Genomic DNA, 140614 nt, shown 5'->3' on the forward strand with positions numbered 1-140614 from the left:
CGTAAAGAGGAATAACCACTGTAGTAAAATAAGAGAAATCAGATCTCCCCCCAGAAACATACCCGCCACCCAGCAGTTTCCACCCCCTCTGCCCTATCTTCTCCTTCCCATTCTCATCTCCCGCCCTCTTTGTTTGCTGCCCTCTGCCAATGCACCCGCATATCTTTCCCCGCTCCTATTTTTCTTTGCTCCTAGTTTCCCTACCTCCCTGCCTCACAACATTTTGACACCGTGCCTGTAGCATTCTAATCCCTGCACATTCTACCAGACAGCATTCATCTCTCCTCCCACCTATACACTACTATCCTCTCCCTATCCCTTCCAGACTGCTGTCATAGCTGCATTCTGGCCCGAGCTGCCAGAGTTGACAGTCATGTGTATGTGAGGTGCTTGTTTATATGCATGAATGGTGTTTGTTTATCTTTTGCTGATGTTGCCACATCTGTCAGAAACTGTTTTAATTTCAAGAATACTGATATAAACAAATTATGCTAAGAGCAGCACGTAGAAGCTTGTGAAATAAAAGTAGTAATTCACAGTAAACCCTTTATAATAGTAACTAAACAGTAACTAACAGAGCACCTTCAGCAAACTTTAACCTCTTCCTAAAAAAATCTGGAACCTCTGTTGTCCCATCTAACAGTAAAAAACAAAGAAATAGTGGTCATTGGTGATTTTAATGTGGATTTATTGAAAAGCTCTCAGTGAACAATTTAATTCCTGCTGTGAACTTTGCAATTAGGGTATGTAAATGCTCTGAGACTGCTATTGATAATATCTTTGCACAAAAATCTCGGGGAAAAAGTCATATCACAAAACCAGTAGTAAATAGGCTATCTGATTGTGACAAGCAATATCTTATGTTCAATTTGTCAGAATATAAAATCTATTAAACCTGAGTGCAGTAGGGTGATAAATCAGTCAAAAATTGAGAATTGCTCAAAGACATGAACTGGATAGATGATTACAATACTTCTGACTCAAATGTAAAATACAAAGATCCATTAACAACATTACTTTCTTATTTCAAAATTGTTTTCCCCTGAAGGTAACTCAAATCAAACAGAAGTCAAAAATAAACCATGGATTACATAAGGAATAAAGGTATCACATGGGATAAAGAAGAAACCGTATCTACTATCTAGGAACAGCTCTGATGTTAGCATTACAATGCACTACAAAGAATATTGCAAGATATTGAAGCAAGTAATCCAAAACTCTAAACAACTTTATTATGAGAAAAAGATAATTACATCAGGCAACAAAATAAAAGCTGTATGGGATATAGTGAAGATAGAGACAGGTGGGACCAGAAAGAAAGAGAAACAGATAACTCTAAAAATAAATGAGATGTTGGTAACAAGAGCATGTAGTGCTGCAAACCTCTTAAACAAATACTTTGTTTCTGTTACTGACAACTTGGGGTTAACAGGTTCAGTAAACAGTGCAGTGCAATATCTGATTCCAGTCAATACAAATAACTTCAGTAAAATGGAAATGACACTCAGTTCTCCCAAAGAAGTAGCATCCATCATAAAAATCCTTGAAATCAGAGTATCCTAGTGCTTATTATAACATATCAATGAAGTTAATTGAAGATTGTTCATGTGAGATGAGTTCTATCTTATTTACATCCTGTTACAAGAAGAGGGATAAAAAGATACCATCAAAGTATCAACCAATTTCACTTTTGCTGGCTTTTTCAAAAGTATTTGAAAAGGGTGTGTTCAAGCATTTTCTTAAGCATCTGACTGCAAATAATATATTGTCCAAGTTACAGTTTGGGGTCCTCAACGGTTCTGATATAGAGAAGGCTATTTTCACGTACAGTGAGAATAAACTTAGTTATCCAGATAACAAATTAGAGGCTTCTGGCATTTCCTTTGACCTGTCAGATACCTTTCACGATGTGAATCACAGCACTCTCTTAAGTAAACTATAATATTATGGTGTCACTGACAGTACAGGAAAATACTTCAAGTCTTATCGCACGAACAGGAAGCAGAGAGTATCATTGAGAAATACCTGTGGAGTAAGCAATCATTCTTCATTTCATTGGGAATTAATTATATTTGGTGTTCTTCAAGGTTCCAGCTCGGCCCATCACTTTTTCTTGTGTCATTAGTGACCTCCCATCTGTTACACTGCCAGATGTTAAGTTTGTTTTGTTTGCAGGTGATACAAACATTGTAATAAACAGCAGGTCAAGTACAGATTTATAAACGGCACTGACATTAAAATTTTTACTCACATTAATAAATGGGTTAAAGCTAATTTACAGTTATTAACCTATAAAATGACCTACTATATGAAGTTCAAACTTGTTGATTTTTCTTTCCAGCATGTGTATAATATATGAAGACAAGTAGATAGAAGAGGTTCTGCGATTACAACTCGATAATAAATCCAGTTGGGAAGCACATACCAACCACAGAGCTGTTATAGTACCTAAACAAGTCTGTATTTGCAATGTGAATGATGACAGATTTTCTTTCTTTCTTTCTTTTTTTATAGGTGGCATGCTGCTCTACTTCTTGGTGAGCAAGGATTTCAGTGTGAGAGATCAGATAGTGGAATTTGAGATTGCAGAACAGGAGAATTTTATGCATAGAGATGAGGTATTGAAAGGAGGCTTGAGCCTGATTTACATGATTTTGCAGGACTAGGTCATTGAGGGCTATGGACTGGAGTAATTTAAAGAGATGGTGGTCACTGTGAAAGGAGATGGGTAAATTGAAAGTAAAGCCATTTGGAGGGATTCCATGACGCAGGCAACAAGGCAGGAACAGTATGTTGGACTGAATTCTGACTAACAATAAGGAAACTTTTCTGTATTGGCACAGATGGATGGAGGGGTAACTATGGTGGAGGATAAAAATACATAAACTGTGTAAAAATATGAGAGAAACATCACAAAAAAAGACAAACCGGATGCAGCATGTGGGAAAAATGTGAAACCTGAGAGAGTTGACCCAATGGTGAAAGGTGAAAACCAACTGAAACCGTCCCCAGGGGCTCAGCATTCCCTTGCTGAGTACAGGCTCGGCGACCCCAGGATCCTGAGCTGGGGACTGGTCAGCGCCGCCAGTCTCATGTCACCGTAACCCCCAGACATGCTTCAGCGACCACCATATGGCGCAGCGGTGGAATGTTGTGTGTTGCGGGGAATGGTAATCTTGGCCTGACCGCCTGGATTGCGAGGAAGGCCAACCTCTATAAAAACACCTCAATCTTTCGGTGTGCTCCGCTAAGTATGCTAACGAGACCGAGCAACCTGTCTAGGAGAGTACGCTATTGAGACCGAGCTCCACTCTACTTTGAATTATAGTAAGGGTGTTGTGACGTGTAGGGACTTGGTGGATATCTCCACAGACGAGTTAAAATCTGAGTGGGCTGACGAAGGTATTGTTGAGGTGCAGCATATTATGTAACGAGTCGATGGGGACCTCGTCAAATGTGACTCGTTTATTCTCACGTTCAGTTGCCCGAGACTCCCAGAGCATGTTAAAGCGGGGTTCTTATGTTTGCCAGTACGGCCATATTTCCCCAACCTAATGCACTGTTTTAAATGTCAGTGCTTTGGGCATACTACGTTGGGGTGCAATGGGATAGCCACTTGTGGTAAATGTGGTCAGCCTGCCATGACGGAGCCGATTGTTCATCGCCTGTGAAGTGCGTGAATTGCTCTGGGAGTCACCCTGTCTGGAGCCGGATCTGCCCCATCTATCTCGAAGAACGGAAGGTACAGGAGATTAAAACATCTAAGCGCATCCCCTATGGTGAGGCCAAGAAGCTCTTTAAGGCCATGCAACCTCCTGTTTTCAACATCTTTTGCTTCCGCTCTGAAAAAATCGGTACAAATGGTCACTGTTGCTACGCAAACAGAGGTTGCTAGTGTTAGCACTAATACCTGCGTTTGCCAGTGCACTTGGGCTGCTGCGGTTGTTTGCAACCTGCGGCTCTCCCCACTATGTCGGACAAGGCTGTGGTTGCTGACATTGGGGTACTTCCTGCCTCTCCCCATATGGCGCCTTCTGCCCAGGCGAGTAAAGCTCCAACTGTTGACAAGGCTCTGCATTCTACGCCCCCCAAGACAAAGATGCAGAAGGTGAAGGTTTTGCTACCTGAGGAGACTAGTCAGGGTCGGTCCGATGATGAGGCCATCATACTGTCTGACATCTCCCGTGGCTCGTCATCGGAGCTGATGGACATTGATGTCGACCGGAGGCGATCTCGCCCCAGGAATAAATCTCCGGCCAGTACGGGCTCTCCTCCAAAGCATAGAGGCAGGGTGAAAGTTCAACCACCCTGATCACTGGCTCCCATATTACAGTGGAACCTGAATGGGTTCAGGACGCATGTGGCCGAATTACAACTCCTTGTACGAGAGTGCCCTTTGTGCTTATGTCTCCAAGAGACACATTTTCAGGCCACTGATGCTCCTTCTTTACGGGGCTATACCGTATATCGAAAAGATGATCTGATGGGGGAAAGGGCAAAGGGTGGTGTTGCGGTTTTTGTCCGTGACATGCACCCCTCATCTGAGCTCCCTCTTGTCACCGACTTGCAAGCAGTTGCAGTTGACATTCTTGTGGGTCGAAGGCTCACAGTCTGTTCGGTTTATTTACCGCCTCAGGATGCAATAGACTCTGAGGCTCTCACAGACCTTATTAGCCAACTCCCCCGCCCATTTCTTCTTCTGGGGGACTTCAATGTTCATAATGTCTTTTGGGGCTCTCCGACTACTTGCCCCAGCGGTCGCATTCTGGAAAGCCTCATGATGTCTGAAGAACTGTGCATCCTCAACTCTGGTGCTCCCACTCATTTCTGTACTGCTTCCAGGTTGTCACTGGCTATTGACCTTTCATTTTGCTCTCCAGCACTTGCAGATTCTGCTCTGTGGGAGTCTGCTGGTGACCTCCATTCTAGTGACCACTTCCCCCTTTGAATTCGTCTCCTGGATGATGCTGTGGCATTACCAGTGCCACCCCGGTGGCACCTCTGCAGAGCTGACTGGACACTTTTCAGCCAACTGGCTGTTTTGGAACACCGTGCCAGCATCCATGAATGGGTAGACCATGTTACAGCCGTGATCTCCCATGCTGCTGAATTGTCAATCCCACCGTCATCCGTTCATCCCAAGAGGCGTCCTGTCCCTTGGTGGACCACTGAGTGCCGCTCAGCCATCCAAGCCTGCCGTGCAGCTCTGCGCCGCTTCAAGTGCCGTCCCTCAGCTGACAATCTTGCGGCCTTTCGGGTGGCAAGGGCCAAAGCGCGGCGAGTGATTAACGAGAGCAAACGACGGCCATGGCAATCATTCTTGAACTCCATCTCTCGTTCCACGAAAGTATGGGAAGCCATCAGGAGGATTTCCGGGAAACTTAGCCAACTACCTGTCACGGCATTGCTGCATCAGGGATGTCTCCTCACGGCGCCGAGAGACATTGCCCAGACACTGGCCATGCATTTTGCGGACTCTACCGCCACTATTAACCGTGATCCAGATTTCTGCCACTACCGCACTGCCATCAAGAGGGGTCACTTGGACTTCCGGTCTCTAAATTCTGAACCCTATAACTGCCCCTTCACAATGTGGGAACTGGATTCAGCGCTGTCTGTGGCTCATGATACTGCACCTGGTCATGATCAAATTCGGTACAGCATGCTGCGGCACTTGTTGCTGCCATCCAAGGAAGTTCTCCTGAACTGTTTTAATATGATATGGTTATCCAGCACGTACCCTGACTCGTGGAGGGAGGCGATTTTGATTCCCCTCCTCAAACCAGGGAAGGACCAAACGCATCCCAGTAGTTATCGAAGTATTGCTTTGACAAGCTGTGTTGGGAAGACGGAACGCATGGTCAACCGTCGCCTGGTTTGGCTGCTCGAGACCAGGCAGCTCCTTAGCCCCTCTCAGTGTGGCTTTCGGAGATGTCGTTCCACTATAGACAACTTGACCCTGCTTGAGGCCGCCATCCAGCAGGCCTTCCTACGTAACCAGCATTGTCTAGGTGTCTTCTTTGACATTAATAAGGCGTATGACACTACTTGGCGCCGCCTTATCCTCAATCAACTCCATGAGTGGGGCTTTCGTGGCCGTCTCCCCATCTTCATTTGGTCCTTTGTTTCTCACCGCCTCTTTCGGTATCGGGTTGGTAATGTGCTATCTGATTTGTACGTGCAGGAGAATGGTGTTCCTCAGGGCAGCTTTTTAAGTGTCACCCTCTTTGCCCTCGCTATTAACAGTATCACTTCCACTATCTGGAGTCCTGCCCAATGCTCCTTGTTTGTGGACGATTTTGCTGTTTTCTGTTCTTCCTCCAGTCTTGTCACTGCTAGTCGGCAGTTGCAGCTTACGATAAAGCGCTTAGAGGCATGGACTGCAAAAGGGGGGTTTTACCTTTTCTGCAGACAAATCTGTGTTTGTTCATTTTAATCGTTCTCGGCGTCCTTTTACCTCCCCTGAATTGCGTCTGAGGGACACCATTCTTCCTTTAAGAGACACTGTGAGGTTCCTGGGCCTCACTTTTGATTCCAAGTTGTCGTAGTTGCCTCACCTTAAAGACCTCAAGATGGGGGCCCTGAAGGCACTGAATATTTTGACGTGTCTGAGCCATCAGTCCTGGGGAGCTGATCGGGCACGTCTGCTGCAGTTTTATAGGGCTTTCGTCCGATCGCGTCTTGACTATGCTTGCACCGTGTATGGGTCAGCGAGGCCTTCCTATCTGAAGATCCTTGACGCCGTACACCATAAGGGTATCAGGCTGGCCACTGGTGCCTTCCGTACCAGTCCAATCCCCAGCCTGTGTGCTGAGGCAGGGGAACCGCCGCTCGCCATCCGGTGGAAACTCCTCATGGTGCGACGGGTGTGTCATTTCCTTTCCTGTCCTGTATACCCTACCGTTGCCCGACCGCCTATGGAATGTCTCTTTTCCAGTCGTCCCAGGGCAACGAGACCATTTGGGATTCGTGCCAAGCATTTGCTTGAGTCCCTTGGTGTGGAGCGTGTGGCCCCCCAACGACAAGGTTTTACTCGCCTGCCTCCCTGGTTGCTCCAGAGGCTCAGCATCCTTCTAGACTTGTCAGAGAGCTGGAGGAGCTGCACTCCAGCGTTTGTTTTTACCTCCTTATTTTACGATATTTTAAACCAGAATCCGGACCATGTACCTGTATTCACGGATGGCTCTAAACAGGGTTGTGCTGTTGTTTTCCCTGATCGAGTCATCAAGTTATGGCTTCCTGCAGCGTTTACCATCTTTGATGCCGAATTGTTTGCAATCTTGCGGGCATTGGAGCAGATGAGATGGGTTCCCAGTATTAAGTTCCTCATCTGTTCTGACTCCCTGAGTGCCCTTCAGACCATGCAACACTTGCACCCAGCAGATACGGTCGTCCAGAACATCCATGATGCCTTACTCCACCTGCAACTGCAGGGGAAGGAGGTTTCTTTCTGCTGGGTGCCGGGGCACGTGGGTATTAGGGGAAACGAACTGGCAGATGTGGCTGCCAAAGATGCATGTTCCCTCCCTCACGTTGTTGAATGTGCCGTCCCCCTCCATGCTGTTACCTCCCTTTTCCGTTTTCGTGTTATGCGTAAATGGGAAGAGGAGTGGCTGGCAGTTGGTGACAATAACCTGCATCTGGTAAAGGCCACTACGCGACCGTGGCGTGCATCCTACCAGTCATGCAGGCAGACTGAGGTTCTCCTCACTCGCCTCCGCATCGGGCACAGTCCCTTAATGCATGGTTTCTTACTCCGGCGGGAGGACCCCCCAATCTGCAGTGCTTGTGGTGTCCAGATTACTGTCCGCCATATTTTACTTGACTGTCTTTTATTCTGTGACCAGAGGGCGGTGGTGTCTTTGCCACCGGATTTGCCCTCTATTTTGCAAGACGACGCAACGACTGTGGTTAAGGTCTTACGGTTTTGTGTCCTGTCCAATTTGTTGCCTCGGATTTTAGGGAGAGGGTTGTAATGTGCTGCTGGGTGACTGGCTCACCCAGGTTTTAGGTATGAGGTCCGCCAGTCACAATTACCTCCTTGTTTCCCTTCAGTTTCTGTTCTCTTTTCCTTGTGTTTGCTTTCCTTTTTTAGTGTGTTCCTTCTCCTCTTGTGTTGCCTCTGTATGTGGGGATTTGGAACTGAGTCAGGTATGCATCTTTTAGCCATTCTCCTTTATCGCTGTTCGTCTTAGTCCCTTCACTGCATGTGTTCCTGTTTCTATGTGCTTGGGCACTGATGACCACGTTGTTTAGCGCCCGTAAACCTCAAACACACACACCATCTGAAACCGACACGAAAACACAATGAGATCTAAGAGAAAAGTAAATAAAAGGTGATAATGAAGGATGCAGGTTGACGGGAAGATAAGTATGAAGAGGGAGAACAGATGTGACTCAATTAGGAGGTTACTAAGTGCATATTGAAATAAGAGAAGTTTGTGTGCTACAGGAATGTACGGAAAATAGCGTGCAAAAGAACACAAGCATGAGGCATGAAGAGTGATCAATTTGAAAGTCTAGGATTAATTATATCAGCAGAAATAATGTGGGACGTGAGATGCTGAACCAACAATCAGTATGGTCTTATAGCCATGTGTTGTGCACAGATGAGACAATTGATACAATGTGTCAGAGTGTGTGCAGTATTATTATTTATTCTGAAGTAGCAAGCTGAAGTAAAATTAATTGAAAACTAAAACAATGAAAAACTGCTGGGAATCTAAAAAAATGCCCACAATTTCCCCGGATGAAAAAATTTCCCAGGTTTTCAATTAACCCAGGGTGTATACAGGCTGTCTATTCGACAAGCCACCTTCCTCAGCGTAGACCTCCTCCTCAAAGATGGCTATATCAGTACCTCTGTCCATACCAAACCTCCAAATCACAAGCAATACCTCCACTTCAATAGCTGCTCCCCATTCGATACCAAGAAGTCTCTTCAATACAGCCTAACCAGCAGTGGTCATCGAATCTATACTGATGAGTAGCCCACTCCAAATATACCTAGGGACTCACTGAAGCCTTCACAGACTGAAATTACCCTCCCAACCTTGCACAAAAAAAGATCTCCAGTGCTTCATCTTCAGCATCTGTGAATAATAAAGTTCATTGGAAAACTGGGGGAGGTTATAGTGTGATAACAGTGAAATGTTTACGAGTGTAGATGCTTCATGGCCTGGGTCTGTACATGACGTGAGTTTATGAAGAAACTCAGATGTGTACAGTATATTGCAAGAGAACCAGTGCAATGCCTTAATTTTAGGAGACATAGGATATGGCATTGCACTGTGGTTAATGACACCGTTCCAAAACACCCAATGGGAGGGCGTATAACAGACTTCACTCTAACGAAAGGGTAATGTAACGGTGCTTTGGACACGTAAAAAAGCATTTTTCAATTCTGCAAAATAAAATAAGGCTTGTCCAAACAAAAATCCCCGGTGTGATAATAGCCTGTTTTGTTTTGCACAATGTAGAAAAACATACAGGGGATGAGGATTGTGAGGCACCTAGTGAAGATGACAATAATCTTCTAGTACTGGGAGTAGAGGAAGCAGCAAATATATGTGTACGTGGAACAAATAGAAGACAGGAAATTGTTAATCTAATATGTTAACTGTAGTGTATGGGAGTCTGTCAAAAATTAGAATAATTAAACCCAATTTGTGTATTTTTTGTAACTATAATAATTTTTTCCCGATGAAAATAAAAAACAGTGCTCTTTATTTATTTATTTTATTTACTTAGCGTATGGCTAATACAGACATATCATAAAATTAAATTACATATACATATGTACATATTGACACACAAGGAACTTATGTTTGTCTTTACAACTGAATATCCAGTCCTTCAATCCAGTGCACTGGAACTGGAGTTGCTAGCAGGAAGTCCTAATCAGCACCATGATAGACTTCAATCCTGCATTCACAATGTGGTGAACAGTCTGGTATGGAGACTTGCAGCCACAGCCTGGATTGGGCAGATTCTTTGACTTAAAGAGAGAATCCCTGCATCAGCCATGGCCGGTACATATTCTGTTGAGAGTAGTCCAAGTATTCCGTGGTAAGTCAAATCCACTTGAAAGTTTAGCACCTGAGATGATGTTGAGCAGGCGCACATCTGTCACTGCTTCCCATTGACCTTTCCATTCTTTGAGAGGTTTGAAATCCTTAGCAACCATGTCAGCAGCATCGCACAGAGTTGTATGGCGTAATTTCAATCTCTTATGATTTAAAAGTGGCAGGTCGCCATGCACACGTAGGTTAGAATTCCTGATCTTGTGGAATTCTGTTATAACAGGCAGTACATCTGCATAGATCAGGAGACATTATACCAGTTTACAGTGGAAGCCAATAAACTGGAGTAGATCTAATTGCACCAGATATTATGCACATTGTCGTGTTCAGCTGGGCGTCAACAATCCTCGTATGATGACTGTTCATCCAAACAGGGGCACAATACTTAGCACTTCAGTACACCAAGCCCAGAGCTGAAGATCGCAGGGGGGTTGCTGAAGATTCCCAGGTAGTTCCGCATAGTTATGGAGGATGTTGTTTCGAGTCACAACTTTTCAGCTATGTTAAGAAGGTGTTGTTTGAAGCATAGTGTATGCTCCAGAATGACACCAAGATATTTTGGGTTCCAATTATGAAGAAGATTTCTGCCCCTGAAACTTACTTCCAGTTTTACATTTGCCAACTGATTGTTTAAATCGAAGCAACACACTTCTGTTTTACTTGCACTGGGTTGGAGTCTCCAGATTTGAAGCAATTATCCAGTGCAGACAGGTCATTGGTTAGAATCTCTTCTGTTGTCTTCATTTCATGGTGTTGTATGGACAGAGCCACGTCATCGGCAAAGCAGTTCTTTTTGGATGAAGTGTCAGGTAGTTCAGATACATATAGGGTGAACAGTAATGGTGAGAGAACTGATCCTTGAGACAATCCGTTGTTCAGCTTCCTCCCCTTACTTATGTTGCTTCCTGTGATTACTCCGAACTTCCGATTGCTTAAAATGCTTTTAATCAGTCGAGCCATTGGTCTGCAGGGTACAATGCAGAGAAATTTGATGTTACATAATAAAATGCAGTTTGGTGTTTTCCTTCATTCTCTATCATCGATTTTACTTTCAACAAAAATTGTTTAACATGTAACAATTCAAACTGGAACAGAATTTTCAGATACTACAGTAAATGCAGTCAGTGGGACTCATCAGCAGAAGCAGCATTTTCCTGAAGATGGCGACTGGGTGGATTGCCAGTCGCCAAAATATAGTCAAGTTGATTTTAGGATCCGGCAGCAAACCCGAAGATACTTTCAAAAATATCTGTTTCCAATTTTTTAGGAAAATCTTAATGTTGCCCATCTTATTTACATCCGTCTTAGCCTTAATGCGTGATTTCATATTGTGCAGTTTTTTCATAATCTGCCCCTCTGAAATTTCTTTCCCAAAAGTACCCTGTAATGGTGCTGTATTTCCTTAATATAATCTGCCTTTTCCTTTCTTGCAGCTGGAGTTTCTGATGATAGCTGGATAATCTTTTATAATATTCATGAAGACTAATTCTGAATCTTCCATTTCAGCACAGAAATACTGCAAGAAAAACTTTCGGTATCACAAAACACACGCAAAAGAAACGAACTGAGAACCAAATATGTTGGATTTCAATCCCTATGCTGAGAACTTACTCAATAAGGAGGGGAGGTAGAGAGAAAGTACTCCTGGGCATACTTTCTAATTTTTATTCATTCGAAACTGATAACAATCTCTGAGAATGTGCTTTTGCTCTGAGTGACGACTCTGGAGAATGTTCTCATTTTTATTCACACAACCCAATGCACTCACTAGTCTCTCTCTCTCTCTCTCTCTCTGTTTGTCCCTCTTCTACTCCTTTTTTCCTCTCTCCTCCTCTAGCTTACTCTCTCCTTTGCCTCTATTCTCAGCCCCCTTCAAACCCCCCCAACTGCACCTAGAATTCCTACCATATTTCCACCACATTCCCGCATGCTCCCACAAGCAGCACAACACCCTCCCTCTCCCCACCTCAGCCTCCTACTTACCCCCACCATTCAGACTGCTGCTCCCATCAGGCTCAGTTGCCTGCTGTCCAGCATTGCTGGGCAGAGACAGTGGTCATGAGTGTGTTAGATGTGCTTGCATGAATGTGTAATGTGTTTTCTACATTAGAAGAAGGCATCTTTGCCAAAAGCTCACACGTTTAAGTCTTTTTGTTGCGCCTGTATGCAACTCAACATCTCCTCTATATGGTGAGTAGCAGTCTACCCCTTTCATAATAGTATCCTACCAATATAACATTAGTGACTCAGTTGTAATCTGTAAAGTCAAAAAAATACTTGGTAGTAACTTTTAGTAGGGACACCAAGTGGGACTGTCAAATAGGCTCAGTTGTGTGTAAAGCAGGCAGCAGCCTTTGGTTAATTTGTCGAATACCAGGGAATGCAATCTGCCTACAAAGGAGATTGCTTGAAAATCACTTGTGTGACTCATTCAAGAATATCATTCAAGTGTGTGATAGCCATACCAAGTAGGTCTAGTGCGGGATATTGAATGTATGCAGAGAAGTGCGACACGAATGGTCACAGGTTTGCTTTACCCACAGGAGACTGTCACCTAGATGTTGAAAGAACTGAACTGGAAGATAGATAGGAGTAAATATCCTGAGAAAGTCTACTGAGTTTCAAGAACTGGCTATAAATGATGACTCTAAGAATACACTACAATGCTCCCATAGGGATAGTGAGGTCTAGATTAGCTGTAGAATGTGCAGTGGCATTTAAACAATCATTCTTCCTGCATTTGACACATAAATAGAATGTGGAAAAAGCCCTAACTGGTACAGTAGAACATACCCTTTGCCATACACTTCACAGTGGTTTACAGATTATAAATGTAGATGGGTAATGTAGCTCTCCACATTTGTCTATCATGTGCACACCTATTCATCTTTGCATAACTTCTGCAACCTACATCCAGGTTATGCTACTTAGGGCCTTCAAGGTTTCAAATCCATCTACAATGTTTAGCCAACACATTTTCCTCCATTGTCAGTTCAATGATTCTTTGGTGCCTTAGAATCTGCCCTATCAACTGATTATCTCTTCTAGTCAAGTTGCATCATAAATTGTATTATCTACACATTCTTTTAATTGGGACATAAATTTTCTTCTTCTTAGACTCCCTTTTTTATTAATTACACAGTCTACCCATCTATTATTCACTTCTGTACTACACTCCATACAAATATGACCTAACACTTACACATTTATATTCAGTGTTAACAAGCTGCTCATTTCAGAAATGCTTTCCTTGTAATTACCAGTCTGCGTGCTCTCTAGTTCATGCACTGTCACTTATTTCACTGCAAAATTCATCTGTTTAAAAAGAGCACCTACAGCATACTTCTTAAGTAACACATATTATGCAGTTAACGATTGGTTAGAGGACCCAGAGAAGTGGATAAAAATGAAAAGGAATAACTATAACACACTGTCGCATCACAATACATCATCACAATGCAGTGCTTTTACAAGAAAATCATATGCCAAGATCTACAGTGCACAATAGTACAGTCTTGTCATTTTTCTGATCCCAACATCTCAACCTTCATGAGGTGATGTAACATTACAAGTTGTCTGGAACAAATGGTTTGTAAATCAGAGAGCACTGTACAATAGGGCCCAACCAAATGAGACAGTGGAGTTCTTAAGACACCAACCTCATACACAGGAGCAGGAAGTTTGCCCTGTCTGTCCAATCTGACTGAAGTTTTCCTACAGCATTTCAGGCAAATGGAGCGCTTGTTCTTTCAGCAAGGTCATGACTGATCTATCTCCATAAAATCATATTTACATATCTGCGTGTATGTGCATTTTGTGAGATCTATTTTAATTGTTCTGCGACAAATACTATATTATTGCGAGACAACTGCTGGATGAATGAATGAATCAAATTACTTATAGTATCTCACTTCCTAATGTAATTTCCCCTGAATCATCTGATTAAATTCAACTAAATTTCATTATCTTTGTTTCACTTTAGTTGATTTCATCTTATAAGCTTTGTCCAGTACTTACCCTGCTGCCAATAAACACACATAAATATACATATTACCCACCTTTTTGGAACTAATAGTTCCTTCCTCGGACAAGAGATAGGAATAGGGTGGGTAAGGTTGAAAATGAAGGCAGGTCACTCACGCTCCAGGTTGAGAGCTAATAACCTCTAGTACTACCGTCCATTTTGAGCAACGCGAAAAGGTAGCAGCTTAAAAAATATAACCCATAAATGATGGCATAATCTCACATTAGCTGAAGTATGCAGTTCATAGAATAAATATAACTTTAACTGATGTGTTTGAAATCACTTTACCAACTCCAAAACCATACTACCACCTTCAATCAAAACTAGACGATGAACTACGCTACATATCCGTATGTCAGCACATCTAAAATTTCGTTTTGACATATGTTAGCTTCACCAATTCACAGCTCATAGACGGCTCTGCACGGGGCGTTGCAATGCGTATTTGACTAAGCAAGACAGTAAATGAATGGGGAATAGACCAAGGTCCGTGCGCTTGACCAAATGTATGAGGTCAATTTTAAACGGCGAGTTGCTCTGCTTTTAAGTAACATACGTTTTTATTGAGAAACCCATGCCAAATATTCCCAAATTTTTCGAGAACTAGCACGTACATTAACCTCTTTTCAAGCTCTTACTCTTGCCGTCCGTAATTTTTCTCGTCGCTAACTGCTTTCCTGTTCACACTTGAAATTTACCAGAAACATATTCCGACTGCAGCCTAGTACAACTCTTTTACCGCGAACCACACTGTTGTTGGGTCTCTTCTACCACTCTGTGAGCTACAGCTAACTAGTCCTACTCACTACCTTTACTATTAAAGTATTAAGTTCACTGCTACCACCATACATCGTAAACACACGATTACACGAAACAACTTCAAAACACAACAAATTCAAAGTACTCAACATATAAAGATAAAACTATATCCAAACTAAATCGAAAGCTTCAGTTGCGGCCACACATATTTGGGAATAAATTTTCATGATTAATTACAAAAAAGTATTAATAAAAAGACGATAATATTACCAAGGCTCTGTTATGGGATAACCAATAATTCTAATAGCTACAAATTGTTCAGTTTGGTAGGTCATCACGCAAATCGTCTTCCAGTACGTAATAGCATTTCTCCCACACAATGTCAGGCAAATTTAATCATAGAGTGTGAAATACACATGGAAACGATTTTGCCCATTCTTTTACTATAGAATTTCATTCTCATATACCGTGAAGTCTAAGTGTTTAATTTTTATTCATTAGGATCTGTGTTTTACAAAAAAGTCTTATTCCACTTGCTGTGTGGGAAGCTTACAGGTATCTTTATTTCTTGTGTTTGCATCCAAAATTATTTCACTCAAATAATTTTACTTTACTGTGTTAAAAAAGGATAATTTCGTAAATATATGAGTATAGGACACTTGGGAGTTGTAGTTACCGCAATAGCTTGCAACAATTTTCGTTTAGAAAGTGAAAATTATTTATCTGATAATTTCATTAATCAGGCTTCCCCAGAAAATAATACCAGTGCTAACGATAAGTCCAAACTAATAGTGTTACGCTATTTTCCGAGCACTGACGTCAATAGATTTGTAGTATTTCCGCTTCAAGGTCAAAAATGATAAATTTATTTGAAATAAATTCAAATTGAGTAATCAAGTTAAAATTCCTGTCTCAATTTAATTCAAAAAATATACCTGCAATGAAATTTCACAATTTTATTGTTACAATATTTTTTTAAATATTTTGCTGTTTTTTAGTATTTGCTTCTTTAATGTATTACATCAGTTTGTAGAGATGGTGGGTTTAATCAAATTTATGGGAACCGGTTTTCTAGGATACTGATGGTGTTCAGAATAGAACCAGGATGTTCCAGTGTTACTGCCTTTAATTGACACAAATGTATCACCTGCAAACAGAAAAGATGATCGATTTCTGATTATGGTCACTTAACTTAGACACAGTATAAAGTTCGACCTTTAATCGCCATGCAGATTTTGAATATGATCACGTAGTTACTAGAAACTGATTCCTTTCAAAAGTACTGTGGATTCTGAATGTGAATTTCATACGTGTCTCGACAGTTTTCACTGGATATCTGGATTGAACTTGAATTAGTGCTCTGAAGAGGGATATGCAAGAACTGATTACTACATGCAAGGAAAATGGCATCATTTAACTGAAAAGACTCCGACAATACTGATAGTATTTTGCCCAACAGCCTAACAACACAGAGACATCTTTAGTCAGAATAGAGTATTTTATTTGGAGTCATTGTGTCCACTCAGTATTAGAGACTACATGGAAGCTATAAATTAAACCTTCAGCATAGCTTTTAATATACTTTGCTTTTATCTTTAAGGTTATTAGTATCTTTATCTGCCATTTTATCTCATTAAAATTTTCTTCATGTATTTCTATACCTTGTTGGTAATTTATAAAGTAACTGCATATTTTGTTTAAATGTGTATTAATCATGGAGGTAAAAATAAGAGGAGTCGTCATGACGTCACAAACTTGAAGTCGACCCAAGTGAAGGTCCACCATGTTAGCTATCCCAAAACATTCGCTTCAGGTGGTTTGATTCCGTGTAGCTGTGAAGTGTTTTGATAAAAAACATGCCAGCTTGGGTCACTTACGTGTGTACTAATTGTTTTGATTGTAGTCTTAAGTTTAAACAAATCACATTTCATTTGTAAGTGGACTTAATTAAGCGCTATTTTCTTATATATACTTGAAATTCTGATGCACTGTCAAGTTTTACTGTTTGGTTGTATTTCTATGATTTGACTTTAGGTTTCTTATCAGTCCAACATGAAGAGCTCTCGGGGTGAATGCTTTGAGAAGGAAAGATTGGAAACCAATCAAGTGCAGTAAAATATGTTTGTAGCACTTCTGGGAGGAAGATATTGATCGAACTAAAGGCTCATCAGTTAATTAAATCTTCCGTAAAATGTGTTGAACACCTGTCACAGTGGTTAAATTATAAGAAATTCAAGGGTTACATATTTGTTAAAGTAAAGTTCCCTATCTAAGTCCAGGCTATTTAGATCATTACATTAATCACTGTGCTGTCGTGTTACCCTATAAACTGCTGTTATTTGTCACACCTAATGTCACTTGATATGTGCAATTTAAAAACAAAGCAAATATGTAAACTACAATGGGCATGTCAATCTTAAATTCAGTTACCGAGCAAGGTGGCGCAGTGGTTAGCACACTGGACCTGCATTCAGGAGGATGACAGTTCAATCCCATCTCCGGCCATCCTGATTTAGGTTTTCCATGATTTCAATAAATCGCTTCAGGCAAATGCCGGGATGGTTCCTTTGACAGGGCACAGCCAATTTCCTTCCCCATCCTTCCCTCACCCGAGCTTGTGCTCAATCTCTAATGACCTCGTTGTCGACGGAACGTTAAACACTAATCTCCTCCTCCTCTTGAATTAAGTTCTTTTCCTTCGTAATTTAAAGAATCTTTCACTTTGTTGACATGACAGCTGGTTTACGTATTTCATCCATGCATATATTTATCGGACACCAAAGGAAATAAGGTAAGTTTTTTGCAAACTTTAACATTTAAAATTTGCATTTGACTTGAAAATCCAACGAATACAAATCGGTGCTTCTAAACTATCAATCATTGCTTTTGGAGTTCTGGTTTTATCAATTATCGACACAAACACAATTAAAATGAATAGGAATGGTTAACAAAAGCACGCTTTTCATGGCACATACTTCTCTTCTCCATTATTAGAAGTGTATAAACAAAAAGGAATCACAGTACTGAGGGCAGAAGCGTCATATTTTCGCGTCGTATTACTGTATCGAATACGCGTTTAAGACCAGACAAATGTTAGAAGTTGTGTTCCTTATGCTGTGTTGCTCACTAAAGCCCTGTAACATTTACTATATAAAACAAATATCAAGTCCACACGACAGAAATAACGAACAAGGAGCAATTGTTAACACTAGTCTGCTAATGTTTTGGGGGGATCCAAGATGGTGGCTGGCCCTGCCCACTGCCTTCAAAACAACATACAGCGTAAGCCAGTAGCGCCATCTCCCCTTATTCTACCTCCATGGTTTTAACATTACTTGTCTAATGTCAACATAAAACATGATCCATAGATAAAGAAACTACAAGCATCTACATCTACATCATACTCTGCAAGTCACCTAATCGTGTGTGATGGAGGGTACTCTCGGCACCACTATATGATCCCTTCAACCCTGTTCCACTCGTGAATAGTGCGTGGGAACAATGATTGTTGGCAAGCCTCTGTATTGGCTCTAATTTCTCGAATTTTCTTCTCGTGGTCAATATGCAAGATGTATGTGTGTGTGTGGGGGGGGGGGGGGAGGTAATATTTTGCCCAACTCCGCCTAAAAAGTGCTGTACCAAAATTTCAATAGTAACTCTCTCTGTGATGGACAACTCTGCCAGTGGAGTTTGTGTAGCAATTCCATAACGCTCTCTCGCCAGCTAAACGATCCAGTGGCGAAAAGCGCCGCTCTTCATTGGATCTTCTCTATCTCCTCTAACAGTCCTATCTGATAGGGATACCAGATAGATGAACAACACTCAAGAATCGGGAGAACAAGCACCTTATAATCCACTTTTTTCGTGGATGGGTAACGTTTCCTGAAGATTCTTCTGATGAATCTAAGACTGGTGTCTACTTTTCTCAGTATCTGTTTTACACTGTCATTCCATCTACAGTCGTTCTGGATAGTACTGCCTATATAACTTATGGCCGCTGTCTCCAGCTGTCATAGATAGTTTAGCTATGGATTTCTTCTCCTATGTATGTGCAGTATGTTACATTTATTTATGTTCAGGGTTAACTGACACAGGCTGCACCATTCATGGATTCTCTGCAGGTCGTTCTGCAAATTCTTATTGTATTTTGGCGTTGCTACTTTGATGTAAACAACTGCATCATCTGCGAATATCTTGAAGAGCATCTGGCGCTTTTTACTAAATCATTTATATATATTGTAAACAGCAACAGGCCTCTTAACACTTCCTGTGGTACTCTGGATATTACCTTTATATCTTTCGATTTAGTTCCAGTAAGAGCGACATGTTGAGGTCTATCTGCCTATCTGCAAGAATGTCTTGAATCCAATCGCAGTTCTGCTCTGATACTTCGTAAGCTCGTTTTTTTTTCATTAAATGGCAATGGGGGACGATGTCAAATGCCTTACTGAAATCAACGTACATGTTATCAACCTGCGCTGTGGACGTCATGAAGGAACAGGGTGAGCTGAGTTTTGCAGCATTTCTGTTAACAAAATCGATGTTGTTTTTACAGAGGAAATGTTCATTTTCCAAAAATGTGATAATTCATGAGCATAAATCATGTTTCATAATTCTAGAACAGATTGACATCAACGATATAGGTTTATAATTGTGTGGATCTATCTTACGGCCTTTCTTAAAAACGGGAAGGACCTGCACCTTTTTCCAGTCGTTTCGTACCTTTTGTTGCTCAAGCGATCTATGATAAATTACTGCTAGAAGGGGAGCAAGTTCTTTCACATAATCTTTATAGGTATTTCATCTGGTCCTGAAGCCTTTCCACTATTAAGCGATTGTAGCTGCTTTTCAATTCTGTGATCGGTTACCTCAATATCTGCCGTTTCAATGTTCATACAATAACTGACCGGGGGCACCATGTTACGATCTTCCACACTGAAAGAACTTCAGAAGACCGATTTCAGTATTTCAGCCTGAAAGAATGAACAGATGATTCTGCCCCCTTTACTGATTTTACATACGACCAAAACCTCTTAGGGTTTTTCTCAGGTCGGTTGACATCTTACTTTCAAAATCATTGAATGATTCTCTCAGGGCCCTCCTTCCGCTCATTTTCTCTTCATTCAGTTTTTGTTTGTCAGCTAGGTTTTTTCTTCTTTTGTATCTGAAATGAAGTGCTCTTTGTTTACGTATAGCTTTTCTAACATGGTTATTAAACCATGGTCGATCTTTCTCACCCCTTAAAACCATACTCAGAACATATTTGTCTAGGGCATACTGAACGGTGCCTTTGATTTTTTTCCATTTGTTCTCCACATCTTCGTCCTCATCACCGAATATTTGTTGCTGTCCACTGAGATATTCTGAAATTTGTATCCTGACACCTTTGCTGGGCAAATATCTTCCTACCTTTCTTAACATTCCTTGAAGGGCCAGTCATCATAGATGCTGTCACAGCCTTATGATCACTGATAACCTTCCACTATGTTAACTGATTCGATAAGTGCAGATCTGTTTGTTGCCAGGAGGTCTAAGACCTTACCCCCATGAGTTGATTCTCTAACTGTCTGCTCAAGGTAATTTTCAGACAAGACATCCAGAACAATGCCATAGGATTCCCTGCCTCTCGCACCAATTTTGATGGCATAACACTCCCAATCTATACCTGACAAGTTGAAGTCACCCCTTATTACAACGGCATGATAGGGAAAATTACTAACGATGGTTTGCAAGTTCTCTCTGAAGTGCTCTACAACTACAGGTCCTTACCCAGGTGGTCTATAAAAGAACCCGATCGCCATTCTTGACCGTTCTTTGATACTTAATTTCACCCAGAATACTTCACATTCGGAATCCGTGATAACCTCGCTAGATTTTATTGAATTTTTTGCTGAAATAAACACGCCGCCACTATTGGCGATTACACTATCCTTACGATAAACATTCCCAGTCTGAGCTTAGGATTTCGTTGGCATTTACATCTGGTTTCAACCAGCTTTCTGTTCCCAATACAATCTGTGCATTATAACCTTCAGTAAGCGATACTAATTCTTGGACCTTTCCTTGGATGCTCCTGTAGTTTACTGAAATCATATTAATCTTTTCTATCTCTGATCTGTGAGGACTAAGATTCTCTGAGGTCGCTGTGGCTGATTTAACAGGCAAAACGTCTTTGATCCCAAGGGAGCGGTTCCCTAACCTAAATATTCCCATGTGCACCACATGTATTCCGCTACCCTAGTAGCCACTTCCTGCGTGTATTGCAGGCCTGACCTATTAAGGGGAACCTTACAATTCTGCACCTGATACCAGAGGTCGCGAAATTAGCATCCAATACCGTCGCAGAGTCGTCTGAGCATCTGGTTTAGACCTTCCACTCCATTCCAAACCAGAGAACTGCCATCAATCCCGGGCATGATGCTACAAATAGACAGCTTAACCTGCACCAAACTTACATTTCTAGTTGCCTTCACCAAATCAGCCAACCGCCGAAAGGAGCAGAGGATGGCCTCAGAATCCAAGCGGCAGGTGTCTTTCACTCTGACATGTGCCACTACATGCAGCCAGTTGCACCCAGTGCGCTTGATAACCGCCGACAAGGCCTCCTCCACATCACAGATGAGACCTCCCAGCAAACATACCGAATGCAGCTGGAATTCTTTCCCACCTTGCCTGCTATCTCCCTGAGGGGCTCCATCACCAGCCTAACATTGGAGCTCCCAATGACCAGCATACCAATCCTCTGTACTTGTCCAAACTGGACAGGAAAATCGACCGCTGGCCCAACAGGAGTGGTATCCTGTGCTGGCTCAGAGTTATATTCAGCAGTGGATAGCACCTAATACCTGTTGGTAAGATTTAGGGAGCTATCCACATGGCCTACTCCCCTCCCTCTTTCATCTTCCACCCAGTTACATACGAACCCACCACTGTCTGCCACCCGCACTGTAGTGTGGACAGGCTGGTCCGATGTTGCATATCAGAAGCCACTGTGATGTCTGGGCCACAAGGGTATTCCAGTGGCGCCAAAGGTGCTGCAGTTCTTGTCATTGGCCCCTGACATCAACACAACTTTGAGCATTAGCTAGAAGCCTGTCGACAGTAGCCAACACAGCTTCTAGCTGTTTACGGACAGCAGCCAACTCTCCTTGTATCCACTTACAACAAGCACAGTGCCTAGCCATATCGTACTGTGTATAAATTAGATATATGGTCTCCATTGGCGCTACTGAGTTTGAAAATATACCATAGGAGGATAACATAACACTAAGAGTTGCTGTGTAGATTTCTCATTGTACTCTGAGACCGTCAGCTATTAAACAGAAATAATTTTCTGTACTGAAGTTTATGTATTTACAGATACCTGTTATTAGAAATCCTGTTTGCCAAAAAGTTACTGCATGAGGTAAATATTCTAACTAGAATATATACTGATCTAAACTGTGTGCTGTCTACTAACAGAAAATTAAAACTTAGTGGCGTGGCAGAGTTTCTGGCGACGGGAAAATTTACACTTCTTTGCAGAAGCACATGGACAAAAAACAAAGACTAAATAAATGCACAGTTTATCAGACAAGTGCTGCTGCTGCACATGCTCTCGGCTGATTGACTGGGCATAGCCCTGATGTATTTGTCCAAATTGTGCTTAACTGTCTGTAAACATGGTACGAATTCGCAGTTTGCTAAGTGTAGCGTCACCCCCTGTATGTAATCGAATGTAGGCAGAGGACCTAACCCTAGGGTGCCTTTAGTGCAGTGGGTACCCTGGCGGATGATCGACGAGCAATAGCTACTTGAATTGCATAGTGAAATAAGAAATCCTCAACATTGCGTCTGACAACAGCAATCACGAAAGTCCATGATAAACGTTCTTCGAAACCGACGTCTGCATGTATCTGGCATTTTCCATGAGTCATTATTGAAGTCTGATATGGCACTGTGAGATATGATTGGGTTGGAGGAAGTTTCACATCTCAACTTCCAACAGGCAGTACACTGTCATCCAAACCTGAGTCGATTAGGTAAGCATGGCCACATAAAACGTCTGCGACAAAAAGTCGACGGGACAGCGAGGGTAAAGAAGAAAGGTTACAGACCAGTCATGTCTCTCATCTGGCAGTGGTAGCCGCTGATACTCGAACTCGAGATACTCCACGCCAATCGCCGGCTCCTGTCGTCTTTTGGGGTGGGTGCAGGGTGGTGTGCACCACTTCTACTTGTTCCTGAAGCGACGGTGGCACCAGCAGTTATGCTCCTTAAACACGTTACTATTTTCCCTGCTCTTCCTGTATGTATCTGCATTGCCTCTATGCAATGTTGATGTCTGTCGTTGCAAGCCGCCAATGTAATTCAAGCTCTTTCAGTTGTTGAGCAACGTTCGGTAATTGAAGTCGTCATGTCGCTGGTGAGGGTATGTACTGCTGAAACGTCACAGACGATGTATGCCCTGCATCTAACGAGGGACAGACCTTGTCAGCTACTAAAAGCTATGATGAAATATTGCATGCTCTGGAAAGCACTACAGCCGTTCTAACTGCCTCTGGCAACTGTGCACTCCATAGACGTTGCAAGGTCGACCTGACAAGTCGGTGTCGTCGACTAAGCTTCGCAGATGTCGCTAAAATTCCGAAGGTGACTCCATCATGTAGTGCTTGGTGGGTATGTTGCTCCACCAGTCGATGCAGCCACTCAAAAAGTAAGTTTAAAATACTTCTGGTGGTTGGGAGGGGGTGCCAGAGTATTACATCTGCACTTATTGTTACTGTTTTATTGTAAAGCACACTACCGGCGATCATAAATTAGGTGTCTTCGTTTACAATGCCGTGGTGCTGGTAGGTCACATCGAGGGTTGCAAGCCATAATTCAGGTTTATCAGCAATGAATTGTGTTGTGCGTATTTTCATTTTGCTACTGTTACCCACCGAAGGGCCGTTCCTTGATCCAACAGAAAAGCTCAACGCAACGTTTTCCTGGTTTTCAATGTCGCGTCGTAAATTTTCGATGTGCTTCAACAAAGTGTCGCGCCGATCCTTAGTATCCTGTTTGTCGCACGGATGCGCCGTCTTTGCTGCAGATAATTCTGAACGTTGCTACATTTTTTCGTTTACAACGGAATTCAATATACTAGGTCACCACTGTAGCCATCTACAGCTTATCTCTGCACGCTAAAGAAATTCAAGGAAGTAGTTAGGCAATAAATTTTTATTTTAAACTTCAAACACTTTGAACTGAAAAATCTAAGTCAATACTAAGAATAGTAATAAAAATCAAAGAGTAAAGAAGATTGCTATGTGCTCATCGTCACAGAATAATAATGCACTTCACTGTGCATTCGCAGATGTCCTTCTGGCGACTCCAGCACCTACACTGACATAAATAAAAACATAAATGCGTAAAACAATTTTCATTATACAGTCTTTTTTAAACAGTGAAAGAATCAGCCCTGCTGGGGTATAATAATATGTTCTGAAATTATTAGGTGGATAAGAAGAAAGAATACAATGGATGTGCTAAAAAGGTTGTATGTATTGCGTACTAACTTCAGTCTAGTGTATTTTTTTGTATTTGTTTTCTCTGTCAAATAAATGTCAGTATTTCCAGAATGAAATTTTCACTCTGCAGCAGAGTGTGCACTGATATGAAACTTACTCGCAGATTAAAACTTTGTTCCAGACCGAGACTCGAGTTCCAGTACACAGTTTGAAAGGTCTGGATGAGACTTTTTCTATTGTTTCGATTTTCAGCAGTTTACCATTAGAACTTTCTCAATTAGCCCCTTAATAATCTCGATCATTGCTAATTTCTTGATTCTAATATTAAATGGTTCAAAGGGCTCTGAGCACTATGGGACTTAACATCTGAGGTCATCAGTCCTCTAGAACTTAGAACTACTTAAACCTAACTAACCTAAGGACATCACACACATCCATGCCCGAGGCAGGATTCGAACCTGCGATCTTGGCGGTCGCGCGGTTCCAGGCTGTAGCGCCTAGAACCGCTCTGCCACTCCAGCCGGCTTTCTAATATTATTTTCCAACAGTTCATATCATGGATGGTACCTCAAAACCTCTCATTCACTCGTTGGTGCTGTGATAAGTGAATTGATGTTGTGTTGACATTCCATCTAGTGTGAACACACCTCCACATCACAGTTACATATCTTTCTATTCCGTCCTGTCTACATTCAGAGCAGTGTGAATCGATCTATATTAATACATTTCTAACAAAATTGCATTCTGCACAATAGAGTTAATTAATACCTACCACATTCATGCAAGATTGAAGTAGAATCGGTATGAAAGATAGGCATGGCAGATAATTCCATTCTTCTGCCAAACCCACAATGTACGTCAAGATGCATGAAAAATTCTGAGTAAACCTCTACTCGGTAATCCATGTTTCCCCTTGTCAGTGTCATCATTTAAGGATAGCTTAATGATCCAACACTCGATTGCAGTAACCACAGTTTTGTAATTGGCTATCAGAAGATATTCTGTTAAACAATACAGAATACTTCTTCTGATAACGAGACTTAGAAGCCTGTTCATGAGAGAAATATATTACATTAGATAGCAACAAATAGACTTGACCTCTCTGGGGTACCAGTGATCTGTAGGCAGTTGTAGCAACAATGACTATCAAAACCCAAAGAGCAACTAAACTAAGTGGAAAGATTTTTTACATTTCCAGTGAAATAAGTCTCAAGTTTAAAAAGACAGTTCATGAAAGATATGTATCTAGCGGAATGCTTTGTGATGGGAAAAACTCACATTGGTGTAGTTTTTCTGCGAAAAAACAAACTCCTACACAAGAGCTGTAAAACGACATGAATGGCTATAGATAGAGGGATGTTGAAATGAATCGAGTTCAGCTATCAAAGGGTCAATGCAGCAAGTTTTTAATAACGACCATAGCAGAATGTCATTAAAAGATCTGTCACAAACCATACGAAATTCTGGTTATATGTAAAGGCTGTCGATGGCACCAATGTCAGAAGAAGTAAAACTGAGGGTAGCAAAGCAAAAACAGAAATAAGAATGATTACAATGTGCAGCAGTAACCAGTGACAATACGGTATTGGTTTGCTATTTTGAGAAAGAACGGTCACCGTTTTGGAATTTACACAGTCATCATCAAGTGGCTTGTATATTTTTATTAAAATAGATGGTACATGGATTTATAGGTGATTTACCATCAACTGACCACCTGAAACATTTGTTTTCACTGTCTGCCACCAAAAAATAATACTCACATTGTTATTGATGTTTTTAAACTCATTCTCAGTGACAATTATTGATGCACATTCATGGGCAACAAGAGAAATAATAGAGACGCACTACTTGCTCTGACTGACCAATATTAGAAAAAAATAAATACAGAATGCTTAATTGGGTTTCCGAATATTCCTTCACAAAAGAGAATCAAACAATACCACTACAGTTTAATTCTCACATCACTGAAAATGTAAGTAATATACATATTAATGTCAATAGTTTGGAGAGACAGGTAAACTCGCTGCAATTGGACAGAATAAGATGACGAGATCAGATCCTTATGAAATTCCACACAAAGTTTGCAGCTATGCTAGCCTCTAAAACCACAGTACACTATAGACACCACAAACAAAGACTGTAATTACTAGTGGGAAGAAAGCAAAAGAAGGATAAGAAAAGTAATCCATGAAATTACCATCCAGTATTACTTATACTATTGGAGTAGCTTGATAAACAACTTCTGATCTCAAAAGCAGTAAGATATCTCAAATGGAATTACTTCCGCAATGTCGACCAACATGGATTATGTAAACATTGCTCGTGTAAAACTCGACTCGCGCTTTTGATGCATAACATCGCTGTAGTAATGAATCGAAACATTACACAAATGCATCATCTCTTTCCTTCGAAAAAGGTTTTGGCTCAGAACAACATCATGTGGGATATCAAACGAAATTTGTTATTGGATTGAGGATTTCTTGGTAGGGAGGGCATAGCACATTATTTTGGATGTAGTAACTTCATGTGTGTCTAGGGAAATGTGTTAGGAGCCTCGTTGTTCATGTTATATATTAATAATCCGGTGGGCAATATTACGTTACCTCAGATAATGGGAGATGATGCAGTTATCCATAACGAAGTATTATTTACAAAAGTGACTTAAATCTTCAGACATGTCTTGATAAGATTTCAAAGAGGTGCAGTCATTGACAATTTGACACTGTCCAATAATGTAAAATTATGCACTTCACAAAACGCAGCCTATTGGGGGAGGTGCAGTAAATTATTTATTGTTTTACGTTCATTTATTTAAATGTTTAGTCTATCTATCTCAGTTACAGTTTATTAAGGTATGTCCAATTCAAGTTGAGAATCGGTCATACAAAGGAACATCTTTTATTGTGACTCAATTACAAAGCAAAGTGTATTGAATGGCAGACACACCACAAAAAAACGAAAGGGGGCAAAGCCCAAGGAACATCAAAAGAAATGTGACTGTTATACCACCAGTATGTTAGACAGGGAGACTTTAAAAGCGAAAATAACGTTTCAGGTTTAACACTCCCAATGTTTGAGCATCTTAAAATATATTTCTGATAATGTTTCAGTTTGTGCACAACATCACAAACGTCTCTTTGCTCAATGACTTACTGAAAATGTCCTCGTAATGCTTTTCCCTTGGAATATACTTGATAATGATTGCTCCCTCTTCATATTTTTCTGTTATGAAATAATATCCAAAAACAGTATGTTTCGATATTTTCAGATATTCGGGATTTTTTATGAGTTTTATCTTGTCTTCACTATTTCTGTACAATATACCAAAGTTTCTCATGACTTTCATGTATTTGAAAATGCATATGACGGTTTGGTCGCGACTATCATTGCAATTGTTCAAGTATTTGCTCTCTGTATTCACTGTGAAAGACAGGTCTAGTCAACTAGCTGTCACAAGAAACAAAAGTGAACCAGCTGCACCCTTGAACAGAAATTTCGCTATAACTGACACATACTCCTCTGTTGAGCGCAATTTCATATTTGAATCCGCTGGAATGGATACAGGATTAGAATTTTCCATGTCAAAACGTTTCAGGATTTGCGTCGTATTCGCTTTTCGGTACACAAACAACGTTTTTGCTTGTCTTTTTCACTCAGTTTCCATTCAACAAAAGATTTTCACTTTGGAAACAATTATTTCAAGCATTTTCGTCACTCTTCTACAATGTTCTTGAGAGATTGTTTGCTTTTCCAACCAATAGTCCATCATCTGCAAACAAAGTCAAGACAACCAGATCATTTCCAACTTCCCCAGTGACAATACAATGATTTGCGTCTCTCTCTTTGAAACTTAACTTCTTCGAGAACTTATAAAATGGTTTATTCCAACGACAGGAAGCCTACCTTTTTAAGCTTGCATTTATATTCGTTATTATCTATCATCACAGCTTGCAGCACCAAATATAAATTTTTTTGTTTAGTGTCCTATATAACAACGCTGTTTTTACGTCGAATTGTAACATTTAAAAATCTTTTCGGCCTAAATCGCACCTAAAATGATAAAATTCGCAATCTATTTGACATTTATGCTATCTAATCTCTTGAAACCTTTCGTCATACAAATACCAACACAACATACTTTTTCCTGATTTTGTGAATGTACAGCATATCCTCAATTCTCTGGTCTTCACAATGCTCATTTACGAATTTATTTACTTTAATTGATCTGAATCCCTTTGATTGAGATTTAACATTATCTCCAAGTGAAATTGCAACCTTTCGCCATTTGTGAATTTCACTGAACTATTCCCGTGGATTATGCGCCACAAGGCTTCACCCTCAGTTAACAATGAGCGCATGTACAACATTATCGTTATTATGCTCACTATATTGCTTCATCTCAAAATGACAATTTCTCGACACACGGTGTTCCTTCTGTAGGTACAGCAAGTAAATTTTCCTTTTGAATTTGCCTCATTCAAGTTCTTCTTCTTGCTCATATAATCTTTCTTCCAGTGTTGAGATAAAATCATTGCCAGAAAGTTGCATGACTTCTCCTTGTCATTCAGTGGTTTTACTTGTGTTCATTCAGTACTCACAGACGTTTTTCTTGAGTGAGACCTTGGTTCACTTCGGATACTTGTTCCTGAAGCATACCCAAGTCCTCCCACATTTCGTGTCCACTACTGCATGTTATCAAAATTTCGAGTAATGTATACTCAAACACAGTCTAAATGCAAATGAGCATTGTCTTTTACCCAAAGTTTTTAATCAGGCGTCGTCAGATCACTGGGTATTTCTCTCTGGCCGTCCATAGGTGTTGAACAAAAACCAAACTGAAATTTCCATAGATGGGAATCAGATCCGCCGAATTTCACTATGCTTCTCGTGTTTCCTTCATTTGAAACGGCACAGGAAACGACACACTAGCAGACTCAAATTGCATAGCAAACATAAGATGTAATAAACGTCTGTGCAGAGATTTTGCGACTAAACTGGACCCATAACCTTTTAACAGTTATGTAATTCAATTTCAGACACGGGAATAGAAGGGAACTACTTTCACACTGAAGAGCCAAAAAACTGGTACACCTGTCTAATATCGCGTAGGGCCCCACAACTACGCAGAAGTGCCGCAACACGACGTCGCATGGACTCAACAAATGTCTGGAGTAGTGCTGGAGGGAACTGACACCATGAATCCTGCATGGCTGTCCATAAATTCGTAACAGTACGAGGACTGGACATCTATTCTGAACAGCAAGTTGCAAGGCGACCCAGATACACTTAATAATATCTGGGGAGTCTGGTGGCCAGCGGACGTGTTTAAACTCAGAAGAGTGTAGCAAGTGTGCATGTGTGTCTTGTCGCATTCTCCTGCTGGAATTGCCCCTGAGGGATGCAAGTGATCAGACAGGATGTTTAGATACGTGTCATCTTTCTGAGACGTATTTAGACGTATTAGTGGCCGCATATCACTCCAGCTTCACACGCCCCACAGCATTATGGAGTGTCCATCAGCATAAACAGTCCCCTGCTGCCATGCGGGGTCCATGGATTCATAAGGTTGTCTCTATACCTGTACACGTCCATCCACTCGATACATTTTGAGACGAGACTATTGTAACCAGGCAACATGTTTCCAGTCATCAACAGAGCAATGTCGGTGCTGACGTGCCCAGGGGAGGCACAAAGCTTCGTGTCGTCCAGTCAACAAGAAGAGTACATGAGTGAGCCTTCGCCTCCAAAAGCCCATATTGAAGATTTTTTGTTGAATGGTTGACATGCTGACACTTGTTGATGGCCCAACACTGAACTATGGAGCAATTTGTGTATCGTTTGGACTTCTGTTACATTGAATGACTGTTGTAGTTGTAGTTGTAGTTGGTCCCATTCTTGCAGGATGTTTTTCCAGCCACAGCGATGTTAAAGATTTCGTGTTTTACTGGATTCCTGATGTATGCAGTACACTCTTGAAATAGCTGCTACCTCAGAGATTCTGGATCCCATCCCTCGTGCGCAGACTATAGCACTACGTTCAAACTCACTTAAATCTTGATCATCTGTCATTGTAGCAGCAGTAATCAATCCAACAGCTACGCCAGACACTTGTTGTCTTATATAGGCATTGACGACCTCAGTGCCATATTCTGCCTCTCTACATATTTCTATATTTGAATACGCATGTCTATATCATTTTCTGTGGTGTTTCACTGTATTACATTGTAATGTATCCTTCGTCAGGCAACAGTGAGAAAAGATGAAAATGGTAAAATTAGATGAGATTGCTCAATAGTATTTAGTGCATAAACTAAAGGCTTGCCATCGAATGAGACATCACATAAGCTATAGTATGACGTATTGCATTGGCATTCAGATATCTGAAAATATTAATTATCTCGTTGGGTATTAATGTGATTAGTGATTAGTGATTGTATCAGGTCGTGGGTGCTGATGAATGTATCATTGTTCGGTAAGCTAATTGATCATGAAAACTATAACCTATTCTTCTACCATAATTAGTAGTACCAAAATTGACTTGGACTTCATATTTAAAGATGTAATTTCTGTTTGGAGTATAATACTCCTTCTTGTCACACCATCTCTGAACCAGAAAACACACAACATAAAAACATATGTGAGGGATCCATAGATGACAACATTAACAGTAGACAATTTTGATGAATGCGAAAAGTTATTATTGAGATCTATATAAAGCATCAAATCACAGGCGTCGGCAGTGTCTCCATGCGCTGGACAGGGGGTGGTGAGGATTTGAACTAATTCAGTTGGACCGTGGATGTCGTCGTGACTGCACTGCGATATCAAAGATGTGTGTGCTGACTGTGTTGGAGAACAAGTGATGACCGTGCTGCTTGAAACAAAATTTTCAGTCTCTTCCCCCCTGTAAAATCAAAGGGCGTGACTTACGTTACTATCAGTGCAGTTTATTATTTTATGCGATTCTGATAGGCTACCAGTGAAAAAAGAAAAGTGAAGGAGAAAGTTCTTACGAGTGATCGATTATGGTGTTGGGATTTGAATTTTTGATACATTTTTGTTATGTATGTAAGGAAAATGGCTTTCTCACCAAGAAAATTGGACATCTTGAATAAATAATAAAAGATAATAATAAATAGAAGTACAGTTTTCGAGACATTATCGTGCTGGAATTTGGTGTAATTTTCTAGTGGAGGTAGGCCTACAATAATAAAATATAATAAATGGTAATGAATAATAATAAATGATAATGAATGATAATAAATGACAATGAATGATAATGAATGATAATGAATGTTAATAAATGATAATGAATAATAAAAAAAAGAAAGGTTTTGCAGCCATTACCGTGTTGGAATTTGAATTTGGAGGGAATTTTCAAGTGGAGGCAGGTAAACAATAATAAATGATAATAAATAATAATAAATGATAATGAATGTTAATAAATGATAATCAACAATAATGAATAATAATAATAATAATAACAAAGAAAAGGGTTTTGCATGCATTATCATGTTGGAATTCAAACTTCCCTCCATTTTTCTTCTGTTGGCTTAGGTTAGTGGACGTAGCACAATTGGACTATTTTCCCGCCAAAATTAAAAATTTCCGCCAATTTTTCTGGAGGTTAGATTAGTGGACATAGCACAATTGACCTATTTTCCAGTCAAAAGCCGCCATCTTTGATGACGTTATGCACGGTTGCCAAGTCTATATGCCGCCATCTTGGATGACGCCATGACAGCCATCTTGAATAAATTTGGCAACAATGTAGTGTGCATTGAGACGAACCTTGCCCCACTACTCATCATTGCCCTCAAATGTCCGAAATCTTTCAGTGGTGACATGCGATTTATATTCCACAGAATGGAATGCATATAAAATTGTCCTAAGTTCCTCAGTTGATTACATTTATCAAAATTATTTAGTTCTGGCTCGTTGTAACTGCTAAAAAGCAAAGTTCAACACACCTGTGATAGTTAAAGATTGCACCACAGAATTACTAAAAATGTCCACACAGTGCAGCTCACCTCAAAGAAAGTGTGAAACCTGACAGAATATTTTAAAAGCACTTGTTCAACATGTCACTACTTGCCCAAAAATAATTTAAGTCTGTAACTTTTTCACTTCCCACAAGTCAGAAAATCGAGAGGCATGGGCTCGATCTTGCCTCACTACTGACTAATACTCTGCTGCTGTGCCCACCACAACTCACATAATTTTATATTATACAAATGAGATGGACCACATACAAATAGTTTCTTGCTTTTTAGGCTTGCACAGACCTTGTAATGGTCAAGCATTCACATGATGAAGCACACACTACCCAATTCGATCATAACTAACTCACTGAATTTCTCCTTAAAAAGAGATCACTTGATTTCCCCTTAAGACAATTATAAAATAATGTCCACAGGAAATGAAAATAACTCAAAAACTATTATCCAACATGGAAATCAGTATGAAACAAAGTCGTGCTCCTGGCATGTTTAGATATCCTGAACATAGCCCTGCAATGAAAACAAAAGTCATTGTGAAAAACATTTTCAATAATCATAAAATATTTTAAAAACGGTGGGATCATTAGTAACTGCTCACTCTTTGGCTATAAAAGCCAGACACTTAGATCAATGGTCAAATTCACCTTATAATCCCACAATATCACTACCCTATCAGAGAGTCACAATTGGAATCCATGAGCTGACATCAATACCTGAGTGTATGTGAGATCATGAAGAGTAATGATCAAATAGTCCAGTTGAACACTACAAAGAAGGCAGCTTGCGAGATATTCGTATGATACATCCTCTAGTATTTCTCAATTGTGTAGACTAACAGGGAGTATTGCACCTATACAATGAAGGCAGCACATTTCTTAACAGTTACGTAGAGCACTGATAACCTCAGTGTTAAGCCCCTATAGGCTCCAAACCACCACCCTCCCCCCATACCCCCTGCCCCCCTACACACAGATATGTTTGACCAATGGGAGTATGTGTGCTGAATGGGCAGGTGCTTGAAAGAAGTTGGCAACTATCCAGTGAAATCCTAATATAAAATTTCCAAAAACTAGTATTAAATGAGGACCTTGAAATACAGTACAGCCATCTACATATCACTCCCACATGACTGCAAGAACAAGATTCAACTAATTACAGCACTCAAAAAGGCAATTAACCAGTCAGTCTGTGCACATGCTGCATGTGAATGTAATAGGAAGGTAACCTTATACCTGGAGTCAATGGAGAGTATCCTCTGCCATGCAGTTCACATTGGTTGCAGACTATGAATGTAGATGTACAGTTTCTCCTACTGATATAACTGATCTATGAAATTTAACTTTTTCTTCTTTGATACACTTCGATTAACAACCATAATAGCAATAATTATTAATAATAAAAATATACAAAAAAGGACAAATGTGAGTAATGTCTAAGTTGTGGCTTTAACAAATAATGTAAATAAACTTTGTTATGTCAAAATAATTTCACAATCATGGTTTGAAGCTGATGGTACACTACACTCAGTCCACAGGTAGACCTACTTTATGGAGAAGCTTCTAATACAGAGAATAAATACAGGACACCTAAGAACGAAGCCTAACAGCATTATTTCTGTTCTTCTGAATTAATTTTACTTCTGTTGTTCATCTGTTCTAAGCTCGCAATTTTTTAGTATGGTGTCAATTAATGAAGTGATCTGGCTTCTCTGACTTCAGAACCATAGTACCAAACAGACAAAACCTATGCCAGATTAGCTTATGCCAAATGTAAGAATGTCTATGAAAAGCCATTATGGAAGGCCAAAAGCACAAATCTCAATAGCATTGAGAAATCCACCATTAAGTGTAAAGTTGCATGGCAACTAATAAACAGTGCTGATAAAGATAAAAAACAACGAAATTAAATTCTCCCTCCCCCGCTCTCCAAGAATTGAATTTTGAAGCAATTCAGGAAGTCCAGTTATCATGGTTCATCCAGTGTATCAGGTTTATTTTCACAAAAAAATGTTTGTAGATTGTGAGCAAATACAAATACTCTGCTTGACAAAAAAGTGAAGCACCAAAAAGATGTGATTCGATACCATAAGCAGGTATGACTAGGTTTGCAGTTCTCTGTAACAGATAGAGAGGCCACAGGAGTGTGTTGGTGCTGTCCATGTTCAAGGTTGTTAACAGGCCTGTAGAGTATATAAGGCAATGAATGATGTAACATGTTGACAATCAGTATGAAAGGCATAGAGACACTTAGCTCTCATTTGAATTAGCGGCATCAGCATTTTACAGAGTCTGAATGAGGCATCAGACGATCTAAGTCACTATCGAGTTTCTCTTTAACTGTTTTGGTTTACTCTTCATCAGTTTGAAAATCATGTGGGCTGGTTCCTAATTTTATTTTCATAAAATCTTTTACATAATTTTCAAACAACATGATGCTTTTATTTCTAAAATCCCATACTTCATAGAAATCTAAAATTTTATATCTCATTTCCACAGTCAACTTTACTTCATCAGTTACCCAAGTTCCAATAAAACTTCTTTCTTCGATGTTGTTATTGCATTTACTTACCTTCTCTTCTGCACATTTGACACACGAAGGATCACGCAATATTCAGATTTCTGGGACATTTAAATATGACAGTGGCTTGATGTTGGACTGTGTAGTAATGCAAGGGCAAGTAATTCTTCGTCAATTTTCCAGTGGAGCGTGTCTGACAACCACAAAGCAGGAGAGGAATATTATGCACCAAGCACATCATAAGCTGTACCTGCCATCTGAGAACAAGTAATGGACTCCCTCCAACATTCAGTGCCATACTGAACTGGGATCGGCGACTAGCTACAGCCAGGTTAGTGAATTACCATTCATTATGTACGCTATTGCCAACACTACAGGAATGTGCCATGGATGGGAAGCATAGATTGCTGATGAATGGCGTCACATCGTCTTCATTGAGCAATTGTGATTCCACACTACCCTGGATGGCGATAATTGGCAAGTAAGGCGACGACCTGGGGAAAGGTCATGTTTTTACAATGTTTGTGGAGCAACAGTGGTGTTCATCCTAGCAGCATGATGTGGGGAACCATTGGGTATAATTTCAGGTCATGGCTAGTAGTGAGTGAAGGAAGTCTGCCAAAGAAATGGTATGTCACAGACGTCTTGAATCCACATGTGTCACCTCCCATGCAATAACATTGTGATTCTGCTTTTCAACAGGAGAATGCTCATCCACACATGGCACGTCTCTATGAACTGTCTTAGTGGCATTGAGATACTTCTGGATCTGTCTCTGATAGACTATGTGTAGAACCAGCCTGCATGTAAGCTACATCCCTTTGTTAGCATCCAGTATATCAAAGGCCAATCACAACAGTTGTAGGCCAGCCAAACTCTGATATTCCTGAAAAAATTCAGTGTCACTTTGTACAGTAGGTATGTCCTTTCTAGAAAACATTAAGCCAAAATTTTTGTTCAACATAGGATTTACTGTAATTTGTATTACAAATGTTAAGTTGAATCTAATGGTGGTATTAGCTGAAACATACTACTTGAAATAATGTAACAAATAAAAAAAGCTTGATATGAAGCAGAAAGTGTTATTTGTGAAGCTCTTAATGATCGTGGTCTCACAATAGGAATTTATTCACCTTATTAATATTACGTTTGTGAGGCAGTTAATATAACCAAGGACTGAACCTAAGCATGTACCTGGTTTTCCTCTGAAGATTTTTGTAGAATTTCTATGTGAAGTTGAAGAATGGGGGACATTCTGAAAATATCAGTTATTAGCAGCTATATGAACTTATTGGAACAGATGTATTGGATTTTACATCTGTTATACACTTTATAATCAATAATATCTTAAGAATGTTTGGAATAAAATATTTTTCACTTGTTGATGTCTCTACTGTGGGATGGAAATTTCATGCACACTGTATCGGATGATTGAAACTAAACTATTTTAGTAAATATTCATAAACATTATCATTATATTAATGTGTTTTCATTTCCAATAATTCCCTTTTTTGTATTTTTTTCGAGATGTTGTAATCCACCGACTCTGACAAAGGACATGAGGTTTTGCTTGGTTGTCAAACGAATACCCATACAAAATAGGACAAATAGGGAGTGTCGAATGGATACAAAGAAAGGGCAGCACAAATGGTCAGAAGTTTTCTTGACCTGTGGGAGAAGGTCACGAAGATGCTCAAAGAGCTGAGTGGCAGGTATTTGAAGACAGATGCGAACTATCAAAGGAAAATCCACTAACAGGGTTTGTAGAACCACCTTTGAGTGGTAAATATAGGGATATATTACAACCCCTAAATTTGGTTCATTTAGGGGTCGCGAAGACAAGATTAGACAAATTACAGAGCGTAATGAGTCATCTAAGCTGTCATTGTTTCTGCACTGTATAAGTTGATGGAACAGGGAAAAGCCCTAATAAGTGGTGCAATACGTCGTCCTCTATATCAATCATTTTACAGTGGTTTCCAGAGCATGGATGCAGAGCGCTGGAACTGTAAACCTTCCTCCAAATATTCCCAATTGGGATTCCATCTGTCTCACTTCGAGTCTGCTTGGATGTTCGACTGAAAATTACCGCGACTCCGTATTAGGATGGATATCAAACATTCCGATCTGTCCCTAGTAGCGAAATGTGAGAAGTGTGGAAATAGCGTCCACGGATGGAACTACACAAGAACTTGTGAAGACGAACACAGAAATTCGTTGTCCGCAACGTGGCTAAGATAGTAGTGCAGCACATTGATCTGAAGATGACAGTTTTTCATAAAAAGTAAAACAGTTTCATGGATATAGAAACTGCTAAATTACTTGCTACTCGTGTTCGTGCGCTTTACTTGAAACTAGGTGGCATCAGGTGATAATAATTTTAAATTTGTGGCTGATTACTCTTTTTGTACAAAAAAAAGTCTCACATGCAGCGATGACATTGCAATTTTTATCGCAGATGCTATTGTTCTTCATTTTACCTTCATACATGGGAAAACTATGGTAAAGAGAGAATGGTTAGGTCATGCCGATGTAAAGTGTGTAACCACATACAGCTGGAACACGTAGCTGCTCATTTGAGGCAACACGCTGTCGTATCTCTTTCTGTAACCAATCACAAAGCAACACACCGGCAACGTGGTCTTTAGTCTTTGGTTGGCGTAATAGAAACGCTCCGCATAATGGTACAGAAGCGTGTGTAAAGCAAAGTGAAATGTGTTTCGATTAATAGTACTTGCGAAAATTAGTTTTAGTGTTTTTCGTCGCAGTGGTTCTTCGTTTGCTTGAGTAATTAAAGATCTAGGTATGTTATGTTCACCATGCGGCTGCAGACCATGCAGATGTCAAGTGTGTCGTCTGTTTATAATCCGAACGCCTTATGTTAAAGACTTTTGTAGTAAATTAGACTGAAACTGTGCTGTAATTGATACTACTAATAAGTACAGAATGTGAATCTTAACTGCTTTTCATGTAACTGGTTATTTTTGAGAAATTCAATTGAAATGTCATGTTCTTACAACGTCCTACTGTTGGAGTGACAGGTACTAACAGAACCCTTTACATATTGAACGTTAGCAATTGTTGTGAAATGGTGTAATGTGGTTGTCGTGTTGCGCCCTCCAGAAATAGATTGAAATAGATTTAGTGAAAGTTGAACTATTTTGTTTATATAAATACCGCTTTCAAATTTTCGTATCGGGAGGGAAACTTATTGTAAAATATTTGGAGCAAAAATATTTATTTTTGTTTTAGAACTGATGTAAATGTTGAGTACTGTGCTTCCATTAAGACATCAAAAGTTTGAAGGTTTTTTTTTTTACTAGGAAATTTCATCACACAATAACAGTAAGAACAGAACTGACAATGTTTCTGTGACAATGACCATTTCAAGTTTGTTCGTAGGGAAATCCTTCAGAATCATCTTGAGGGATTACCTTCATGATCAGCAAATTCAGGCTTTTATCAGTAGTTTATTTGAAAAATTCGGTTTGTCAAGCGTGTCATTAAAAGACCTTTGTATAAATTCATGAATGCCATGAAAGTGCTAATCGTCTTGTCGTATTATAGAGGAGTGTTTTTGACATAGTTTTGATATGACTGTCAGTGGGAGATGTCTATTCTCCTCAAAGTACGTATTCTGCTGTTTTTCCAGAATTTTGTGTGTACATGACATAACAGAAACTCCCGAAAATTTGATATATTTAAAATTATTAAGTCACCAAAGGTCGTTATTTAGCCCCTTGTCAGTAATTTCGAAGTGTGCACTTTAGTTGTACAATGTGTGCACAGCTGCACTAAAGATGTTGCTCCTGATGTAAGAGATTTGTACAGGTGTAATTCATTCAGCCAGTGACATTGAAGTAATTGCACTTATTTTGTTTAATTCTTTCTTGAATCTAGTTTGTTTAAAATAAACTACACAACTTCTGATTAAACTACTAAGGGAACTATTGGTATAGGTGCACACTGGAATAAGATGATTATCTCCACTATTTTATTTAGAGGCAATATGTTAAATGGAATGATTGGCCAGGTATGTATCTACCTTTGAGTGGAACTTGCCAAAAACTTGGTTTACCATGTAGTGTTTTGCAAGAGGTGGCACCTGCTACATGTCCTCACTAAAATGCCCTCAGAGCTGGTGTGTAACATTTTCGCATGGGTTTCATGAGCCAATCGCAACCCTTATTGCAAAGTTTTTGTCTTGAGGTTAAAAGAGCAATACTTCACAGTAATTTTCATGTAAAATATTTCTGTAGATTTCCTTGGTTTGAGTACTAATTTTATATTGAAGCCTTCAATATCAGTTTGCCAACTCAGTCACTTCGACTTTGGGTTATGCTAAAGATCAGTTTGGTGCCACAATCTACATTCTAAAATTTAACATAGGCTTTTCACTGTTCAGTTCTTTTTGTTTGCTTCTGTATGACATCACGTGCCACAGTACTGTTGCATCATGGATCTAAGTTGGCATCCAGTGTCAGTAGTTCCAGTTGACATTTCTTTTCTACTCTTCTTAGCTCTTCCACTTAATATCGTTTCGGAACACTGCCATTTTATATTTAATGACTGCTACTTAAAACTTTTTTGGTGCTATCAGTTCCTTGCGCATTAAAGTTAAATGTAGCAGGGTAAATAATACATTATATTTAGTAATGTCTTCTCTTGAAACATACTTGCATACATCTATATCAGATGGACAAGCCATCTTATAGTGTGGTAGAGCATACATTTTGTGCCATACAACATTCTACCTTCCAATTCCTTTTGCAGGAGGACTGTCAACAGACCTCCATGGAACAAATTTTTTTCTGCAATGTTTGGAAAGAGTTTTGACTCTTATTGAGTTATACAGTCGTGTAAACAGTAAGCCTGTATGTGACACTCAACCATGTACCTATACAATCATTGCCTCAAAATTTTTCAACGTTATTGTGACACTCTTCGGTTGACTAAATCTGTGACAAATTATCTCTTGGAATTCTTTGTAGGGGCTTTCTTTATGTTAATTTAAATTAAGACCTATCAGTCAGTACCCAAGATACTGACTGACACAATATGAAACTGTGAAGACTGGTGTTTCTAACCTATAATTTTATTTGCAAAACTCCAGGGTGCTGTGAGTTTTGCTCCATTGTTAGTTTTAATTTCTGTGAAGCCATATAGACACGTTTGTGTGACAAAGAAAATATCTAGTTATTTACAATCACCTCCATTTGCCATAGTTTGCAGGTGTGTGTAATTCTGAATTTGATAAATGAAACCTCTCTTGGGTAAGAGTCAGGGTCAGGATGGTGCCATTACTCACTTGTTTGGCGGAGCAATGTTACCAACTTTCATCGTCATTTGTGATCGGAAGGTAATGCAGTGTACCAGTAGTGTGTTGCAAGTGCCTTCTGAGAGGGTTGCATGGTAGAGTTGAATTGTTTCAAATCGCACTATAAATATTACCACAGAATCAATGTATTCAGAAGGGCAGGGCCAAAACTTCTGAATGTTCATACAGTATTCGGTATAACCATTAAAATATTTTCCTAATTCTGCTGACACTACTACTTACTCTTAATTATAGTAGCAGGGGTAATTTTGGGATAACTAAAAATAGAACTTTTTCTCATTGCATCACATTCAGTGGCATTGCTAAATCACAATGGAACTAGCTCATTCCAAACTAATGTAGCCCTCATGCTCAGATTGTCACTACAACACACATTTTAAGAAATGGGGTGTGTATGTGGGGGTTGTATGGAAGCTGTGGTGGCATCTATAAGGCAGACTTTTATGATCTAGTGTAAATAATCGGCAATGAATATCAAATGATTCAAATTCTGGTTGTCTGGACACCATGTTTTCTTATCCATCTTTAAGGATACAGGGAACTTTTCCATCTCAATATTATGTAAAAATAAACACCTATTTCTTTCAGGCACTGTTTTTTGTATATGTTTTACAGATTTTTTGTTGATATCTGATAATGCAGCACACTTTCTAAACAAATTAGAAGTATTTTTAATATTTTTGAATGTGCTTAGGGTTATTAAAAAAATTACAAAGAAATTGATGCATTTTTCCCAAAATGCCTCCTCAAATTGAGGTATCATTTTATCAAATGTTATACATTTGAAGGAGACCAAATGTTTACCAGATATGCATGGTATGATGGCTGAAGTCATAGACATATTTAATTCCACCTTTTATGTATATTACAAGGATAAAGAATATCACATCTTACATTTTAATTTTTATAATTTTTTTCCTAATAAAATGTTATTTTTCTGTAATTCAGTTGATTCTGCAATAAAGGTTAGGTCTACTACATGAGTATGGACTATTGCAAGTTATAGAAAAAAATTAGAGCAATGCTTTATAATCTTTAGGAAACATTTGTATGTGAATTCTGAAAAATACAACTTGCTGGAAATTGTGAATGAAGATGTGAGTCCTATTAAACTGTGCCTCAGAACATTTCTGAAGATATTCTTAATCCTGCAGCATTTCTTAATCTTAAAGCTTCCTCTTGGCATTCCTTTTAGCACTTCTTGCTTCTTTGTAACTTAATGAGCAAATCTTCCAGCTTCATGCACCCGTTGTGTCACAAGCAATTGATCTTCCATACGAGAGCCACATTTTATGCCTAAATTTCTCAGAACTTCCAACCTTCCTATCACTCCATCATTGAAACATATCACTGCATCTAGTACGCCGACTTTTAATGTATTTAGTCGTACAAAAACATTCTTGAGTAATCTTTACCATATGCAATGGTTGAAAATTTCACTTGTATTCTGAGTGCCCTCATCAAGACATTTACTAAGCACAACACGCTCACTCAGGTCTCTAAAAATTGGTTTTATTTCAGTCATAACAGGCTCAGGAAGAGAATGCTTATGATGGTATGTTTGACCAATTTCTTTTGCTTTTTGGTAACCACACCAAGAATCTGCTCCATTAGTGCAAAGTCTGTGAACAGGGTTTTCATCTTTGGACAACTTATGAAAGTAGGTGGCCCATACAGCTTCTCTCATTGCTGTAACATCATTCAGAGGTGCAGTTCATCTAATGGCCAGTCCATAATAACTCTGACAGAGGTCTATGTCAGTTTCTGTCAGTCTGCCTAGGCCAGACAAATTTACCATCAGATAGCAACTTTCCTTTCATTTCTATTTGTAGCTTCCTCAGTCTAACACCCCGTCTAGATACTTCATTTATCTAATGTTATAAACGGGCACTGACCTCTGAAATATTTGTAGAGTTCCATCACACTCCATAAATCCACTGTAACCATCATAATTCTTGGAACACTTATGTTAAATATATCCTTCAGTGTTACCATGGCAGGTGTGGCAGTACTCCTTGACATTGCCATGTCCCATCAAGTGCAATAGCAGTGTCCCTGTTTCCACTAATATTTACAGTTGCTTCTACTGCACGTTTCATAGATGCTTTAGATACTACCATTCAGGCATCTAAAACTATTTTTATGTACTTGCTGAACCTACTGGGAGGAGGAATAGGAAGGTCCATCAAACCACAAAATGTTTGAGCAGCCTTTTTCCCTTTTCCTGTTGCATGCATTGCATACACCAATTTCAAATTCACATCATATGAATTATGCCCATGTTCGAAGTAATTTATGAGATAGATTTATAGGTCATATTCATTTGAAACCCTATAGTGTATATATCAGGGTAATCAGGAAAGACTATAGAATTTATTAAAGTCATTTTGATTTTTCCACCATTTATAAGTATCTTGTATCATTAACTACGATAATTATCCTTCCATTGGCTGCACAAGGTATGTTGTGAGGTTAGAGGGAAAATGTTCTGGTTGGCACACCCTATCATAGACCTCTGTCCCTAATTGCTTAAAAAGTCAATATGATTATGAATGGTCAACTTGATTTGTGGTGTCAGGAATAGAGTTACTTGGGTAACCAAGCATGTGCCAATGAGTTTCAGTGAAGCTGAACAGACAAAAGCAATGACGTGACAAAAATAATTTTGAATGACAGTGGAATTATCGGCATAAAGACTTCATTTTTGTGTTTATAATGTAAGAGACTTAAAACTGTAATTTCCAAGAATGTTTGCCTATCAAAGCTGGGGTCCTGAAACGATAGATATTGAACATGCGATTCTAATTTGATCGTGTGTCTGTGACTGTGGTAGCACATGTTATAAGCAGTGTTTACATTGGTCACTATGGCAATGACAAGAGAAGAATGTTGACTGAGATACTTTTAATTATGAAGGAAATAACTTCTCACTCGTCATCAACATTATCATCTTGAAAAAGTCTAATTGATGTGTATGCTACATGAAGCATTCCCTTTTTGCCATAATGTGGGTACCTGCTGCTTATGTCATGCAAAGAGATGAATAAACTGTCATATGCATGAATTTCTTCTTGCAGCTGCAAGTTATGGAAATACAGATACTGAAACAAGTAGAGTTGGTCTTTCTCCTCGGTGCCCTTCTCTTTCAACCCTGTTGAAATGTTAGTCTGTATGACCCAAAATGGTTGTACATTTCATTTCTTATTTAAATATCAAAATAATTTTATGAAATTTGGTGACTTTGCTTTAAAATGCAAGGGCAGTAAGTGGGTAAAAAGGTTTTAAAATATTTTGTGATCTAGTCATAAACCTTAAGAGTTACATACGTAATGTTTGGGTCAGTGTGACCCAACCATGATTATTCTAAAGTCAAATGCTTACTGGTTGTCTCATATTTTATAGTAGTAATGAATTTCATTGTTCACTCATACTCCCAACATTCAAAAGTCAACAAAGATGTTGCATTTACAACGATGGACTTGTCATTGTGACTTGTCCACTGTTTGAGTTGGTCATTGTTTTTGCACAGTTTGTGTTATCTATTGTTTGTGATCTGTCTGAAGTGTGACATCATGGTGATTACATCATTGACTGAAACCGACTTTGAAAAATTCGCAACTAGATAAAGTCTAAGGCTCACTTTCAGAGTTTGAAGATCATGTCAATAATGAATCTGAAAGCGAGTGTTCTGATGACATTTACGACAGTCTACAGCCTGTTCAAACTACTGTGCAGGCTTCTATTTCTAAAAACAGGAATATAGAATGGAAATTGCAACCACCAGCACAGCACGACTGCCTACCTGCTTAGGTTTTCCTTTATTTCCCTAAAACATTTCAGGCAAATGCCAGGATAGTTCCTTTGAAATGGCACGGCTGATTTCCTTTCCTATCCTTTTGCTAATCTGAGCATGTGCTCCATCTCTAATGATCTCATTGTTACCAGGACGTTAAACACTAAGCTACTACTCCTCCCCACACCCCTTCATCCTCCCCCACACCCCTTCATCCTCCCCCACACCCCTTCATCCTCCCCCACACCCCTCGCCCTCATCCTCACTGTCCCCCTGGAGGCTGGAGTGTCCGAGCACTTCTAGGCGCTTCAGTCTGGAACCACGCGACCACTACGGTCTCAGGTTCGAATCCTGCCTCGGGCATGGATGTGTGTGATGTCCTTAAGTTGTGTGTAAAGTTCTTAGGTTAGTTAGGTTTAAGTAGTTCTAAGTTCTAGGGGCTGATAACCTCAGAAGTTAAGTCTCATAGTGCTCAGTGCCATTTGAACCATTTGTCGGACATTCAAATCGGTACTGAACACTGTGTTTTGATACAGTATCAACTGGAACACCGATTTAATTTGTGTTGTGTACTGTAGTTCAGTAGAAGATGCATAAAAGGTTGTTAAAAGTAACACCAGAACTACAGAGTATAGCTAAATTGTATCTGTGAGCAATGAATGTGAAGATCTGCATAGGTAAATTGGTAGAGCATCAGATCGTTGTGCTAAAGTTCCAGGTTTCGAAACCCACTGGAGGGGGGGGTCTTTTATCAGTTTACAAGTGAAAGTGTTTACGTGGGAGAGCATTTTTCTGACTTGTGAAAGAACGTTTTGGAGTTTTTTAGCACTGTTCTTTTGGCAGTCTGATTTAGATTGACTAGTTGAAAGTAAAAAACCGAAGCATACTGTATGGGTAGGTGTGGTGTCACGTATACAAATGTACGCTGGTACTCTTATCAACTCACCTGCCAGTGATAATGACAGATGCAATTCACAACTACTCTTTTCCTGTACTCCATCTCTGGTGTTACCTTTAATTACCATTTACATATGTTCTGCTGGACAAAAGCACAAACTAAATTGGTGTTTTGGTTGTTACTCATTGGCACACAAATTTTTGTACCAATCTTAGTGTCTGACATCTGGAGGTTTGGGGTGTAAGACACCAGACATTCCACAAACTCATTGCCGTCATAAATCAGTTTTTCGTGGCAACTCGCAAATAATGTGATGCATCCCGCCACCACATTCATGTGAGAATTGAGTATGAAAATTTAGGTTTGATATCACATCAGCTCGCAGATTTAACTTGGTGCTATAGCTACATTTTGGCAATTACATTTAGGCATATATGATAACTATGCAGTTCCCAGTCAAATTCTTGGCAGAAGGGCTAAAACCACTTTGACAATTTCTCTACCCTCTCAAATAATTTGTGGAAAAACTGAGCAACAGATTTTTTTTTGAGAGATCAAATTCCTATTTTATTAATACAGTCATTTCTCTTTGTGTAGGTGGGAGGTAGCAAAATATTTTAGTATTTGGAGGAGAATGTTGGTGATTGAAATTTCAGTAGCATCTGTCACTGCAGTGAAAAATATCTTTGTTTGAATGACTGCCACCCCAATTTGTGTAACATTTCTGTGACTCACTCTCACATGTTCCACAATAATACAAAACGACTTGCCCTCGATTGAACTTCAGTGCCCTTCGCCAATTATATCTGGTTAGAATATCATACTATGCAGAAATCCTCCAGATGACAGCCAAAGACAGTATAAGCAAGCTCATTAGTATATTTGTTACATTTTCTAAAATCTGCCGGTAGTCTTTCGTGTCCAGAATGAGATTTTCACTCTGCAGCGGAGTGTGCACTGACGTGAAACTTCCTGGTAGGTTAAAACTATGTGCCAGACCGAGACTCAAGCTCGGGACTTTTGCCTTTCGTGGGCAAGTGCTCTACCATCTGGGCTACCCCAAGCATGACTCGCGCCCTGTCCTCACAGCTCCAGTTCAGCGTGTACCTCGTCTTCTACCGTCCAAACTTCACAGAAGCTCTCTTGCAAAACTGCCAGGAAGTTTCATATAGCACACTCTGTTGCTGAGTGAAAGTCTCATTCTGGAAACCTCCCCCAGGGTGAGGCTAAGCCGTATCTCCACATTATCCTTTCTTCGAGGAGTGCTAGTTCTGCTTGGTTCGCAGGAGAGCTTCTGTGAAGTTTGTAAGGTGGGAGATGTACTGGCAGAACTGGAGCTGTGAGGACGGGCCGTGAGTCGTGCTTGGGTAGCTCAGCTGGTAGAGCACTTGCCCGCTAAAGGCAAAGGTCCCGAGTTCGAGTTTAGGTCCAGTGTGCAGTTTTAATCTGCCAGGAAGTTTCATTATTTTGTGTGTTGATGTACTGTAGTTGTTCCTGATATTTAACTTTTTCTTTGCTTGTTTCTGGTTGCAGGTTTTGTGAGAGTGTGGTTCATCTCTCTCTCTCTCTCTCTCTCTCTCTCTCTCTCTCTCTCTCTCTCTCTCTCTCTCTCTCTCTCTCTCTCTCTCTGTTATTCGTAACACTTTGTCCCTTTGTTTAGTTTCAGATTGATACAGCGCTCATATTCAGATCTGATTTTTTAATTTCATGTTACTGTTTGAAACTAAATGGTGCAAATGTTACATCCTTCATAATCATGGCTCTTAGTGATTGTTCAAAAAATGGTTCAAATGGCTCTGAGCAATATGGGACTTAACTGCTGAGGTCATCAGTCCCCTAGAACTTAGAACTACTTAAACCTAACTAACCTAAGGACAACACACACATCCAAGCCCGAGGCAGTGATTGTTGGAGGGAGAACATTAAAAACATTTAAAAATTGAACTAGACTGCCCATCTTATAACTAATACGTTTCAGTTCCAGTGATGCGGCTGCTGGCGGCCATTTCCGTTGTGCTGTCACTTCTGCATGCAGTGCAGCATGCTGACGGCATAGCTGTGATGAGTGTGGATTTGGGCTCCGAATGGATGAAGATTGCTATTGTATCGGTAAGTTTCCTGACACTAAGTATGACAATAAGTATGCACTGCACGATTGCAGACTACAACAAACAGTATGGCCAGTGAAACAGGTGAACAGGCCTGATGGACGAAGAGTTGCAAAAGTGGCAGAGGACATTACCATAGACTCTAGCACTCAATCAGTATTCAGAATTGCTTAAAATTGATTCATTACAAGTGCTTTTCTTTCATATTTACTTCTTCTGGAACATCCCTGCATATGGGTGAGCCATTGACTTAAAAATGCATGAAATGACACATTTTGTGCAAGTGGTGGAGCTGTTGAAACAAAGGGTGTCGTACTGTGAAAGTGCCACGGAGCGAGTGAAAATAGTTTCATCTGGTAATGAAAGTAATGACTACTGTTTTTGTATTGTGGCACTTGGACTACATCTAGAATAGATTACTCACTGGCTAGAGTTTGGCTTACATGTATCTCACTTTCTATTTGGGCTAAATGTGTATATCTTGGAAAGAGTTAAGTTCTTTCCAATGGCAGAAATGCACAGTCAGATTTGTCTTGATTTTTTGCCGTAGAACTGTGTGACCTTCACATGGCACTGTTTGCTTTAAACTCCTCAATATGTATGAATATGGTTCCCAGTTGCTACTGTGTTCTCACATTTGAAGTGACTGTGTGGATGAATATTTGTGTTAAATTGTGAGACTGAAAGTGAGAAAAATGTTTGTATTGTGTTGTTGTAGTAGTCCTATTTTGATAAGGACGTTAAAAGCTGTGAAGTGAAGTGTTTGGACTAAACGCATTGGCTTTATAATGTTACTGTTGGGGAAAAAATAAAGAATTTTTATTTCATTCTGACACTGTCACGTTAAACTGATTGGGAAATTAAATAAATTAACTGCTGCCAGACACCATTATTGAGGGTGTATATGTTTTCAATTAAGTTTTGTAATTTTGATTCATAAGAACTGGTACTCGAACAAAGAATTTTGCTTTAGCCCACTACTGCAGAATAATACTACAGCAATAAACATAAATGAGAGACTAACACCAAAATAAAACTTAAGTTGCAAAGAAAATATGCCATTTAGAACAACAAAACACAATGCACTCACAAGCTAATGCTGACAGCAAAGTGTGCAATAGTCGGGAAAGCTCGAAGAGTCACATGTGCAATAGTCGTTAGAATGAATGTGCACGCACATTTTGTTCTGACACATGAACATCCACTGTATGATGGAGGTTTAACCATTCGTTACACATTGTGGATGTAAATAAACAGTGACCAGTAACAATAGTTTCATTCAATTACAAGTCACCTGCAATTCTCACATTTAAAATTAAATAAATTGAAAAATCTAATACTTTTCCATCAGTAGTTTGAAATGTTTCATAATTTGTACTTGCCTTTCTTCCAGCCTGGTGTACCGATGGAAATTGTTCTGAACAAAGAATCGAAGAGGAAAACACCTGCAACCATCGCTTTCCGGGACGGAGAGCGATCGTTTGGTGAGGATGCACTCGTGGTTGGAGTGCGGTTCCCCCAGAACAGTTACAGCTACCTGCTCGATTTGCTGGGGAAGAGTGTGGACAATCCTTTGGTACAACTCTTCCAGAACAGGTTTCCCTATTACAAAATAGAAGCAGACCCTGACAGGGGCACGGTAGTCTTCAGGCATGACAGGTAATTGTGTGGGAAGTAGTGTACTGTTTCTCCCTCTGTAAAGAAATACTTGTGTAAATTTAACAGATGAAAGAGAATTTGGAAGCACTCTACAGGACCACAGTTGTTTCACCCAGTGTAACATAGGGTAACCATTGGAATAGGGAAAAAAGTATTTGCCTCACAGAATAAAAATTAGGAATAATTTGAGTATTGCAGTTATCATTAAATTTGCCACGCATTGATATGGTTGTACAAATCTGACACCTCCAGTCTATGGAGTCTACATGTGATTTTGATTAGTTCATGGGCAATCCCATGTCAAATTAACACCCAATTTACCTCATCATTTTAGATTTTGCTAAATGTGGTGCACTCATAGTGGGCATTGAGACTAAGAAAATTATCTAATTCCAATTTATCTCAAACTATTTTCTGAAATATGACTAAGCAAAACTTTCAAACATTGGCAAAAAAGCATGACCAGATTAGGTTTAAATTGCTCTAGTAGCTGTTCTAATTGAGCTAGAGAATTGGGGAATGGTTGATTTTGCGTATTTTTAATTCTGTTTCCGGTGATGTACAACAGATCATGGGTTCTAATTAAGAAATTTTTATCCTAAAATGCCTATTGAAATTTTGATTTAATTTTTTTTGTTGAGAATACATAATTTACTGTCTTCAAAGTAGTTAGATAGATACTTAGCACTTTTGTAAATAGAAGTATGGGATGATGAAGGGTTCATTGTTTAAAAAATTGTTGATATCTCTTTTTTCTCTAGTAGCTCTGTTTTGACCAAACTTACCTTTAACAAACACGCATTTAATTAAAATACACAAAGGCAACTACAAAATCAGTAATATCAAAATATCGTAATCTTAAAGGAAAACCAATTGGCATATTCTATAATTAAATTAAGTTAATCGCTTTCCTTGATTTTAATACAATTTTAACTATCAACCTACACTACTGGCCATTAAATTTGCTACACCAGGAAGATGACATGAAACAGCGCGAAATTTAACTGACAGGGAGAAGATGCTGTTGTATGCAAATGATTACCTTTTCAGAGCATTCACACAAGGTTGGCGCCGGTGGCGACACCTACAACGTGCTGACATGAGGAAAGTTTCCAACCTATTTCTCAGACACAAACAGCAGTTGACCAGCATTGCCTGGTGAAACATTGTTGTGATGTCTCGTGTAAGGAGGAGAAATGCGTACCATCACGTTTCCGACTATGATAAAGGGGAGATTGTAGCCTGTTGCGATTGCAGTTTATCGTATCATGACATTGCTGCTCGCGTTGATAGAGGTCCAATGACTGTTAGCAGAACATGTAATCGTTTGGTTCAGGAGGGTAATACGGAATGCCGTGCTGGATCCCAACGGCGTCGCATCAGTAGCAGTCGAGATGACAGGCATCTTATACACATGGCTGTAACGGATTGTGCAGCCACGTCTCGATCTTGTCTGCCTCAACACTGGCGTCCCGACTTTCCTCTCGGACTCTACTCATACCTACTCCCACTTGGACCTTTCTATCTGTTCTACCACTCCTGCCTGTCAGTTAGAGTGGTATGTCCTTTCTGACACATATTCGAGTGACCATTTCCCTGTGTCGTTCGTCTCCTGGACCCCGAACGCATTTTACTAAGAGCCTCAATTTCTCCGAAGATTTCCTCAGTATGCTGTACAAAGAACATGGGCTTGGAGGTGGCGAATATCCCCCATCGGTCCGAGAACAGACTAAATAGCGGGGGAAGTATTTTGCCCCAAGCCGGCGGGCCTGTCCTTCCTCCCAGGGAGTGGCCAAGGGGGGAAAGGCAGAACCAGAGACAGAACCTTTCCTCTTAGAAGATGTGGCCACAGAGTGACCTGATGCATGTTGACGTTTCATCTGCGAAACGTCCGCCCCGATACCACCCATTCTGACCAGGGGCTCTCCCCACGGGCGCCACCCAGCCTCAGCAAGGGCCACCTGGCAGGATGACCGTTGCCGGGAGTCCTGATGCCCCAGGTAGATAGGCATCTACTCCTTGGCTTACGTAGGGAGGGTGCAGCTCAGGTATCGGCAGTACGATCCCTGTGTTGTCAGGGGGCTACAACCTAGATGGTACATGACGACCCCACCACAATGGGCTGGCTACCGTGCTGGATTTCGGCTGCCATGGAAAGTCCATCATGATTGTATGTGCAGATGGGGATGCACTATGGGCGTAACTTGTGCAACCCATCAGGTGTTTAGGCCCAAATTGAACAGTGGGTGCAGTTATGACGCCGTGACAATGATGAGTGCCAAGGTCTTAGTGCACTGAGGACCGGTGATACACCACATAAGGTGTCCTTCCCCAAAAGCCTTGTACTTCTGTGAAATCTTGAAAAATGGAGGTCAAACCTCAATGAGGACCATCACATTGAAGGCCGAAATGGTTGCGACTCCTTTGTCGCCTATTACGACAAGCAGGAATACCTTGGGCCTATTCTTACCCCGGACCCGCAGGGGGGCGGCAGCTCTGTGTTAAAGTACCCATGAACTTCATGATGAAAATGGGTTGGAGCTCTATCCTGCTGAAAGATGAACTGAGGGTCCGATTGCGTTTGAGGCATCAGCCATTGCTGAAACTTGTAGAAGTAGAAATATCCAGTGATAGTGCTCTCTGCGAAGAAGGGCCCATACAATTTTCGACGTGACAAGGCACAGAAAACATTTATCTTTGTGGAATCACCCTCAAATTCAATGCATTCGTGGGGGTGCTTTGTACCCCAGATTTGACAATTGTGCCTGTTCACTTTCTCATTAGTGTGAAAAGTGGTTTTGCTGCAATAAATTAAGCGATCAACAATGCCATCCTCATCCTCATTCAATAGTTGCAACTGCAAACAAAACTCAAAATGCTTGTCTCTATTGTCATCATAGAGCTTCTGCACTAGCTCCACTTTGAATTTTCATAGACAGTTATTCTCTCATCCACACTGTCGATGGAGCCATTTCAAGTTCACGAGATGCATGATGCACCAACTTCTTTGGACTCCTTATGAATGTCTCTCGTAAATCTCCACATTCACTTAACTCGCACTGGGACGTCCGCTTCTCTTTGCCACACACAAGCATCCCATCTTAACGAATTTGTTGTGCCAATGGTAAATGGCCTTCCTTTTTGTTCTAAACACCTGTTGAAGAGCTGTAGCACACTTGTTTTTGTCAAACTCCAACACACAGAAAGCCTGAAATCAACATGTTTGCGACTAGCGCTGACTATCAGCAACTCACCAAACACTGTGGCAGTATACGTTAAAACCCTGTATTTAATAGTTCTGATCCTAGCATCATGGGCCAAAGCTGTTAGATGAATACTTGCACTTCTTTCAAACCTTACTTAAATTTGTAGTCGTAAGGCACCATGCTCAATATTTTTGTTTTCCCAATTAATACACTACTGGCAATTAAAATTGTTACACCAAGAAATAGTGCAAATGATAAACAGGTATTCATTGGACAAATATATTATACTAGAACTGACATGTGATTACATTTTCACACAATTTGGGTGCATAAATCATGAGGAATCAGCACCCAGAACAATCACCTCTGGCTGTAATAACGGCCTTGTTAAGCCTGGGCATTGAGTCGAACAGAGCTTGGATGGCTTGTACAGGTACAGCTGCCAATGCGGCTTCAACGCGATACCACAGTTCATCAAGAGTAGTGACTGGCGTATTGTGACAAGCCAGTTGCTCGGCCACCATTGACCAGACGTTTACAGTTGGTAAGAGGTCTGGAGAATGTGCTGGCCAGGGCAGCAGTCAACATTATCTGTATCCAGAAAGACCCGTACAGGACCACCAAAGAAGACGAAGTAAATATTCCTGAAATCCAATCAAAAACAACTATCAAGAGGGGGAAACGTAGAAGTACAGATCCTCGGTGTTGCAAAGCAGCTTAAATCACTTAGTAAAGACAAGGTTACTGGTCCAGGGTGTATCCGTCAGTTTCCTCTCAGGGTATGCTGATACAGTAGCTCTATATTTAGCAATTATATACAACTGCTCGCTCACAGAAAGATCCGTACTGGAAAATTGCTTAAGTCTCGCCAATACCCAAAAAGGGAAGTAGGAGTAACCCGTTGAATTACAGGCCCATATCACTAACGTTGATTTGTAGTAAGCTTTTTGGAACATATACTGTAATTGAATGTTACGAAGAACCTTGAAGAAAAGGATTTATTGAAACACTGTCACCACGGATTCAGAAAATATTGTTCTTGTGAAACACTGCTAGCTCTTTATACTCTTGAAATAATGAGTGCTATGAGTGCTATTGACAGGGGATGTCAAATTGATTCCATATTTTTAGATTTCCAGAAGGCTTTAGTCACTGTTCTTCACAAGCGTCTTCTAACCAAACTTGTGCCTGTGGAATATCGCCTCAGTCGTGCGACTGGATTCGTGGTTCCTGTCAGGAAGGTCATTGTTCGTTGTAATAGACGGAAAGTAATTAAGTAAAACAGAAGTAATATCCGGCATTCCCCAAGGAAGTGCTACAGGCCTTCTATTGTTCCTGATGCATATTCACGATTGTTTGCAGATGATGCTGTCATTTACCATCTTGTAAAGTTATCAGATGATCAAAACGACTTGCAAAATGATTTAGATAAGATATCTATATGGTGTGAAAAGTGGCAATTTACTCTGAATAAGGGAAAGTGTGAAGTAATTCACACGAGTACTAAAAGAAATCTGCTAAATTTTGATTACGCGATAAATCACACAAATCTGAAGGCTTTAAATTCAACTAAATACTTAGGGATTACAATTACAAATAACCTAAGTTGGAATGATCACACAGACAATATTGTGGGTAGAGCAAACCAAAGACTGTGATTTACTGGCAGAACACTTAGAAGGTGCAACAGGTCTACTAAAGAGTCTGCTTACACCATACTTGTCCGCCCTATTCTGGAGTATTGCTGTGCGGTGTCGGACCCACATCAGGTGGGGCTGACTGATGACATCGAAAAGGTACAAAGAAGGGCAGCTCGTTTTGTATTATAGCGAAATAGGGGAGGTAGTGCCACAGACATGATACGTGAATTGGAGTGGCAATCGTTAAAACAAAGGCATTTTTCGTTGCAATGGGATCTTCTCATGAAATTTCAATCACCTGTTGTCTCTTCTGATTGCGATAACATTCTTTTGGTACCCACCAACATAGGGATAAATAATCATCACAATAAAATACAGAAAAAATTAAGTACTTGTTTTTCCTGTGTGCCGTTCGAGAGTGGAACGATAGACAGCTTGGTGGTTGTTCATTGAACCCTCTGCCTGGCATTTTATTGTGAATAGCAGAATAATCGTGTAGATGTAGACCCAAGCCTTACTGCATTTTCTGTTAATAGTCATGGTTATATTCACTTGACCGGTACATGTTGAGCTCTAATTGTGCCATCTGTGTGTGTAGTGGAACTATTTTTATTTAAACAAGTGGCTCATTAAATGGACACACACTACAAAGCATGCATTAAAAAAAGGGAAGCAGTTTGTGTTTTACAAATACAAAATACATATATTTTAAGTATTTAAAATAAAAATGTATTTTGAATGTGTTTTGAAACTATTTCAAGTGGAGCATAAAAATAGATATTTTGCATTTTGTATGTGCATTTCAGATATATGTATTTCATATCTGCGTTCATTCCTTTTTGCTGTCTTACATGTCTGTGTAATTTGTAGGTGTGAAAAATAATATGAAATTTATAATTAAATGATGATGTGACTTACCAAACGAAAGCGCTGTCAGGTCGATAGACACACACACACATACATACACACAAAATTCAAGCTTTCGCAACCAACGGTTGCTTCATCAGGAAAGAGGGAAAGACGAAAGGATGTGGGTTTTAAGGGAGAGGGTAAAGAGTCATTCCAATCCCGGGAGCAGAAAGACTTAGCTTGGGGGGGGGGGGGGGGGGGGGAGGGAAAGGACAGGTATACACTTGTGCGCAGACACAAGCAAGCAAGAAATGTCTGTCATTATAAGATGAAATATTTTCATTTAGAATACAAATTCCTGTGCTTCTAAAGATACAGGTGATGAAAACATTTGGGAGTGGTTTAATACTGATGTATGTAAACTGGAATTGCAGACTCTCTATGATGCCGATACAGTACAAACTGTGTTCAGTAGAGGAAGAGACTGAAGATTAAACGATGAAGCGACATGTGTAGATTTGTTTTTAGAGTATGGGGTCAAAATTCGCTTTACTATACTGATGTTTTGGATTTCTGTAAAATGAGATCTGTTGGGGGGAAAAAAAGAGATTAAAAATTCGAAAAGCACAAAATGGAAAATGATTTCCTGAAAATCAACTGAAAGAAAGTGAGAATGAAATAGATTGTGTTTTTAAGCTTAACTTTACAAACAAGTTGTCACTTCTGGGAAAAAATGCGTAAGTTGTGCAGTGGGCTTGGAAATGTAATGTGTGGCTCGCCTTTTTCTTTTTTTTTTACCCCCCCCTCCAGAGCCCAGTAAAGAAATGATACATTGAAAATTGTATGTGTTTCTCAGTTACCTGTGCAGTCTTGGGTAGCCATTAATCTGAATAATTTGGAGCTCACTGTAATTTGGTTTACTGTTTTGCTTTTATTCTTAGTCATTTGCTCAGAGCATAATTTTTGGGCAGCGAACTGAAATTACACGTGTGATGTGTCTGCAGCGAGTCGACGTACAGCGTCGAAGAGCTGCTGGCGCAGATGCTGCAGTCGGCGCGGCAGATGGCGCAGGCATCAGCTGGGCAGCCAGTGAAGGAGGCGGTGCTGACGGTGCCCGGCTTCTTCAACCAGGCAGAGCGCCGGGCGCTGCTGCAGGCAGCTGAGATGGCTGGCCTCAAGGTGCTGCAGCTTATCAATGACTATACCGCTGGTCCGTGCCCCTCTCTACTCTACATGTATCCTACTACTAGTGTGCATGCTACTGTTTGTGAAAATCAGCACTCCTACCAGGCACTCGGGGTGTCTGCCGAGGGAATGTTCCGTTTGGAACTCCCCCCTCTTTAACATCTGTTGACAAACGTGAGCCAAAATTTTGAGTTGTGAGTTCACTTGTGGACGACTTAGTTGTAGTATGGGCTGTGAAATGTACCTTCATAACAAGACAGCCACAGAATGCCTCCACAGTTCGTGAGCAGCCACCAGACAACATATGGTTTGTATGTTCCCAGGCTGGCCATCTTTTGTAACCTTGCTAGTGAACACAATCTTTTGAGAGCTGTCTGATGTAGTTTGAACTCCTTTGGAGGGGTGGGGGGTGAGGTTAGAGGTTGGGTCTTGTTTATAAAGTTTTCCATTCATTTCACCAAGAATAGCTACAAGGTCTCCCACATCACTACTAACACAACACCACACAGATTAGGCCTTAGGCTTGTTCCAGCTGGAGGATGGTTGCTCATGAGGCAATACCAGGAGTGATCTGTGATGGTGGGACATGTGATCTGCATGTTGCCAGCCCCTTGGGTCATTGTTGGCAGTCGAAGAATCCTGACAGTGCCGCTACAATGTGATTCTTACGGAAAATCTAGAATTCTCCCGGAACTAGATTTTATCTGGAAAAATCGGGGAATTTAATAAAATATCTGGGAATTTTGCATTTTAAACGTAGCATTGAAATGGAATTTTATTAAGTATAAAAATCACAAACTTTAAAATACTTAATATGATGAAGTCTGTTAATTACGTAAATATTATTCCATATATATTACCAGTTTAAAAACAGTGTTGAAACTGATGCTTATGGCTGGTATATAGCTCAACTAAGTGGAAAGAAGTGTCAATCGTTATGGCATTCTCCTCCCCTCCCCCACACATATCATTATTAATTTATCAGAAGCTTCTTGACGCTTTCTCCTGACATCTGGGATTCTCAGGGATATTCCCCTCCTCCCAACTTTGAGTGGCTACCCGTGCATCTGTATAGATTGCCTGTGACAGTCAATGGTGACATATCATTCCAGTTTGGATCATTATGAGCATATTGGAGGGAGTCACACCTGACGATCCACAGAGGAAATGGGCCTTGGGTCATGTGAATATGGGATGTGATATGCCGTGATGGAGACTGTGGCTAATGTGGCAGACATGGACTGCTCAAGTCAAAAGTACTTCATATGTCGAACAATATGTGGAAACTTTTGCAGAGAGTGAAGTAGAAACTTTCCTGTAGAATGTTTTTGAAGCTGTGGCAAAGTGGGACTGTGCTCACCAAAGTATTGCCAGGAATGTGAAGTCATGTAGCTGGATAACAGGTGGCATTATGTAACTGATCAGGTGCATTTTCTTATTGTTGGTAATCTACGCAGACGAGGGAGACCGCATATAGTGCAGTGCTACGAGATGTGGAGGCTGCTATATCTTTGTGTTGTAGCTTTGCCAGATACTGACTTCATGTTCGTATTATTTTTCTAGTGTATGACTTTCTAGAGACTAAAATTTGGTAATTAATTGGAACTCCTAAGGTGTTAACATTTTCAGAAACAGTAGCATTTCTTTGTTTTAAAAGTGCTATTAACTTTATAGAAGACAACTTAGCAGCAGTAATAATAAAACATACTTCGTTACTGACATAAACATAATGAAAAATAAAATCGAACAATGGAAATTCCAGGTAGGAATATCAACAGTGTAGGAAAAGATAGATTGCTACTTACTGTAAAGAAGACAACACAGGTTGCAGACATTTGCACAAAATGACTTCTACTTCTCAAAATCCGTACAAATATTCACATACTTTTACATAGATGAACTAGTTTTTTATACCTTATGAAAAGAAGTTTTGGTACACATTCCCACAAATACTTTGACCTCCATGTTACTTAAAATGAAAATCTGAGAGAGCCAAATCTGGAGTGTAGGGAGGATTAGGAAGTACCTCCAACCCCTGTTTTTGAATGGTTCCTTGGGTAAGTTGGGCGATGTGAGAGTGAGCATTTTCATGTAGCAGTAAGGTATCTTTTCTTGTAAATCTGCAGTTTCTTCGTCTCAGTGCTGACTTAATATTATTTCTCCGTATATCTGAGAAGTAGGCAACATTTATTGTGCACTAATCTTCTAATTAATCCCAAGACAACACCTTGGGCATCACAAAAGATGGCCTATATGACTTTTTCCACCTATGTGCGCATTCTAAAATTTCTGTTGGACAGTGAGCTGGTGCGCTTGAATTACATTCTTTGTCTTGTGGACTGTTTCATCATACGTTAAAACCTTTTTTTTTTGAAAAAGTTCACTCGCTTTCATAGTGTTCTTTAAAAGTCTGTACACACTATGAGTATCGTCACTGTGTTAAGCCTTTCGGGACCCACATAGGAACTGTTTTGTTGTACTTGAGGTTGTTACTGATGAATTAGGAACTGTGCTAACACTTACTGCAGCTGTTTCTGCTATATGTTTAACTGTAACGTGTCTGTTTTCACAAATAATGTCACCAATGTGGATAACAAGTGAAAGAGTTAATGCGTGTCAGTGGCTCATGGTCTTGCAGTAGCGTTCTCGCTTCCCACGCGTGGGGTCCTGGGTTCGATTCCCGGCGGAGTCAGGGATTTTCTCTGCCTCGAGATGACTGGGTGTTGTGTGTCTTTCATCATTGAAATCATCATTTCATCCTCATTCACTCGCAAGTCGCCGTAGTGGCGTTAAAGAATTTCTGGAGTGGCGGCCGAACCGCCCCGTGAGCGGTCTCCCGGCCACCAATGCCATACGCTCATTATTAGTTGATGCATCAGCTGCCTGGCCAGGACTCTGCTTGTCAGTGTCTGAGGTTTGATTGTTTTGACTGTTCTGCCCACTTATAAAAATTTCTATGGACCATAAAACATTCACCATACAGTAAAACATTTGGTAAAAAATTTTAGGTGGTTTTTAACTTTCAGAAACCAAAAAGATGGATCATTGAACATTCTTCAACAAACAAGGAAACTTGAAGTGGGGACACTATCATTAAATGCAGTATTGAGGCTATAAACAAAAAAAAATTTTATCTGTCAGATGTTCGCAGCTCATCCCATTGATGCCAACCAAAAGTAATGAAAGTACAAAACTTGTTCATTTTTATATCAGTAGTTCTATTTAAGTATTGAATGTCCTTCATAACTCATTCACACGATGTTCTTGTAACCCTCGAGCAAACACACCTGTGTGTAAAGTGTGCCAATCACAAATATTATCTTTCACTGTTCCATTGTTTTACAATTGCAAGGCAGTGTCTAGGCCTTCATTATTGCCTCAGGTAACACTGCTGTCATATATGAAAGTGATAAACAGTAATATAAAATTGACAGCGATGTAGGTGAGAGGAAATTCACAATTTGTGCTAGAAAATGACCCAGATTTTGATTTAATAGCAGATCCCACAATGAGGCAGTTGTGTAAGAGATAATTAGCAATCGAGTAAGTGGTTGGCTGGAATCTGATGCCACTCATTACTCCGAGGCAACACTTGCTTACAGCAACAGAGTGATGTAATGAATGTTATTGTTTAATGAAATAGTGATAATGTAAGTTTATTTTATTGTTGTCGAATTAAACTTAGATTAAACCATGATTTTGCTCGTACATACTTAACTTGATAACATAATGATGGGTCATATTTACATGGGTACAAAGTATGCCACATGCCCAGTAGTGTTATAAAAATCATAATGCTTGCTCTAGGGTTAAATAAGCAATTCTGCACTTCAGCACATCTCATATGTGATGAGTAGTAATGTATCCTACTTCATAATATTATTCCTTCCCAGATTGTCCATTTTGTAAGTATAAACAGTGATGTGTGATGGGGCTGAGGAAGATTTGTCCATTCCCCTGTGAAATAGGATTATTTTTTTCTGTTCGTCTAGATCTATTTCAGAACTAAGTTTGTTTTGAAGTTGTTTTTATAGATCTTAGAATCAACGGTTGCTAATGCATTGATGTTGTGAATCTTCGCTCGGTGCAGTAAAGTGATTTTAAAGTCGTGTGGAACAATCTGTTTGCAGTTGCATTGAATTACGGCATATTCAGGCGGAAAGACTTCAACGAGACAGCTCAGTACATAATGTTCTATGACATGGGAGCCAGCAGCACCACAGCAACAGTCGTCAGCTACCAGATAGTAAAGACCAAGGACCGCGGCTTCGTCGAGACTAACCCACAGCTCGCTGTACTGGGAGTTGGGTGAGACAGAGCTTCTTTTCGTTATTTTAAGCAATACAGTTGTCCATCAAGGTAACTCGCATTCTGTAAATTAGTTCTGAAAGATATTAGAGTTAAATAGTTTGAATAGTGATATCCTTATGCACCTGCCTCGTTAAATATTCTTACGGACAAGAACATTACGTCCACTGCCACCATGTTGTTGAAGGCAACCCAGTGATGTGGAAGAGTGATGTGGTAAGGAACGTACAGTAAACCCCATTTTTACATTCCCACATTTTAAGTTTTCTGCTTTCTAGTTTATTTTTGTCGGTTTCAACAGGTATCCTATTCTCTCAGTACAGTAGTTTCCTGCGCCATTTGCGATTCCGTGTGAAAACATTTCTCCTATTTGAAGTTTTCTTTGACATTATCATGACCTTTAACATCGATTTGCGTACAGATTTCTGCAAAAAGTGCACTATACTCTTGCTCAGTCACCCTTGGAACAAAGCAGAAAATGTGTAATATACACAAAAATATTGATCATGCAATGTACCGGTAGCGTGGTAAGCAAGATTTTTATTGTCAGCATTTTGGATCACAGCCTGCCCTAATGATGATCACAGTTTGACGATATTGACTCTACAGTGTGTTTAAAATTAGTTGCAACTTTTGACAGTTCAGTACGGAGCAAGTGGAGGAGAGCATAGTTGCCAGCGTGTGCTGAAAGCTTCAGCAGGCGACGATAATGCCAGGCTTGCTTGGCGCGTAACCTGTCAGCTACCCAAGCTGACTGAATTGCAGTCTTTCTCAAATGGTTTTATAGAAGCTAAATGGTAATAAACTCTGAGTCTCACAGGTCTTAGAGCTTCATTCGTCAGCTTCATGATGAATTATCTGTTTCGTTAATGGCCGTAGTTATGATATTTCAGCATTAGCTAAACTACTGTAAGAAATTCTAAAAGTTTGCAGTGAAAAATAGGGGTTGCTATGAATTTGCATTTGGTGCGTGTTTGGTCATATGTTGCACCATGAATTTTAGATGACATATTAAATTACTCTGGAAATTGTGAATGATATTGCTATCTGTCTCCCATGTTGGAAAAATGAATGTATGTAAAGGGCTTCATCACAAAAGAACTCATCAGTGAGTAAGCCAGAATGAAATATTCATAAATCCCTCGTATCTAATAAACTGCCAGAGATATCGAAACAAGATATTGGCAAATTATAGCACACAGAGTATGTTGGCATATGATTAATATGCGAAACTTCCATATCTGCCACGATACTCAAGCAATTACAGATTTATTTAAAATGAAATGAGGTTCTGAAGGATCATCAGTAGCCTGTTAAACAGGTATTGCTGTGGGTTTTGCAACAATATAATTTATTTTTATTCCGAGTATGGGCTTTATCATAACTATGGATGTGTGTTGCCTTTAGCTGCTAGCAAAATAATATGCTGTTTTAGGATTCTGCCATAATTTCAACTGCATTAGAATGTTAGTGATATGTATACCTGTAAACTGTGCTGTGTTTAGGCAAAAGAAGCAGCAACAAGAGATGTAACATATTACTCAAAATTTGACACAGCCCTCCTTGAATCTCTCTCTCTCCTCCACTACATTCCTTGGTATGGTTGACAGCTTGAGACCACTCCTGTCGTGCAACGTTGGCAATGACTTCTTTTGTCATCATTTCAGCTTCACTGAGTGCAAATTTTCTGGTGTTTCTGCCACATTACTTTTCACCTAGTCCCATATATCCTCTGTCGGATTTAAATGAGCATGATGTTGAAGGAATCCAGATTAAACCATGCTTTTTAGTGTTAGTCTTTTCGGCGACCTGGTAGCATGGAGTTTTTAGCTTGTACGGTACCCCACGCTCAATAACTTCGCCTTACGAAAGCTAGGTTCAACTTTATCCAGTTAAACATTTCTTTGTACCTAGGAAAAAATAGCCACTTCCTTCTGCTGCATTATTGGACCTTAATCCATCACAACCGAGAAGTATTGCACATTGTCCATTACTGTTACTGTGGAATTTGGAGGAATATTTTGCAACAGAACATAACCTTCACAGCTGGTGAAAAAGTTCTTGCACGACAACTTTTATTGAGAATTTCGTGTTCGTAAGTGCTGTGCTGTTATTACTGATGCAAAGCCAACACAAAACACTCGTTCACAGTGCCTGACGACTGAAGAACACTTCACGCCAGAAAATAACACTTCACAACAAGAGCTAATTAACGTAGGTGCCGCTAATGCACGATACCATGCGATACAAATCAAACAGCGGAAAACTAGGGTTGGAATGTAACAATATTAGAGAAGGAAAGCTGCTACTCAGCATATAGCGGAGATGCTGAGTCGTGATAGGCGCAACAAAAAGATTCAAACAATATCATTCAGCCATTAAGGCCTTTGTCAGCATCAGTCACACATGCATGCGCGTGTGCACACGCACACGAACGCACGCAAGTGTGCGCACGCGCAACTTGCACACACATCTACAGTCTCAGACTGAGGAGGAAAGCAGCTAAGGTAAACTTGCTCCAGAAGATAACTTGTCATAAGAATTCCTGTAGTGTCATACCAGATCCACAACTGATATAGTGGTCTGAAATCGTGTAAGCTGTCTGGGGTTGAGTCAAAAAGTATCAGCATGTTACACACAAAGATCGAGGAATTTGAACTTTAAGGACAAACCTGTTTGAAGTTGAAATGCACTGGGACTCTTAGAGGGAGGTGTGATTACCTCTTGAAGTGCAGTTCCTGTGCATCTGCTGACTTTGGAGTGGGGAGCAGGCGAAAGAACCCATTCTTATGGAGTGCCCACCGGCAGTGTTTGGGTGGTGATCTGGGGACTCTACACAAAGTGGCTGAGACTGCTGTGGACAGGTCGTTAAATGCGAACAATTCTGATTGATTGTAGATCATTTTGTATACTTATACAACAATACTAATTTGTGTTTTTTGTCCATTGTTTTGTATGAAAATAATCTGGGACACATCTTGGAAAGAAATGCTTTGGTCTTAACTTGGCAGTGGCTGAAATGGCAGTAGTGTTTGTAGGATATGTAATGTTTGAATCTGAAAAAATTGTTAACCTTATATGAGCTGATTGGATAAAAGTGTGACAATGTAGGTGATTAGGACAACACAGTACGCTTCACATAGCAGACATACTGCCAGAGTATTTATAAAGCAATTTAGCAATGTGTTTGGGCCCAGCATCACACCAGTACTGTTATTCGTTAATGGAAGTGAGCCTTTTCGTCAGCCCAGAATGGGAACTGGAACTAAAGTTTTGCTAATAGTAGCTTCAAATTTTTCAGATTTCTGTGCTGCCTCCTGTAAACAAATATACACTATGTGATCAAAAGTACCCAGACACCCCCCAAAAACATACGTATTTCATATTAGGTGCATTGCACTGCCAGTTAATCCATATCAGCGACCTCATTAGTCATTAGACACCGTGAGAGAGCAGAATGGGGCACTCTGCAGAACTCATGGAGTTCAAACGTGGTCAGGTGATTGGGTGTCACTTGGGTCGTACGTCTGTATGTGAGATTTCCACTCCTAAACGTCCCTAGTCCACTGTTTCTGATGTGAAGTGGAAATGAGAAGGGACTGTACTGCACAAAAGTGTACAGGCCGACCTCATCTGTTAACTGACAGAGACTGCCTACAGTTTAAGAGGGCCGTCATGTTTAACTGGCAGACATCTATCCAGATAATCACACAGGAATGCCAAACTGCATCAGGATCCACTGCAAGGGAGGTAAGAAAACCTGGATTTCATGGTTGAGCAGCTGCTCATAAGTCACACATGCAGGTAAATACCAAATGACACCTCGCTTGGCATAAGGAGCGTAAACATTTGACGATTGAACAGTGGAAAAATGTTGTGTGGAGTAACAAATCACAGTACACAATGTGGCGATCCTGTGGAGGGTGTGGGTCTGGAGAATCCCCGGTGAACGTCATCTGCCAGTGTGTGTAATGCCAACAGTAAAATTCGGAGGTGGTGGTGTTATGGTGTGGTCGTGTTTTTCGTGGAGGGGGCTTGCACCCCTTGTTTCGCGTGGCACTATCACAGTACAGGCTTACTTTGATGTTTTAAGCACCTTCATGCTTCCCACTGTTGAAGAGCAATTTGGGGATGGCGATTCTATCTTTAGACACGATAGAGCACCTGTTCATAATGCACGGCCTGTGACGAAGGGGTTACACGACAATAACATCCCTGTGATGGACTGACCTGCACAAAGTCCTGATCTGAATCCTATAGGACACCTTTGGGATGTTTTGGAATGCCGACTTCGTTCCAGGCCTTATCGGTGGACATAGATATCTCTCATCAGGGCAGCACTCAGTGAAGAATCAGCCGCTGTTCCCCAGTGAACCTGCCAGCACCTGATTCAATGTAGGATTGTGAGAGTGGAAGCTGTCATCAAGGCTAAGGGTGGGCCAACACCATATTGAATTCCAACATTACCGATGGAAGGCACCACGAACTTGTAAGTCATTTTCAACCAGATGTCCGGATACTTATGATCACATAGTGCGTATTTTCTATTATAAACAATACAAGTGAGACTGCAAATACAAAACAAGCCAAGCTCTTACTTTGAGCTATGTTTGCGATATGCTGACACTAATTTGACTCCTTCCACTGTCTGTACATGATCAAATGTCGAGAGGATTTATTGTTGGTCAAAATTAGTGTGTCATTCAGTGTGAGAATTGTGCAGAGAAATGTGTAAACTGTATTTTTCACGTTTTTTGCTGTTAAAGAAAAATTCAGTAACTTGCATGTCAGTAATGTCAGGTGATAGAAGTTCCCCAGCTGTACTGTTAAATGTGAACACACAATGTGGTTTTACTGTACATGTGACTCCACATCGTATTCCCCATTCCAGATACGACCGAACATTGGGCGGCTTGGAGATGCAGCTCCGCTTGCGCGACTACTTGGCGAAAAAGTTCAACGAGCAGGGAAAGACGAAGAGCGACGTGTTCGGCAGCCCCCGTGCCCTGGCGAAGCTTTTCAAGGAGGCTGGTCGATTGAAGAATGTGCTGAGTGCCAACGCCGAGCACTATGCACAGGTGAGCGCACCAGCTGTTAGGGCTCTTCAGTCTCTAGCATTTCAGTGTTTCAGAACTTTTATCTGTCCGTTGTCCATATTTCTGGCACCTTCTGGCTAGTCAGGTGGTGGGTATTTGTTCAGAATGGGTGATACATGAAAGAACTACTAAAATAACACTGCTACTGAATTGTGTCTATTCAAATTAAAATACGTTCCGTACTAGACTGTTAAACATTTAGTAGGGTGGCAGTCACTGATAGAGAAGATTTTTACCTGTTCACCTTGATTTTGCAGAGCATTGAAAAAACTGTTCATTTTTATTACAGGGCTTCCTGCCTCTGGTTTGAAAGTTTACTTATTTTAACCAGACGTATACCAATTGTGCCTCATCAGAGTGAGAGGCAGCCTCAGAGTTCAGTCTCGCTACATGGGCACGGGGAGCTCTGTGTATGTTCAGAGTGTTTCTAGCAGATCCCTCATAGAGTTTCAGAACTTTTAATTGCAGTCATCACACATCAAAAGCCATGGCTCATTAAGAGTTCTACCCGACGTGTGTGCTGTTAATGGTCAGAATGTATTCGTTCCTGCGGTAGTGTCAACAAGAGTGCCAACTGCCTAAGTTAAGCCCACATCATACGATGCACTTACACTGTACACCCCTGCAGCAGTGCCCCAAGCATGTGTGTTTGGAACTGCAGTCTGGTTCGCATCAAATAGTTGCATGATAAATGTAGAAAATTCATGGCATGAATCCGTGCACTCGCACTAGACGGCAGTAACGTGCGAAACTGAAAGGAAAATGTCTGATTTCTTGTAAAGTCGTTAATTTGAATTAAACCTTTGAGAGCTTGAGGTTCATATTTATTAAGGTACTTTTGTTGTCTTAACTTGGATATCAGAGTTATATTGCTACCGTTCTGAATTATGGGCTCAACTGTTAGTTTTATGTTATGCCTCTTGCTTCTGCAACGATATATCTGAAGTGACAATTGTGCAGAATTTTGGGTCAGGAGGATGCAGTTCGTTTTTGGAGCTAGTGTCTTCGCTCTGTCGGTAACCATTAGAATTAGTGCAAAATGACAATGAGAAGCCAAATACTGCATTCATCTCTGGCAAAGGGAAGATGGCAAGGTGACATATTTTGTGAGAGAATTGAAGCCAGAAGATATGAAAGAATTTTGGAATTCTGAGAGATTGGAGATTGTATTTTTTATGACAAGCTCCTGTGAGTGATACATGGAGGAATTTGCAGTAGTGCAAGAGGCAGTTTCATGTGTCCAGAAATAAGAATTAAACCATTTATTCATTTATTTTGTGAGCAGAATTTCTTGCTAACTATACCAAACTTCTCCTTAACTTGCTGAAATAAAGCGAAAGATGTAATCGTATCAAATGTGAACTCTTATTGATTAAGGTGCTGTGTATACAAATTAAAAATAACACATGTAAAGCTGCTTGCCTCTTTGCTCAGAATTAAGGCCACAAGGATTGTGAAGACAGTATTTTGAATGCTACTCACCATATACCATAGATGTTGAATTGCAGATAGTTACAACAAAAATGTGGTAAAACAAGTAAGTTTTCGGCCAAAAAGTTCTTCTCCCTGATTAACCCCCCCCCCCCCCCCTCTCTCTCTCTCTCTCTCTCTCTCTCTCTCTCTCTCTCTCTCTCTCTCTCTCTCTCTCTCTCTCTCTCTCTCTCTCGGCCAGGCTGTGAGCAGCTGAGTATGATGGGAGAAGCAATCAATCTGGGTGGTGGGGGCAAGGAGGAGGCTGAGAGAGGGGAAGGTTAGGGGGTGGGGGATGGGAAAGTGCTGGTTATGGGAGCATACAAGGGGTGGGGTGAGGAGAGGGTAGGGCAGCTACGTGCTTTAGGTAGGTAATGGAAAAGGAGAAAAGTAAAAAGACTGTGGGATATGTTGGTGGAACAGAGGGCTTTTGATAGTGCTGGAGTGGAAACAAGGAAGGGGCATGTGGGTGAAGAAAAATGACTTGACAAATGTTTAGGCCAGGAGGGTTATGGAAACAGAGGATATATTGCAGGTAGAGTTCACACCTACACCTATTACTAATATTGTCTTTATTCCACGCTGGATTTTCTATTGTTGGCTTGTTAAGACACCTTTATTCACTGTACAAATCGATTAGGATGCTTAATGCTTGTTTGGTCCACTCTCTTTCTATAATCAAAAGCATGTGGTACAGAGAATGCTTTTCCAAACAGCTTGCATAAGAAAAGTCTGCTGGCTGTATGAAAATTTCCTCACTAAAAGACATGCAAAAGTCTCTAGTATAAAAACTTTAAGTTAGATGCTGCCCACAGATGTCAACTATGATGGTACTCAGTAAACAATAACAAGCACAAAGCATGCTCAGACTTCTCCCTTCTGCCCACATGTGCGTCATCTACATCTATACTCGCCACTGTAAAGTGCATGGCAGAGGCTACATCCCATTGTACCAGTTGTTAGGATTTGTTCCCGTTCTGTTCATGAATGGAGCGTGTACAATAATTATTCCAATCTTATTCTCAAGATATCTCTTGAGTGATTTGTAGGGTATTGTTGTATATTCCTAGTCATCATTTAAAGGCAGTTCCTGAAACTTTCTTAGTAGACTTCTGTTGGATGGTTAATGTCAGTCTTAGAGAGTCTGCTAGCTCACTTTCTTCAGTATCTGTGACATTCACCAACAGGTCACAGACCTTTGACCATTCATGTGCCATTCTCTGTATACTTTCATTATCCCTTCTTAGTCCCATTTGGTACAGGTTCCACACACTTAAGCAGTATTTGAGAACTAGTTGCACGAGTGATTTGTAATCAATCTCCTTTGTAGATTGATTGCATTTCCCCAGTATTCTACCAATAAATTAAAGCCTACGACCTGCTTTACCCATGACTGAACCTATGTGATCATTAAACTTCATTTCTGTACAAAGTGTTGCACCCAGGTATTTGTGCGAGTTGGCGGATTCCAGCAGGGATTCACTGACATTATAGTCATAGGATACTATGTCTTTTCATTTTTTGAAGTGTACAATTTTACATTTCTGAACATTTAAAAAAGCTGCCAGTCTTTGCATCACTTTGAAATCTTAGCAATATTTGACTGAATATTTATGCAGCTCAATCATCTTCAAAAAAGTTTGAGGTTACAGTTAATACTGTCTGCAAGGCTGTTAAAACACAACTGAACAGCAAGAGTCCCAACACACTTCCCTGGAGCACACCCAAAGTTACTTCTACATCTGATGATGTCTTTCCAGCCAAGATAACATGTTGCGTCCTCCCTACCAAGAATTCCTCAATTCAGTCACAAATTTCACTGGATACCCGATATGATTGTACTTTTGACAATAAGCGTGGGTGTGGTACCGAGTCAGATGCTTTTTGGAAATGAACAAGTACTTTATCTACCTGCCTACCTTGATTGAAGGCTTTCAATATGTCAGCTTTGAGTGTTATTGCTGTCTACTGCATGTGTGCGGATTTGCAGGGGTTTAGAATGGATAATGTGTCTGCTAATTCTCTTCACTCCATGTGCACTATCGCCAGATGGCTGTCATGCTATATCTCTACTGTTTGTGGCAGACTGTCGTCTGACTTGCCCATTAGCTCATTCTGATGCCACAGCAATATGTGCAGGACCTGCCGTGTTCCCGTCAGGTCGCTTGCAGAGCTTGCACTTGGATTGCCCACATGTTGTGTGGCCTTTCGCCACATGTTCAGTGTGTGCACTTGGCGTATTCTACGGCTCGGCTGCCTGACTGCTCGCATCAGCTGTTTGCCACCGTCACCCAATTTACATGCTGGCAGGTGTTTTAGAGCTGGAACAACCTAGCCTGTGTACAGAGTCATTCCGCTGTGCAAGTCATTCTGCCATTCTCGTGTGAAGGGAAGATGTGTTCACAGCTCCCGTTGTTGTGAAGCTATGTTGTGAAGAGCACTCTTGTATCCTGCAAGTGTGGTATACTGTAGGACGGTGAAGTCGAAATTAATCATTCAGCTTTTTGTGTAGTTGCTCGTAGTTGTCAAGAACAAATAAGAGAGTAATCTACTTAGTTGTGGTATAATTTTCTGTTAGATATGAAAGTAACAAAAAGTTCTTGATGATGCTGAGTAACAGTTGTGCAGCTTGAAGGCTGACTCTACATAAGACATGTTAGTGGTATAAGAACTTCAAGTGTTTTACTCGATAATGGTGTGAAAGCTGAAATCCAGGTACTGCAAAGGAAAAATACAGTAATATTTTATTCTTAGCTCGCAGCATAGTGGAATATGTGTGCTCAAACATTGTTACATGTAACCTGAGAAAATGTGTGGAGAAAAAGCAACCGGAAGTAGATTTATTGATACATGTACAAAGTGCTACAATAATGTGAACAATTTCGCAAGCTTTGTCTCACTTTGTGGCCTGCACGGAATGTATTTATAATTTAATAAGCTTGTGGAACCTGTTATTTGGTTTTAACTTGAGTGTTGTAATTAATCACTTGCGATTAAAAGTTGAGCTAGTTTCTAGTATGGTAACTCTGTATTTTGAACTGAGAGCAACTACTTGCTGGTATATGTGTCGTATGCTAAACAACATTTGGCTAAGTGCTGTGTGTTCCACTCGGCTATACAACAGATTATTTTTAAGTGTTGTACTCGCAGCTGTGACAATGCCGCAGTCTCGGTGAGTAGCAGCTCTCGGTGCAGAAAACAGTATTCGTGTAAATGCCTATGTCAGTGGCTTGTAAACTGGCTAACGGTTCAAATAAAGAGTGAATAACATTATGAAGAGAAGTAAATAATGCAAATGTAAAAAAGGAAAGAACCATTTTGTGTTGTGGCTTGAGAGGGGCCGGAGTGTGCTTCTTTTGCTTTTCAACTTACACAAACCTGCCACTGTCTCCTGTCCAATTGAGGGGAGAGGGAGCAGTAGTGTCTTAGTGCAGTCCCCCCAGGTGGTCCACAACTCTTTTGTGGATATGTGCGTGGCGAGCATGGAGCCCCGGGCCATTGCAGCCTCCTTTCTCTCCAGGGCTGCATTTCCATTCCCTTCCCCTCCTTTCCCCTCGCTGCTCCTTTCCCCTCGCTGCTCCTTTCCCCTCGCTGCTCCTTTCCCCTCGCTGCTCCTTTCCCCTCGCTGCTCCTTTCCCCTCGCTGCTCCTTTCCCCTCGCTGCTCCTTTCCCCTCGCTGCTCCTTTCCCCTCGCTGCTCCTTTCCCCTCGCTGCTCCTTTCCCCTCGCTGCTCCTTTCCCCTCGCAGCTCCTTTCCCCTCGCAGCTCCTTTCCCCTCGCTGCTCCTTTCCCCTCGCTGCTCCTTTCCCCTCGCTGCTCCTTTCCCCTCGCTGCTCCTTTCCCCTCGCTGCTCCTTTCCCCTCGCTGCTCCTTTCCCCTCGCTGCTCCTTTCCCCTCGCTGCTCCTTTCCCCTCGCTGCTCCTTTCCCCTCGCTGCTCCTTTCCCCTCGCTGCTCCTTTCCCCTCGCTGCTCCTTTCCCCTCGCTGCTCCTTTCCCCTCGCTGCTCCTTTCCCCTCGCTGCTCCTTTCCCCTCGCTGCTCCTTTCCCCTCGCTGCTCCTTTCCCCTCGCTGCTCCTTTCCCCTCGCTGCTCCTTTCCCCTCGCTGCTCCTTTCCCCTCGCTGCTCCTTTCCCCTCGCTGCTCCTTTCCCCTCGCTGCTCCTTTCCCCTCGCTGCTCCTTTCCCCTCGCTGCTCCTTTCCCCTCGCTGCTCCTTTCCCCTCGCTGCTCCTTTCCCCTCGCTGCTCCTTTCCCCTCGCTGCTCCTTTCCCCTCGCTGCTCCTTTCCCCTCGCTGCTCCTTTCCCCTCGCTGCTCCTTTCCCCTCGCTGCTCCTTTCCCCTCGCTGCTGTTGGTTTTACAATTCCTTGGTCCCCCTCTGGAGTTTGACTTCCATTACAAAACTTCTCCTCCGTAGTGTGAGCCATTTGGGGAAGAGCACCTTACCTAGTGTCTCCGACGTGCGCCCTCCTAGTACATTCCACCTTCTTTCACGTCGTTGTCTGATACTAGGGTGCATAACCAGCATGCTAGCCAGCCCGTGTGGTGGGATCGCTATGTACCCTTTTGGTCGAGCCTCCTGAACACACAGGGATCGCACTTCTGATACCTGAGCTGTGACCACCTCATGCATGCCTCGGAGTGGTTTCTTGTCATCCTGGAGCATCGGAACTCCCGGCAATGGCCGCCGTGCCAGACGGCCCTTGCTGTGGCTGGGTGGCGCCCGTGAGGAGAGCCCCTGATTGGAGAGGGTGGTATCAGGGCAGTCGCTATGCAAATGAAACGCATACGGGTCCAGAACTCTGGCCGTTCTTCTGCGGCCGTCTCTCTGCGTGGAACTGATTCCTCGAGTGCTGCTTCTCTTGCCCCTTCGGCCTTCCTTTCCGTGGCTACCCTCTGGGAAGAGGGTCAGGCACGTCGGCTAGGGGCGAAACCTTTCCCCCGTTATTTAGTTTGTGCTAGGACTGATGGAGATACTTTCACCAATACCAAACCTTTATTCTTTGTAGAACACATTGAAGACAAGTTTGGCAAAGTGGACCCCCTGAGCAAGATGCGGTCGGGTTCGTTGCTGATAAAAACTGCTTCAGCTGCCCAATCTGCGGCCCTTCGTTCCTGTACCTATCTTGGCACAATTCCTGTGTCCATTACCCCCCCACCAGTCTCTAAATATGGTACAAGGTGTGATTTTTCACAGGGACCTCAACCTTCAAACTGATGAGGAACTTCGAGACAATCTTGGACGGCGGGGTGTTCACTTTGTTCGGCGTGTTCAGAAGGGTCCTAAAGACAAACGTATTGACACTTGTGCCTTTATCCTGGCCTTTGAAGGGGATACTCTCCCTGAGAAAGTTAAGATTATGGTCTATCGATGTGATGTGAAGCCGTACATCCCCCCTCCTATGAGGTGTTTTAAGTGCTTGCGTTTTGGACGCGTCTTCCCGCTGTTCGCAGGCACCTCTCTGGTGACTGGACGTCCACCCTATGAGGGGAGTCCGTGTTCCCCCTCCTGTGTGTGTAAATTGTCATGGTAGTCATTCTCCATGTTCACCAAATTGCCCAGTATTTAAGAAGGAAAAGAAGATGCAGGAGTATAAGTCCCTCGATCGTTTAACCTACACAGAGGCCCGTAAGAAATACACATGACTTCACCCTGAGTCCACGACATCTAGTTACGCCTTGGTTACATCTTCACCCCTTCCTCACCCCATCCCGGACCCCCCCCCCTCCCCTGCGGCTCCCACCCCTTCTCCTCTGGGCACCGCTCCCCCTCCCTAGCCAGAGAAGTGTCCCACTACTTTGGCGTCTACCGGTCAAGGGCACCTCTCCTGGGATGCCCCTTCCCGGCACCTTCCAGGCCAAAGGTCTGCTGCCGCGTGACGACTGCGAGAGCCGCTGTCTGTCGGCCCCCAGGTCGCCCGGTCTCTTTATGTTCCTGATCTTGCTGCAGCTGCCTCCTTTATGCCACACAGCCCTCCTTGATCTCAGCCTGAAAAGAAGAAGAAACGTAAATCCCGGGACAAAGAGTCTCGGTGTCACAGGAGGTCCCTTCTCTGCCTTCACAACCGGATTCTGACCTGTCGTGCATGGATGTCGCCCCCCTCCTTGTCGGTGACAGATGGGGACCCGGCGGTATGACTGTATTTAGCGTGTTCAGCCCCCTTTAAACCACCATTCTGTGGTTCTCCAATGGAATTGTAATGGATACTATCGCCACCTTCCGGAATTGAAATCCCTTCTTTCGTCCTACTCTGCAGCTTGTGTGGTTCTCCAGGAATATCATTTTACTGATGCTCACTCACCGACCCTCTGTGGGTTGCGTGTTTTCTGTCAAAATCGGGTCGGACCCCTGCGGGCTTCTGCTGGCGTTTGTACGTTGGTCCGTACAGACATTGCTAGCACGTGGATTCCTCTTCAAACTACATTGGAAGCGGTTGCTGTTAGGATCCACTTAGACTCCGCGGTCACAGTTTGCAATTCTTATCTCCCTCCTGACAAGACTCTTACACCTGCTGCCTTAACTGCCCTTCTTCGGCAACTTCCTCCTCCCTTCCTCCTCTTTGGGGATTTTAATGCTCATCATCCTTTGTGGGGCTGTGCCTTTACATCTAGACGAGGTCTTCTTATAGACCAATTTATTGCAGACCACGACCTGTGCCTTCTTAATGATGGCTCCCCTACTCATTTCAGTGCCGGTCATGGTAACTTTTCTGCCATTGACCTTTCTCTTTCTTCTCCCTCTCTCCTCCCTTCATTACACTGGTCGCCACACGACGACTTTTGTGATAGTGACCATTTCCCGTTGATTATCTCACTCCCTTCTCGCTCCCCGATGGACAGGTTACCTCGTTCGTCTTTCCAATGCGCCGATTGGCCTCTATACACAGCACAGGTCGTGTTTTCTCCCTCTTTGTCGGGTTGTATTGATGTCCTACGTGACGTGTCTGACGCGATTGTTCGCACTGCTAGCCTTGCTGTCGCGCACTCATCTGGACCATTTCGTCGCCGGCAAGTTCCATGGTGGAGTACGGCCATTGCCATTGCCATCCGTGATCGCCATCTAGTTTTGCAACACTTTAAGAGGCACCCATCCGTAGCCACGCTAAAGCTCGTTATTTAATCAAACATAGCAAGCGGATATGTTGGGAACGATTTGTTTCTTCCCTTGGTTCTACTGTCCCTCTGTCACGGGTATGGGCTACACTTCGCCCTCTCCAAGGTTGCCATCGGCAGTCCCCCCTCCCAGGCCTTCACCTCCCAGATGGCCTTTGTACGGACCCATTAGTTCTTGCAGAACATCTTGCGACTCATTTTGCAGTGGTATCAGCATCAGCATCCTATCCAGCTGCTTTACTTCACCAAAAGCAGCAGGCTGAAGCTTCCACCTTATGTTTCACCCCTTGTGAGTCAGAATCTTACAATGAACCTTTTATTGAATGGGAATTTCTTTCTGCTCTATCTTTTTCTCATGATTCGGCCCCTGGCCCAGATTCCATTCATAACTGACTGCTTAAACGTCTCAGTGCTCCACAATGGCAACATCTTCTTCGGGTGTATAACTGTATCTGGCTCCATGGTGACTTCCCTTCTCAGTGGAGGGATAGCATCGTGGTTCCTGTCCTTAAGCCTGGTAAGAACCCCCTATCTGTTGACAGCTATCGGCCAATTAGTTTAACCAATGTTGTTTGTAAGATACTTAAACGGATGGTAATCCGTCGGCTCAATTAGGTCCTCGAATCTAAGGATCTATTGTCCCCTTACCAGTGTGGCTTTCGAGAAGGACGGTCTCCAATCGATCATTTACTTCCCTTGAAATCCGCAGTTCGGCAGGCTTTTTCCCAGAGCCGCCATTTGGTTGCAGTGTTTTTTGACCTTCGCAAGGCCTATGACACGGCCTGGCGCCATCACATCTTACTTACCCTGCATCAGTGAAGTCTTCGGGGCCCACTCCAGATTTTTTTTATCCGCCAGTTCCTGTTCCATCGGTCATTTAGAGTTTGAGTTGGTACTGTTTTAGTTCTCCACGGTCCCAGGAGACAGGCATCCCACAGGGTTCTGTCTTGAGTGTCCTTTTCCTGATTGCTATCGATGGACTTGTGGCCTCTGTCGATCCCTTGGTCACCCCTGCCCTGTATGTGGATGATTTCTGCATTTGGGTTAGTTCCTCCTCGATGGCATCTGCATAAGAGCAGCTCCAGGGAGCTATACAGTGTGCCTCTGCATGCACCCTCTCACACGGGTTTCAATTTTCTTCTTCAAAATCGCAGGTGGTCCACTTCTGTTGCCGTACTATGATCCACCCTGATCCAGAGCTCTATCTCGCTGCACAACGATTGCCTGTGGTCCCACAGTTTCGTTTCCTGGGTCTTCTTTTCGACAACAAGCTCACTTGGCTGCCACATATCAGATTCCTGAAGGTAGGCCTTCTCCGTCTTTATCGTGCTCTAGTTCTGTCTCGCTTGGACTATGGTTGTCAAGTTTATGGTTCAGCTGCTCCTTCCACACTGCACGTGCTGGATCCAGTCCACCATTGCGGAATCCGTTTGGCCACTGGTGCCTTCCCAACTAGCCCTGTTGATAGTCTCCTGGTTGAAGCTGGGATCCCCCCCCCCCCCCCACCCTCCCTTTCTGTTTGGCAGTCCCAGCTTCTGGTGTCTTATGCACTCACTATCCGTTCCTCTCCTACTAATCCTTCCTATTCTATCCTGTTCCCAGACCACGGACGTCGCCCACCAGACTCCCGCCCATGGGCGGGTTTACTGGTTGGGCTCTGCCTTGCGTCTCTTTGCCATGATTTTCAGCTTCCTTCTTTGTCGTGTCTTCCTTGCTCAACCCCCCCCCCCCCCTCCCCCCTGGTTAGTTCCTTGGCCTCGAATTCAGATGGATCTCCGCCGAGGTCCGAAAGATTCCATCCCCCGGTGGTGTTCCATTCCTTTTTCCGCCGAATTTTATGGTAGTTTTGGGATGCTGTTGTTTTTTACACTGATGGCTCTAAATCTGCTGATCATGTTGGGTATGTCTTAACGTCCTCTGTTGGAACGGAAAATCATCTGGTGACTTTATCTTTGATGTTGGCTATTGATTCCCGGATGGTCTCTCTGGTTCTCGGTTTCCTCTGGGAAAGTGGTTTTTATTCTCAGTTTTAAGGTTTTTTATCTGCCTCTCTGGTGTTGGGGCAGGGTGGTGAGTGTTCGGGTGTCTTCCACTGTAATCCATGTTTGGAGATTCCCGATTCACCTCCCTGACAGAGATCCTCTTTTCTTCCCCTTTTACTCTGTTTTTACCTTTTTTAAGGATTGGTACACTCTAGCAGTTGCACCTTTTAAGTCACAGCTGGTCTTGCCTATGCTGCTTCAGCATAGTGTTGTGTTTGTTCTCTTGTTGACTCCCTCATTTTGTTTTTTACCATTGACAATATGACTTCCCTTTTATTGTTCTGACTTTCCTGAGATGTCCCATTAGTGGAATGGACCTATTTGAAACAAGGGACTGATGACGTTGCTGTTTGTCCCCTTAAATCTCAAAACAACCAACCAATCTTAGTGCAGTGCTGGACCTCCACCTCCAGAAAGCATCGTATAGCCATTCAGTTTCCTTTATAATTTTAGTTTTCTCAACTAAATTACCTATTTGCTAAAAGTAATTGTAAGGTTCAGGTGAAATATTTAAGGTAAATGAGACACTTAGTGAATAACTCACGCCGGTACTCACAGCTTTACTTCTGCCATAGAGCACTTGCCCGTGAAAGGCAAAGGTCCCGAGTTCGAGTCTCGGTCGGGCACACAGTTTTAATCTGCCAGGAGGTTTCATATCAGCGCACACTCCGCTGCAGAGTGAAAATCTCATTCTGGAAACTTAGTGAATACTTTTCATGCTGGCAATTAGTTTGTTGTCAAATGCTTTATTACCTTGAATATATAGTTCCTCGTAATTATTTCATTTACTGTGTTTTTAAGCACACTACATTTTATAATCTTATGACATGAAAAAGCTCTTTTAAGGAGTCAGATTTTTTGACATAATTTCCTACTACACTGTGTATTTATTAATGTTTGCAGGTGGAGGGTCTTTTGGACGATGTGGATTTCAAACTGCTGGTGACTCGCGACAATTTCGAAGAGCTGTGTGCGGATCTGTTTGATAGGATACAAAAGCCAGTAGAACAAGCTCTCAAGGCATCTGGGCTCGACATGAATGTCATCAGTCAGGTTTGTAGACTAGCAAAATTTTATGTGTGTGTGTGTGTGTGTGTGTGTGTGTGTGTGTGTGTGTGTGTGTGTGTGTGTGTGAGAGAGAGAGAGAGAGAGAGAGAGAGAGAGAGAGAGAGAGAGAGAGAGAGAGAGAGAGAGAGAGGGGGGGGGGGGGGTTGTATTTGTGCATCAGCATGCATTAATCAGTAACAGGTTAGCGTGTGTGCTCCTTAACTTTTGTTTAAATTGACTGTGTTTGCAGTAACACAATGACTGTAAACATGACATGTGGAATTGCAGATTGGCACATTGAGAAAACTGTAACATAAATTTTCGGGCAAAGCCTTCTCCAAAAGAGAAATGCGCACACGTTAGATAAGCAAGTTCATCACACACATGACTGCTACCTTGGCATCTCTCTTCTTTGTTCCTGAACAGCTGCATGGGTGAGGGCGAGGGTTCTGGGCCAAGACACAGTAAATCATTTCTCATAATTTCTCTGAGACTAGCGTCAACAAAACATCTGATTCACTTTCATCTGCATAGGTTAGTATTAATAATGCAATGGAGTGTTTGGACTGCTGCCATGTACAGTTTGTGGTAGAGTTTTGTACCGTCGAGAAAGATCTTATTACAGTAATGTATTTAACAACTTGACACATGAGGAAGCACTGTGCCTGTGACATCAGGATTCAAATCTCAGTACTCACTTCCCACACTGGTTCTACAAGTAACTCCTTTGTTCCTTTCCAAAATGTCGTAGGAAATAGTCTCCTTTCCCCGACATCAGGATACTCGCAGACAAGTCATCAGATGTAGTGCCGACGTGAGATTTGTTTAAATCTGTAGGGACATTTTTGCACGATTGGACCTTCCTGGCAATTCCCGTGGTACAAACATTTTCTGCCATGATGACACTTCATACGGCTGAGAGTAGGCACCTCGGCTCGAGCGGAGTGCTACCCCAGGAGGAGATGTATGGTCAGTTTTATAATTGCAGGTGATCCTTGTGGGGGCTGGGACACGCGTGCCGAAGGTGCAGGAGCGGCTGGCAGCAGCGGTGGGCCTCGAGCTGGGGAAAAGCATCAACACGGACGAAGCGGCGGCTCTGGGAGCCGTCTACAAGGCAGCCGACCTCAGCACTGGCTTCAAGGTCAAGAAGTTCCTCACCAAGGACGCCGTCCTCTTCCCCATCCAGGTGAGCTTGGCTCAGATATTATAGTCCAATTAAAACTATGTGGCAGTTTGTCGCTTATCGCTACTGTATGTGTAATTGTGGACCAATGTTTGAGGTGGCCACTGTTAGCTGTGAAAGAAATGGAAGGTGCTCTGTTGACAGACAATTTTTAAGTGACCAGTGGCTGAACTGAACTGTACTAGACGATGGGTTTTGTAGTAAACTACCCACAGTTTTGTGACGTACAGTGCAACCAAGGAAACTGCAATCAACAATCTGTGGCACAATTAGAATAGATTGGTTTGTTCACAGCAACTCTGTATGAGTAAACTCAAGACAGAAAAATTTCTTCTGCAGCAGGATTTCAGTTATAGCGGTAAAAGCAAAATACAGTAAGAAAGAAAGCCCAGACATGGAATTGGAAGTGAATTAATTGTTGTAGTAATTTGGCAACAGCGAATGGTACAGGCGCGATGTTCACCACTTTCATTGGTGGAAACTAACTGCAGCGTATAAAGTGTCAGCTATCAAGTAATTTTTACTGGACTATAGTTTCAAAGGTAAGACAGCAAACTGCCATTTATCTTCTGAGACTGCACAAATAACTAAAGAAAACTATAGTAGCTCGTACTTCTCCCATTGGTGACACAATTTCCTTTACTACTACTACTTATTCTATTTTTACCTTGTTTTTCGATATTGTTCAGATGACTACCATATTTTATGGACTATAAGATGCAGTTTTTTTCTTAGAAAAATTGCCTTCAGAATTCAAGTGCATCTTATACTTGAAATTAATATAAAAATGTCCAGTGTTCGGTTTAAAATTCCCACAAGTCTTAAAAATGGCCATATATTTGATGCTGTGGGAAACCTATCCCTATCTGGCAACATTAGAATCGGCAAGCAGCAGCCGTGCACTGAAGTGATGAGCATGGATTGTGGCAGTTCACAAGCTTGGTAAAGCTATCTGCCTCCTGCTCTTCCATCACAAACCCAGAACACTGTCTAGTCTAAGATGCATTATTGCAGTCTGCAGTGCTAGTGAACTGGAATTTAAAGTTATTTGGGTTACTGGTAACAGCAAAATATTTTGTTAGTAGCTGGTTTTATAATGGAAAAAATAAAAAGTATTCATATGATGCAGGCTATAAATTGAAAGTAATAGCGCATCCAGAACAACATGGAAACAGCAGTCAAGTGGCATCTTAGTCCTACACCAACAGGAATAACCATTAGTGATTAGTGGGCTAGCAAAGGAGAAATGAAAAAAAGAGAGGAAGACTAAATATGTAAATAGATAACTGAATGCAAAATGGCCAACACTAGAAGATAACATATTGAAATGGATTAAAGGACTCTGTCAAAATGGAATTAGAATTAACGCAAAAATGATTCAAATACACACACTTCACGGTAGTGCTACAGTGGAACTTAACAGACTAAAACCACAATGTGTCAGAAAATGCCACAAGAGGATGAAGAGAAAATATTATCTTTCCATCACTTTATCACTCAACTTCGAAAGAAAAGCAGTGTGGAACTAAGCCAAGTAGTGAATGTGGACGAAACTCTTCTGACATTTTATGTGCTGTATAACAGATCTGTTGCATTGAAAGGTGGTAAAACTCCAACCATAAAACAATTGCACATGGAAAAAATGCACTACCGTATTTACTCGAATCTAAGCCACACTTTTTTTTCCGGTTTTTGTAATCCAAAAATCTGCCTGCGGCTTAGAATCGAGTGCAAAATAAGCGGAAGTACTGAAAAATGTTGATAGGTGCCGCCACAACGAACTTCTGCCGTTGAATACATGTAGCGCTACACAGGCATGTTTTGTAGGCACAAACATAAATACTGGAGCCAAAACCTCTGCGTCAGTAAATAAATTAAAAAGTGGAAGATGAGCTTTTTTTCTCCGCCCCGAGTTTCGACCACTGCATTTTCACACATTATCCAATGAAGTAAATACAAATTCCGTATTGTTCATCTTCGAATGTAGCAGCATTTCAGTGTACTACGAAAATCCGACTGGCAAGACTGTCTGGGATGTTTGTCAATATGGCCAACTCTGCGTTCTTAATTATTTTTCCTAGCTGTGAGAAGAGATGGTTGCTAATAGGAACTTTCATGAATTGTGAATCACATGCAGTATTCCCTACACCATAAGAATAATACGAATATAAACATTTCGCCATGTATTCTTTAGTGTTTGCTGCTGTCTCATTTAAATCCTGTCTGCCTAATAAACTACGAAACTAGGGTGAGACAACAGCAAACACGGAAGAATATACATATCATGTCATGTTTATATTTGTATTATTGTTGTGCCTAATAGTGATACAATCAGAAATGAAGCACAGCAATTGACTAGATTTTTAAATCTAAGATGACTCCAATTCCTGTGCAGAATGTAATGTGCAAAAGAGACGTCTGCAAAGATTTTCAAACGGAGAAAATTTTTCGCTAAATTCTCGTTCAGAACATTTATCATACACAGTCTATTATTTGGTTCTTGTTGATCATTATCAGAGAAAACAGCAGTGTAAGTAACAACAAATAGCAGCCTCTTGCCATTGTTTCGCTAATGAGACGATTCCTCTCTTTTGTTTTTTAATTGTAAGTGGTGGTAGCGTGCACAAAAGCAAGCCATGCTGCGAGCGGCGACAGGTCGTAAACACACATTATCAGAATGCGTCAAACAATGCATGACACAGTACAGTAATGCATTTCAGCTTAGAGTGACGTAAACACCTAAAACAAAGGGAACTACACTTATCATATCAAAGGAAAAATAAGCAATCGAGTCAAACCAGACAAAGCATGTGAAAAAGGAAGGGTACCTGTATAAATACGGATGGAGTGCCTGACACATAGCAACGGCTACCTGGTAAAGCTTAACTGCTAAGCTTAAGATTCGAACCAAACTACTGTAGCTGTATCGTCATTTATTCGACCTAAAGTGTGTCTCATATTACAATTGACCAACTTTGTTTCGATTTGGGGCTGCGGCCTAAAACTTTTCTCTCCCCATGAATTTAGTCTCAAATTTCAGGTGTGGCTTAAATTTGGGAAAATTTTTTTTTTCCTTGATTTAGTCTCATTTTTCAGACGCGGCTTAGATTAGAGTAAATACAGTACACTGTTGTCCTTTGATGTTGTGCTGATAGTGCTAGACTTAACCCAATAGTCACTTTGAAGTGCAAAACAATGGGAGAACCTTTAGAAATGCCATTAGGTGATGGTGTTCATGTACATGACGTGGGTTGAACAGATGAGGGCGGTATGAAATACTGGGTTAACAGTGTCGGAAACAAGGAAAGGTGTTTCATTGAAGAAGTGTTCTCTTATCGTGCTAGATCGGTTTATTAGTCACTTGAAAAATTCTGTTAGAGAAATTGCGACCGGGAAATACATAGCTTGCTGTTATTCTGGACTTACTTCACAATTCCAACTTTGACCTTTAAAACGACCTACAACCAAACAAGTGTCAGCAGATAAAACAGTCATGGTCTAGAGTGAGAGAAGACATTATTGTTAAATCTTTCAAAAGTGTGGCGTAAGTAATGCTCTTGATTTGGTTTTATAAACTAATAGGTTTTTTAGTCTGGCTTTGCAATCTAATAATGAAAATGGTAAAAATGTTGTTTTTGAAAAATAATTGCATAAAAATTCAGGTGCATCTTACGATCTATGAAATACAGTATTCGAAAATGGCCTTGGTTTATGAAACTGGCCATGGTGTTAGAAGATAAAATTGCAAATGGTGCTACTGCCTTTTTCCAAATATTGTAGTCCAGTTAGTTTTGTAGTTGGAAGGCAGTGTTTGCTTTGTTGTTTTGCATTCATGCTGTTGATATAGAGTAGGTGACAATTTTTTCAAATGCTCACAAATTTTTGAGACCTATAGGAGAAAAAAACATTTGCTAGTCCTATTTCCCCCCCCCCTCCTTCCCCTCATTAACCATGTACCTTGCTGTTAAATGATGATGGCGTCCTCTTGGGTAAAATATTCCAGAGGTAAAATAGTCCCCCATTCGGATCTCCGGGCGGGGACTACTCAAGAGGATGTAGTTATCAGGAGAAAGAAAACTGGCATTCTATGGATCTGAGCGTGGAATGTCAGATCCCTTAATCGGGCAGGTAGGTTAAAAAATTTAAAAAGGGAAATGGATAGGTTAAAGTTATAGTGGGAATTAGTGAAGTTAGATGGCAGGAGGAACAAGACTTCTGGTCAGGTGACTACAGGGTTATAAACACTAAATCAAATAGGGATAATGCAGGAGTAGGTTTAATAATGAATAGGAAAATAGGAATGCGGGTAAGCTACTACAAACAACATAGTGAACGCATTATTGTGGTCAAGATAGATACGAAGCCCAGACCTACTACAGTAGTACAAGTTTATATGCCAACTAGCTCTGCAGATGATGAAGAAATTGAAGAAATGTATGATGAGATAAAATAAATTATTCAGACGAAAATTTAATAGTCATGGGTGACTGGAATTCGGTAGTAGGAAAAGGGAGAGAAGGAAATGTAGTAGATGAATATGGACTGGGGCAAAGAAATGAAAGAGAAAGCTGCCTGGTAGAATTTTGCACAGAGCACAACTTAATCATAGCTAACACTTGGTTCAAGAATCATTAAAGAAGGCTGTATACGTGGAAGAAGACCTGGAGATACTGACAGGTTTCAGATAGGTTATATAATGGTACGACAGAGATTTAGGAACCAGGTTTTAAATTGTAAGACATATCCAGGGGCAGATGTGGACTCTGACAACAATCTATTGGTTATGACCTGTAGATTAAAACTGAAGAAACTGCAAAAAGGTGGGAATTTAAGGAGATGGGACCTAGATAAACTGACTAAACCAGAGGTTGTACAGAGTTTCAGGGAGAGCATAAGGGAACATACGGCAGGAATGGGGCAAAGAAATACAGTAGAAGAAGAATGGGTAGCTTTGAGGGATGAAGTAGTGATGGCAGCAGAGGATCAAGTAGGTAAATAGACGAGGGCTAGTAGAAATCCTTGGGTAACAGAAGAAATATTGAATTTAATTGATGAAAGAAGAAAATATAAAAACACAGTAAACGAAGAAGGCAAAAAGGAATACAAACGTCTCAAAAATGAGATCGACAGGAAGTGCAAAATGGCTAAGCAGAGATGGCTAGAGGACAAATGTAAGGATGTAGAGACTTATCTCACTAGGGGGTAAGATAGATAATGCCTACAGGAAAATTAAAAGAGACCTTTGGAGAAAAGAGGACCACTTTTATGACTATAAAGAGCTCAGATGGAAACACAGTTCTAAGCAAAGAAAGGAAAGCAGAAAGATGGAAGGAGTATATAGAGGGTCTATACAAGGGCGATGTACTTCAGGACAATATTATGAAAATGGAAGAGGATGTAGATGAAGATGAAATGGGAGATACAATACTGTGTGAAGAGTTTGACAGAGCACTGAAAGACCTGAGTTGAAACAAGGCCCCCGGAGTAGACAACATTCCATTGGAACTACTGACGGCCTTGGGAGAGCCAGTCCTGACAAAATTCTACCATCTGGTGAGCAAGATGTATGAGACAGGCGAAATACCCTCAGACTTCAAGAAGAATATAATAATTCCAATCCCAAAGAAAGCAGGTGTTGACAGATGTGAAAATTACCTAACTATCAGTTTAATAAGTCACAGCTGCAAAATACTAACGCGAATTCTTTACAGACGAATGGAAAAACTAGTAGAAGCCAACCTCGGGGAAGATCAGTTTGGATTCTGTAGAAATGTTGGAACACGTGAGGCAATACTGACCATACGACTTATCTTAGAAGAAAGATTAAGAAAAGGCAAACCTACGTTTCTAGCATTTGTAGACTTAGAGAAAGTTTTTGACAATGTTAACTGGAATACTCTCTTTCAAATTCTGAAGGGGCAGGGGTAAAATACAAGGAGCGAAAGGCTATTTACATGTTGTACAGAAACCAGATGGCAGTTGAGTCGAGGGACATGAAAGGGAAGCAGTGGTTGGGAAGGGAGTGAGACAGGGCTGTAGTCTCTCCTCGATGTTATTCAATCTGTATATTGAGCAAGCAGTGAAGGAAACAAAAGAAAAATTCGGAGTAGGTATTAAAGCCCATGGAGAAGAAATAAAAACTTTGAGGTTCGCCGATGACATTGTAATTCTGTCAGAGACAGCAAAGGACTTGGAAGAGCAGCTGAACGGAATGCACAGTGGCTTGAAAGGAGGATATAAGATATCATCAACAAGCAAAACGAGGATAATGGAATGTAGTCGAATTAAATCGGGTGATGCCGAGGGAATTAGATTAGGAAATGAGACGCTTGAAGTAGTAAAGGAGTTTTGCTATTTGGGGAGCAAAATAACTGATGATGGTCGAAGTAGAGAGGATATAAAATGTAGACTGGCAATGGCAAGGAAATCGTTTCTGAAGAAGAGAAATTTGTTAACATCAAGTATAGATTTAAGTGTCAGGAAGTCGTTTCTGAAAGTATTTGTATGGAGTGTAGCCTTGTATGGAAGTGAAACATGGACGATAAATAGTTTGGACAAGAAGAGAATAGAAGCTTTCGAAATGTGGTGCTACAGAAGAATGCTGAAGATTAGATGGGTAGATCACATAACTAATGAGGAAGTACTGAATAGAATTGGGGAGAAGAGGAGTTTGTGGCACAACTTCACAAAAAGAAGGGACCGGTTGGTAGGACATGTTTTGAGGCATCAAGGGATTACAAATTTAGCATTGGAGGGCAGCGTGGAGGGTAAAAATCGTAGAGGGAGACCAAGAGATGAATACACTAAGGAGATTCAGAAGGATGTAGGTTGCAGTAGGTACTGGGAGATGAAGCAGCTTGCACAGGGTGGAATAGTATGGAGAGCTGCGTCAAACCAGTCTCAGGACCGAAGACCACAACAACAAGTCTTATTGTTGTTGTACCAATTGCTTCCATTCTGTACCTGACTTTTCTCAGTATGGTAGTGAGATGATAAAAAGATGGTGTTGCCTATCATGTAAAGTATGGTGCTGTTACATTTAAAGAAAATTATCAGCAACCAGAAAGCAGAAGCCAAGCTTGGAGAGCATATTGCAGATCTTGAAGGATGGAAGATAGGAAAGATTTTTAAAATTACATTATAAAAAGGATAATCCAGAATATATGCTTTTAAGGGAAACTACTGTTTAATGAATTTAGAAAACATGTTGCATGTCACATTTCAAAGAGCACTGCATTACTTTGCACAATACTTGTCAGAAGCTGAAATTACTTACAAAATTACATGTAAGATGCTGTGCTCCTTATTGGCTTTCCGGTCACTACTGGAAAGTAATTTTCAAATTTATCTTTCTTGTCACTCACTTTTTTCTGGACAATGTTTCGCATTTTCCTGAGAGTCGGAACAGTTTTAAATGAATAGAGCTTATGAGACTAGATTATAGGAAGAGGGCAAAGCAAAAATATAGAAAGAAAATTGGCTGTGAACGCAATACAAGGATAGTCTTTGCTTATATCCAGAAGTGAATAGACAGTTAAGTATTTCTGGGATGATAAACACTAAGATTTGGGACACATTGCCTTCTGGTGGTAAAAAAGTTGTTTGTACTAGTATATTCTGGAGGAAAATATTCATTAAAATTGTTGCAATGTACTTAAGGTTTTGTACCCTCCCTTTTTTTGTTTTACACACACAGAAATAAATTCCTTATGTAAATGTTGTGTAATTGCTCTTCTTTCAGGTGGTGTTTGAACGAGAGTTAGAAAATGGTGCTGGAACAAAACAGATTCGTCGAACCCTCTTTGGCCCGATGAATCCCTATCCGCAGAAGAAAGTACTCACATTCAATAAGCATATGAACGACTTTTCGTTCTATGTAGGCTATGGAGACCTTGATAGTCTTCCTGAACATGAGATACAGTAAGTAGTCCACACATTATTTGTGAATTTTACAGTAATAGAAATGCAGGAGGGAAACAACTAATGAGGATGAGGTAATGTAACTAGATTTGCAAATGAATGACATATGATAATTATATCCAAATACAAAGATCATGTAAATTACCAAACGAAAGTTTTGGTATGTTGACACACACACACACACACACACACACACACACACACACACACACACACACAAATAAATTTTTGTGTTTGTGTGTGTCTCTCTCAACATACCAACGCTTTTGTTTGGTAAGTTACATCATCTATATATATATATATATTTCCCACGAGGAATGTTCCCCCTATTATATACATACAATAATTACCGAGATTCAGAAAATCTGACCAGCTTACCATTCTCCCAACTCTCACTCCAACCCCCCAACTCCCACATCGATTCCAGTTTAACATGGCAGTTCTACTTTGGCCAGTTCCTGTACAGTGGCAGTTAAGTGTTTAATTACCTACATTTTGGGCTGTTACCAGGGGATTAGCAGCTCTTGTGATGGTATTATATCCTGTTTCTTATGTATCCTGGCAGTGTCAAAGTATCTGTCTGTCACCTCACTAGGGCAGTGATACTAGAGCTAAAGCTTCTCTAGCTGCAAAGATGTTGCCTGACAGATTTGTCACTGATTTGGGTCTGTATTGTCATTGTCAATTTTGCTCCATTTGGATTTGGCTGTTGCTACTCGTCTAATGTTGGGGTAGGGCTGGGAGCTATACCTTCCAGAACTTCAGTCTTGTTTATCATAGGCTGAAGCGAGAATCTAGTCACTTGGTGGCATCATGAAACATCTGAAGTGTGGTGAGATTGGTGTCACACGGGGCGAGCATACTCTCTCCCTGAGTAACAAGAGGCTAAAATTGACTACCGAAACCTGAGAGGCCTCGCTCGTCAACTCGAAATGTCGAGTTTTCCTAAGATATTGTTTTGTACCGAGACGTTAGTCACGTTGCTCCTCAAATGCCAGATTCCTGTAGAGAATAATTCTGAGGTACGTCGGGATAGAGTAATGAGATTAACTTATTACAGCTAATCTGTTACTGAGGAAGTTCAGTGTTGAGAAATGCTCCTACCTGCAGCTACCAAGGTGGTGCTCCGTTTTGCTGAAAAATGATATTTTTGGCACACTTTAGTGTTTGTGGGGAAACACTGGGTAATGAACGAGCAAGTGATGCCTCTACTGATAACTAAAAAAACTGGCTGTGTAGAAGTGCCACCAAGGCCAACTTTTAGTTACAGTGTTAAAGTTAAAACTTATACCAAGTTTCTGTCTTTATTCGTGTGTAGGATATAGTCTTCTGAATGTGGCTGAATTTTTTGCTGTGGCAGTGGAAGTGCTACTGCCCAAACACAGCACTTTCCTACAATTCAGATGTTAGAGTAACAATTATTCACAAAGAGCGTGAATGTTTATCTGTGTGTAGATAGTTAGATAACTGTACTTCACATCCATTGTCGTCATTATTTCAGAGCTCTTGGTTCGCTCAACCTGAGTCGTGTGGACCTTACTGGGGTGAGCGAGGCACTGTCCAAGCACAAGGACTCGCACGGAGTGGAATCGAAGGGTATAAAGGCGCACTTCTCGATGGACGAGAGCGGCGTGCTGCAGCTGTCGGGAGTGGAGCTCGCCCTGGAGAAGACGGTCTCCCCTGAGGAGCAGGAGGCTGAGGCCGCCGACGCTGAGGGGACACTATCGAAGATTGGCAGCACCATCAGCAAGCTCTTCACCTGTAAGTAGCCCCGCTACAGCTGACAAGCTGTTTTATATGTCGAACAGGTACTGTGCAAGTCAGCCAGTAAAAGTACAGACGTGGGTTTAAGAAGTTGTAAAAATGTCATTAATTAACGCTGTGACCACAGTAGTGTCCATGCTCATACAGTATCAGCTCAGTATCAGTTGTTTACATGGCTGGCCAGTGTGGTAATGCAGTTTTTCAGTTAAATTGCTCTTTTGTGGGAGTTGTTTATCAAACATTAACATCATCTTCAGCAATTGTTAACAGTGTACATTTATTACATGTGAGTCTGAAATATATCGTGTGTGTGTGTGTGTGTGTGTGTGTGTGTGTGTGTGTGACAGTAATGGAAATTCCTGGATGGAACAAGACATAGAATAGGGGAAAGGCAACCATTCGCCTATAGCAGATCGATGCGCGGAGGATGGAAATGTGTAACAGAAAATAGTATTCCCACTGCCTTTTGAGCTTCAGTTCTTCTAGTGAAAGTATACATATTACCACACAGACACCCAAACACACATTCCTACAACTGCAGCTGTTTTAATTATAACAAATAATCAGTCTTGCTATAGCTGTGGGAGTATATGTTTTGGTGTTTGTGTAGTTGTGCGTGTTAATGCGTTTTCTTTTACTAGAAGAAGAGGAGCTCAAAAGCCTGTAGGAATACTGTTTTCTTTTACATGTTTCTGTGCTTCATGCATCATTAGATGAGGGGTGGGCTCTCCTTTATTTTACATACAGAACTGTATACATTTACACATTCATTGCTTGCAGAGTCATATTTACCTAAATTGAAGTCATCATTTTGTCATATGTCCTTCCCTTATTGGACATGAAATGCAAATTTGGAGTTTTGGTGTAGTGATTAAAACACAGAAGAATGGAAGGGGCAACATGTAGACTGCTACATTGCTTTCAGTGTATCCGCACCTCAGTACCCACAGCAATCGCATTATGTGATCCTTAGGCACAAGTTGTTCCATTCCAGTACTGCATAAAGCTATTGCACTTCATTCATTCTTTTGTGTAGAATTTTACCAGTAAACACAGAAAATCCAAGTAGTTATGTAAGTGGAAAATAAAAAGTTTAACTGCTTTGACTGCCTTATGTTTCTCTAATTATTTATTGTAAAGATAAGAAATGCAAAGCAGCAAAGGGTAATATTTTTAAAAAATAGTGTTACGTAAAATTATGCAGTTGTGGTATCTAAATTGTAACATAATTTGGAAAACTTCTTTCCTTTGAATAGCTTCTGACGAGAAGAAAGATGAGCAAAAGCAAGAAAAGGATGAGAAAGCAGAAGAGAAGCAAAGTGAAGACAGTTCGGGGAAGGAAGGTCAAGAGGGAGGAGACGCTGCCAGACAAGAAGGTGAAGGGAAAGAGCAAAAGTCTGATGATGAGAAATCGGCTGGAGAGAAATCCGAAACGGAGGAGAAAAGTGCTAAAGAGGGTGCTGAAAAGGCAGATGCAAAAAATGTAACGAAGCCAACGGAAAAGAAGCCTAAAATAATTTTGCTGAAAGAGCCGATCAATGCAGCAGAAGAAAAGAGCGGTGTGCCAGCTCTTAATAGCGAGCAGTTCCAGTCATCAATCAAGAAGTAAGTAATGCTGGTGCTATGTGTAACGAGATGGAATAGGAGAATGCTCTGTTACTCACCTATCTCACCTTAGTATTGTTACTCCTCTAAATATTCTTGGCTGTATGTCTCGTCCAATGCTGGGTTTCTTGGGTGGTGTAAAAATGTGGCTGTGGATTTTCTGGAAGATATAGGTTAGTATGAGTCATAACACAATTCACATTTGTAACTGGATATCTTATGTGGTCATTGGAATCGTCTTGTAAATTTCTACCCCTGCAGGCAAAGTCACATGACTGAAAATAAGCATAAGTAAAGAAAGTTCGATTGTGGGTGCTTCTTTTAACTTAAATTTTTGAAGTTATTTTTTTTGTATTACTAGCTCAGTGCCCGCTGCTTGCTCGCGTAGACTGTATAGCCTGCAGATATTTTTTACTTTTATTTAATTGAGTTTTAATGTTAACAAATTGCAATACCTTCTAAGCTTTTCATGCCAATGAAGGCCTTACAAGCTTGGTCTTTCTCAAATGTACTTCTGACTGAAAAGCAATTCTGGTAGCCGGAGTCAAAAGTTTTTGATAATCATGCCTTTAGCATTCTTGAGGAGATACTTCCATAACAACTTTCACCCCCTAACAAACACTTCTTTATATCTAACCTTGAAGTGAAACCAATTTTCATAAATTTAGCTTTAAATTCCCCCCCCCCCCCCCTCCTCCTCCTCAATGTAACAAAATATTTTCATAAAAATTTTCTTCGTCTATTGCTCTTCTCTCCAGAGACATTGAAACACGGATATTTTATTATTATTATTATTTGTAACCGAGAAGTCAAGTACCAATTGTCATAGACGTAGCCTTAAAAATCTTTTAGTAGTTGTTTAGTAATTATTTTAAGAAACTTTCACCCACTATTTTATACACCTTTAGTGGTTGAATTTCTAAAAATGCTGAATTTTTTTTTTTTTTTGCTTTTTTTTCGTACTGAGAAACCAAATACCAGTTTTCATAGTTCTAGCTTCAAAATTCCTTTAATAGTGACATACTTTCAAAAAGACTATCACTCTCTTGGGAGTGGAATTTTGGACAGTGTCTTCCTAAACCATGCGTGTAGTATAGGACCCACACCCTCTCCAAATTTCAGTCCGCAGTGGCTTGGTGGTGATGAGTCAGTGAATCAGTGTGACCCGATTTCACCCCCTTGGGGGTTTAATTTCCAAAAACAGTGAAACAGATATTTTTTTTTAATTTCTGATTTAAATTTTCATAGGTTTAGCTTTAAAAATGCTTTCATAATAAAAAAAAAATTCATAAAAAGTCTCCTCCTCTAACCCCCATAGGCATTCAATATCCAGAAACACTGAAACACTTTATTTTTACTAAGAAGTCGGATACCAGAGTCCACAGATGCAGCTTTAAAAATACTTCAGAATTTCTTTAATAATGATATGTTTTCAAAAAAAAAAAAAAAACTTTCCCCCCACTTTTTGATCCCCAGAGGGATAAAATTTCCAAAACTGATGGAACATGTAATTTTTTTTTTTGTGATCAAGAAAACAAATACCAGCTTTTATAAGTCCAGCTTCCAAACTGCCTTAATTGTAACATCCTTAAAAAAAATCTTAATCGCCAATTTTACCCCCTTAGGACTAAAATTTCATAAAATTCCCTTCTGAATGAGGCCTACAGTAAAAGATCCACTCAGTCTCCAAATTTCATGTTTCTATCTGTAGCAGTTTGACTGGATGATTATGCACCGATTATCGTGTACAGAAATGAGTAAAATACTGGGAAACTAAATTACAAAATTAAATTATCCCTTTCTTGAAACCCAAACTGATTATGATATCACAGGCTGGAGCACAATAATAGTTTACAAAATAAGTCTCTATTCCTCTAAGGCAACAAACCTAGTCTGTTTAAATACTAATTTATTAACAATACAAGGAAGGGGATGGAATGCTGCACACACTAAAGATTACACATTGAGTTACAGACAGGCACAATGAAAATGCTGTTTGCATTCTGATCTGAGCTGCCAGAGATGACTGTCATGTGTGTGTGAGGTGTCAATGAATGTATGTGCATTTCAGTTTCTGAAGACAGCTTAATATGCAACAATCTTTTCACTGTGCCTGTCTGCAACTCAACACAGTGAGTAGTGATCTATACTTTCATTTATATTGTTGATTTTCCAACCTGGAGTCCTAATTTATGTATGTACATTTTAGTGGAAGTTGTGTGATGTGTAGAGTAGCCAGAGGTGTAGAAAGGTGTCGTGACACTGCTGCGTCCCACTCCCCAGTTCTAAATTATGTAATCTGTAATTATATTTACATCCCAAATGAAAACCCCTATTTTTCACTGTAGTGTGATATTTTCACCCACCAAAAATAGTCCTGAAATTTAATGGTTGAAACAGATGTGACTGTATGACATGAGTCGCTGTAGTAGTTGATAGCTTCACTGGTGAAAGCTTTTCAGTATGTCTACACATTACAAAGAATATGAGCTAAAAATACACCATAGTGTTAATGTTTTGAAGCTGACTGTTTCTATTTTATAATGTCAAATTGGCGGATGCTGTCTTCAGTTGTTTTTTTCCTCTGTCAAATTGGTGGGTGCTGTCGTCAGCTTTTTGCTCTCTATCCCCCCCCCCTTCCCCCATAACGTGACATGTTTCAGTGTTCAGTGGTATTGCAACTTGTATTTCTTCCTTAGCTCTGTTTCCTGGATTTCAGTTAGCAGCTAAAAAGGTGTAGTTCTCAAAAATTATTATCTGGACTAAAAGAAGGAATCGCTGCATAAGACACATTCTGATGCACGAGGAAATAATAAATTTAATGGAGAGAAGTGACAACAAAAACATGATTGTTAAAGCTTTGTCATGTTTTGTAATAACAAATTTACACTGATTTAATGCATCACCATTTTAGTGAATAATTGCAAACATTTTGTGTGGGGGAAATAGTTGAATTGCGCCAGTGGCATTCATCTGAACAGTCAAATTTATTGCTGCCTTTCATACACAGATTGGAGTCCCTGAACGAATTTGACGAACAGAGGAAGCGCCGTGAGAGTGCTCTCAATGCCCTGGAGAGTTTTGTTTTTGATGCACAAAATAAGTTGTATGCAGATGAGTACAGAGCAGCTGCAACGGAGGAGGAGCTGGAGAAAATCAAGCAAACCTGTTCAGAGGTACGTACCACAGGTTTTAAACAATTTAAAAAAATTATTTGAATGTGGTATTTTGTCTCTGGTCATATAAATTTTTTATTTAACATTTTTTATTCAGTTTCTTAACACATTAACATTGTCTCCGAACAAAGAGAGATGATCACCAGGCTTTGCATAGTGTAACTGAGTCGTGACATATTGTTATATTACTCTGAAGGAACTCTTATTTTAGCTTAGTGATTAATTCTGAGGTGGGGGGGGGGGGGGGGGGGGAAAGAAATAAGTTTACTAACTAAAATTAATAAAGCTGTCGTCTTATATTCATGCTGTAACTTTAAGCGACAACAAAAACCAGGATCAGGAAAGTTGAATAAATATTCCCTGGCATCAAATAAAATTGTCCCAAGTGTTCCAAGTGTAAAGCACCAGTTTTGTTGCACAATAAGAATGCACACACCCAGAGGGAGGCTCAGGATGTTATAACCAGTCCCCATAAACAAAAGGTTTGAGGTGTTGTCTTTCACTGAAACTGAACTGAGCCAGTGGGACTCACTTTGCCTGTTTTTGAAAAACCTGCTTTGTCCTGTGTCAGGAGGAGGAAAACGCAAAAGTTTAGGAAGTCTATTAATCATTGGCATGGTAAATAATGATACTGTTCAGGGAAGTGGCAGCAAGGGACAGGAAGGAACATCAGTCACACTCAGTGTGTATGTCTGGGGACCTCATTGAACATGTAGAAGAGGCTGTTCTGGCAGCTGTTGAGGGAACAGGGTGCAACCAACTGCAGATTGTGCCACACATGGGAACTAATGATACCTGTCGTCTGGGCTCCGGGGTCATACCAGCATCATTCCACTGACAGGTTGAGAAGACTAGCCTTGCACATGGAGGTTCGATGAAGCTCACAGTTTGCAGCATTGTCCCTAGGAATGATACCTCCCGCTGTTTGAGTCAAGTAGGACTAACCTGGAGACTTCCGGGTTCTGTGATAAGCTAGGCTGCAACATCTTGGACTTACGCTGTAGGGCTGACAACTGTAGGGCCCCCTGCACTACACATCGGTGGCAACCATCCAGGTAACTGACTGTGTGAGGAGTGTATACAAGCGTTTTTTAGATTAGGTGACTCTCCATCCAGTTCAGATAATGACAGCTATAGTAGACCTGGAAATATGTGTGTGAGGTCCAAAAGAATGCCTCCTCCCTCCCAAAGCGAGAGTTTAAAATTCTAGTAGTTAACTGGCAAAGCATTTACGATAAAGTGCCAGAGTTTGAAGCATTCCTAAAAAGCAGTGAGCCTAACATAATACAAGGTGCCCCACAAACCAAATCAAACGTAATTGATTAGTGTATAATTAATATCTGCAGCTACTGTTGCTTTATGGAATAATGAGATGATGATGTAGACATACTGCTTCAGATTGTATAACTGTTGTTTCTGCATCTGTTCAGTAACTTAAGACCACTGTGTTCTTACTCACTTGGAATAGGCAGCCTTTCAGCAGCTAATTTAGAATGATGCATTTCATACTTCATGAAATTTTTCCATGTTCTCTTTTGTGTTTCTTTCCTATTATTATTATTATTATTATTATTATTAGCAGCAGCAGCAGCAGCAGCAGTAGTAGTAGTAGTAGTAGTAGTAGTAGTAGTAGCAGCAAGTGTGAATGTATAGGTTTGGAACATTATTATAGTTGCAGTATTACCACAGCCAAAACAATAAATATAAAAACAGAAGCACTTTCTTAAGTACTTATTGTGGCAGTGGCAACTTCATACATCCGTAGGTGGTGAATTTTGAACTCAATATTTTTTTTCCCCCCCCCCACTCAGGTGTCGGACTGGCTGTACGAAGATGGCTCGGATGCAGATGCTCAGGCTTACGAGGACAAATTGTTGGAGCTAAAGCAGCTGACACGGCCCTTGTTCCGCCGTGTCTGGGAACATCAAGAGCGACCGACTGCACTCAGTTCTCTTGGTGAAATAATAGAAATGAGCTCAAAGTTTCTAGATGGCGCAAAGAACGGTTCAGAAATATTTACATCTGTGGAACTCGAAACACTGGAGAAGGTCATCAAGGAAACAAAGGTAAGCCATGTGGTGCATCTATGTACCAGAAGGCTTGAGTGATATGTTTTTTCTTTTTTTTCTTTTTTTCTTCCTGTGTAATGTTCCTTCGAAGTTGAATTTTACATGGTAAATTATTACTTGCTACTTCTATTAACTTATTGTTGCAACATTACTATGGAACTCCAGCATTTGTGCTATTGAAGAAAATAAATTTTGTGTGCTCTTTTGTTTGGGAAGACTGCCAATAAACTAATCACACAACATAAAATGAGCTGCGGGTGCAAAATCTTACACATTGCAGAAAGAATGGAATGGTATTAAAGATGATATTCAAAATGAGTTATTTTTTAATTTATTTTTGAAATCTCTGTAAAATGGAAAGCAAAACAGTAAAAACTGCATGGCACACACATTTAAGGGAGAAATGAAGGCAGTTTTTGTGAAGGTTATGAATAAACAGTGAGAAGTAAATTGTTGCCAAAAGTGTGTGTGTGTGTGTGTGTGTGTGTGTGTGTGTGTGTGTGTGTGTGTGTGTGTGTGTGTGTGTGTTTTTGACTAAATATTAGGACAAGTTGGGGAAAATGGAGCTACAGGATTAAAAGTATGTTAAATAGAATATGTACTATTTATTGCAGCTGCTTACGTGACCTTAGTTTTTACATAATGGAGCATTCAGACTCCCTACACTGTGTTACAAAAGGGCGCTACAAATGAAAAACATGGCCAATATTAAATCAGTTCTGTAATACATTTTCAGTAGCAAAAAATTGCAGCTCTGTTGACATTAATCACAAAATTTATGCTGTAGATGAACTGATTGTGACTAGCGAAAGTGTCTCGTCATGGTGTTAATTAAGAATATAATGTGAATGGTAGACATAGCCATCTCTGTAGACAGCTAACTGGTACAGAAAAATGTTAAATTTGTGAGAGTACTTCACAATATTTCGGCTGTCTGAAGACTTTCTCGGGGTAGCTTTGTAAGATTGTTATTAAACAAGTAAGTTGCAAAAACTTCTATGTTCATTGTATTCAAAAAATCTGAGTACTATGAAACTTGATTAGTTGCTACTTACCTTTCATTGTAATGCCAACATGAAAAAATCCACAGAATATAATTGAGACTAGTGATGGAGCCCCGGTATTCTTGCACCGACATCAGTCAGTGAGCCGTACCGTGTCATCCAAAAACACAAAGTCAGCTACTAAACTGGTCTGCATAACTTAGACAAAAGTAACTTTCTTATGTTTGTCTGGGCAAGTAACATTGCCACCCATTGAAAGATCTGCTACCTTATAGTACAGGAGGTAACTGAAAGAAACGTGCGACAAGACGAACAGGAATGATACTTTTGAATGAAGACAATTACACTGAAATCGCCACAGTTGGTGATGGTTCCCTGGACATTACAAAAGGCAAAAAGTGGGACGTGGTTCTTCATGGGGTGTGTGATCCCCCTCTGTTGACAAAGTATGCTGTGCAACCTGCTTCCATGTTGACCTCCACCAGCACCATTGACGACTGCTTGACTGCTGTTGCGGCATGTGGACATTCTACAGTACGTTTCCCAACATGCCCCATATGCATTCTGTGGGATTTTAGTTGGGGGGGAGGGGGAGGCAGGCCAGTCTATTCAGAGACGATTGGCGAGTGTACCATGTTCAAATATTTGCAGGTCAGTTTGCGCACGTAACATTGTCTCCCCTCACCATAACACATGGACCAGCAAAACCATCATGTTCAACAATGTTCCTGGGTGCATTACATGGTCCCAACTCGAGCCAGATGAGGGGTACATCCGCAATCAGTATTCAGACTGAATCTGCTTTGAGCCAGGTAGAGCACACGACCCCACTCTTCATTTATCCGGTCTCTATATCCTTTGCACTCTCACAAATCTATGATCTTGGTACACTACCCGTCAGTGATATTGGGACACTATATTCAGTCATGTGCATCTTTTCAAGGGTGTGTTTGGCTGCGACTTCATTTTTATGGGTGATAATGCACAACCACATAAAATAGTGCCGGTAGGGCAGTTCTCGGAATAAGAGGATATTAGGCAAATGGACTGGTTTGCCTGTTTCCCCGACAACTTGTAATGCCATCAAGACTGTGTGGGAGGCATTGGGGATAAGTATTTCAGCACATCTACATTCACCAAAACCACCCAGCAGTTGTCAACTGCATTGGTGGTAACACCCTATCACAAGAATGATCAGCAACCTTCTGCCAATGTGTGGGCATTCTGCACTGTGTGTATTGCCATCTGCGATGACAAGTCATCCTATTAAGAACCATTTTCTACCTTTTGTAATCTCCTAAGAGATCATCATAAATTGCAGTACCTTCAGTGTAACTATTTTTCACAAATAAGTGTCATTCTTGTTCATCTTAATGCGTATTTCTGTCAGTTAACATCTGTACTACTTTAGCAGCTATCTGTGTACGGTCGAAGTTTCATTGAGCTGTGTTACTTCGCAGTGACACATAATGTGAATATTACTTTAGTCTCCATGTTGTATACACCTTTGTAATAAATAAATTGTGTTTGTGGATTTTATCAAATTTGCAGTCACAGTAAACACGAGCCTACTGTGAGACACTAAGAAAACTGAGAAAATGTGATCAAAGAGAATTCTCTCAAGTACTGGTGTAGTGGTTTTGCATGAGTGCTCACCCACAGAGAAACGTGACTGTGTATGCAGTTTACTTACTTGTTTATGCTTTGTGTTACATTTTGTGAATACCTTTGGTGTTAGCTCTAGGTACATAGCGAGTGAGGTGGCACAGTGGACTCGCTGTGTTCAAATTCGTGTCCATCCATCCTGATTTAGATATTCTGTCATTTCCCTAAATTGCTGGACCCTGTCCACGTTGCGATCCTGGTGAATGAAATCGCTGATAGTATAGGCAAACTGGCTACCAGTAAGATTGCTTTTGAGATCTTTAGAAACAGATGTCCACTCGGTGTTACGCTCTCAAGTTTTATAGATCTGGAATACAGAATGGCTCACTTTGACTTCATCAAACTAACTACAGGTTAAGAACCCTAAGAGTATGTGGAGATCCTCCGTGCAGGCCTTTCGCAAGGACTCTGTCCATTGCCAGCTCTGCATTGGCCATACTTGGCTGACTCCAAGTCATCTCCTCCTTCGCAAGGACCCACTCCTGTGACAGTGGTCCACAGATTGCTGAACTGTCCCAACCTACCCACCCTGGTGGACTCTCTTACTCTCGCTGACTCACTACCCCTGGTGCTCGGGAGACAATACTTCAGGGTCTCTCTTTGTTTTACATTTTATTAGTGAAGAGGGCTTTTATCACTCTCTTTAAGGTAGGGACACTTAATCTTATTAGCCCATTGAGAGGTTGGCAGAACACTTGCCTCCTCTGCCCAGATTGGGCTTAGTGGTCCACCTCGGACTTCACGCTACCTACTCTTTTACTCTTCCTCCCCTGTCTCATATAGTCTGTTAGAATTGTTCATGTCTTGTCTCTCTGTGCTCATCTTGCCCTGTCCATGCTGCTAGCCTTTCCTAGCCAGTTTCTGTATGCGGCACCCCTAGTAAGTGGTGGGGGGGGGGGGGGGGCGGCGGGGAGGAGGGTGATGCTTTCGGCTGCTGCCTAGATAGGACACCTCACCTTCCTTTTTTCCTATGTCTTCCCCCCTTCGCCCCTGCTACTTTATCCCTTATCTAGTCTTTGGTGACCTTTATATTAAAAACAGATTCCAAGACTTACCAAGCAGGAAAGTGCCGGTAGATAGGCACAATGAATAAAACACACAAACAGAATTTCGAGCTTTCGCAACCGGCGGCTGCTTCGTCAGGAAAGAGGGAAAGAAAAGGAAAGATGAAAGGATGTGGGTTTTAAGGGAGAGGGTAAGGAGTCATTCCAATCCCGGGAGCAGAAAGACTTACCTTAGGGGGGAAAAAAGGATAGGTATATACTCTCGCGCGCACACACACGCACACACATGCACGCACGCACGCACGCACACTGTAACATTACAGGGCATATTGGAACATATTAAAGTATTTGATACTGTAGACTTTTAGGGGATGTCGAAGCAGATATGCAAAATGTAAAGGGAAACTTTGGTGATGTTTAAATATTGTACTGTGTCAATATTAGAACATTTTGCACAGAAAGAACAAAAATAGAATAAATGTAAATATATATTAGTGTTAGTAACCTATTTTCATTCAATTTTGTAATTATATTTCATTTTGTAAAAGAAAGACTCACTGTTTGCTGTAGCTCTGATTAATTGTATAAATTATCAGTTTTGAGCTAAATTATTTCGTATAATATGGACAAGATACTTTTAAAAACTCACCAGCTAAAGAGAAAGTCTGTAAATGAACGTTTAATGCACACTTCTGGAACTTTCTATGGAGAAATTCTATCTTATGATCGCAAACATACGAAAACTTGTGAAAACTGTTTCATAACCTAATTTCGAAAGACGATTTGTATCAAGAAATATTGCTAAAAAGATTTATTTACATTTTGAAACACGATTTACATCATTTTACATATAAATATTTGTTCTAAATCACTCAAGAAATATCCAGAATCGTATGTCAAGATATTTCTGGAAACATCGGTACAAATCTGGTGAAGGTTATCCAGAAGCTGGTAGAAAAATGTTATAAAATCTATTTGGAAATTATGCTTGTAAGAATTTATATGTACTGATCCTTTTACTTACTTTAATCTGTTACTAAAATTCTGTAATGTCTAATTTAGTTTTAAGTTGTGAATTGCTATCGTATTGTAAACAAAACATTGTCAAAGACTCTCATTGTTTGGAAAGATATTAATACACCTAGGAGTTGTGAGTTGCCAGTTCGGATATGCAGTGCGGTTAGCTCTGAGAGTCAGTCGTTGAGTCTGTGAAGTCTGTCAGTTCTGTTTGTAAATAAACGTCTGTAATGGAGAATTACTTGTTGTCGTCAATATGAACTCAAGACCTTTTGCACGAAGCAGACACCTCCTAATGCAACGTTTTAATTTGGTGTTGAGGAGCTGAAATGTTATAATTTGGTTGAGGAAGCTGGGATGTTTTAACACACACACACCCATCCATCCATACACCTTTGGTAGACTTTCAGATTTTCTTCCCCTGGGTTTGGTGTGGTAGACCATCTCTGATTTCCTCATGTAGACCTGTCTGAGGAAAGAGGGCTGATGACCTAGTAGTTTGGCCCTTTCAGTCATCCATGCCTCGGTTCAACCAACCAACCAAGCAGTTTGCTCAAAGCAAGTGTCTGGATGGTACCATTGAAAGGGCAAGGCCAATTTCCTTCCTCATCCTCGAAGCTATCAGAGCTTGTGCTTGCTGTCTGATCACCTCGATGTCAATGTGGTGTTAAACCCTAATTTTCCTTCTTTCTAGGTACATCTCATGCAGTGTCAGTATTGCAGGTCTTGTTTACCATTTGAAATATAATGTGCTCTTGGTATGTGATTTCAGGAGTGGAAGCAAAAGATGGAGGAGGACCAAGCTCAGCTGAAGTTGTCTGATACGCCTAAGCTTACAGTCAAATCCATAACAGACAAAATCTCTCTCCTGGACCGGGAGGTTGGTACAGATAATTTTGTGCATTGAAAATCCGGATGCTAGCTAGTATAATGAAACACTGAATGGTCTTTTGTCTTTTTGCGATTCAGTTATATTCCATTTTATTTTCAGGTCAAATACTTGATCAATAAAGCAAAGATATGGAAGCCTAAGAAGAAAGATGACACAAAAGAGAAAGGTGAATAGAACTGTGTGTTAACTGTTGCTAAGCTAGTGTGCTTTGTTTCTATGTGGAGGATGCAGAAAAATGTAATTGTAAGCCATGTGTAACTAGTTTAAAAGGTATCTGGACATTCCATTGTTTCAGCTCCCTTTATGCTGTGTAATATTAATTTGTCATTCTAACTAATGTCTTCAATTGTGCCTTTTGACTATATCTCTCAGAAGATAATTTAGAACACACAGTATGAATTTGTAAGTATTTCTAATGATCTTCATTGAAAAGTGGCCAGGATTCATAATTCTTGCACACTTACATATACATAACAATCACTTGGGGTAACATCAGGTTGGTGTATCAACAATATGAGGAAAAGGGTAGATTGCTATTACCCGTAAAGATGACACATTGAGTTATAAACAGGTACAGCGAAAAGACCGTTACATATAAGTGTAAACAGTGAATGTGACAGTTGCATTCCACTCCGAGCTGCTGGAGATAGGTCGTGTGTGCGTGCATTTCCAGATTATGTGGCCTTCTGAACTTCAAGGGGATCCGCTGAGGCCTTTTGCCAGTAAAATTGCTTGGAGCTATTGTGTACAAAACACTCACATCTCCATTTAGCCCATTGGCTAGTCTGTGTGTGTATCACATTAAGAACTACGCAGATTTCTTACACTTTGATTAAAGGGATTATGTTTCAACAATTCCACAGTTTTGGTGTGGTTTCTCCCTTCACTCGCATGCCCGTGTCTGATACATTAATTGAGATTAGTTTTGGTGTTGATTTTACTAACCTCTTTCATCATGTCAACTTCCACTTTTTATTCAGTGGTCAGCTCAGTGAATGCACAGGTGGAGTTGTGATGGGAGTCCCTTCATGACCTGTTATTGCCAGTCTGTTTATAAAAATTTTTGAGGAATGCGTTGTGGAGTCAATGGTGTAGAAACGTATATGCTATTTTAAATGTGTGTATGGTACTTTCGTTGTTTGACTAGAAATGAGTATTTATACAGAATTTTAGATCCAGATTCATCCACCCAAATACTGACTTCACCAAGGAGATGGAAAATGGTGGCTGCCTTCCTTAATTTTAAGTATGGTCGGGAGGAAGGTTGATAGTATTTTAGGAAATTTAGTTTGTGGGGAGCCAACCTACTCTGATTTGTATCTTCAGGCTGATAGTGACACCATCCAGCTTACTATGAAGGGGTTCTTCTTATCTTTGTTCGTAGGCCATGAAAGTTTGTGAGTCGGGTTAGCCCACCTCAGTCACCAATTGTGAGAACGGTTATAGTGAACGACGGATCAGATGTGTGTTAACGTACTGACTGAGTGGTGAAAATAAGAGGATGGCACTGAAGTGTCCCCTTTTCACCTTACACAGGTAACATTTCTGACAATTGTATTCTGCGGAAACACGGCACGAAGTGTGTTTATGTACCACCATCTAAAATTGTGGTCTGTAAAGGATGACCTCAGTTTGCGTAAGGTGGAAGTCTGTTGTCTCTTGTGCAGTTGTTGCATCATTCATTGGTCAGACTGTGAAGGACCACTTTATTGAGCATAATCATCACACTCGTGTATGAGAAATGAGCAAATCTACATTTGCAGAGCATTTCCTTGGTACTTGTCATCTTGTGGAATATAACAACATAGTTCTGGTGTGAACTTCGTCAGCTATTGGGACAGGGTTACCGAGGAAGCAATCGAGGTTGAATTAGCATGTGACGTTTTTTATTACTTTCTGCTTGGAATCTCTCTCTCTCTCTCTCTCTCTCTCTCTCTCTCTCTCTCTCTCTCTCTCTCTCTCTGGTCAAAATGTAGCAGTACATAATTAATTGTGCCTCAAAACTGAAGAGTTGAGCACCTGTATAAAAATGGTGTCTGTCCAAGATGGAACACGGCTGAATTCCTGCAAGTTCTTAGAACATTTTATATGCTGGGAGAAACTAGTTTCGCCCTGTGTACATTGCATAAAATGGGAGTGCTGTTTCGAGCTGCTACATGCACCACTGTCAGCTGACGAGATGTAACCTTCTCTGACGCCTTGCTGTGAGTAGCACCAGGTGGCAATAGGTGCCTACTTCCATGCGTAATTGAATGCCGTGCAGTCACACTTCACTCAGCCTCTTTTTTCATAGAGATGCAATCCAATGTGATGAGCACCATAGTGTTAATTCATTTTACTGGTAGAGGGTCATATGTTGGACCTGCATTTGATAGGGTGATGGTGAAATTCCCCTGCAGACAGTCTGATTTAAGTTTTCCATGGTTTCTCGAAATTTCTTAAGGCAAATGCTAGGATGGTTCCTTTGTGAAGAGCATGGTCACTTTCCAGCCTTACTTCCCCCAGTCTGAATTCATCTGTAACAACCTTGTTATCCACGGAATGATAAGCCTCGGTCCCACCTTTTCTCGCGCTGTGTTCTCATGGGACGTGGATGCAGAAGCTTACCACGCTTTGGTATCGGCGTTCATGTGTGACTCGACCAGTTGTGGAAAGCTCACATGGACTGACATATGTACGAATACCTGGCAGAGTTATCATTAAACACAGACCATGAACGTGCGCCTCTTATAAATTAGGGCTGATGTCACTTGTGTTTTTGCTGGCAGTTTTGCACACAGAAAAGAACACCTGAAGTAAAGACCCTGATGGCTTCTGAGTAGAGTATATTTTAGCTGATATTTAAGCTCAGTAATAGACATACAGCTGGTTTCAAAAACATAGTGTGTCTAAAGATCAATTGGATTACCTTCTGGAATGTATTTCCATACTGATTTCTAAATTGGACACTCTTCAGAGACAGGTAGCATCTGTAAAAACAAAACTTCAAATGGAGTTACACAATTTAGCCCCAAGAAATTCTTTGAACAGTCTGGTTTTAATTCGTATTACAAAAAATAGTTGGTAAATTCGTGCTTGATACCTACAAAGAGGTCTTAAAAGCTACTCAACCCATTAGTATTTGAATGTAATTTTTTCCCACGTAACAAACTAGATTGTACTGGCCATTGCTGAATGAACTGGTGAATGAAAGGATTCATTGGCGCAACTGCAAGAATTCTGGTATGTGAATGTCATCAGTGAAGGAGCCCCATTGCTTGCTGTCGGATACCTTCTCCAACTCCTTGCAATAACGATTAAAGTTTATTAAATTTTGAAATCAACTGTGTTGGTGATAATGTTTGCACTGCCTTTCTTATGTCTCTGGAAAGTCTCTTTCTTGCAACGAACAAACTGAGTTTCCTGTGTAATCTGTTGTAATTTTGTCACCCGAGCTATCCTTCACATGGCAAAGGCAAACTTGTGACTGAAAATCAGATTGGTTTGATAAAAGGTGAGAGTCCTCATGCTCACCTCTTAACTTAATAGGACTTGAGCCAAGGGGCTTCATTCGCGTGGGTCACAGTCCACACGACACTCTGCACGGAAACACGGTTTTATACGAAGGTCATGTCATGGCAATGTTTTTTTATCTTGAAAATGGTAACAAATTAAAAAATTCTGAAATATACAGATTGAGGGTTAGTTCATATGCAAACATTGTGTGAAGGGGATGGATGAAAACAAATACCACCATAAAGGTATAGCACAAGAAAAAAGAAAAATTTTTGTCGTTACAAATTTGTTTTACCATCAGTTGCAACAGTACACAATAGTACATTACAAACTGCATGCATTCCATGGCATCAGGAGTCCACAGTAATGTGACATGCTAGATGGCAGTCCTCCCAGGAAAATAAAGCACAAAGGGAGACCGCATTGTGTATTGAGTGGCTATTCAGGGTTGATGTTACCCAACTTCAACACTGCTCTCAGATTGCAGTTGACAGTGGAAGGAATGTGTGATAGTGGCATGAGGAGCTTGGTGGAAGTGGTATGAAATGCTGCTCTACCATACTGAACGGCTGCTCGGCGAGAAGGTGCATTCACGTGCTGCATAGCCATAATGGCAGACACGTGCTGACCTGGGCAGCCTGTCAATGTGTGGTGGACTGTGCTCGTATCCAGATTTTCCCACTGCTAGGAGAATGACAGAAGATGGCCACTAAAGGGGTTACAGCGCCATATTGGTATTTAGAAGACAATAATCTACAGTATTATACGTGAGCTACACATGTGAAGTTATTGCAAAGTGTGTGCGTCATGCACTAAATGTTGTGGAGAAGTGGACACACTGTGAAACTTTCATCTGCATCTAGCACATTAGGCAGTGGAGGGAGGCAATATGCTTCTGAGAATCGTTGCCATACGTGAATTTTGGGCCAGGACCTATGAGCCAGAACTAAGACGCCAGTCCGCAGAATGGCGTCTTGTAGGTTCACCACAAAGGTAGCAATTTCATTAAAATCCATGCCCTATGAAGTTAATGGCCATGAGAGCCTACGACATTAGAGGAGTGATTGTGCCACTTTCTCACATGGTCCAACTGTTAATGCACTGCTCTCGGTTGCACTTTCCTTCAATGGCACTTATGACGGGCCGTTCAGGAGAAACATCCTGAATGTCTATACGATTCACTAATTCCTCAGGGCAACGTGAGAGCACGTGTGGCAGAATGTGTGTGGAATCTGCTCGTACGATGGGGGTGGGAAGTACTGGAGCACCCACCATATTTGCCAGACCTATCACCTTGTGATGAGGACCTCATACGAAAACTGGAAGAGCTATTGCATGGAACACACTTTTGAACAGGTGAAGACATTCCCAAAACAGAGAAACAAGATCAGACAATTCACTCATGGTGAGGCAACTTGTCTTTTGCATTTTCAACATTGTTGGCAGAGAGTGACGGATTTGTTGGGAAACTACTTTGAGGGGCTCTAACATGTCAGTTCCTGCCCTTTACTATTGTGCACTATTCCAAATGACAGTAAAACAAATTTTAAACAACATGATAAGTTTCACGTTTTTTTTCTCGTGCTATATCTTTTATGGCAGTGTGTTCATCTGTCACCCTACACTTGATGTTTACATATGAAATAACCTTCCATTTGCGTATTTCAGAATCTTTTAATTTGATGGTATTCTCAAGACAAAAAATAATTGTCATGACTAATGCAGTGACCCTCATAATATTTGTTTAGTCCAATATTCAGAAACATACAATTTCCAATAAATTGCTAGCAACCATTAAAAACTTGGTTTCAGATAAAGCATGGTTTAAACAGAGTTTGAAAGACATTTTGGTAGGCAATTCCTCCTACTCTGTAGATGACTATCTTAACAATGGAAATGTAAATATTAGCACTGCCAGTTTACTGTCAATATATTCACCTATTTTGACAATCTCCTGAAAAATGTTCGAGGTAGTAAGTATTATGTTCAGATGTTTTATGTGTCTTTACCTTATACTTTCCTAGATGGTCTACATGTATGAGTTACCTTGTTTTTTGGGTCTATGGAATGACTACTGCTTCTGATCTAATGTAATCAGTGTAAGTCAGTCCTATTATTGGCACACGCTACAAGAAAACTGTTAATGTCTGTCAGTGTTGTTACAATGTAGTAACATTGCTAATAATGCCTGCAAGACTACCAAGCACTGTAAGAGATGGAGATATTTCACAGATTACATTTTTAGCCTGCAAATAGTCTGGGGCAATGGATTTTTGATGTAGGGCATGTTTGAAGGTGAAGCTGGTTTTCTGAACAAAACTGTTCAGCTGTACTAGAGAATGTTCCCCCTAACTTTTGTTTTTCAGCCGATGACACATCATCTTCAGGAAGCAAAGACAAAAATGAAACTACCACAGACAAAAAAACTGAATCGGATCAACCAGTCCCCGACTCCACCTCTGATGACGTAGAAGAGAGGAGTCCCGACATGGACCCCGAGGCTGTTCCGCTCCCGGAGGACGTGACGGGTGGTGCTGAGGAGGGTGGACCGGCGGTGCCGGAGCCGGATTTGCCGGCTTCAGCGGACCCTCTGTCCAGCGACAAGAAAGCGGATGTCGTGAAAGGTTAGTTTGTCTAGGGAGCGTGGCAGGGGAAAAGAGTGGTCAGCATTTGCCACGTTACAGATGAGCACAGATTTGTTACATAATACACACTTTTCATCTCTCTCTCTCTCTCTCTCTCTCTCTCTCTCTCTCTCTCTCTCTCTCACACACACACACACACACACACACACACACAGCTTTTCATTGTGGCAACTCCTTTCTTAAAATGAAGATTGAATTTGTTTAAATGTTGTTAGAGCTTTTTTCCAATCTGGAGCACTGTAGCTCGGTAATCTAGGTATTGTAATTTGACTTGAGTGAAACACCACAGCAAGGGGCATGAGTAAAAAAATCCTTAGGAAAAAAGAGTTATCATATTGAAATCATAACTGAGCCTCTGGATTTAGTGTCTGGCAATTTAAAAATGATAATCGAAAAGAATAAACATGTCACAGCTTCACAAAAATCTGCTGAAAGTCACCACTTCTACATGCGTTCATTTGAAAAACAAACTATTGATCAGTGAATTTAAATGCAAGATATTCTTGAATGACACTAAAGGGACTGTGCCTCATAAGCCAAAGTCTTTACAGAAATATTCGTGGTAACGACAATAGCTCTGGTGCATTTATAAACTGGCCAGTCCATAATGAATACAATATGACTACTGACTGAACACCTTACGACTTATCTTAGAAGAAAGATTAGGGAAAGGCAAACCTACGTTTCTAGCATTTGTAGACTTAAAATACCCTCTTTCAAATTCTAAAGGTGGTAGGGGTAAAATGCAGGGAGCGAAAGGCTATTTACAATTTGTACAGAAACCAGATGGCAGTTATGAGAGTCGAGGGACATGAAGGGGAAGCAGTGGTCAGGAAGGGAGTAAGACAGGGTTGTAGCCTCTCCCCGATGTTATTCAATCTGTATATTGAGCAAGCAGTAAAGGAAACAATAGAAAAATTCGGAGTAGGTATTAAAATCCATGGAGAAGAAATAAAAACTTAGAGGTTCACCAATGACATTGTAATTCTGTCAGAGACAACAAAGGACTTGGAAGAGCAGTTGAATGGAATGGATAGTGTCTTGAGGAGTATATAAGATGAACATCAACAAAAGCAAAACAAGGATAATGGAATGTAGTCGAATTAAATCGGGTGATGCCGAGGGAATTAGATTAGGAAATGAGACGCTTGAAGTAGTAAAGGAGTTTTGCTATTTGGGGAGCAAAATAACTGATGATGGTCGAAGTAGAGAGGATATAAAATGTAGACTGGCAATGGCAAGGAAAGCGTGTCTGAAGAAGAGAAATTTGTTAACATAGAGTATAGATTTAAATGTCAGGAAGTCTTTTCTGAAAGTATTTGTATGGAGTGTAGCCATGTATGGAAGTGAAACATGGACGATAAATAGTTTGGACAAGAAGAGAATAGAAGCTTTCGAAATGTGGTTGCTACAGAAGAATGCTGAAGATTAGATGGGTAGATCACATAATTAATGAGGAAGTATTGAATAGGATTGGGGAGAAGAGAAGTTTGTGGCACAACTTGACCAGAAGAAGGGATCGGTTGGTGGGACACGTTCAGAGGCATCAAGGGATCACCAATTTAGTATTGGAGGGCAGCGTGGAGGGTAAAAATCGTAGAGGGAGACAAAGAGATGAATACACTAAGCAGATTCAGAAGGATGTAGGTTGCAGTAGGTACTGGGAGATGGTGAAGCTTGCACAGGATAGAGTAGCATGGAGAGCTGCATCAAACCAGTCTCAGGACTGAAAACCACAACAACAACATGACTATTGAAAATATCACAATGTCATATTTATCTTGATGCTTGAGGCAGCAAATGCCAGTTCTGAATATCATGCTTTTTAGATCTACATTCAGCATCTTCACCTTTTTGGTATCAGAAAAGATTCAGTTATTCTTCAGTCTCAGTTGCACGTTTTCTACTTACATGATACCCATATTTAGTTACATTCAAAGCACTGTAGAAATAGAACCACACATCAGAATGATGTTAAATTTGAACAATATGTTATTCAAGCAGTGGAAAACGTCATGGAACAAAGAAATCAAACAATGGAAAATCCGGGGTAGAATGTAACAATATTGTGAAAAGGAAAGTTGCTACTCACCATACAGCGGAGATGCTGAGTCGCAGGTAGGCACAACAGACTGTCACAAATACAGCTTTCAGCGAGTAAGGCCTTCGTCAAGATTGGATGACATGCGCTTGCGTGCACGACTGCAGGGGCTTACTGGCTGGAAGCTGTATTTGTGACAGTCTCTTTGTTGTACCTACCTGCGACTTGGCATCTCCGCTGTATGGTGAGTAGCAACGTTCCTTTTCACAATAATGCAACAAAGAAAATTCAATGTGAATTTTACCAATAAATTGCACTGTAAGCATCTTACAACAAATGGGCTTGGCTACAAATGAGAAACGCTCGCAATACAGTGGCTATGGTTTTAGTTGTACATACACCCTCCAATCGAATGATTGTGCATGACTGCTTAAGTTCGGCAGTTAACTGTTGTATTGTTAGATAAGCACACCCATAATGGTAAGGTCGTACCACACTGGATGCGAAAAATCATATTTTAATTGCCCTAGGGCCTAAAACTGTATAAAAAGCAAAGAAAAATTGGTTATAATTTTTTTGCTTATGAAAACTGCATGAAAATTGAACTCTGTTCTTAATTGTCGTGAGACTGGCACAAGATATGTTCAGTAACCTGTTCATAATTTTTTGCTGTAAGTTGAAATCGAGAAACTGCTTGTTCCGCAACAGATTGGAGTGTTTCAGGGGTCACATTCAGTATGTGTTGCGCCGTGTATGCCTTCAATTCAGCTACATTCATAATTGGGGCATTGAACATAACTCTTGCTGATAACCTGAGAGCCAGAAGTAACATGGTGAGTCACAGATGATCTGCATGGCCAGGTTGTAGGGAAGTGATGGCCGATAATTCTAGTGTTTCTGAAATTCCTGTGCAGTAGTGCTTCACTGGCTGCGCAGTGTGCGAACAAGCACAATGTCTCATAAAAATGATGCTGCCCACGCATCCCGCTGTTGAAGGGCTATGACGGTGGTACGTCATAGCATTTACCAGTGACAGCACAGGCACAGGACTTGCAGGAGGCATTTCTTCACCCGTGTTCTGCAATTCTGCATATTGATATGTCCTTGGTGGTGAAAATCGGCTTTCTGTCCACAGTATGTTTCGTGACTATTCACTGCCCAGTTTTGTGCGAGCAAGAAATTCCAGAATGAGTGTTTGTCTTACAGGCATGACCTGCAGAAAGCAACTCCTGAATGTGGGTGATTTTGTATGGATAGTAATGCAGGATTTTATGCACCGTGCTCACAGGAATGTCCAGTGTTCAGGCTGTTTCCTGTGCACTGCAAGTTTGCCCACCACCACATGAGCCCTACTGCAAGAGGGTCAAGGGGGGAAAATGGGGCAAAGGTGACAGGGAGAGGGAAAAGCAAGCAAGCAGGAAGGGGAGGGTAGGGATGTTAGTTCACCAAGAGGGGTCTTGCTAGTAATTTTACGATACTTAAATCTTCTACTTTTTATGCATCGAATGTCCTGTACTTCCAACATTTCTTTCTTCGCATTCAATCCCCCTTGCCCCATTTTATAATTTTACTGTTTTGTGCAATTCAGTTTACGCACCCATTGTGCTACACTATTAACATTTTAACAAGAATTTTTATGTAATTATATTTTTAATAATTTTAGCAACGCCCCTCTTATTAAACTCATGACATCCCTACAACTCCCCCTCTTTGCTTCCTTTCCCTCTTCCCAATCACCCTAACTCCATTTTTCCCCTCCTCTCTCCCTTATACCTATTTAAAACACCGATAACAGTTGCAAAACACAGTTCTCTGATTAGTTTCTAAACAAACAAGATGGTTTGCTGATGCAATTACTTAGGTAAGTTTCACTTTCGTGTAAATTTTTTTCTACTTATTGTAAAACAGTTTTACTTTGTTTTAGAATGAAGATGTCTTGTACTTAGAAATGTGCAACTGAAACTAAAGAATAAATAGACTTGTTTCAAATATCTATACAGTTGCTGATTCTCTCAGATCAAATTTATATGCTACAGTGAAAGTATTGATACCAGTTTCCCGGGTACTACATTCTCCAGGCTGGGCGGCAACTCGTACATACTTTGCAGTAAACATGCAACAATTTAATTTTTAAAAATTAATAATATAAGGATTTATTCACACTTACTACCCTTCTCCTGTTTCTCAGTAACAGATTATTCTCTGTTTCCATTTGAAATCAATATTGTGGGGAATTAAAAAGTACATAATTGGTCTGTTACACTGCTTATTTACCTTGATAATTGAATATTAAAGCACAATGTGTGAAAATATAATATGTATGCATAAAAAAATACTTTCAAAATGGCAGCAGGAGAAAACGCATAAAAGATATGGAAAGGTGGGCTTTCAAAACCATTGGCTCTTCGTCCTGGCAGATGGGTTAATGAAAAAGGAAGAGAGCAGAAAGAAAGGTCTTAGGAGATTCAGGAAATAAAAAAAGTTACGGAAAATTACCCAGAACCCTGGACCATGGGGAATAGTATTTCCTTTTCATCCCGTTGGTAAGCCTTAGACCTGGCATTCTGGGCGACTTTTCTGTAACTCTTCTCATTTTCTGAATGTCCCCAGTCCTTGTCTTCAATTCCTCTTCCTTTACCTTCAACCTTTCTGCCAGGATGAGGGTGAGGAGAGACAAGCTCCAAAAAGCTCACACGTTTCCACATCTTTTTTGTGTTTCCTCCTGTCATCCTTTGGTGGGTAAACTTTTTTGTCTACACCAATGAGCTGATCTTAATGTGTTTCCTAATGCTTTCACCATTTTACTCCAAAAGGAAACAACATTTAAATGGCAAAAGCATTGTTTACTTTGACAATTCTACATAATTGACTCTGAATGCACCAAATACATGAAAAATCTTCCTATAATTCAGTTTCCTGCCCACAAGTAAAACAGCATGTCTAGTGCATGCTACACACACACACACACGCACACACACACACACACACACACACACACACACACACACACACATATATATATATATTTTCTTCTGCTGTGACATATACTGGTATTTGAAATATAATAAACTTTACTAGTAAGTCGGTGAAAATGCTACACAGAAAATCTGGAGTGGATTTGGTGGAGATACAGTAAATTCAGTTGATGCATTAAAACTACATAGCATTTGTTATTTTAGTTAGTTAGTTATATTACTTGTTCCATGGATCATGAACACGATTCTTTCGTAATGATGTGGAACGTGTCAAAGTGCACAAGATTCATTTATCCCAAATAATCATTGTTAGTCTTATATACGGTACAATTGTTAATGCTTACTGTATTTCTTTGGCCTATGTCTAAAAATTCATCTATGGAGTAGAAGAAGTTGTCATTCAGGAATTCCCTTAACTTACTTTTGAATGCCGATTGGTTGCCTGTCAGACTTTTGATATTGTTTGGCAATTGACCAAAAATCTTTGTGGCAGTATAATTCACCCCCTTTTGTGCCAATGTCAAATTCAATGAACGGTAGTGAAGGTCACCCTGTCTCCTAGTATTGTAGCTGTGGACTGTGCTATTAATTCTGAAGTGATCTGGGTTACTAACAACAAATTTCATTAGGCTATAGATATATTGTGAAGCTACTGGCAATATCCCTAATTCTTTAAATAATTGTCTACAAGATGATCTTGGATGAGCCCCAGACATTATTCTGATAACACGTTTTTGTGCAATAAATACCTTCTTTCTTAGTGATGAATTGCCCCAAAAGATGATTCCGTAAGAAAGCAACGAATGAAAATATGCACGGTAAGCTAACTTACTGATGTGCTTGTCTCCAAAATTTGCAATGACACTAATAGCATAGGTAGCTGAGCTCAATCGTTTCAGTAGATTGTCAATGTGTGTCTTCCAGTTTAAATTCTGATCAATACAGACACCCAGAAATTTTGAACAATCTGCTTTCGCTAAAGATTTTCCCCCACACTCTATATTTATTTCCAGTGTTATGCCTTTCCCTGTACTGAACTGTATGTACAGTGTTTTTTCAAAGTTCAATGAAAGTCCATTTGCGGAAAACCACCTAATAACTCTTTGAAAAACATTGTTTGCATTTTCCTCAGCTGATTCTTGCTTTTTAGGCTTGATTACAATACTTGTCATCTGCAAAGAGAACAAAGTTAGGGCAATTGGGTCCATTAATCTGTTCAGAAATGTAAATAAACTAAAATTCTTTCAAATTTTTGCTGCTCATAGAATAATTTTCGCTTGCCAAGAAAAGAAACGAGGGATACCCAGTTCTAGATGGTGTGGCCTTGCAGGAATGAAGCCACTTCACTGGGACTTTACTCACAAAATTATTGTTGAAACAATGAGTTTCCTGTTCTTCTACTCCCCACTTTCCCACCAAGTTTACTTGTTTTTGTTGTGCTTAAAATAAGCCAACATTTGTGTACATACACGTATTTGAAAGGCAGATTCTATTTAAAGTTAATAATTATGGTCATGTGTGGGGAGCCAGCAGTTATTTATAACTTTAAATTTAAAAATATAGTCAGTGTATATCAAGTTAAATTTCTATGTTTATGTCATCTAAAAGTTTACAATATAGTATTTCATACGATCTCCCACATATCAACTTAAGTGTTCAGATTCCTGAAGCAGTAATGACACAAAGTAGAATTAAAAAAAAAAAGTTGTTGAATTTCAGACCTGCATTTATGGAATATTTATCTTGTTTATGGTAGCACTGTACTTCTTTAGCCTTCAGTGTCCTTCTATTCAGTTGAGAATAAGTGAAGTGGCTTATGGTTGTGGATCTTCATGGCTGTATAATGAAAATCTTTACAGACCTCTCTCAGGAGCAGCCTTCGTGGTTTGCCTCGGCTGTTGTTGTGTGTGCTATCCATGCCTTGTTTGCAATCATCGCTGCGTGAGATTACACACGCGCACACACACTCGCACACAAAAACCCAAAATGTATGTCTGCCGTTTCCTTATGTCTCAATTCTTGAGGGATTTATTTGCATGTCCTATGTCTGTCACTAACATTGTAGTGGTATATTGTTGTTTCCATCTGTAAATACTACTGCTGGGATTGTATAACTTCACATTGGATCTCTTTTTTTGTAATGTAAAAGTTTAACGTAAATTTTACACACGAATTCTAAAAAATGGAATTAAGTAATGTGGCATGAAAACTATTGTAGAAAAGGTTTTTAAAAAATGGAGATAAAGTATATATAGGGGAAATGTTTGGCATAAAAATATTTCAATTTGAGTTATTTATGGGTGTATATGTATTTTTTATTTGTTTTCCCCGTATTATTGAATCAGTTCAAACTATGAAATGTCAAATCTTAGAAAATGAAAATGTTGGGCATCTGAACAGATTGCTTGTTAGTGGTTAATGTTATTCTTTTTTAATCCCAGAAGAACCGTGTAGCAGTAATTCGTCCTCTCCAGGTGTGTAAGGTGTTGCCAGAGAGAAGGAAAAATTGAATGTAGCTCTCCTTCTTCTAGTTCTGTTACATTATTCTGGATTGGGAAGTTTTGTTGTGCTTGCAAGTCAGAGTACTGGGCAGTTCAAAATAGTGATTACAAATGTCTGTAACTATTTAATGTGTAGTGATACATAGATGATAAATACAGAGAATGTAAGAGTTCGAAATATTGATCGTTGCACAAATGCAGTGAATCGGTAGTTGGTGATGCATAATTGAAAAGTGCCATGTCATAAATAAAAATGGTAGATGGCATGTAGAAGGCATGTAGAAGGCATCCTGGATGTTAGAATTTAGCAATTGTCATAGTCCATGGATATCCACATGTGGAGCTAGCAGGGAACCACAAACAATGATTTGGAAAGTTCTCCTGATAGAACTGAATGTAATTGATATTTTACAGGAATTGAAACAAGAACACCACTTCATAAATGAGAATTCGCTATGGCTCTGCTGGAAGTCGGAGGTAGAAGCGTTTACTGAATGCCTCATTTTTGTGATGATGCAGTCTTCCACATAAATGAAGAGATCAACTAGCACTATATTTGAATATGGAGTACACAAAGGCATATTATTGACTTGGCTGCAGTGTCTCATTGCAAAAAGTGTAGAGTCCATTGTCTCTTCAGTGAGCTAAGTTCTTCTACATTTACTTGGACATGCCCAAGTAAAGGCTGATGCCACAGCTTGATACAGATTCCACGGATTACATCTTCCAGCAAGATGTTTGTCTTTGTCAAAAATGGTTCCAGAACTAAAAAATGTTATTTCTAGTGCACTCTCAAGTGACTCGATCTATGCTTTAGAATGTATGGTGCTCAGATGTGTTGTCCATGTGACTGAGGGTAGTCGTATAGTATAACTGTAAAGTGTGACAAAACTATTTTATTTTCTTCTCCATTCTTTGTAATTCTCAGTGATGTATCAACATGCATTAAAATAGTTACAGCTGTTTCTAAGTGCTAAATGAGCTATGAATTGCTCTTTAAGTTAAGAACTAAATGTGAATGCTTTCTTTAAATCTACAGATATCTTGTAATGCAGATGCCTAGATTTCCTCAAACCCAAACTAATTTTCAATCAGTTTGGCTTCTGCGAGCCTTTCTGTTATCCTGTAAATTATTTGCATTACTTTTCCAACATATTAAACATACGATTTGGTAATATTTACACTTGTCGGCACCTGATTTCTTTACCATCGATTATATTACATTCTTCTTTATGTCTGAGGGTATTTCGGCTGTCTCATATTTTGGCAGCAGATGGAATATTTCTGTCATGGCATACTCGCTCAAAATTCTCAGTAATTCTGAGTGAATGTGGTGTTCAGGAAATACTTCGTGCCCTGTCAGTCTCTCACAGTAATGCATCCCCTCTAATATTCCACCATTTCCTCTTCCCTTAGCATAAAATTGTCTTCCAATTTCATTCCTTTTACGTTCTTTGGTCTGTGGTAATTCCTTAATACTTCTTTAAATTTTTTGTAGAAGGTTTTTGATGTTATTGCTTGTGAGTTCTTCATCGATTTTAGTCAATCTGACAGGCTTGTATTGATGCCAGTCTGTAATGGTATGCTGATAAACGGTTTAGACACTTTCCTTACTCAGTAGTGGATGGGTCTGTTAATATCGGAAGTGCGTCTACCCTGCATATGGTACAAGATCAGGATAGGTAAGAAAAGAAGGAAATTAGAAGTATTCGATTTGTAAATGATTTTTAGGAATGGTCGTTTGTTGGCATATGTCATATTTTGGTGCCACTATTGAACTGTCACTGACAAAACCTTAAAAGTTCGTAATTTCACAGCCATTTTGGTTAATTAACCTTGTAAGTGGATTGGGATATTAACAATAGAATGCAACAGACCTGGGCTATTTTCATTTTTACTGGTTGGGTATTCTTGGCTATAGTCCATTAAAAATTACTTGATAGTTGATGGCTGTCACTTGTTGCTACAGTGTTGCCCCATCTGCTGCTGGCTATCGCTCAGTAGTAGGTAACACAAACACAAGACACTTCACAAATGCTGTTAATTGGTGATGCAGAGCACTTTTGGAAGTGGCAATAAAGAATGCCGGGCAGGGAACTGGAATTGAGCTAATTATTGTGGCTTTTTGGCAATGGTGAGTGGTTGGTGTATGGCGTTTAGCATACTGATTGGAGGAAATCAGCTCCAATGTGTGAAGTGTCATCTATCAAGTAATTTTAATCAGACTATAGTCTGGGTTTTCCACAACTTTTCTTGAGCTTTTCTTCCATACTTGCAAAGAAGGAACCTTTCTTTCTTTAAATAATCATTGTAATATTGTTTCCTGCTGCTTCCTGCTTACAGCTAACATATTGGTTTTCATGTAATCCTTTGGAACATGCATTTACAGTTTATATTACCAAATGTTAATTTCACTAAATCAGTCTAAATGTGTGTTGTTTTCATGAGCCAGTTTAAAAGCTGTTTTTGTTGTCCTGGTTTCCTGTGGGAAAGGAAGGTGTTTTTTTTTTTTTTTGGGGGGGGGGGGGGGGGGGGGGCAGAATATTCACGTCTGGCGTAATGGCATGTTGCGATGGTAATGAGCAGTTCTCTGCAGAGCTCATTGGTACCAACTTCTTGCCACAGAGAATGTGTGTCATAATGGTACTGGAGCAGTATGTGTGCTTGAAGTATTAAGATGATGAAAGAACTCACTACTGCCATTTGTAGTAAAATGGGATGAAAGAGGAATCCAATAGAAACAAATGGCAAAGTAAAAGGCAAAGATAGCAAGCAGTGTTCATGTAGGAACATTGTAGTGCTCTAAACTGAATAGTCAGCAAGAAAATACCACTTCCCTGTGTGATTGTGAAAGTAGAACATTTGCTCATACAGTTGAAACATCTGCAACTTCCAGAAGTGGCATAAGTGTTTGGAATCCATTACAAAACCCCTCCCATCTCTGGTGATGGAGGGAAGATCCACGTATTGCTATAGTTGCAGCCCAGTCATCTGATGCTATATTAGTGCAAAAATTGTGCTGGAGTTGTATCAGCACGAATACAGCCGTGTGGCCAGATTTTGAATGAGAACTACTATTTTATAGTTTCTTGCCAGTTAAGAAATAAGGTGACAATAAAGGGCTGAATTGTGGTGAAACTGAGTGATTGTTAAATGAGAGCAGTAAACAAATTTGATGTTCATTGTTCTAATGGCATGCTTGGAGGGAAGGAATTGAGGGATCTGTGCAATTTAAAGAAAAATGTTACTCTCGTCCAGGCTGGAAAATTAATTGCAGTTGAGGCAGAAATGAGTAAGTGCAGCAAGAATGTTTTGTTTTGGAGACCAAATTCCCATTTCATTGTTTGGAAATAGGTTGTATGAGTGAAGGTGTCCAGTCCACTTATTTCTAGATATTTTACAAATGTTGCTATTGCCATGGTATGCATTGCTTTTTTTGTGTGAAATTTCATTAGGGAGACCGATTTTACTTCAAACCACTTAATTATATCGCTGCGGATATTGAAAACTTTCTGCTCAGCTTTCTCAAAGTTTGTTTTTGTTTGGTGAGAGATTATTGTGGTTGTCATGTACCAGCCTGTTTCATTGTAAATTATGTAAAAACTAAAATTAATAAAAGCATTATTCCATGCAAATGTAGCACCCACTAATTTCTCTCCTGCCAATTAAAACTGTGGCGTACTGGGAGGACTGCCTGTGTACGCTTCATTCTACTACAGAATGCACAAATTAGCATCTTAATCCACAGAATGCTTTTTATTTTTCAGGAAACTTTATTTACTGCAGAAAGGCATACTTGGTCAATTATTGCACTATAACTTACTGTGTGGTCCATGCTATCTGTACCCAAAGTGATGCCAGTAAAAGACAGATAATCCATGTTTGGTACTGCTAGTTTTCAGTCACAAACAAAAAAAATCTATCAAAAAATTTACAGAAATAAAACAAAACAAAAAATAGACTCATTAGGTCCTCAGTGTTCTCTTTGAGGCATGTAGTTCATTGCTGTTGTGTATATAGTTTCGCGTAGTCAGCGCGTACACAACTTTCCCACTAGAGTGCGCCCCGCTAAGCACAACAGCACAGTCGCAGCGGTTGTGCGTCTCCGCACTAAGAGATGGCACTGACTTAGAGACGGACCAAATTCTGCTTCCGTATGTAATGCAGCCAATGAGATTGCTGCTAATGTAGAACCTCTTCTTCTCGCGGATCGCACTCGCGCAGTGATACATGAACGCGTGAGGTATTATACCAAGTGTACAGACCGATTAGTCAGTCTGCATTAGTCTGTACCAGTCTATAGTAAAGTTTCAGTCTGCGCCTAATAAGATTATCATATTCCTGTACATAGCCATGAAGAGAAATGTATAGACACTTTCACAAGTATCAGAGATATGTGAGAATAACATTAACGTCCCAAGACCAAAGGAACTTCAGATTGTCAGTTGTAAACACTATCCAGAATCAAGTTACGTACTGTCTATGATTTTTATTATTTTAATAAATGTGTGTGAAAATTAATCAAGTTCTGTTTAAAGTTGGTCACCGTCAATCCGCTACTCTAAGCGTGCAAGTAGCATTTCTATCGTCTGACCGAAAGGCAGAAGATAAACATGGCACGATAAGACCACGAGACATGTTGCTGACACTCGCCTGCTTCATTAGAGCAACAAGTCAAATAATCTGATGGTGTGTGTACCGTAGGTCTTACAGTACGCACACCACAATTGTGTTTGCGCATTACAATTTGGTGATAGCAGTTCTGCTTGCCAGAGTACATCCACCTGAGATCGGGCTTGCTCAAATTATATAGATCAAAAAATTCAGTGAAGATGCTTCCCCATATACAATAATGTAGCTTACTCATTTATAAAGGTGGCTACTTCTTCACCTAACACGGGTAAATGTTCCTCTCTCATCAAACCAGTGTCATGCACTGAATTCTTCTATATTTATCATCAAATTGAAATGGCGATTATCAAATACTGTGTCACAATTTTTTTATGCAAGTAACACTTCCTTTCAATTACTGGTTGCATGACAGTGGCCGTGGCGGTCCAGCAAGCAGAGAACCACACTGCAGGCACGGAGGTCCTACAATTTTTTTCCCCTCATTCCAGTCCCTCCAAGGTGGCCCAAAGTCAACCAGAAGAGTGCGTTAATCGAAAACAAATTAGTGTTTCTGATTATAATTAGGCAAAAAACTGTTGTTCATCTAATTACTCAGGTGAGCACTTTTCAGCAGTTGATTGAGAAAGAGAGTAAAACAGTATTGAAAGTTAGCATACAGTCTTTTTCAATGTGTTATACATATTCCAAGGTATGACATGATGGAAAGAGTCACTCACAATATTTTGGAAACAGTTGGCAGTTGTGCTCACACGGCATTCACATGAAGGAACTCCATTCATTATTAATGTGTGAAGAAGCAAACACTGACTGCACAAAAAGGAAGGAAACATACATAAAGTGCATATGTGTTGTTTTGAATGACACACACAAACATGTGGGTGCAATGCAGCTAGAAATTTAATTAAAATATCTTTTGTAATACTTGCAAATCTAATTACATTAGTGTACTGTATGTTTTAAAACTCCATTAAAATTAGAACATTTGTTACTGCTGTTTTCGAGCACTGATCATTAAAGTGAAAAGTACACTATCAGGCCCAGGGGATTGATATTGCCCAAACAGTGTGTCGACTGTTAGCCCCATAAGACTGAGTGTGCACTTAACATGTTAAGAGCGCATAATCATAAAATCTTTTAAATTGATCCCTTTCTACCTCCCCCTTCGCCCAATTGCTTTTGAGAAATGCATCATACAGCTTTAGAAAACTGAAGTCTGGGTCGTGACCTTCAAATCCTAAAAGTATGGCCAAAATTGAAGAGGTCCAAAATTGCTCAGCCCCTCATAGTGTGCGGAATAATAATTTTACACTTGTTAGTTTTATTATACCTAGAGGTAATTTGTGTTTCCTTAACAATGACATTTGCCAGACAATCACATGTTGTTGTGCCTAGTGACCACACATACTATTGGCTACTCACTGGATGTCACCTGGTGACACATCAGTGGAGCTTTCTACCAGTTTTCCTGCAATGCTTACTTTTCTGTGCCAGTTGTGTCACTCTCTCTTGCACCAAGATCTGCATTCAGTACTTCTTCCCTTATAGCAAAAGTGCCAACTGTTCAGCAGGAAATACTTCTGCTTGTGCAATTAACCTTGACCGATCTCTGCAATTGACTCGTGTGTCTGTGCTTCATTGCGTTAATTATAATCTATTGACATTCCTCTAGTAACAGTAGTGTGCGCTTATCATAAGGTTTATTTAGTTTTATTGTAGTATGCAAAATATTTAAATGTTGTGTGACAGGGAGGATAAATTCCTTACTTGTTAACATGCAATGATGTTTCTCAACACACTTCACTTACTCTTTTTCTCTGCATGAAGCTTAGTAGTTGTGGGGAAAATCTGACAATAATTTCTTAGTTTCTTGAGTTTTGGCTGTTTTTAGTTTTTTATGAAATGTAAATACAAACAGCCATCCCTGTAAAACAGTACAGTGTCATAAGTAATACAAATATAACAATGCAGTAATTGTGAGAATATTTGACTGTCTTTAGTAATGTTGTTGGGCCACCGTATTTTTCTGATGGCTCTTGCTGTTTCATTATAAAAAATTTTACCATCTTTTCTTTTTTTGTCTTTCAGAAAAGGACGGGGAAAGCCACACAGAACTGTAACGTTTGAAGACTGTAGAGTTCCTTACCTCCACTGATTTGTGGAAGGTGTGATTTAATTCCGGAAGATTAAAACACTTCGTTGTCGCATTTAGTGGCCCCGTTGTGGGGAGAGATAAAGGGACCTAAACTGTACAGAGTTAATTGTAAGGTGCGAGTGAGTGCGTGTGAGAGATCTATCTGTTGCACAAACCGTGTGTTTGTTTTTCTTTGGAGTCCTCCCCTGCTGTTGTTCTCACCCCTATGTTTACTCTGTATAAACATTTGTCACAATTATTTATATTATTTATAAAAGACATTTTTGTCAGCATCCAGTTGTTTAAAATTGGGTCATGTAGTTATACAATGATATTTAAACATTGTCACATTAGAAGTGTGTGGAATGTCTGCAAGTTTTTTTGTTTTGTGCAATCTTGAGCACATTTCATGTAACTGTGGGAGAGATGTCTTTTTTTTCCAGTGTCACAGGGTCACTCGCCTGTGCATTTATGATAAATTTTTCATGTTTGTCTTGTTGAGAAGTAGCATCCTGTAAATATTCATCTCGTGTGTTGTTAGTTGTCATTGGCGTGAAACAAATTCACTTGTAAAATCTGTTGAACAAAAATTACGCGTATAACCAATTTTGGCAGTGCACACTGCACCTCGTGTGTTTCCTTACCCGTTTTTGCGAAAGTATTCGTATCACCTAATTAAAAAGCAAAAAAATTGTTTGCCTACCAGTTATGTGGCAAGGAAAATGTGTAACCGAAAATTGTGCGTTGTGGTTTATTTTGAGAATTGCAGACAAAACAGATGTAATTGTTATATTTATTCAGATAAAGTGTCAACATTTTTTGTATTGCACTTAATTTGAGTAAGTGTTTAACTGTTTGAATATCTGTAAGATCTTTACCGTGAATACCTTATTTGTACATCTTTTGGTTTAAATTCCTGTGTGTGTTGTACTTTTCCTTCAGAAAACATAAATGTGGGATCTCAATGATAAAGTTTTGTTTTTCATTGAAATATTTTCTTTTAGTGATGAGTATTCTGATTTTACAGTTGCAAGGAGGCAGTCTAAAGCATAACTGTTTGGCGTGCAAGGAGCAGGAAAAAATTGTCATGGCCACCATGTAGAACATTCTGACGGATGTGGCAATCTATTATTTATACAAAAATGTTTTAGTTTGTGTAGTATTCACATACATACAACGTGTATGTTTGCAAACCAGTCCGTGACAATTCCTGCTGTGAACTTAGTGTGCTTACACAACTTCCCCACTCAGGCGTATGTTGTCTCATTTTCACTTTGTCCTGACATGACCATTGAGTGCTGTCATTGTAGGGATGTAATGCATTAAATACAAACTAAATCTGTCTTTTATTTAACTGCAACTTCCTTCAATATTTAAAGAACATTACTCACACATTGAGTCTTCCTTCAGCTGCACCAATGAACGCCTGTTTCATACCATCAAGTCTTACAGACTTACTGTGTCAGGCACACGATGACATTTAAAATTCTATATGCAGGAGTGTTTTGTGACCGATAATGGTAGTGTGTAATCAAAATATTCAAAACAGTTCCCAACATTTTGTCTTCAATTTATTTCATTTGGCTCAACAAAAATTGCATCCAACAACTTCCCAGTTGTCTTTGTGATTTTTCAGGGAAAAACAAAAGCCTGAAGTTTGCTGCTGCAATCGGAATATGTTTCTGTAAACTCTTATGTAGTGACTTCTGTTTTATTGCCAGAAGTTGATGTAAAATCCAATCCTACTGGCAAACACAAGGTGCGTTCGATAAGTAATGTGACCAAATTGATAAAATATCATTTATTGAATATATTCGTACAAATAATCAAAAATTTTCAAAACAGCGACCTCTCGTGTCGATGCACTTCTGGAAACGGTGTTTCCATGCCTGGAAGGCATCCTGGAATGCGTTGCCCAGAATGTCCTTTAGAGATGATGTAACATGCGCCTGGATGCTTTTAATCGTGTCCCAATGTTTTCCTTTCATGACTCCTCTTAATCGAGGAAACTAAAAAAAAGTCGGCAGGTACCAGGTCAGGACTGTAGGGAGGCTGAGGAACCAATGGAGTTTTGGTCCTGGCCAAGAAGTCGTTGACAGTGAAGGTGCTGTGACTCGGCGTGTTGTTGTAGTGAACTTTCCATGTGTCCATGTTGCTTTGGCAGCGTGAGACTCTCCTTTTCAGTGTTTTTAACACTTCAAAGTAGAAAGCTCAGTTCACTGTAGTCCTGGTAGGTATGAATTCTTGGTGGACAGTGCACTTGGAAGTCTGCCTTTTTGTCTCCAGGTCGTACTAAAAAATCCACAACTCATCACCAGTGATAACTGGGTCTAAAAAATGAGGATCATTTTCACAAATTTCCAACATTTCTCAGCACCGAGCCACTCGCATGTGCTTGTGTTCGTCAGTCAACACTTTTGGAACGAGTTTGACACACGCATTTCTCATGTTCAAATCTCCGGTCACAATGCAGAAAACGGTTGTTATTGATGTGTTTGGAGTTTGTGCTATCAAGTGGAGGCTCCACCGTCTGTCAGTTCAAAGAATTGCGCACATGCATCACATTTTTGTAGACTCATGTGGTTGATAGCCATCCACTGCTAGGTTCGTTGGTTTCCTTCTGTTGGCCGTCCATGAACGACTTGTGCCATCGGAAAACTTGTGATTTGGACAAGGAAGCAGTCCCAAAGGGCATGCTGAAGTAATGGAAACGTTTCAGTGGCTGACTTTCCAAGTTTAACACAAAATTTGATAGCATACCATTGCTCTACAGAATGATCCATTGTGCCGTGTTACATAAATTCAAAATGGGGTTGACAGAAACGCACGTCCTGACTCTCCGGCACCTCCCAGCCAAATGAGACAGTGTGTTTTAAAGCTAACAGCCCCCTCCACTTAACCCAGCCAGTTACAACACATTGTTGTGTACCGTTGCGTCAGAAAAAATTGGTCGCATTACTTGTGGAACACATTCTGTATCTTTCAGGTGTGCACTCGGTGCATAATTATTTCTTCTTCTTCTTCTTCTTCTTCTTCTTCTTCTTCTGAGATTTTGGCTGCTAACTGTAAAGCCATATTAAAGGTGAGTCGGCGACTGAATTAAAACCACTTAAGACAAATATACTGTGGTATAGATAAGATGATTGGAACAAGAGCATTATTTGTCGATAAAACTTCATTTCTAAGAATGAATAAAAATGTCTAGTAAGCATATCCATAGTGGCGGAAAAGTATTTAATTGTTAAAATGGACAGTAAGTAGTAGAGATGCAGAACAATAATGCCCTTGAGACCATAGAAGTGGTCCTATTCCATATTCCATGCCTTTTCCTTGATGGTAACCTAATCCTCAGAGGGTCAACTACACACTTATGTTCACATTACATGTAAAAACAAACAGTACTTGCATTTTGACAGTTGCCATCCTGTCCATGTCAAACATTCCCCTCTCGTACAGCCTTGGCAATCGAGACAAATATATTTTTCTTTATTATCGAACCTGCAGCATATATTATGTCACAGTAGGATATTATGCGGAGAATTAGTAGACAAAATGCTGCCCGACATACAATTTTTGTGCATAAACTTATTTTGGATTTACTGCCTTCATCAGTACACATCCTGATGTAGGCAGACATACGTGAATTTTGAGTTAACTACGAGGGTCACTCCAAAAGAAATGCACACTATTTTTGTAAAAATAGTTTTCATTCTGCATGTGGGAAAGTTATACAGTGTGTAGATACATCCTTCCCACTTGTTTTCAAACTTAGTTTAACCTGTTCCTGTGAGTGGCACCGTCACAGCATGTCTTCAAGATGGCTGCTACACTTGGACATTCGTCAGAAGCAATGTGCTGCCGTAGAATTCCTGTGCTGTGAAAACGAGACAGTGGGAAACATTAACAAGAGGTTGAAAAAGGCGTATGGAGATGATGCTGTCGGTCACAGTATAGGTAGTCGTTGGGCAAGCAGGTTACGTGATGAAAGTGGGCACGGCTATATTGAGAATTGCCCTCGCAGCAGCAGGCCTCGTACTGTACACACTCCAGACAATGTGCAGGGAGTTAATGAATTGGTGACTGCTGACAGACGCATCACAGTGAACCAATTGTCACCCTACATTGGGATAGGAAAAGGAGGTATTTGCAGAATACTGAAAGTGTTGGCTTTAAAAAAAAGGTTTGTGGCAGGTGGGTTCCCAGGATGTTGACAGTGGCTCTTAAAGAAACAAGAAAAACGGTATGCAGTGAACTTTTGGAGCAGTACGAGAATGGTGGAGACGAATTTTTTGAAAGAATTGTGACGGGTGATGAAACATTTTTCACCAGAGACAGAGGCAGTCAATGGAGTGGCATCATGCAAATTCACCCAAGGAAAAAAATTCAAAACCGCACCTTCTGCTGGAAAACTTATGGCTACAGTGTTTTTCGATTCTGAAGGACACTCTTGTGGACATCGTGCCAATTGGAACCACCATAAATTCTGACGCATATGTGATGACACTGAAGAAACTTCAAGCTCGACTGAATCGTGTTCGACCACATCAGAAAAAGCAGGATGTTTTGCTGTTACATGGCAATGCACAGGTACATGTCAGTCAAAAAACTGTGGAAGCGATCACAAAACTCGGATGGACAACACTGAAACTCGCCTTACAGTCCTGACCTGGCTCCATGTGACTATTATCTGTTTGGGAAACTGAAAGACTCTCTTTGTTGAACAAGCTTTGAAGGTGATGACTCCCTTGTGCACGCTGTCAAACAGTGGCTCCAACAGGCTGGTTCAGAATTTTACTGTGCTGGTTCCAAGATGGTGTAAGGCAGTTGAGAGAGCTGGAAATTATGTGGCGAAAGGAAATTATTGTTCCTAAAGGATGTATCTGCACACTGTAAAACTTTCAAACATGTAGAATAAAAGATGGATTTCAAAAGAAATATTGTGCATTTCTTTTGGAGTGACCCTCGTATTACTTCTGTCTGTACGTGTTGGATGTATATCCATTCAGTGACATTTTAAAGTTATTTGATGCTACATGTGTATTATAATACCTTTATATTATTCTCACAGTCATAGTAATTAGCTACTTATCAAACTATAAATCCTATGACTGTCAAAATAATGAAAAATGTATTATAATTTACATGCATCATCAAATTGTCAAATAACTTCATAATGTTGCTGGAAAAATATTGCATCTAACAACTACGGACAGCAGTAATAGTTTAGTCAGACCTAACATATGTTTGTCTAACAATGTCAATATCTGTACTGATGAAGGCAGTAAAGGCAAAATAAGCTCAATTATAAAAATAAAATGTCAAGCATCATACTGTCTAATACTAATGCTTTGTAGATGCATTTGTTCAGATTTGTAACCTTTACAATAATACAGCACCATCTTCACCTCATCGTTCACTGGACATAACTACACCATCAGCCTAGTTCAAAAGCAATTTCCCAGGCCATCACACCCAACCTTGGAACTGCTGATCGCTCTAAACTACTACTTATAATCACCGCTCTTGTCACCCTAAACTATCCTGGTCTTGAATTTATTAAACAGATACTCTGACATGACTATTACCTCCTAAACACATGTCCTGAAACAATGTCCATGCTGTCTGTCATTTTGCCCTTCTGTATTGGCTGTCAGTTAGGGTGATGGGCATTGACAGATAGTGTATACTGGCAACACATGATGTCTTGTTGCAGAGCATGCTCCACAACATGACCGTTGTGATCTTGGTACCTGTTTCATCACATGTACCATCTGGATCTGCACCACCCTCCTCCTCCTCCTCCTCCTCCAAGGGACACGAGATTCTCAGGATTCTGCAGGTGATTAGACCATGTTCTTGATTCTCACCACCCTCCTGGTCTAAAGTTATGTTAATTTCTGTGGTCTCAGTATTTCTTTTCATTAGCTGGTTCTTTCCTTCACTTGCTTTTTATTTTTCTATATATTTTTTTATCTCATTATTTTTGCCCCCACTGCCATCCATCCACAACCTGTCTACTATGTACACTGCATTTAGCTCTCTGCTCTTATTGACTCTTACATGATGTTTTTCCAGTAATCTATGTCTTCCCAGTTACCCTATCTTCCACCTTTAAGCTCTCAGGTTTTCAAATCTCATCCAATGCAGTCCCCAAGAATCGGTTTTCCCTTCTCATCCTCCCCCCCCCCCCCCCCCCCCCCCCTGTGGGTTCGGGGGTAAGAATAGGCCCGCGGTATTCCTGCCTGTCGTAAGAGGTGACTAAAGGGAGTCTCAAACGTTTCGGCCTTAATGTAGTGGTCCCCCCTTGGGGTTTGACCTCCATTTTTCAAAATTCTACAGAAGTACGAGCCTTTTGGGGAAGGACGCCTTACGTGGTGTATCACTGGTCCTCAGTGCACTAAGTCCTTGTCACTCAGCATTGTAACGGCGTTGTAACCGCACCCACTATTCCTCAAATTGGGCCTAAACGCATGATGGGTTGCACAAGTTACGCCCATAGTGTGTCCCCATCTGCACCTATGGTCATGGTGGACTTGGCACACGAAATCCAGCATGGTAGCCAGCCCGTTGTGGGGTCGTCATGTACCCTCTAGGTTGTAACCCCCTGACAACACAGGGATCGTACTGCCGATACCTGAGCTGTACCCTCCCCACGTCGGCCAAGGAGTAGATGCCTGTCTCCTTGGGGCATCAGGACTCCCGGCAACGGTCATCCTGCCAGGTGGCCCTTGCTGAGGCTGGGTGGAGAGCCCCTGGTCGGAGTGGGTGGTATCGGGGCAGATGTTTCGCAGATGAAACGTCAACATGTATCAGGTAGATCTGCGGCCGAGTCTTTTAAAAAGAAAGGTACTGTCTCTGGTTCTGGTTCTCCTGCCCTTTCCCCCTTTCCCCCTTGGCCACTCCCTGGGAGGAAGGGCAGGCCCGCCAGCTTGGGGCGAAGTACTTCCCCCGCTATTTAGTCTGTTCTCGGACCGATGGGGGGGATGTTCGCCACCTCCAAGCCCATGTTCTTTATCCAGCATATCGAGGATATCTTCGGGGAAATCGAGGCTCTCAGTAAAATGCGTTTGGGGTCTGTTCTTATAAAGACCACATCCACCACACAGTCTGCGGCACTCCAGGCATGCGACCGACCAGGGGACATCCCAGTGTCCATTGTCCCGCATCTGGCACTGAATAGAACGCAGAGGGTTATTTTTCATCGGGACCTCCTGCTGCAATCTGATGAAGAGCTCAGGGCCAATCTGCAGCGCCGAGGCAAGTCCAGTGCGGCCCAAAAGACCGTCGCATCGACACCGGGACCTTTATCCTCGCCTTTGAGGGGGATGTTCTCCTGGAGAAGGTAAAGGTGATGCGCTACCGGTGCGACGTGCGACCTTACATCCCGCCTCCTATGTGCTGCTTTCGATGTTTGCGCTTCGGGCACATGTCGTCATGGTGTGAGGCTGAGCCCCTTTGTGACGATTGTGGACGTCCTCTTCGTGAGGAACATACATGCACCCCACCACCTCAGTGTGTCAATTGCCCTGGCCTCCACTCGCCTAGATCTTTAGACTGCCCCCCCCCCCCCCCCCCCCAGTATCAGAAGGAGAAGAAGATTCAGGAAATAAAAACTTTGGACCGTCTCTCTTATTCTGAGGCCAGGAAGAAGTATAACTGCCTCCATCCCGTGACGTTGACGACTTCGTTTACCTCAGTCGTGTCCACTCCTTCCGCAGTATCCTCACCCCTATCCTGTCCCCCCCTCCACCTCCTCACCGCATTTGGGGTCTATGCCTCCGCCTCCCAAATCCCTCCCTTCCAAATGCTCCTCCCTCGCAGCCCCTGCCCCCTCTACCCAGGGACCACCCTCCTCCTCCTCCTCCTCCTCCTCCTCCCCCTCCCCCCCTCCCCTCCTCACCCTCCACCCCCCCTTCCCTCCCTCCCCTCCTTCCCCTCCACCGCCTGAGAAGCGAACCTCTTCTCAGGCGTCCATTGGGGAAACGTTCCGGACCCGCGCGTGAGGACCTTCTTCGGGTCTAGCCCACCATCCCCGTGCCTCATCAGACTTCCAAGAAGACCTCCAAGAAGAAGTCTTTATCCCCCCTCTCCACCGTGGCGCGTTTCGTCTGACGCTCCATCTGTGAGTCGCTGCTCCCGGCCGTCCTCAGTTTCGCCGAGATGCTCTGCTGCCAGGCGCTCAGCTGGCCTGTCGTCGGCGAATGATGCTGCCCCTCCTACGCAACCCAGGAATGTGGCCGCAGCTGGCGATGACTCGATGGAACAGGATCTTCCTCCCGCCGGTTGTAGTGTTGTTCCCTCGAAACCTGGCTCTCTGCGGCCGTCGAGGTGACCAGCTTTTCACCCGTTTCATTCCCCCTTTTTTCTGACTAGCGATGGCTTTGTTACATTCTAACATAAGAGGTATTCAATCTAATCGGGAGGAATTACAACTGCTCCTCCACTTGCACTGTCCGCTCGTCCTTGGTCTCCAGGAAACCAAGTTGCGCCCAACTGACCGTATTGCTTTTACCCACTATACCTCGGAGCGGTCTGACCTCACCCCTGTGGACGGTATTCCAGCTCATGGTGGGGTGATGTTGCTCGTTCGGGACGATGTCTATTACCATCCCATCCCATTGACCACCCCACTCCAAGCAATAGCTGTCTGTATTACTCTTTCTGCATTTACTTTTTCTGTTTGTACTGTCTACACTCCATCGTCATTGGCAGTTAGTTGGGCTGACATGATGCACCTGATTGTTCAGCTTCCTCCGCCGTTTTTATTGTTTGGCGACTTCAATGCCCATCATCCCCTTTGGGGCTCTCCTGCATCTTGTCAGAGAGACTCCCTCTTGGCGGATGTCTTCAACCATCTCAATCTTGTCTGCCTCAATACTGGCGCCCCGACTTTCCTCTCTGACTCGACTCATACCTATTCCCACTTGGACCTCTCGATCTGTTCTACCACTCTTGCCCTTCGGTTCGAGTGGTATGTCCTTTCTGACACCTATTCGAGCGACCATTTCCCCTGTGTCGTTCGTCTCCTGCACCACACGCCATCCCCACGTCCTTCGAACTGGAACATACCGAAAGCTGACTTGGGACTTTACTCTTCCCTGGCGACCTTTCCGGACCACGATTTTCTCAGTTGTGACAGTCAGGTCGAATACCTCACGTCTGTTGTCATCAATGCTGCTGAACGTTCCACTCCTCGTACTACCTCTTCTTCACATCACGTTTCGGTCCCCTGGTGGAATGAGGCTTGTAGAGATGCTATCCGTGCTCGACGACGTGCTTTACACACCTTTCGCCGTCATCCTAAGTTGGCGAATTGTATTGGATACAAACGACTATGAGCGCAATGCCGTACAGTCATCAAAGACAGCAAAAAAGCTTGTTGGGCCTCTTTCACCAGCTCCTTTAACAGTTTTACTCCCTCTTCTGTCGTCTGGGGTGGCCTGCGCCGGCTGTTGGGCATTAAGGCCCACTCCTCAGTACCTGGCCTAACGTCAGGTAATGAGGTACTTGTTGATCCTGTGGATGTCTCCAACGCCTTCGGCCGCTTTTTCGCGGAGGTTTCAAGCTCCGTCCATTACCACCCTGCCTTCCTTCCCAGGGAATAGGCAGAAGAGGCTCGGCGACCTTCCTTCCACTCGCTGAATCTGAAAAATTATAATGCCCCCTTTACTATGCGGGAACTCAAATGTGCACTTGCACTGTCCCGGTCTTCTGCTCCAGGTCCAGATGCCATTCACATTCAGATGCCGACACACCTTTCTCCGGCAGGCAAAAGCTTTCTACTTCGTACCTACAATCGCGTCTGGACGGAAGGTCAAGTCCCCATGTGTTGGCGTGTTCCTATACCCAAACCCGGGAAGGATAGACACCTTCCATCTAATTACCGCTCCATTTCTCTTACAAGCTGTCTCTGTAAGGTGATGGAGCCCATGGTTAACGCTCGGTTAGTTTGGATTCTTGAATCTCGACGGCTACTTACCAATGTTCAATGGGGCTTTCGTCGCCGCTGCTCCGCTGTTGACCACCTTGTGACCTTATCGACATTCATCATGACCAACTTTTTGCGAAAGCGCCAAATGGTAGCCGTGTTCTTCGATTTGGAGAAGGCTTATGATACCTGTTGGAGAGGAGGTATCCTCCGCGTTATGCACAGGTGGGGTCTCTTCGGTCGCATGCCCCTTTTTATTGATTCCTTTTCAACACATCGAAAGTTTAGGGTACGTGTGGGTTCCGTACTGTTTGACGTCTTCCTCCAGGAGAACGGAGTGCCTCAGGGCTCTGTCTTCAGCGTAGCCCTTTTTGCCATAGCGATCAATCCAATTATGGATTGCATTCCACCTAATGTCTCAGGCTCTCTTTTTGTTGATGACTTCGCGATCTACTGCAGTGCCCAGAGAACATGCCTCCTGGGGCGCTGCCTTCAGCGTTGTCTTGACAGCCTGTACTCATGGAGTGTGGCTAATGGCTTCCGGTTCTCTGAAGAGAAGACGGTTTGCGTCAACTCCATCCACCATCAGGGGTTACGTCTTGCAACCAGAGCATTCTACACTAGTCTCGTCGAGAGTCTTTATGCTGAAGCTGCCGAATTACCAGTGACCTACCGGCGCGACGTACTGCTTTGTCGGTATGCCTGCTGGCTGTTGTCAATGCCCGACCACCCCTCTTATCAGTCCTTCTTCGCTGATTCTCTCGACCGTCAGTATGGGTTGTACTTGTCTGCCCTGCTGCCCCCTGGAGTCAGCTTTCGTCGCCTGCTTCAACAATTGGATTTTGCCTTCCCTACCACCTTCAGAGAGGGTGAGAGCCCGACACCACCTTGGCTCCAGGCTCCGGTTCATATTCATCTCGACCTAGCTCACTTCCGAAGGAGGGTACTCCGGCTGCAGTGTGTTGCTCACGGTTTGTCGAACTTCGTGCGCGACTTGCCAGTCACACCTTTATTTACACTGATAGCTCCAAAACTGTCGGCTGTGCCTTTGTCATCGGGGCCGTCACCTTTAAATACTGGCTCCTCGACCAGTGTTCCAGCTTTATGGCCGTGCTTTTTGCTCTCCATCAGGCCGTACAGTATGCCCGCCCCCACCGCCATTCATCGTATGTACTCTGCTCTGATTCACTCAGTGCTCTTCAGAGCCTTGGAGCTCCATATCCGGTCCATCCCTTGGTGCAACGTATCCAGCAGTCCCTCCATTCTTTTGCTGATGATGGCTCTCCTGTCAGCTTTCTGTGGGTTCCCGGCCATGTAGGAGTGCCTGGGAATGCGGCTGCTGATGCTGCAGCCAAGGCTGCAGTCCTCCTGCCTCGGCCAGCCTCCCATTGTGTCCCGTCATCTGACATTAGTGGGGTTGTTTATCAGAGGCTTGTGTCATTGTGATGGGATACTTGGTCATCACTTCAAGGAAACAAGCTCCGTGCCATAAAACCGTTCCCAACTACTTGGACAACCTCCTCCCGACCATCTCGGCGAGAAGAGGTCCTTCTGACCAGGTTGCGGATTGGGCATTGCCGGTTTAGCCACCGCTACCTGCTCTCCGGTGACCCAGCCCCGCAGTGCCCTTGTGGTCATGCATTGACAGTGCGCCATGTTTTATTGTCGTGTCCCCGTTTTAGTCAATCTCGTGTTGTCCTGCCTCTGCCATCTACTTTACAGGATATTTTAGTTGATGACACTCAAGCAGCTGCTCGTGTTCTTCATTTTATTACTTTGACTGGCTTGCCCAAAGACATCTAACTCTTTCACTTATTTTATCTGCATCTTTGAAAGAACTTTGTGGTGTGTCCCCCCCCCCCCCCCCCCCCCTCCTCCCACCACACCCCCCTGAGTTTTACTAGATTCTATGTACTCCTATAATTGTGACTGGGCGCTAATGACCTCAGTAGTTGAGCGCCCTTAAACCCAAACAAAAAAAAAAAAGAAAACCTCATTCCGACCAGTAAGTCTCGCACAACCTGGGGTTCTGGGGACTTTCCCATAACTCTCCCATTTCTTAAACCTCGCTAGTTATTTTCCTTCACTCCTCTTCGTTATCCTCTAACCCTTCTGACATGTGAGGAACCAAATGTACCAGTACTGTGGTTGCTCGAAAAGTTAGAGCAAGGCTTTGTTGTTACAGGAATCTCACTGGATTGTTTCACGTGAAGTGGAAGCCAGCTATCTCGAGTGTCAAATACAATCATACAGATAAATTTTATGCTGAGTGTCACGTACACGTCGACTGGTTTTTAGATACAGTAAGGGGCAAACAGTGTTATGGCGTGACGAATCCCCTAACTTGGATCCAGATCAGTTTTATTGGGTTCAGATAGCAGCGGTATGGTAGCAACTGTAAAAATGCAGCATTTCTATGATGTGCTCAGTGCTGTGAAAACTATTTTCCATATTTCTACAACACTTACCACTTAGGCTCATATGAGACCACATCTGTGCAATAAAACAATGGACGCAGTTGAAATAAAAAGTATTTAATTTAATTGTCACACAAATTGGCTTTCTTCATTTAAATGATCTTTATTAATAATCTTGTATAAAATTTTGGTAACTTCAAATTTATATCTACAATGAAAACAGGAATTCGTGGAGTGATACGTAATTAGAAACAAGGCGATGCGTTATTCAGAAAAATGACAGGTAAATAGCATCATATAGTTAATCATTTTTATATATAAATTGTGCAGGTATTCAAATAGAACGAAAAAAAAATGCAAGATGATTCCAACCAATAAGGCACAGAATAAACATTAAGCATTCAGTTATGCTGCCGATTGAGCCATGCATTTCTGAAAAAGTCTTAAAATTGAAACTTCCTGGCAATTAAAACTGTGTGCCTGACCGAGACTCGAACTCGGGACCTTTGCCTTTCGCGGGCAAGTGCTCTACCAACTGAGCTACCGAAGCACGACTCACACCCGGTACTCACAGCTTTACTTCTGCCAGTACCTCGTCTCCTACCTTCCAAACTTTACAGAAGCTCTCCTGCGAACCTTGCAGAACTAGCACTCCTGAAAGAAAGGATATTGCAGAGACATGGCTCAGCCACAGCCTGGGGGATGTTTCCAGAATGAGATTTTCACTCTGCAGCGGAGTGTGCGCTGATATGAAACTTCCTGGCAGATTAAAACTGTGTGCCAGACCGAGACTCGGGTCCTTTGGAAGGTAGGAGACGAGATACTGGCAGAAGTAAAGCTGTGAGGACGGGGCGTGAGTCGTTCTTGGATAGCTCAGTTGGTAGAGCACTTGCCCACGAAAGCAAAGGTCCCAAGTTCGAGACTCGGACCGGCACACAGTTTTAATCTGCCAGGAAGTTTCATATCAGCGCACACTCCGCTGCAGAGTGAAAATCTCATTCTGGAGTCTTAAAATTGATTACATTGGTACTAGATTTCCTCAGAATCCTTAAATGCCGATTTCTCTGTAAACTTGTGAAATTTTTTTTAATAACCTGCATTCCGTTGTTTTTAACTGTGTTCCATGCTTATGTTTCACTAGGAAGCAGCATCAGTCATTATCACAGTATGTATTTAACAGCACGACAATCAGACCACAACTACACTAAAGAGCCAAAGAAACTGGTTCATCTGCCTAATATGTCTGAGGTGTTGCTGAAGGGAATTGACACCATAATCCTGCAGGGCTGTCCATAAGTCCAAAAAAGTACGGGAGTGGAGAGCTCAGGAGACACATGTGCAAGGCATCCCAGATATGCTCAATAATGTTCGTGTCTGGGGAGTTTGGTAGCCAGTGTAAGTGTTAAAACTCGGAAGATTGTTACTAATGCCACTCTGTACCAATTCTGGACCTATGGTGTGTCTCATTGTCCTGCTGGCATTGCCTAAGTCTGTTGGAATACACAATGGACATGAATGGATGCAGGTGATAAGACAGGATGCTTATGTACGTGTCACCTCTGAGATGTATCGGGTCCTATATCACTGCAGCTGCACACCCCTTACTGTTAGAGCCTCCATCAGCAGGATCCATGGATTCAAGAGGTTGTCTCAATACCCATATGTGTCCATCCGCTCAATAACATTTGAAACTAGATTTGTCCGACCAGGCAACATGTTTCCAGTCATAAACACTCCAATGCCGTTGCCGGAAGGCCCAGGTGAGGTGTAAAGATTTGTCGTGCAGTCAAAGGTACAAGTGTGGGTCTCCAGCTCCATAAGCCCATATCAATGACATTTCGTTGAATGGTTCGCACGCTGACACTTGTTGATGGCCCAGTATTCAAATCTGCAGCAGTTTGCAGAAGGGTTGCACTTTTGTCACATTGAATGATTCTCTTAAGTCGTCATTGGTTCCGCTCTTGCAGGGTCTTTTTCCAGCCGTAGCAATGTTGATTTGATGTATTACCAGATCTTTATATTCATGGTACACTTCATCACTACCTCAGAAATGCTGTGTCCCATAACCTGCCACTGTAACAGCAGAAACCGATCTAACAACTGCGCCAGACACTTGTTTAACATAGGCATTGCTGACCGAAGTGTATTTGAATATGCATGCCTATACCAGTTTCTTTGGTGCTTCAGTGTATATCATTATTTTGAGAGGTTGCAACTGCACACTATTTTTGAAATGAAAACTAATAGCCAAGTATGATTAAGAGATTTTGTTGATGACTGTTAAGCACATTAGAATATTGTTAAGTTCCATTTACTGTAACATAGTGATAAGGTATTCACTGGTTGGACCTGTTTCCAAGAGTGTTAACACCGGTGTGTGTGTGTGTGTGTGTGTGTGTGTGTGTGTGTGTGTGCGCGTGCGTGTGTGTGTGCGTGCGCTACAGCTACTGACCATCATCGGGTTTGGGTTTTTGTACATAAGTTTATTTTTATGATGAATAAAGTATAGTGCTAATCTACTCAAACTGAAATTACTCCCAGGTTACTTCACATATGTATGTAAGGAAAATGGCGCCTTCCAAAAAGAAATTGCTCCCCCTTCTATACTGCTTAGCTGCTATTATCTAATAATTCAAACAAAATTAACTTCGCACTGACAAGAACCGGATTTGTGATATTTCCCAACCGGGGCAAATGCTTGATAGTGGGCTCCCCACCAACTCAAGCATTTGAGATACGACGTCCAAAATTTAAAAAAAAAAATCGGTATTAATTTTGTAGCTCAGATGTTTCAGAAGTAGTTGACAAATAAAACATATGTTCGAGGTAATGTAAGACAGTTTTTGTTGTAAGTGTGCCAAAGTGCAGTGCCACACCTCTTCACACCAGCATTTTCTCTTGCACCTCACTGTATTTCGCTCTGTGGAGTTCAGTTGTATACTTTGTAATGGAAACCATTAAACTTACAAGGGTGGTTAGAAAAATTCTCGGAATCACCATGAGAGGTCAGTGCTAGCACAATGAATTTTTCACGTGATATTCATAGTTGCCTGTAAACACGGGACGCGTCAGTGCTGCTGGAAGAGAGCTGTGGCGGTGACGTGGCTCTGTTGTTGTTCCCGCGTAGTGATTTGCGAAGATGGAAAGAATCTATATGCGTGCAGTGATTAAGTAATTCGTAAAGAAAGGTATGAAAGCAAAAGACATTAGTGCCGATTTCCAGAATACACTGGGGAACTCTGCTCCTGAACTGAAGAATTGGATAGGAAAAAATTATCTGCAAGATGGGCGCCGCAACACTTGACGCTGGGTCAAAACATATGCCGTCGCCATACAAAATTTCACAAACCAAGGTATATTCACCTGATACGGCTCGATCAGACTGCCATCTCTTCCCAAAACTGAAAATTTTTCTTGGTGGATGCGGATTCACTTCAAACAAAGAATTGATAGCCGGAGTAGACAAGTATTTTGCAGGCCTGGAGGAAGCTCATTTTCGAGACGGGATCAAGGCATTGGAAAATCTTTGGACCAAGTGCATTAATCTAAAAGGTGCCTAGATTGAAAAATAAAACAAAAGGTTTGTGATGTAAGTACTTTTCTTTTATTCAGTTCCGGGATCTTTACAAACCACCCACATACGAGTGGAAATTAAGGTTCTGTGGTGCCTCTCCTGCTCCCAGTCAACAGGTTTGACGACCTAACCCCCCCCCCCCCCCCTACAAAAGCTCTCAATTAATACTGGGTGAGATTGTGACCAGGAGAACAAGAACTCTTACGAAAACTTGCACCCTTTATTACCTATTAGCTGATAACTTTCTCTTGTGTGACATAAAATTAAATATAGGTATCATAAAACCAGTAAACAAGAGACAAGCAAGACAGTATCACATTTCATCAATCCTTAGGTCCCAGGATTTGCTCTCTGATCTTGCAGCAACTTTACTCGGTGTGATTTCCTTTCTGCGAAAGGATCTATTACTTTATCAAATTTCGTCAAATGTTTTGCTACATGAAAAATCAAAATGTCGTCTAATATTGAGAAAAGCTCTTAATATGAATAGCATCCAAGACTAGTATGGTTTCTCGATTTGATTAAGTCTATTTTGTAATTGCAACACACATGAAACAAACGAGACTGTTTTAGCACAAATGATCATTTTTGTGTACCACATTTACATAAATATCACGACAGAATATAATCCACCAAGTATTAATGTCAAATGCCTTTTAGGCCCCACTACAAGCAAAAAGTTTTTTAGGAAGTAGTTTCATATTTCATTCATGCACTCCAGCTTCTCAAGCTTTGTGTAAATTAGGAATAGTCATATTCTTCTATATAATTTGATTGGTATCCCTTTTTTCTTCTGCCTCATACTAACAATGTTTCATCACTAATTCTGTAACTGTTGATGCCATTCTCCGCTTAACTTCACTAACCCTGCCGGAATCCCGCGTTTATTCTCCGGTTAGGCGTTATTACGTGTTCGTACAACGCGTTTTCGCGCTATTCCGAAAACAGAACTTGCGTGGGTGCTAACCGAGATCTGGGCCTAACTAGTGTGGCAATCTGGCAAACATTTTCCGCCAAAATTTTATTTTCTTCGATACACCGACTAGACAACATGTAATCTTTCTTGCTTGTTATTCCTGTTAGTCGTTTATTGACACTGTGGCAGACTGAATCTATGGATTTCGCAAATAATTATAACAACGCTTATCATTCCCGTATCTGATCAACCACATACTTAAACAGTGATTGGCATTCACCCGTTCGAGTTTATTCGTCTCGGCTAGTTCATTGTCAGGGTAGCCCTGCCACCTTTTGAGTGTGGGAAAGTTTCTTGATGCGATGGGATTTCCCCTTCCAGACACATCGCGTACACTTTGCACGCATTTAAAGATCAACTTATGATTAGTACAGAAATCAACTTCGAATGTGTTAAAAATGTTGAAAAACTAACAAGAAAGCGTTTCAAAATCATACAAATAATCGATACACCAACGTGCGCTGGATGCTAGTCACTATGTGAAAGGTTTTTTTTTTTTTTTCCTCCAAAAAATACGAACTTGCCCCCCCCCCCCCCCCCTACATCTGAAATTGCCGTCCGGGGCAGATATCCCTCTCGTGAGATCAGGGTCTGTCTAATATCTAATCTAATTGTAGCTCACAATTGGTTCGCCTCTTACTTTAACAACAGGCAGCAAAAGGTCATTATTCACAATGTTGATAACGGCTGTGATGTAGGGTCTGAGTGGGGTACTGTCAACTGGGGGGTGCCCCAGGAATCAGTGTTGGGGTCACTCCTGTTCCTTATTTATATAAATGATATGACATCTAATATTAAGGGTAACTCTAAAATATTTCTGTTTGCTGATGACACTACATTGGTAGTAAAGGATGTTGTGTGCAACATTGGCTCGGTTTCAAGTTGTGCAGTACATCACCTCAGTTCATGGCTTGTAGAAAATAAACTAACGCTAAATCACAGTAAGACTCAGTTTTTACAGTTTCGAACACACAACTCAACAAAACCTGACGTTTTAATTTCAGAGAATGGGCATATGATTAGTGAAACTGAACAGCTCGAATTTCTAGGTGTTCAGATAAGTAGCTGTCGTGGTAAGCCCACGTTCAGGATCTTGTTCAAAGACTTAATACTGCCATTTTTACTATTCTAATGGTATCAGAAGTGAGTGATCGTTCGACACGAAAATTAGGCTACTTTGCTTATTTTCATTCGCTGTTGTCCTATGGTATTATATTTTTGGGTATTTTGACATTGGCCTCTCAATACGTATATTCTTTATTGTCGTTTCTTGTTACCAATATTAGTGTATTCCTAAGAATAAGCAGCTTTCACTCCGTTAGTACTCGGCAGAAATCAAACCTGCATTTGGATCGGACTTCCTTAACTCTTGTGTAAAAAGGTGTGCATTATACTGTTGCATCCATTTTCAATAAGCTGCCACTCGAATTCAAAAACCATAGCAGTAACCCACGCGCTTTCAAATCGAAACTGAAAAGTTTCCTCATGGGTCACTCTTTCTACTCTGTCGAGTAGTTCCTTGAAAAATTAAGCTGATTTTTTTGTGTGTTACTGATAGCGATTACTTAAACTTATTGATACTTTTTTAAGGTTCATAAACATTTATTTTTATCTGTTATTACGTTTACGTTGTAATTTCATGTACTGACGCATTCCATGACCTTGGAGATTTGCTCACCAATTTGGTCCTACCGAACTTGACGAGTAAATAAAATAAATAAGAATTCGGCAGAATTTATATTCCTCAGTCCAACTATTCAGATAAACAGTGACCCATACAAGAAATGGTAAGTATTCAGGGATATGACAGAACAATCAGTTGAAGCAAAAAGTGTCTAGTAAACACGGGCTTTGAAAATCATACTGAAAGAAATACGAGTACCTCTTCAGTAGAAGAGATGTTTCACAATAACAAAGATGAACAAGATATGCTTAAAGGAGCTGATGTTTCCTAGAAGTTTTTTTGTTTCGAATGAGCTTTGTGTCATATCCCTGAATATTGATGATTGCTCTTGGGACACACTGATGAGAGGGATGGCTAAGGAGTAGTATTTTTCTTTGTGTTAAAGTATTTGGTGATTTTGAGTTTCCTGCATTATGTCCACTGGCAACCAGACTTTTGCACCAGAATATAAAACCTGGTTCTGAATGCCAGTGAGGGATGTATAGCCTATGTGGAAGTTATTTATTCTGGTAGTATTGTGGTTGTGAATTGCTGAGTTCATTGACTCGTTATTAACCACAAATAGCAGTAGCGAGTACAGTGAAACCTCACTCGATGAGCATCTACCATAGCAAGTAAAACAAATTGCAGAAAAAATTACTCGCTTAGCGAGAGATGTTTCACATACTGAGTGACGACAGCTTAGTGTGACGTCACCAGCCGTTCGCATGCGGCTGGGGAAACGTTCAACAATATGAACACCTTTCATTGTCGGCAGCAGCATATGAACAATGTCTTTAGCACGAACTGCAGTCTGGGTTTAGCGCTCTTTCTGCTACCATCTTAGCGTAGCTTCTGGCCAACGTTTTTTTAAAACTTGTGTTCACACGGTTTTTTTTGTGAGCAAGTTTTAATAACCTAAGTATAAATGGCCCCGAAGAAAAAGCCGCAAGAAGACGACCATAAAAGAAAGAAAATTATCTTAGAAAAGAAACGTAAAAGCATTGAAAAACGCGAACGTGGAGTGAGTGTTGCTGATGTAGCAGGCACACACAATTGCTGTACATCAGCTGTTTGCATTGTCCTCAAGAACAAGGACAAGATTAAGGAGACAGGTGCTTCAAAGGGAGTGACAAGAATATCTAAACAACTGTTTCATATTCTGGACGATATCGGAAGGTTGCTCCTCATACTGATAAATGGAAATCAATTGAAAGGCTACACTATTAACGAGAACCTCATTTGTGGGACAACGAGAATGATTTACACCGACCTCTTTAAGATCATCAGCGGCTGAAGAAGTGTTTAAGGGAAGCCGTGGGTGGTTCGAGTAATTTTAAGAGAAGAACTGGCATCCACAGTGTTGTGAGGCACAACGAAGCAGCCAGCTATGACACAAAGGCAGCACAGAGCTTCATCAGCAACTTCAAGATGTTCGTAAATTCTGAGAGGGTTATCTGCCGCAACAGGTTTTGAATTGTGGTGAGACAGGTCTATTCTGGAAATAGATGCTGAAGTGTATCTTTATAACGGAAGACGAGAATGCATTGCCCAGTCGCAAGCCAAGGAAAGACCGTCACACATTGCTATTCTGTGCCAGTGCAAACGGCGATTTGAAAATTAAACTCCTGCTTGTTTTCCTTTCAGAAACTCCACGAGCCTTCAAGGTGTAGAGACTAGAAGAACAGGTCAACTGTGATGTAGAGGTCGAACAACAA

General features: G+C 41.0%; 1 protein-coding gene across 2 annotated transcripts; it reads left to right on the top strand.

Annotated features, from left to right (window-relative positions):
* Nucleotides 1–37409: 37409 nt before the first annotated feature.
* LOC126291425 (hypoxia up-regulated protein 1) lies at nt 37410–121310 on the top strand. Of its 2 annotated transcripts, none has more exons than XM_049984941.1 (17): nt 37410–37676; nt 46881–47011; nt 48404–48669; nt 55369–55574; nt 59680–59857; nt 64749–64935; nt 76476–76625; nt 77608–77805; nt 85544–85722; nt 87224–87483; nt 88743–89091; nt 92102–92267; nt 94079–94333; nt 99799–99906; nt 100018–100084; nt 105780–106037; nt 120293–121310. In XM_049984941.1, exons 2-17 carry the CDS (start codon nt 46889–46891, stop codon nt 120322–120324), a joined length of 2982 nt encoding a protein of 993 aa, XP_049840898.1. In that variant the 5' UTR covers nt 37410–37676; nt 46881–46888; the 3' UTR covers nt 120325–121310. The 2 variants fall into 2 exon arrangements, with proteins under 2 accessions (XP_049840898.1, XP_049840897.1); XM_049984940.1 differs by lacking the exon at nt 37410–37676 and adding an exon at nt 37679–37914.
* Nucleotides 121311–140614: the final 19304 nt, after the last annotated feature.

The sequence above is a fragment of the Schistocerca gregaria genome, chromosome 9, assembly GCF_023897955.1.
Source record: "Schistocerca gregaria isolate iqSchGreg1 chromosome 9, iqSchGreg1.2, whole genome shotgun sequence".
In the NCBI taxonomy this organism is placed as follows: Eukaryota; Metazoa; Arthropoda; class Insecta; order Orthoptera; family Acrididae; genus Schistocerca; species Schistocerca gregaria.

Excerpts from the sequence above, each read along its gene's own strand:
- LOC126291425 (XM_049984940.1), top strand. The coding sequence starts at position 37,881 with ATGTTCTTACAACGTCCTACTGTTGGAGTGACAG. Across the intron at positions 77,806-85,543 it reads CCGTCCTCTTCCCCATCCAG|GTGGTGTTTGAACGAGAGTT; the intron begins GTGAGCTTGGCT and ends CTCTTCTTTCAG. Across the intron at positions 85,723-87,223 it reads CTTCCTGAACATGAGATACA|AGCTCTTGGTTCGCTCAACC; the intron begins GTAAGTAGTCCA and ends TCATTATTTCAG.